At 32.5% G+C, this 144,179-nt stretch overlaps 4 protein-coding genes across 4 annotated transcripts; 1 reads left to right on the top strand and 3 right to left on the bottom strand.

Moving 5' to 3' along the window:
• Positions 1-45,391: 45,391 nt before the first annotated feature.
• Positions 45,392-55,656, bottom strand: ube2v2 (ubiquitin-conjugating enzyme E2 variant 2). Its single transcript, XM_051097533.1, has 4 exons — positions 55,562-55,656; positions 53,430-53,578; positions 51,547-51,672; positions 45,392-47,181 (listed from the first exon to the last, which is right to left on the bottom strand). Exons 1-4 carry the CDS (start codon positions 55,575-55,577, stop codon positions 47,035-47,037), a joined length of 438 nt encoding a protein of 145 aa, XP_050953490.1. The 5' UTR covers positions 55,578-55,656; the 3' UTR covers positions 45,392-47,034.
• Positions 55,657-56,930: 1,274 nt separating this feature from the next.
• On the bottom strand, positions 56,931-67,983 carry mcm4 (minichromosome maintenance complex component 4). The gene is made up of 17 exons (XM_051097530.1): positions 67,885-67,983; positions 66,152-66,209; positions 65,901-66,050; positions 65,636-65,799; positions 64,525-64,626; positions 64,320-64,415; positions 64,131-64,226; positions 63,662-63,800; positions 63,358-63,578; positions 63,048-63,168; positions 61,278-61,537; positions 60,826-61,191; positions 60,600-60,727; positions 59,180-59,387; positions 58,866-59,094; positions 57,296-57,429; positions 56,931-57,167 (listed from the first exon to the last, which is right to left on the bottom strand). The coding sequence occupies exons 2-17, from the start codon at positions 66,195-66,197 to the stop codon at positions 57,075-57,077; spliced, it is 2,553 nt and encodes an 850-aa protein (XP_050953487.1). The 5' UTR covers positions 66,198-66,209; positions 67,885-67,983; the 3' UTR covers positions 56,931-57,074.
• A 2,338-nt stretch (positions 67,984-70,321) lies between these two features.
• Positions 70,322-71,677, top strand: cebpd (CCAAT enhancer binding protein delta). Its single transcript, XM_051097532.1, has one exon. The coding sequence runs from the start codon at positions 70,513-70,515 to the stop codon at positions 71,374-71,376; it is 864 nt and encodes a 287-aa protein (XP_050953489.1). The 5' UTR covers positions 70,322-70,512; the 3' UTR covers positions 71,377-71,677.
• A 1,767-nt stretch (positions 71,678-73,444) lies between these two features.
• Positions 73,445-142,891, bottom strand: spidr (scaffold protein involved in DNA repair). The gene is made up of 20 exons (XM_051097529.1): positions 142,753-142,891; positions 141,431-141,586; positions 141,291-141,354; positions 140,556-140,744; positions 138,888-138,991; positions 128,977-129,200; positions 125,453-125,547; positions 123,274-123,451; positions 111,462-111,672; positions 108,668-108,879; positions 95,829-95,987; positions 90,573-90,660; positions 88,566-88,697; positions 87,209-87,268; positions 83,436-83,637; positions 80,513-80,644; positions 77,063-77,153; positions 76,084-76,198; positions 74,220-74,270; positions 73,445-74,124 (listed from the first exon to the last, which is right to left on the bottom strand). Exons 1-20 carry the CDS (start codon positions 142,759-142,761, stop codon positions 74,008-74,010), a joined length of 2,589 nt encoding a protein of 862 aa, XP_050953486.1. The 5' UTR covers positions 142,762-142,891; the 3' UTR covers positions 73,445-74,007.
• Positions 142,892-144,179: the final 1,288 nt, after the last annotated feature.

Raw genomic sequence — 144,179 nt, 5'->3', positions numbered from 1 at the left:
CAAAATATTTTGAGAATAAAATCGAAATTACGAGAATAAAGTCAAAATATTTCAAGAATAATTTCTGAAGGATCATGTGACATTGAAGACTGGAGTAATGATGCTGAAAATTCAGCTTTGCATCACAGAAATAAATTATATTTCAAAATATATTAAAATAGAAAATGGTTACTTTAAATTCTAATATTTTGTCACATTATTACAGTTTTTACTGTATTTTTAGTCAAATAAATGAAGCCTTGGTGAGCATAAGAGAGTTCTTTTAAAGTTATCCCCAAAGTTTAACACACTAATGTTTGTAAGAGTTTTTAACTGAGACCATTTTGCTAGTTGCATTTAAATAAGAGACACTTCTTCAAATCTATTATAATCATACAGTCCTTTTGAAACATTAAAATCTGTGCAAATGCATTGTGAATATTTGCTACCCAGCAAATACCATGAACTAAACCCTATTTTTAAAACGTTACATTTCTTTGCCCTATTTTGGAGCGAATCCTTATTTACAGCCGATTACGAGATGGTAGATTCCCTCACAAGTGAAAGATGCGGCCCACGGGAGCAGTCGCCAGGAAGACTGATGGGGTTTTCTGAATGGTGTGTCTGTGCACTTCCTGTTTGGCATGATATCAGAAAGTGGGAAGTTACTGAGTCTGCAATCGGCCTTGCCAATACTGGAACAATCCAGCTGTGAGAGCGTACGAGAAAGAGAGAGATACACATCTTAAGATATACAGCGGCCTTAGAAAGCATTTGAACACTTAAAGGAACAGTTCACCCAAAAATGAACATTTGATGAAACTTTACTCACCCTCAGGGCATGTAGATTTGGAGAAATGATTGCTTTGCAGTGAATGGGTGCCATCAGAATAAGGGTCCAAAGAGCTGATTAAAACATCATAATAATCCACAAGTAATCCACACCACTCCAGTCCTGCATATTTCCAAGAAACAAATCCATCATGAGGGTTTTTTAACTTCATGGCTAAAATATGAGCCCGTCATCAATAATATTGCTTTCTCAAGTCAAAAAACTAATCTCGTCTGAATCAGGAAAGAAATATGCACAGATTAAGCACCCTTTACAAGCAAAAACAGTGCAAAAGAGTTCCAAACTAATATGTTTATGAGTATTTTGATGTGAGAGGACAACAAGAGATCGGCTTTTTCACTGGAGGAAGAGTTACTATGGATTATGGACTTGCATTTTGGCCAGAAATGATGGTTTACAGTTCAAAATGCCTTAATGGACAGTCTGTTTCTTTCAAACATGCAGCTTTTCGTGTCAAAAGATATTAAATGATGGACTGGAGTGGTGTGGATTACTTGTGGATTATTGTGATGTTTTTATCAGAAGTTTGGACTTTCATTCTGACGGCACCCATTCACTGCAAAGGATCCATTGGTGAGCACTGATGTAATGCTACATTTCTCAAAATCGGTTCTGATAAAGAACAAACGCATCTACAGTAAATTTTCAGCAATTGTTTCAGCACATTTTTGGGTGAATTATTTCTTCAAGTCACATTTAATACAAAATATCAAACCGATGACTTTAGTGGTATAAATGTATAAAGTCAGTTCTCCAAAAGGTGTTTTAGCAGAGCAGCCACATTAACTACACTGTAAAAAAAAATGCAATTTGTTGAGTCAACTTAAAATCATTTGTTACCCTGCTAACTTAAAATTTTAAGTTCAGTCAGCTCAAATAAGTTTAGTCAACTTGAAATGTTAGGTTGTACTAAGTCAGAACTTAAATATTTGAGCTGACTAAACAAAAAATTTGGTTTGTTAAACTTAAAAGCTGGGCTTGTTACCCAGCTGCCTTAAAATTTGAAGTTGAATCAACTCAAATATATAAGTTGTCACTTAGTACAACTTAACATTTCAAGTTGACTGAACTTAAAATTTTAAAGGCAGCCAAGTACACTGTAAAAAACAATTTGCTGAGTCAACTAAAAATAATTTGTAACCTGGCTGCCTCAAAAAAAGTTTATTCAACTTGAAATGTTAAATTATACTAAGTGACAACTTAGATATTTGATTTGAATCAACTTAAAATTTTAAGGCAGCTGGGTTACTTACCCATCTGTTAAGTTTAGCAAACACAAATATCTAAATTGTTACTTGATACAACTTACAACTTAACATTTCAAGTTGACTAAACTTAAAATTTTAAGGCAGCAGGGTAACAAATTATTTTAAGTTGACTCAACAAATTGTTTTTTACAGTGTATAAACATGTTGCACTAACATTTAAAAAAAAAAAATCTCATTATATCTCAGTATATCTTTGGTTGCATAATTCGATCGGTGAGTTATATTGCTTTGACATTTGTTACATAATTCAAAAACACTTCCAAATACTTTTTTTGCCAATTTATGTTCTTTTCAAATAAATTCCTTCCATATTTAACACTGAACACAAGTACATATGCGACTGCAGTTGTGTACATGTACATTTCTGGCTCTGTGCAAGTCTGTGATTTCTTTAACAAGGCACTAATGTCCCCGCCGCAGTCAGCGAGATGTATTCTCGGCTCCATTCGCAGCAATCGGTCGGTCTGTCTTGCTCTAATTGTTTCCAGATTTGTGTGGGAGGTCAAGCCCCACAGTGCGCGGCCCTGCCAAGTTTATAAACACAGCAACGTTTCCAGATGGCCAGCGGCTCCAGCCTGGCTAGCAGGTTGATTGGGTGCAGAATAATAGCAGGTGGAGAACAGACAATGAATTCCTTGACACTTTAGACCTCTCGCTCTCTCTCGCTCACACACTCACCAGCAGTTTTTAGAAGTCGTTTTAGAAATAACCATTAGAAGCCTCCGGCGCTTCTCAGCATGCCGTTTGGCGCATGGAGATTTTCGGATTTCCTTTAACCTTCCTCTAACGACTCGACTTTTAAAGTTACTTCAGAAATTGCGAATGCATCAATACGTTATTCATGTATTATTTAATGCTACGGATTTCATAGCTGGTGTGCACTACTAAAAATGAGCATTAGTCAAACTCAAACTTAGCAAAGAATCATTTTAGTTTTCAAAATGATTTAAATGATTTATTTGGCTTTTTAGATATGCATATTGGATTTCATGTCCTTAAAGCGTGGATAATAGAATCAAAAATTGTTTATGCAACTGTTCTGGAAACTTTATTTTTAAGTGTTCAAGGAAAATTAATACAGACGAAAATCAAACCTTCATCACCAGATTAAAAAAAAGAACTCATTTAAGCCTGCGGGCAATTAAAGTTGCCAATTTCTCCACCACTTTTTTCCATATGTGCTTTCTGGGTGACTGTAAATGCTTTAAAAACATCTAGCGTACAATTACGCAACTTTAGGTCAAGTCGAGTCATTTTTATTTGCACAGCATTTTTAACAAAACATGCTGTTTCGAAAATGGTGCCTTAATGTCTTTAAGCCCTAATGGAGACTTTAGAAGGAGATTTTGACAATTATGTTGGATAAAGTGTCACGTTTAATTCACGCTGCCATTTCTGGGCGTTTACTGAGAAGTGCACCTGGCAGCTTGAGTGACCGATGGGCAAAACCCCTTATTATCTTAATCTATACACAGGTTTCTATAGGGGTTTCTGTATAGAGATACTATATAGAGTGGCTTTATTTAAACCCTCTGTACATGAAAAATGTTCTTAACAAATTGCACAGTTCATATTAAAATTGCAAAAATAAAATATCTTGGGTAGAACACAATGCATTGATGGGTTAAAGAAGTGCAACTTTTTAAAAAGCAAATCTGATTGCCTTAAAAAAAACCCGAAGAACTAATCAAAATGAATCAGCATTAAAAAAATAAATTCATGATTAAATAAATAGCATGACTTAAGGTAAATTCTGCAATGTTTTCAGTCATGAAAAGCTGTGCAAATAAAATATCTTGGGTAAAACTCATTGCATTAATGGGTTAAAGAAGTGCAATTTTTTTAAAAAGCAAATTTGATTGCGTCACAACATTTAAATAAAGTAAGCATATATGCATATGCTTTGCTTTTTTTAAAAAAAAAACTTTCTCAAATCACTATAAAAGAACTAATCAAAATGAATCAGTATAAAATAAATGAATATTAAAATAAATAGCATGACCTCAGGTAAATTTTGCAACATTTTCAGTCATGAAAAACTGCAAATAAAATATTTTGGGTAAAACTCAATGCATTAATGGGTTAAAGAAGTGCAACTTTTAAAAAGACAATTTGATTGCATTACTTCACAACATTTAAATAAACTTCAATATGCATATGCATTGTCTGCTCAAGAAATAAATTCTCAAATCACTATAAAAGAACTAATCAAAATGAATGAACATACAAAAATAAATTAATAATTAAGTAAACAGCATGATTTCAGGTAAATTCTGCAATAAATAAATGTCATGAGAAACTGCAAATAAAATATCTTGGGTAAAATTCAATGCATTAATGGGTTAAAGAAGTGCAACTTTTTAAAAAGTAAATTTGACTTCACAACATTTAAATAAACTACAATATGCATATCCATGAATATGCTTTGCTGGCTCAAGAAATGTCTAGAATCACTATAAAATAACTAATCAAAATTAATGAATAATTAAATAAATAGTGTGACTTCTGAAATCTGCAATGTCTTCAACCACAAAAAACATTGCAAATAAATTATCTTGGGTAAAACTCAATGCATTAATGGGGCAAAGAAGCAAACTTGATTGCATTTCTTCACAACATTTGCATATACTACAATATGCATTTGCTTTACTTGCTCAAGAAACAACTTTCTCGAATCACTAAAAGAACTAATCAAAATGAATCAGCATTAAAAAATGAATAATTAAATAAATAGCATATCTTCAAGTAAATTCTGCAAAGCTTTCAGTCACGATATTGTAGAACAGCATCAGAATTTATTTTAATGCATGCTGTTTACTTCACTTCAATGAAATTTATTTTATCCAGGATAAATTAAAGAAATATATATATGTAACTCTCTATATGGATGATAATAGATGGATAAGTGATAATATAAATGATAGATAGATAGATAGATAGATAGATAAAGTAAGAAGAGCAGATGTGGCCGTCTTAAAGTGTGATATAACATCTTTTTTAAGTAGTGATTCATTGCTCAGCTCATATATACCATAAGGTATCATATGGCATGAGAATCACATCATAACATTTGTGCTGACACTCGAATCTGTCACCAGTTCATCCAGACTATTCCGTCACGGCCGAGGCTTTTTACGTTAATGTCACGCACGTCTGGACGCCGACGCGGCTGAAGGAATACGCTTCAGACTTTGAAAGGTGAGATTTTTATCAAGGGAAGCAGACTGTCGACGAGCAGTATCCTTCCACACGGCTCCGTTTCCACAAACTCCGATGGAGGAATGGAAATGGAAAGAGAGGTTTGGGGAGCTCCTTTCATCGACTGTGGTGTGCTACACTTGTTTTAGCCAAAGCGCCCCCCTTACTTCCACCTTAAATCTCCTTCTCTCACTCACCCTCTCTCTCTCTCCCGCTCTAGTAGACTCCAGATGTGCCGTGGCTCCAGTGTGGCTGACATATACAGTAAATCGGCATCTGAGGGCTCGTCAATCTGCGGGGCACTGATCGAGCGCGCCCCCGGCTCAGCGAACGCGAGCCCAGCGTCGCGAACCCGTCCCCCCTCCCCACCGCCGTTCCCGCGGCCGCTGCGGGAAGTTTGGACGATGGAGATCCCGAGAGGCTTTGTGGACGGCGCTGACGCGGAGGCGAATCAAAAACCAGGAGCCAGGGAACATTTTCAGAAGTATGTCTGAGGGAAAAGTTTGTACCACAAAGCAGCAGAAATCACTCACAAAATCACCATGGTTTACTGTAGTATTTGCGCACGTCATCGTGGCATTTATGTTAGTGCAAGCATGCATAAAATGTGCTGATTATAGGTCTTTACAAAAGTACTATAGTTACAGAATTTAAAAAAACAATATATGTTAATGCACTATGGTATTAATATGTTAATCCACCTTTGTCCTCCCGTAAAAGTGGGTGTGGCCATTGCTGCTTGATATTGCAAATTGGTGCGTTTTACCATATTATTTTAACACATTATCTTAATTAAGAGCACATTGGTTTATAGTGCAAACAGTTTTACCGTTTGCTGAATGTTGTTATTCTTCTCGTTATCTCCCTATAGCGGATAATGAACCGGAAGTCTCACCCATAGGCTTGCGTCTGCGTTGAAGAAAACGTACCATGGTACTACTTTGTAGCATGGAATAGTAATGCAGGGTTTTTCTGGAAACATACTTTAAATTATTGTAGCCTACCATGGTTTTTAGACAAGTACCATAGCAGTTCCATGTTCCATGAGTCGCTTATTTGGCCTAAACAATTAAACTTCCTGCTGTTCTTCAGAAAAATCCTTCAGGTCGCACAAATTCTGTGGGTTTTCAGCATTTTTGAGTATTTGAACCCTTTCTAACAGTGAATGACTGTATGATTTTGAGATCCGCTTTTTCACACTGAGGATAACTGAGGGACTCATATGCAACTATTACAGAAGGTTCAAACGTTCACGGATACTCCAGAAGGAAACATGATGCATTATTAGCTGGGGGGTGAAAACTTTTGAACATAATGAAGATGTGTACATTTTTCTTATCTTGCCTAAATATCATATTTTTTTCATTTATTACTGACCTTCAGAGGCTACAAAAGATGTTTCCCAGTAGACAAAATAAGTGCATTTTACCCTGATCTTCAAATTCCAAAAGTTTTCACCCCCCGGCTAATAATGAATTTGAAGATCAGGGTAAATTGAACTTATTTTGTCTACTGGGAAACATCTTCTGTAGCTTCTGAAGGTCAGCACTAAATGAAAAAAATATGATATTTAGGCAAAATAAGAAAAATGTACACATCTTCATTCTGTTCAAAAGTTTCCCCCCCCCGGCTAATAATGCATCGTATTTCCTTCTGGAGCATCAATGCGCGTTTGAACCTTCTGTAATAGTTGCATATGAGTCTCTCAGTTGTCCTCAGTGTGAAAAGGTGGATCTCAAAATCATACAGTCACTGTTGGAAAGGGTGCAAATACACAAAAAAGCTGAAAAACCACAGAATTTGTGGGACCTGAAGGATTTTTCTGAAAAACAGCAGGCAGTTTAACTGTTCAGCACAAACAAGGGACTCATGAACAACTGTCATTAAACTAAACATGGAACTACCAACTATTATTTTCTTTTTTCTGTAAGGATGCATTTCTGTAATACTTCAAATCATAATCATATTTATATTCCTGATTTATTTCACACAAAATTTACACCTTTACTCGAGAACAGAAAAATACTTAAAGTGTGACCAGTCAATTCTTAGGGCCTTCAACACCCACTTCCAGATGTAAATCTCTCATCAGCGCATGAAAATTTAGCATCCGCATCGTTCATTTGGTAACCTCGCGCTCGTGCGAGATCCAAATTCTGTTAACTCCTCCAGTCCAGACGAAACGAGACAAACCTCAGGGACAGATCAGGGTGAAAGAGCGAGAGACGGAGAAAAAACAAATGTTCTCTTTCAAACAAGACAATAAACAGAGGGAATGAGAGCGCTCGGATGTTTCAACACATCTATAAACACACTAGAGACTTCGAATTGACCAAGAATTGGGCAATGCGTCAATGGCGGGGAGAGCTGGAAAGGTTGAGAAAGAATTCTGCTGATGTTAGATAAACTTTTCGAGGAGAAGGTTAAGCTAGACCTTACTCATTTGGCCGGTGACGTCCGCGGAGCAGTGGACGCTCAGAACCTGTCGAATTCGAAAGCACGTCAGATGCAATTATGAGAGTTGAGTCAGAGTTGCAGAATTGGGATTCTGTGTGTGCGCGACGGTGCGAGTGTGTGAGAGAGTTTGCGTGCGTCTGGCTCTGCGATAAGAGCACTTACTCGGATTGACTCAAAGCCTGGGAAAATGAGTGGGCTGGAATGTATGAAGAAACAGCATCTGTGCGCTCACGCACACACACACACTTGCCCATGTATACAGACTACTTAGTCTACTGTACATGCAAAGTCTTCCTCTGAATATTCATGCATGGAAATTCATGTTTTTGTACCCGTGAATGTGCTATAAATGAATACAGCAATGGTGCGTGTGGACTGCCGCAGCTCAAACCCCGTCCTCAAAGCGTGGTTGGAGAATTGTGTCGCCAACTTCCTGTGGGATCCCTGTTCTCCATCGTACATATTTGGGGCTGTGTGAGTATGTGAGTAACCGACCCAGGCGTCAGCAAGCTGATTATTTTCACTGACCCGAGTCTGTCTCCTGCGAGCCTCCGACAGCCTGTGTGAGAGTGAGAAAGAAAAGCAGACAGACAGAGAGAGAGACAGATGGTGTGAGCAAAGAAAAGGATGATGATCAAGGAAATGCAAAGTTGAAAGGAAAGAAAGGAAAATAAATAGGAAAAGGGAATGGAAATAAAAAGGAAAAAATGGAAGATATGATGAAGAGCCAGAAAGTGTAGTGGTGAAAGAAAATGGAAATTGAAAGAAAATGGAAATAAAAAGGAGGAGGGTAGAAAATAAATTAAAAGACAAAACAAGAAAAAAAGGAAGATGGAAAAGTATAAAGATCCAAAAAGTGTAGAGGTGAAAGAAAAACAAAAACAAACAAACAAACAAAAAAAGAAATTTAATAAGAAATGGAAAAGCAATGAAAAGAGAATAAGAGGGGAAAAAGAATAGGAAAAGGAAATAGAAATAAAAAGGAAGAAAAAAGTTATAAATGTATAGGAAAAGGAAATTTGATAGAAAATGGAAAAGAAATGAAAAGAAAAAATGAAAAGGAAATATAAAGGAAAAAAAGAAAAATTAAAAATGTATAAGAAAATGAAAAAGGAAGTTTAATAGAAAATGGGAAAAATGAGAAAATTAATAGGAAACGGAAATAGAAATAACAAAGAAAAAATGAAGATGAAAATGGATGAAGATTCAGAAAATGTAGATGCAAAAGAAACAGAAAAGAAAATTAATAGAAAAAGGAAATCTAAATAAAAAGAAAGAAAAGTAAAACATGTATAGGAAAATGAAAAAAGGAAATGGAAAAAAATGAAAAAAAAAAGGAATAGAAAAAGGAAACAGAAATAGAAAAAAAGCAAGATGGAAATGGATAAAGATCCAGAAAGTGTAGATGTGAAAAAAAAAAAAAAAATGAATAGAAAAAGAAAATAGAAAGAAAAAGAAAAGGTAAAATATATATATATAAGAAAATTAAAAAAGGAAATTTAACAGAAATGGAAATGGAAAAGAAATGAAAAGAAAAAATGAGAAAAGAAAAAAAAATAATAGGAAAAGGAAATAGAAAGAAAAAGAAAAAAAAGTTAAAAATGTATAGGAAAGGTAAATTTAATAAAAAAATGGAAAAGAAATGAAAAGAAAAAATGAATAGGAAAGAAAATGGAAGTAAAAAGGAAAAAAAATATGTAAAAGGATGAAGATGAAGAAAAAAGAAAACAAATAGGAAAAGGAAATAGATATAAAAAGGAAGAAAAGTAGAGTTAAAAATGTGTAAGAAAATGAAAAAGGAAATGGAAAAATGAAAAGAAAAAAAGGAAGATGGAAATGGATAAAGATCCAGAAAGTATAGAGGTGAAAGAAAATGAATAGAAAAAAGAAAACAGAAATAAAAGGAAAGAAAAGTTAAAAATGTATAGGAAAATAAATAGGAAAAGGAAGTTCAATAGAAAATGGAAAAGAAATGAAAATCCAGAAAGTGTAGAGGTGAAAGAAAAAAAGCCCAAAATGAATAGGAAAAGGAAATAGAAAAGTTTAAAACGTATAAGAAAATGAAAAAAGGAAAATTAATAGGAAATGAAAATGGAAATAAAAGGAAAAAGGAAGATATAAAGGGATGAAAGTCAATAAAGTATGGAGCTGAAAAATAAAATAAAACCGGAAAATGCAGAAAAAAATAAAACAGAGAAAGTGTTGATGTGAAAGAAGAGTAAATAAAAAGAAAGGTACGGAAAGGAAAAGGGAAGGAAGAAAGGAGGAAACAGGAAAGAAAAAATGAAAAATAATGTTTAGAAAGTGTCTTAAAATGAAATAAAAGGTACAGAAAAAGAAAAGGAATGGGGCATGACAGAAAAAGGAAATGAAAGGAACTGGAATGGAACGGGAAAGGAAAGCAAAAGAAAACAATAAGAAGTGTAAGTGAAATAGAAAGAAAAGGTGCCAGAAAAAAAAACAAAGAAAAGAAAGTATAGCCACAACACATTCATTTTCCTTGTCCTTTTCCTGGAAAGTAAGGAAAAGAAAGAAACTTTTAATAACATAAGTGCAAAAGCGAGCGTAAGAGTAGAAAAGTTTTCTGGGGGGGTGTGGGGTGGGGTGTCTGAAAGCGCGAGCGGCCGATGTGGCTCCAGTACGGCGGGCGACTCGGGCAGGTTGATGAATGTCTCGGGCTCAAGCATCGTTGCCACCCAGAGCTCGTGAGGGCCGGCCACAATGACTTACAGTCTCCTGGACCAAACCACCAGCCTTCCCTCTGCTCCCAAACCATCCCATACACACACAGCCCTCCTCCCCTCTCCCTCCAATCCACAAACACCGTGTGTCTATCCTGAGACTCTCAGGAGCATATCTCAACACCCCGGCCCTCGTAACTCACACAAACACACTGATTCTTCCTGTTCTTCCCCTCTATATATAACACACACACATTCAGCCACACCACAAATCTCACACACTGCTTGGAGAGGAATGTTCCTCAGCAGTGTGTGTGTGGTTGCACCATGTGATTGAGTGTTTGGTAAATACTGGAAAAGTGTGTCTGAAGCAGCAGTAATGCCTGAAGCTGCTACATTTGATGATTTTCATGAATAAATCATATGTTCTGCTATATGCCAGTGGTGAATGAAGCAGGTGTACTACAGGAAGAATGTGGAAGAAGCTGATCGCCAACCTCTGAATGATTTCTTGATGCTGGCAACCCGATCAAAGCATCGGGAACTGAGAGAGATAAAGAGCAGATACCAGCAATAAAACAAACTCCACTGCCAGATCTACTTCCTACAGATGGCTGATGCTGCACCTGCACTATTAAAAATAAAGGTTACAAAAGGGTGTTTTCACAGTGATGGTGCGGGAGAACCATCTTTGGTTCCACAAAGAACCTTGCAGTTGAAAAACAACTTGCCGATCTACTATATAAGGTTCTTCTTCTATTAGAGCTTTCAAACAGCAACTTCCCAACTTGGGTTCAGACTAGTCTGACTCAGGGTGGCTCTTGTACAGTAAGACTTGTAGAGTGTTTAAGCTAAATAAACATGTTAAATCCTGCTAGCAACATGCTAAAAACATGTTAATCATGCAAAAAACATGATAACAATGTGCTAATCATGCTTGAAATACGCTAAAATGTAATTCATGTTAAAAACATGCTACCAACATGGTAATCATGTTAGAAGTGCTACCAACATGCTAATCAAGTTAGCAATACGTTAACAACATGTTAAACATGTCAAAATCATGCTAGCAATATGCTAATCATGCTAGGAACATGCTAACAACATGTTAATCATGCTAGAAACATGTTAACAATGTGCTAATCATGCTTGAAATACACTAAGATGTAATTCATGTTAAAAACATGCTACCAACATGCTAATCAAGTTATCAATACGTTAACAACATGTTAAACATGTCAAAATCATGCTAGCAATATGCTAATCATGCTAGAAACATGCTAACAACATGTTAATCATGCAAGAAACATGATAACAATGTGCTAATCATGCTTGAAATATGCCAACAAGATGATATTCATGCTAAAAACATGCTACCAACATGGTAATCATGTTACAAATATGCTAGCAACATGCTAACAACATACTAAAAATGGTAAAATCATGCAACCAACTTGGTAATCATGTTAGCAATACATTAACAACATGTTAAAATCATGCTAACAATATGATAATGCTAGGAACATGCTAACAACATGCAAATCATGCTAGAACATGCTAACAACATGTTACCAACATATTAATTGTTAAAACATGTTACTGACATGTTAATCATGCTAGCAACATGATAACAAAATGCAAAACATGTTAAAATCACTTTAACAACATGTAGAAACATGCTACTAACATGCTAGAAACATGCTAATCATGCTAACAACATGCTAAACATGTCAAAACCATGCTAGGAACATGCCAATCATGCTAGGAGCATGCTAACAACATACTAATCATGTTAACGCGTTAAATATGTTAAAATCATACTATCAACATGCTAACATGTTAATCATGTTTAATCACGCTAACAACATGCTTAGAAACATGCCAAATGTTAAAATCATGCTAGGAGCATGCTAATCATTACAGAAACATGTTAACAACATGTTAATCATGTTAAATCATGCTAATTATGCTAGCAACATGCTAACCAAATGTTAAACATGTTAAAGTCATTCTAGCAACATGCTAATCATGTTAGAAATGTGCTGCCAACAAGCTACTCGTGTTAGAAACATGCTAATCATGTTAGAAACATGCTTATATGTTGCCAACATGCTCACTGTGTTAAAAATATGTTAACATGTTAATCATGCTAAAACAAGCTAATCATGCTAGCAACATGCTAACAAAATGCTAAACATGTTGAAATCACTCTAACATGTTAATCATACTAAAATCATGCTAGCAACATACTAACAACATGATACCAACATGCTAATCATGCTAACACATGGTAACAAGATGCTATTCATTCTAAAGACATGATATTAACATGCTAATCATACTAAAACTTGCTAACACATGCTAATCATGTTAAAAACATGCTAAACATGTTAAAATCACATTACCAGCATATTAATCATGCAGAAACATGCTAGCAACTTGCTAATCAGGCTAGAAACATGCTAACAACATGTTAACAATATGCTAGTCATGCTGAAAACATGTTAGCAACACTTTAAATCATGTTAACAATGTGTTAAATCATGTTAGCAACATACGATCAACATTTATTTAAACTTTCAAACTTAAAGCTTTTAAAACTGCTTTAAACATTCAGGCTAAGCTTTCACAATCCAATTTCAAAGCTTGTTCACAAACTTTACTTTTCTACTTAGCATCTTACTTTTCTTCCATGAGGAACCTTTTTTCAAGAGTGGAAAAAAGTTCTTCTGATTATTAAGATGTTCTTTGGGGAACCAGAAATGATTCTTCTAAGACATTCACTGTGAAAACCCCTTTTGGATTTTTTTTAAGATTGTGGATGTAACAAATCATTATGTGTCTAAGCAGTCAGAGATGATCTGGCTTGGATCTGGTTGTGGTCCAGACTGGACCATGTGATGCATATTTTACAGTTAGATGACTAATGCCGATCAAATCCAACAGTCTCATTGACCTTTTCCAGGATTCAAGAATGCACATTTTTGGAAATCGCTGGATTTGGTTGCAGTTTGCAAGGTTTTTGGCATCAGATCTATTAAACTTACTCATCTGAGTTTGAAGCAATTAGTAGAAAGTTACATTCAACCATTCTTAGTAGGATGGATGAAACTTCTCACCTTACGATTGACTAGTGCAACTATCATCTCCTTACCTTTAGAAATGTTTACTTCTGGATTTCCTTGAAATCAGACTTTCAAAAAACAATATTGAAGATATCTCTCCAGGTTCTGATTATTATTGTGATCGTAATGAACACTGCAATGTAAATCTAATCTCTTTACCCATCTAGTAGATGTATCACCTCACAATGTCGCATTGTTACCACCGTCCTGACCAACAGTCCCTAACAATAAACTATTCAGCATGAATAATAGCAATTACCTCCAGCTAAGGATCCAGTTATGCTCCATTAAGATGCTTATAAAACCAGACTGTAATGGCTTGAGGAAAGCAGCACTGTCATAAACCCGACTCCCTGTTGCTTGTACAAATTGTACACCTCTCCCGGTTATTATCCCTTGGCCATGACAATCCCAAGAATTTTTACTTCCATACGTGATCCTTAGCACTGTTTAACGCTGGCAATAAAATAAGTCATGCATATAGCCGCTGATGAACAGGAACGTGTTGCATTATTTGTGGTGCCATTACAAATTCACTGTGGTGATACAGTGATGGAGACAGTTGAGTGATATTTTGCTACTAGATGATTACCAAATTCATATATCATTATATTTCAATCATCTCAAAACAACTGGTAATGCTGTCATGATAGGCTAGTCAAGGCAAGTCCATTTGGTGCTTATTTTGGCCCAAACCCATCTACTAATACAGTAAGGGTTTGATTGACTGACATTTGGAGAGATTAATCACAATTTTTGTTTTGTTAAGATGTACTATTTGGATGGGTTTATCTGACAACCACAGGAAAAATTTGTAACTTAACATTTTGTTATCTGGGTAACATGTAAGTATCTTCTGTAGCTTCTGAAGGGCAGTACTAAATGAAAAAATATATGACATTTGGGTAACATAAGAAGAATGTATACATTCTTATTCTGTTCAAAAGTTTTCACCCCTGGTTCTTAATGCATTGTGTTTCCTTCTGAAGCATCAGTAAGTGTTTGAACCTTCTGTAATAGTTGCATATGAGTCTCTCAGTTGTCCTCAGTGTGAAGAGATGGATCTCAAAATCATACAGTCATTGTTGGAAAGGGTTAAAATACACAGAAATGCTTAAAAAACAAAGAATTTGTGGGACCTGAAGGATTTTTCTGAAGAACAGCAGGCAGTTTAACTGTTCAGGACAAACAAGGGACTCATGAACAACTATCACTAAAAAATAAATAAATAAAAACACAGCTGTGTTTCATTCAGGTAACAACACAGTATTAAAAATCAAGTGCATGTAAACTTTTGAGCAGGGTCATTTTTATAATTTCAACTATTATTGTCTCTTTTGGACTATATGTAAATGTCTTTTATGTGAAATATCAGGTCAGAACTAAATAAAAAAATAACATGCATTATGTATGATCCCTCTTATTTTGGTAAAATAATTAAAGCTTTGCAGATTCTGCAAGGTGTATGTAAACTTTTGACCTCAACTGTTGATAAAGGCTTTAAGTAAAGTGTTACCAAAATGATAAACAAATATAACTAAATATAATATATAAAAATGAAATAATAAAATTAAATATAAATAAAATAAAACATAATATAATATAAAAATTAAATAAATTATTATAAAATAAATATAATAAAAAAATACTAATTAATTAATTAATATAGGTTTATTAATAAATAATAAAAGATTATGTGTTGTGATCAATCCAAAAGTAAAACCTACTGATGGTTGGGATTACAATTTCAGTAAATGCAATTCCACCATAGTGAATATTTAGTTTACACTGCATATTTGATGTCACCAACCTGAACAACTTTGGCAAAACTTTCCTTAAAATGCTAATTTTATCAGCCCAGGATCTTATATACTAATAATTTCCACCTCTTAGTCCTAAAATCAGTGTAGCACCATTTCAGCCAGCTTTGCCATTTTTGTGCATGATATCATCAAAAAGCCATCAAAAACACTATGTGTATAGAGCATTAATATATGATAGTTTTTTTTAAATTCTGATTAGCTCACAAATAAGTATTTTATATCTGTCACACACGACTATTCGCACAGACCCATTTCCAGAGTGACTGTGGGGGGTAAATGTCTTTACGCAGGGCATGATAGTGACTCAGAATCATCTGACGGCACAAAGCAGTCGTTCAAAGGCGGCTTTGATGGTAAAGCTGCACTCTCTCTTGTTCTCTCCCCCCTCAAAGCACATCTCCTCTGCCCTTTCTGTGACTTCTGCTCACCCCTTCACCCCCAGCACACACGCATTCCACACTGCATGCTGTGAAAAGCAGGCCTGTTGTGTGGCACAGCCCTGGCGGCAGACTCTGTCACGTTTACAAGCCGCTCCGCCGGCCCCCACTGTGAGCCCGTCTCCAAGCCCCTGCTCCCAAATGACCTATAAAACACTTGCCTCTCACACCAACCTGACCTTAACAGCTCGCCATGAGCTCTCTAATTGTGCCACTGAGAGCTAAATGTGCTCTTTTGTGATGGCCGGCCATTAGATCATGACGACTAATTGGCTGCCTGTATCTCTTTCCACTGCACTGGATGTGAAATGGTAAAAATGGAATTTACTGCGGCAATGTTTTGCACGGTGTCTGGGGTGTATGTGGATGTCGGTGTAATTGGGTTTTTGCTTAATGGATTGCGGATATGTAACCGTGACGTATGTAGTGATCTACTGAGTGCTTGTGTGGGCTGAGTATACCATACAAAACAAAAAGTAAGAGATTACGTTGATTAAAATACACCTATCGAATAGCCATACTACTATACACACACATTCATATAAACTACCAGTCAAAAGTTTTTAATGTTTTTTTTAAAGAAGTGCTCACCAAGCCTGCATTTATTTGATTCATAGTACAGCAAAAACTTGAAATATGTTTACTATTTAAAATAACTGCTTTCTATTTGAATATATGTTAAAACTTAATTCATTCCTGTGATTTCAAAGCTGAATTTTTAGCATCATTACTCCAGTCACATGATTCTTCACAAATCATTCTAATATTCTGATTTGCTGCTCAAAAAAACATTATTATTATAATATTGAAAACAGCTAGTAGAATTTTTTCAGGTTTTTTTGATGAATAGAAAGTTTATCTGAAAGTTTATCTAAAATAGAAATCTTTTGTAATGTCATAAAAGTCTTCGTCATCACTTCTGATCAATTTAAAGCATCCTTGCTAAATAAAAGTATTAATTTCTATAATTTATAATGATGCTGAAAATTCAACTTTGCATCACAGGAATAAATTACATTTTAAAATATATTCAAATAGAAAGCAGTTATTTTAAAAAGTAAAAATATTTCACAATATTACTGCTTTTGCTGTATTTTGTATCAAATAAATGCAGGCTTGATGAGCAGAAGAGACTTCTTTAAAAAACATTTAAAATCTTAGTGTATATAGTAACTGATTTCATGTGATCTGGATTATGTAATCAGATCTCACAAATTAAGTACTTGTACCTAGATTATATTACATTTTAAAACTTTTTTGATTCATTACATGACTACATATTCACACATTGACAATAAATTATTCATAATTAATTTAATTAAAATCACTAACCCCAGTTTGGGAAACCTTGATGTCTGTCTGATGTTTCATATCCTTCATGTTGTAAATAAACGTCAAAAGTAATCTAAAAGTAATCAAAAAGTAGTCCAATGATATTACAAAAATGCTTTGTGGATGCATGAATTTTAAGTGTAAATATAACCAAAATGATTTGTAGTTTTGTTGTACATAAATATAGAAATGTTTTTAAAAAGTTGTGCTTGCACCAGCTGTAAACTAGCATTCTCAGGGGTTAGAGGTCAAATGCTAAGCGCTCACAGAGATTCCAATAGGTGATCTTCTTAACCCATGATTTACAACAGGCCAAGACACTTTACACATTAACTAAATAAATAACAATTGTGAAATACGATCATCTGCCCCTAACAGGAACAACATATCCATATCATAAATTACAATACAAAAACAGTTTTTAAAAATAAAATATGCACTATAAAGTGCAAAAATGATGCTGGCTGATATGACAAGTAGCTGTATAATCGCATGTTGTACGTTATTATAATGTGTACTTTAGTTGTTGTGAAACTGAAAAACTAAAGTTGGAATCGCAGTCCTTCTAAGAAACATTCATTTCAACAGCACTGAGAGTGAAAACACTCAAATAGCAATAGAGTTCAAGTATGAAAGAGGTTACAGCAGACAGGCCTCTGGATTACAATCTCTGGCTGTGGTTTTGCTTCTTAAGATAAGAGCTGCAAGAATATCATTCCCAGAACTGAGTGAGAGAAGTTTTTTTAAGCAATCGGAATGACTTTTGGACGTTGGATAACAAGAATGCCAAAAAAAAAAAAAAAAAAAAAAAAAAAAAAAAAATCACTGAAGGAATGACCAGAACAATATACCAGACTTGGGCTGGACTCTTAACTTGGACCAGTAACTACCCACATAACAACCACCCAAAACAACCTAGCAATTAGGAATGTGCCTAAATCCGAATACCGTGTTCGGAAAGGAAATGACATGTACTACAGAACCACTACAGTATGGAAGCCTGTTTCCGCCACTGAATAAAAAATAAAAATACGTAATTGCAACTTTTCTCACAATTCTGACTTTTTTTTCTCAGAATTACATGATACAAACTCGCAAATTTTTATTTTTTTTCTCAGAATTGTGAGATAAACTCACAACTGCGAGTTATAAAGTCAGAATTCTGACATGTAAACTCGCTCTCAGAAATAAATTTGCAATTGTGTTATAAAGTCAGAATTGCGAGATGTAAAGTCACAATTCTGACTTTTTTCTCAGAATTGCGTTTAACTCAATTGCGAGAAGTGCAATTCTGACATTTTTTCTTGCAGTTGTGAGTTTCTATCTCACAATTCTGACTTTTTTTTAGAATTGTGAGATATAAACTCGCAGTTGCTTGTTATAAAGTCACAATTGCGAGATATAAAATCTCACAATAACTTGCAATTTGGACTTCATTTTTCAGAATCTCGCAGTTGTTTTATAACACGCAGTTGCAACTTTGTATCACAATTCTGAGAAAAAAAGTCATAACTGTGTTTATATCTTGCAATTCTGACTTTACTTGTCAGAATTGCTCACAGTTTGATTTCTTGTATCACAATTCTGAGAAAAAAAGTCATAACTGTGTTTATATCTTGCAATTCTGACTTTATATCTCACAATTCTGAGAGAAAAAGTCACAATTGTGAGATATAAATTCGCAATTCTGAGAAAAAAGTCACAATTGTCTTTATATCTTGCAATTCTGACTGTATCTCAGAACTGCGACTTTATTTCTTGGAATTGTGAGTTTATATCTCACAGTTATGAGAAAAAATGTCAGAATTGCGAGGTTGTATCACAATTCTGAGAAAAAAAGTCACAATTGCGAGATATAAACTTACAATTCTGATAAATACAATTGTGTTTATATCTTGCAATTATTGAGAATTGCGAGTTTATATCTTGCAATCACTGTTTCTGTCTCACAATTCTGTCTCAGACTTTATAACACAATTGCGAATTTATATCTCACAATTATGAGAAAAATGTCAGAATTGCAATCTTGCAGTCAGTTTGTATCTTTTTTCAAAAATTAGCAAGATGTAAACTTGCAACTGCAAAAAAAAAAAGTCAAAATTGTGAGATAAAAAGTTGCAATTACCTTTTTTAATTTTTTATTAATGGCAGAAACAGGTTTCCATACTAAGGGGAATATATCCAAAATGGGAGGGAAAAACATATTTCAGTGCTTTCTCTCGCAGTTATATTGTTGGTACATTATACTGTATATGAATTGCATGCATCAGGGAGGCGTTATTAATATGCGTGGCATTGAAATCACTTTTAAATGCACACTTGCTTTTTACTTTCACTTTCAAGATTTGCAATCATACATACTCTGTTTATGCTGCGGAGCACCAGTATTTACCACACATTTTACAAGATTAGATGTTTGTCAGTGGTGCTCAGGATCAGCAAATCATTCGCCATAATAATCTATGAGAGTCACATTAATAAACTAAACACAAAAGATATAATACTAATGATTATCTGATTCGTTGAATGCACACATAGTAAAAGTCATTATAATGTGACTCAGCCACAGACAGAGCAAAGGGGCACAACGTGACATAAAAATGAAGTGTATAAGAACAAGTAATGACCATGCAGGCTGAGCTGAAATCGACCGATTCCTTTTATAGGCATCCAGCTCGCAGCGGCTCAGTGTCAGGTCCTCATTCATAATTACAGGCTATTTAGATTTTTAGGTGCAACTTCAGCAAGAATTTGGGCCAAAGCTTTGTTTTGATCTGACTTTGAAAAACCGAGAGAGACAGAGACAAATTTTCTTTCTCTTCTATATTTATAAGGTTTCTGCTTTAACTCCAGAAGTTCCCACTAAGTAAAAAAACTGAAATGTATCTTGTTCACATACTGTAGAAAGTCAAACGCATATAAATTGTGCCTTCAGAGACACATCAATTTATCATTTCTGCTCAGAATGAGTTATAAAATGTGCTGTGTCAGTTTATAGTTGGCAAATTCATCTAAAAGACTTATTTGGGGCAAGTTTCAGATGACAATGTCATTATCATAAGGAAAGTTTATTAAAATGCAGCTAAAAGTTATATATTTTGTTGTTGATGTCAAGCATCTAATCAAACTCCACAGGAATCTGGTGCTAAAATAGACAGGTCGTGTGACACAAAATATATAAGTAAAACTACACATAATAGAAAATATAACTCAGAATACATGCAAGTTTACTTGAAGGAAGAATAAACAAATGTGTTAAGTATGGGAAATTCTGAGATTTTGTAAAATAATTAAAATGTTAAATAAAATAAAAATAAGTTATATATATATATATATATATATATATATATATATATATATATGTATGTATAATTATATATTATATACATAATATTATATATATATATATATATATTTTTTTTATAAAAAAATAAATAAAAATACATATATTTTATACATATGTACAATAAATCTTTTTGCCACTGTCCCACTTTGTTAACATATTACTCACAGAAGCTGATATATGACATAAATATCATTGAAAATAATTAAAATAAAAATAAGTTTATTTAAAATTGCTGTATACAAATAATATATGTAATATTACATTAAAATCACATTTATTTAAATGAAAAATTGGTTAAATATTTAAAATTATATATAACTTTATAATGAACTTATTCTTTTATTTAATATTTTAATTATTTTACATAATCATGAAATACAGGTTTCTGTAATATTACATATATTATAAATATTAGATTAAAAAAGAATTAATATTAGTTGAAATAAAAAAAACAAATTAGTATATATCACATATATGTACAATAAATCATTTTGCCACTGTCCCACTTTGTTTACATATTACTCACAGAAGCTGATATATGACATAAATCATTTAAAATTATTAAACTATTAATAAAAATAAAAATGTTTAATATATTTAACTTCTTGTATTAAAAATAATGTATATGGAAAATTATATGGAAAATTTGTTAAATATTTTGAATTATATGTAAATTAATTAACTTATTAATTAATTTACTGACTAAATAACTTATAACATTTTTTTATTGTATTTAATATTTTAATTATTTTACATAATCATAAAATATAGGTTTCTCTAAGTAATATTATGTTAATAATTGTAATTATTATTTTAATATTTTAATTTTTAATGGTTAAAAAATACACACACACACACAATGTGTAATCAGAATCCTGAAACAAAACCTGTTGAAAAGCACTGTAAATCCTACATTACAGTAAATCCCATTAAGTCATAACAGGAGAGAAGTTGCTATCTCAGATTCCTGGATCTTGTTTAAAAGCTGTCGCAGATGGAAATCATTGGCTTTCTGAAAGTGTGTCACTAGTCTTATAATACATCCCAAGGTTCTCGTACACACCTGTAGTATTCCTTCACATCTGTCAGTACTAGCATGATTTTTCTGGTCAGCGTTTTTAAGACAGATATCACATTCAATTATAACCAGGTTAACACTCAAACATTAGGTGGTGTAGGAGGTCTCACTCACTTCTAACTGGTTATCGCAACTGATGACTATAATAGAGAGACTTTCAAACATTACTGGATGCCCACTTGTCCTAGTAAGCAGCGTTGAGGCTGGATGAGAACTATTGTATGAGGATTAATGGAAACCAGATGTTGCGCTTGTGTCCTCAGAATGAATGGCTCTATTGGGAAAGCAGGCAGAGTCTCATGGGACATTCCATACAGCGGCTCAGCCGATTGGTTCACATTGAAACAACAAGGCCAAGGTAAACGCTGATTTGAAGGAAGGTAGTGTGTGTGTGCGTGTGTGTGTGTGTATTTTGGGGGGAGAATTTAGTCTTGGACGGCAGAGCCTAAAATAAATCGTTAGGGCTAAAGGAGGAGCTTAGCTCATCCTCTAAGGAAAACAGAAACTTTCGCAAATGACTGACATGCATGATGACTGTGGCGCCAGGCAAGTGCAGACTGCTGCCCACTTTCTGAGGCTTCATGGGAAACGGGGAGTATCGGGGGAGCCAAACTGTTTTTGCACTGATGTCACAGAGAGCTGCAGCATAATTTGCCTTTTTCAGCACATTGTTCTAAAACTCACTTTCTACATCAATGTAGTGCCTGAATTCACTGTTACCGCACTGCGGTGAAAGACCTGCTTTTACTGGCCAGAGCTGCTGTGAGAGAACACAACATCTGAGGATAGAAATGCCACACATCCTGCTCAGCTAAATCAATGCAAAAATATAAGTACTGGATTAAAACTTTGAAAACTTCCAAGAAACTGATGTAAAATACATTTAAGGACTAAAATTGCTAAAACGAAAACTGAAATAAATTCAAACTAGATAGAAATATTAAAACAACGAAAAAAAAAAAGTTCACTGCAAAATTACTAAAAAAAAAAAAAAAAAGTAAATTCAAAATATTAATAAATATTATAATAGTATAAAAATAGTACCAAAATAACAGGTGAAATGATCCAAAAAAATTCCATTATGATGTCATAATATCATTCACTAAACGTTGAAATTTGTGCACAAGCATATGCTTCTTTTTATTCTGTCATGACATAAATGTAGTTTTGGCTTTCTGGGTGGAATAAGTTATGACATCAAATATGTAATTCAAATTCAAACAATATTTAAAACTAGATGAAAGTTTGCTGGCTTGAGAAAGTCTGGTTTGAAGGTTTAAAATTAGTTTAAGAAAGACAGATACAGTTGAAGTCAAAAGTTTACATGCACCTTGCAGAATCTGCAAAATGTTAATTATTTTACAAATTAAGAGGAATTATATAAAATGCATGCTATTTTTTTTTTGTACGGACCTGAATAAGATATGTCACATAAATGACATTTACATATAGTCCACATGAGAAAATAATAGTTGAATTTAGAGCTGAATTTGAAGATCAGGGTAAATTTAACTTATTTTGTCTTCTGTAGCTTCTGAAGGGCAGTACTAAATTAATGAATAAATAATAATACTATATATATAATATAAGAAGAATGTACACATCTTCAATCTGTTCAAAAGTTTTCACCCCCCATCATTTTTCCTTCTGGAGCATCAGTGAACATTTGAACCTTCTGTAATAGTTCCATATGAGTCCCTCATTTGTCCTCAGTGTAAAAACATGGATCTGAAAATCATACAGTCATTGTTGGAAAGGGTTCAAATACACAAAAATGCAGAAAAACCACAGAATCTGTGTGACCTGAAGGATTTTTCTGAGGAACAGCAGGCAGTTTAACTGTTCAGGACAAACAAGAGACTCATGAACAACTATCACTAAACAAAAAAACACAGCTGTGGATCATTCAGGTAACAACACAATAATAAGAATCAAGCATATGTAAACTTTTGAACAGAGTCATTTTTTATAAATCCAACAATTATTTTCTCTTGTGGACTATATGTAAACGTCTCTTAGGTTAAATATCTGATTTCAGGTCAGTACTTAATAAAAACATGCATTTTGTTTTGTATGATCCCTCTTATTTTAGCAGATTCTGCAAGGTGTATGTAAACTTTTGACCTCAAATGTAGATTTTAACATGAATTTCACTATTCGATTTGATTTTGATTATTTTGAATACATAACAGGTACATGCCAAAAGGAAAAAAATAATAATAAAAATCTCAGCTAATGCTGTAAAATATACATGAGAGTCAGTTGGTAGCCTACAACATTACTATAATATTGAACGTTAAACAGATTTCTAAATATTTAAATTTACACTCAATTAAGTTTTTATTCTACAATTTGTTTTTTATATATTTAACCATTTAAATACACATTGAAGAACAGTAAAAATTATAAAGAAAAAGTTTTATGATGAATATATATATAGAAAAGTGCTCCTCTCTAGTCATTTTTCTAGCTGACCAACGAGTTTGGTCACCAAATGTTTTTTTTTTTTTTTTCTGAGGTAAATGTGACGTTACGTCACTTATTGTTTACAAGCTGTTATACTGACGTCTTTCAGCGGTTGAAACACTGACTGAGCGATTACATGAGACAGGATACAGATTTCAGTAAGTTGTATTCTTTAACATACCTTTCGATGTTTTTTCATGTTTACTTCGTGTTAAAAAGCTCAGTTCACGTACCGCTTCCGCATCTCTCTGAGGCGCTAAAGCGATCCGTTAGTCACTCCAGCCAGCCATGAGAGATAGATAGATAGATAGATAGATAGATAGATAGATAGATAGATAGACTTTCTAAACAGCATTAAAGTATGGTTCAATACATTTAAATATGCTTTCACCAAAATGTTGTGAAACAAATTCTTTGTTGTGAAACAGACTCACTGATGAAGGTTATATATGTGTTGCATTACAAAACTAAGAACTTTAAGAAAGTGAAATTCCTTTGAAAACTTTCCAGTAAGTACTAGCTATATGAAAAGAAACTATTCAAAATACCAGACTAACATATAGGTCAATACCATTAATCTATCAGACTACAGAAAGACTGTAATGTCACAGGCTAACTGGGTTTGGAGCCACTTGACTCTCTTTACAAATGAGGTGTGGGGCCGTCCAGACACAGGAAACTGACCCAGACCCAAAATCTGCCCTCAGACATGACTGATGCACTCGCTCCTCCTAATCTGACCTCTTGCGAGTTTCTTCCAGTCTTAAAATACGAACAAAAATATTGTGTCCACAAGGAGAGATTCCAGCCTGGCCATAATTTATATAGCGCATAAAAAATGTGACATTATTAGAGCAGGTTGTGTGTGATGTTGCCCAGAGTTTCAATATATAGAGTGGCCACAAACTCTTTTTTTAAAGACGTCTCTTCTGCTCACCAAGCCTGCATTTATTTGATCCAAAATACGGCAAAAACAGTAAAATTTAGAAATATTTTTACTATTTAAAATAACTGTTTTCTATTATAATATATTTAACTATGTAATTTATTCCTGTGATTTCAAAGCTGAATTTTTAGCATCATTACTCCCGTCACATGATCCTTCAGAAATCATTCTAATATTCTGATTTGCTGCTCAAAAAACATTTATTATTATGTTGAAAACAGCCCAGTAGACTTTTTCAGGTTTCTTTGATGAATGGAAAGTTCAGAAGAACAGCATTTATCTGAAATAGAAATCTTTTGTAACATTATAAACATCTTTATCATCACTTTTGATCAGTTTAAAGCATCTTTGCTAAATAAAAGTTAATGGTACAGTGTATAATGTTGACAAATCTTTGGATCTTTAAATATTTATAATAATAGTAATACAAAATAATCTTGAACAGCAAAATAGCATATTAGAATAATTTCTGAAGGACCATGTGACACTGAAGACTGGAGTAATGATGCTGAAAATTCAGCTTTGATCACAGGAATAAATTACATTTTAACATATATTCAAATAGAAAGCGGTTATTTTAAATAGTAAAAATATTTCACAATATTACTGCTTTGCTTTTTTACTTTGCAGGCTTGGTGAGCAGAAGAGACCTCTTTAAAAAACATTAAAAATCTTACTGTTCAAAAACTTTTGACTGGTAGTGTACTTTTCAAGCAAAACGTGATACAAAAGACATTTTAAGTTATAAAACAACATATACAGTTTAAAATAAAAGTATTACATCACTTGCTCACCAATGGATTCTTCGCAGTGAATGGGTGCCGTCAGAATGAGAATCCAAACATCTGATAAAAACATCACAATAATCCACAAATAATCCACACCACTCCAGTCCATCAAGTGACATCTTGTGAAATTTTCTAATATTAAAACATAAGAGTCCTCTTTCCATAATATTGCTTTCTCCAGTGAAAAAGCAGTCTGAATCAGGAGAGAAATATGCACAGATCAAGCACAGTTTACAAGCAAAAACAGTTCGAAACAGCTCTAAACAAATATGTTTGTGGATTTTGATGTGAGAGGACAATAGAAGATGGACTTGTTTAATGAAAGAAGCATTATTATGGATTATGGATTCATATTTTGGCTAAAAGTGATGGTTTAAAGTTAAAACACCATAATGATGGATTTGTTTCTTATAAACATAGATTTTTGCTTCACAAAATGTTAATTGATGGACTGAAATGGTGTGGATACTTGTGGATTATTGTGATGTTTTTATCAGGTCTTTGGACTCTCGTTCCGACGGCACCCATTTACTGCAGAGGATCCATTGGTGAGCAAGTGATGCTAAATTTCTCCAAATCTGATACTCATACTGACCTCGAACTGACCTCAGACATTCACTAAATCACCAAAACACCATCTGATTAAAAGACTGAGCAAAAATGATGAAGAAAAGTGTAGATAAAAGCTCTTTGCAGATGGCATTCATACATTTTTAAGCATTTTAACTGTCAAAATACTTGTACAAGAGAAACAAAAAAGGAACATCCAGCATTCAGAGAGGAATTATTCATTTTATTTTCGGCTAATCTGGTTGCGTAATCATCCTACATTCTGACAGTCGGCTTTCTGACTCGGCATTGGCGCTCATCTGTTATTCAGAAGAGTCACAATTACACCCCATTGATTAGAAAGATCCGAGCGCCTCTTCCTAACGCCACGTCCTGTGCCTGTCCGAGCCCGGCGAGCACAAAAGCCGCGGTCTAAATCGAGCCGCGGCTCCCGGAGCAACAATAGCTGGAAAGAAGGAGTGTGACGGAGCTTTTCCTCTGACAGAGGTGCAGACGGCCCTGTTTTGTAAGCACTTCCATCCTGTGAAAGTCCCTCGGAACAGAGAAGGCCCTCCACCTGCCATGAAAGTCAAAGGCGCTCGGGGCCGACCACCTTTCCAGGAAGGGACACTGATATCATTCTGCAAAAGATCTGATCCGGGATCAGCGGCGGAGGGGAGCGGACGCACACAACGCCCTCGCTTTAGGTACAGTCTCGGAGCCCGGGGCCCCTCCTCCTGTTCGACTGGCGCCAGTACTCAATGGGCCCTGCACTTTGATTATTTGTGTTAACAGTTAATTTAGCACCACAGACACATGTGCCAAAGCTGCCTTCACTTCCTCATGCATCACTAACAAATGTGACTTTTATGAGTTCTTTTGCACAAAACCAGACACCCCCACTACTTCCCCCCCACATACACACACACACCTCCCGCTCGCTGGCGTCGCTCATAACCCTCTGCCGACCGACAACTGCCTTTAACGCACATACACAAACACACAGACTCGGTGCTAATCGCTTCCACATCTTGCGTGAGGAGTTATTTCTGGCTCCTCTGTTCCCAGTGTTTGCATTATCAGGGATACATTTCATGTCAGAGCGGAGCTGGGTTAGGAGAGCAAGAAACCTTCTGATGCCTTTCATCTGTGTTTGCTTCCATGTGAGGATAAAGAAACAGTACAAACGTTTGCTCGACATGCTCGGATTTAGCATCAGCGCAGCGTTTTGTTATCTGCTGGCTGTTGACTGTGGAATAACAGGTTTTGTGTAGCATAATTTTACACTTTCAGAAATGCAATGACTAAGATATTATGTAGTTTTGACTCAAAAGTTAAAAAAAGCACATTCTCAAACAGGGTTGTTATTGTCACTTGTTACTAAAATACTGTATAATATAAATATATGATGAAAAAAATGAAATGTTGCCAATTAATTAAATACATTTAGGTTGCACTAAAATGACTCACAGTGAATAAATAAATAAGAAAAAAATAACAAAAAAGGACATACAAATAAATTAAACCTAATAAAAATGACAACACAAAGCATGACATATGGCATAACAAAATTACAAAACATTAAACTAAAATGCAATTACTAAGATATTAATGTAGTTTTGACTCAAAAGTCAAAAAAGCCAGTCTCAAGCAGGGTTGTTATTGTCAACTAACACTAAAACTATATAAAAACATTTCTGTTACTGAAATAATGTTAAAAGTAAAATATAAATATACGATGAAAAACAAAAAAATAGAAATGTTGGCAATTAAATAAAATACATTTAGGTTACACTAAAATGAATCAAATATACAAAATTAAATCTAAATAATCATATATAAAAAAAAAAAAAAAAAAAAAAAAAAACAAATAAAAATGACAACACAAACCATAACATATAGCATTGCAAAAATACTACAAATTAAACTAATATGCAATTACTAAAATCTTGTAAAAAACCCTAAAACTATTAAAAACATTTTTGTTACTGAAATAGTGGTAAAAATAAAATATAAACATAAGATGAAAAAAAAAAAAAAATGTATATATAGAAATGTTGGCAATTAACTGAAATACATTTAGGTCACACTAAAATTACTCACTACAAATAAATAAATAAATGTTAACACTAAAATAATAACCGGAGTGGAAAAAAAAAGATCTAAAAAAGACATTTAATTAAAAACAGATATATAAATAAATTAAATCTAAATAGAAAAACATAAATAAATAAAACATAACATAAATCATAACACATATAACATTATATTCATTAAACTAAAATGAAAATGTGCCATTACTATTATTATTATTTTCAACTAACACTAAAGCTATTAAAATATTTTTGTTTTTGAAATTATGTTAAAAATAAAATATAAATATAAGATAAAAAATAAAAAAATTTGAAATGTTGGCAATTAACTAAAATACATTTAGGTTGCACTAATATAAATAAATAAATAAATAAATAAATAAATAAATAGATAAATAGATAAATAGATGTTAGCACTAAAATTATAATGGAAATACTAACAGTGTAAAACTGGAAACTTAATGGAAAAAAATGAATTAAAATTAGAATTAAATAATTTAAAAAATATTAATAATAAAAATGACAACACACCACATAACATAACAAAATTACTTTTTTTTTTTTTTTTTTTTTACTAAACTAAATAAATTCAAATGAAACTGAAAAAATATAAATAAAAGTTCATTCAGAATATTAATAGAAACTATAATAGTATATAAACAACACTAAAATAACATTGGCCTCAAGTCTGATATTCAAGTGATATTCTGGTCCCTAGATTCATTACTTTAGAAAGGTAAGACAAACAACAAATTGATGCTTAAGTACCTAAATATAATAATAATAATCATAATAATTATTATTAAATTTTAGAATACAATAAATTTAATAAAAACATATATAACTTAGAATGAAATTAATAAAATGCAAAATGATTAAATATAATTAATAACTGATAGTAAATATTACATGATAAAATACATAAACTAATATTCATACTGCTGATATTGTGTCTTCACTATTAAATCTAAAAACAGTGGTCCTGTCGAATAAACAGTGTCACTGGTTCGATTATCAGGCAATGCATGAACTGATATAAAAATATTGGACTTAATTATTTTCCTAGCAATTTTTTATGCAAATGTATATGGCCCTGAATGCAATTTAAGACGGTTTGGATAAAAGCATCTACTAAATGCATACAATGTAATAATAATAATACTAAAATCTATATAAAAGCACAGAGAGTGAACATCTCTCATTCATAAAAGCTGATTGTAATCATGCATGTGAAATGGTGATGGGTGCTGTATGGGTCACCCATCATAAATCCAGTTGAAATCACTGCCCATACAATGTGTTTGTCAAATACTCGCCTTATATACCCCCCTCAATAAAACAAGTCAGCAAATCGAGATGTAAAGCGAGCACGATCTGCACGGACGCGTCTGGATGACGCTGTAGTTGGACACTGACAGTGCTGAGAAAGTCCTAACCGGCCGCACACATGAGCTCATGCCAGAGCTATGCTGCATCTCAAGGCCACAGGAGCCTCTGAAACATCCTGACTCCGCTCACGCTCCGTCTCTCGTCTGAGCCGCGACGAGCTCTGTCCCCTCCAGCGGTGAGGAGCGTCATCCAAAACCTCAGAGGAAACACCACTGCGGCCTCTTTTCTACTTTTCAAAACAGAAAACTGACAAGCTTTCATTAGCCTTTCGAGAGTAAACAGACAGATGAACGATGAATGAAACCTAATATGCCTAATGATACATTCAGCCAATATGCACCAGTAAAAACCACATTTGATGACTCTCCATCATTTCAAAGCTCCTTTAGAAAGATTCACCTGTTGTGGATGTTTATGGAGCAAAGGTAGCAAACTGAATGCAATTCGAATTTGAATTTAAATGAGATTGTGCCCCTTTTTACAAGGTGTAATGTAAGTCTCAAGTGTCCCCAGAATGTGTCTGTGAAGTTTTAGCTCAAAATACCCCACAGATCATTTATTATATCATTTTGTGCCATTAAATGCCTATTTTGAGCGGAAGCCGAAACACGCTGTTTTCGTGCATGTCTCTTTAAATGCAAATAAGCTGCTGCTCCCTGCCCCTTTTTCCAGAATAGAACTGTGCCATTACTGAATCAAATGATTCGTGAACCCGCAGAGAAGTTCTGATCTGAATCAAATGATTCACGATCCACGCTCCGAAGTTCCGATCTAAAGCAAAAGATTCGCAAAACTGCTCCAAGGTTCCGATCTAAATCAAACTAGTCATGATCCGTCCTCTGAAGTGCTGGTCTAAATAATGATTCGGGAACCATCATTTCAGAACAGGACTCGGAGGCCGGATTGCGAATCATTTGATGTAGATCGGGACTCCAATTTGCATATCATGAATAATTTGATTTTAATCACTCAATTTGTGAAATGATTCACGAACCTGTGCCAACAAACGAATCAGATGATTCTCGAAATGCAAAGTTCAGATCTAAATCAAATGATTCACGATACGTGATTTGAAGTCCCGATCTGAATCAAATGATTCGTGATCCCGCTCCAAAGTACCAGTCTGAATAATGATTTGCTAACCATCATTTCAGATCAAGACTCGGAGTAGGGACTGCGAATCATTTGAGTTAGATCGGGACTTCAAATCGTGAATAATTTGATTTGAATAATTCAATTCGCGAAATGATTCATGAACCTGTTCCAATCTAAATCAAATGATTCTCGAAACGCGAAGTTCTGATCTAAATCAAACGATTCACGATACGTGATTTAAAGTCCCAGTCTACATCAAATGATTCTCGAACCCGCTCTGAAGTCCCGATCTGAATCACACGATTTTTGATACGCGATTTATTCATTTTATTCATAAAGTCCCAATCTGAATAATGATTCGCCAACCGTCATTTCAGATCAGGACTCGAACCAGGGATTGCAAATCTTTCGATTTAGAACGGGACTTCAAATTGTGAATCATTTGATTTGAATCATTTGTGAAATGATTCATGAACCTATACGATCTAACTCAAATGATTCTCGAAACACAAAGTTCCTATCTAAATCAAATGATTTGCAAACCTGCTCCGATATCTCAATCTAAATCAAATGGTTTGCGAAACAGTGAATCATTTTGCCATGTATTGGTTTAACTCATTCTGAGTTTCGAAAAGCTGCATTTCACCCATCACTACATGCTTTTAAAAATCATTACAAGCAATGGTGAAATTCGAAAATGAATGGCTCGTTTAATTTGATCTGGCTTTTGCTAGTGAATTGCTTGAAATAAAAGATCAAAGTCACATGTTTGAATCAATTGAAACGGTTCCAATGTAAATGACTCAGTTGATTTGGTTCATCTGTTCCTCTTTTCGTGTCTTTAGAAAAAACAATTTTACCATTTACTCACCAAATTGTCAGTACTGCTTCTGGTTTAGCTCGCTAGTTTTATGACATTAACTGAAATGAGCGGAAAAAGTATGATGTTTTTTGAATTGTTACTTGCTGTTTGTGAAATGTATTAAAGTAAAAGTTGTTTCAAAGGCAATTTTTTTTCAGTATCCACAATTTTCTTCAACATGGAAGTAAGCCTATATGGGCAATACCTCTGGCTTGTTAGGCGCTAAAGGAAAATAACAAGAATAACAACGTGCAGTATACGGTAAACTGTTTACACTAACCCAGTGTGTTCATAATTAAGATAATACATAAAAAAAAATGTGAAGACACACCAATTTGCAATATCTAGCAGCAAAACGAGCTGTTTTGTACAGCTAAAAATAGCTCTTACGGCAAAAAATAAGGTGGATACCACTGCTCGTTATGATACTTTAATACAATACGTAACCCTGTGTTGCTACAAATGTTGCTCTGACTCACTTCAGAACACAACATTGAGCCTTTTTGGGCGTTACAAGCAAACAACACAATGAGACTGAAGTTAAGTAGTTTTTAGCCTCTTAAAGGAAGTGTAATGCATTCGGTGAAGCTCTAATGCTCAAGTCATGCAAAGGGATATTGTCTGTATCAGGGCTTCACAGGTTGGCAGGTTCATGTCCCTTATTCTCACTGCCTCCTCTTTCCTTCCCAGTATTGTCCTACATCCTGTGGACTACTGCTGCAGCCTGTGCCACAACAGCACCAACAGGGACCAACTGTCTTTACAGCCAGTCTGTCACCACAACATTTGTCCGTTAGCCCGACCTCTGCAGGTTTACGGCTGTCCCACTGGAGCCTGTGAAGAATGGCCTGTTACTGAGGCAAAGAAAATCTCATTCTGGACTGGAACACAACAATCCGCCATCATCCGTAATACATAACTTTAACTTGAAACTACAACTAGCTTCCCAGTGTTTTTAAGAATGTCTTCTTTTGAGTTCTACTACAGGTTTGTACGACGGCATTTTAGTGCCACATAAAAAAATAATAATAATAAAATCGAAAATTATGAGATTAAAGTGTTTCGAGAATAAAACTGAAATATTTCACCAATAAAGTCAAAATGATGACAAAGTCAGAATTCGAGAATAAAATCAAAATATTTTGAGAATAAAGTCAAAATTATGATAATTCGTAGCAATTACGAAATTAAAGTTATAATATTTTGAGAGTAAATTCTAGCCTATTGAGCATGCAAATGGCCAGAATATCTCGTAATTTCAACTTTATTCTCGTTATTTCGATTTTATTCTCGAAACATTGACTTCATTCTCGAAATTTCGACTTTATTCTCTAAACATTTTGACTTTATTCTTGAAACATTTTGACTTTGTTTTCGAAATTTCAACGTTATTCTTCAAACATTTTAACTTTATTTTCGACATTCGACATTATTCTCAACACATTTCGATTTTATTCTCGAAATTTCAACTTTATTTCGAGAATAAAGTCTAACTGTTTTAAGAATAAAGTCAAAATTTTGAGAATAAAGTCGAAATGTTTTGAGAATACGAGAATAAACATTTCGAGTATATTCTAGCCTATTGCAACTTTATTCTCGAAATTTTGACTTTTCTCAAAACATTTCCACTTTATTCTTGCAATTTCTACATTATTCTTGAAACGTTTCAACTTTATTCTCGAAACATTTCAACTTCATTCTCGTAATTTCGACTTTATTCTTGAAATATTTCAACTTTGTTCTTGATGTTCATTTTTAACATTTCAAATTCTCATAATTTCGATTATCTAAATATTTCCACTTTATTCTTGTAATTTCAACATTATTCTTGAAACGTTTCAGCTTTATTCTCAGAACATTTCAACTTTATTTTCGAAACATTTTCACTTTATTCTTGTCATTTCAACATTATTCTTAAAATATTTCGACTTTATTCTTGAAACATTTCATCAAAACTTTATTCTTAACATTTCAAATCTATTCTCGTAATTTTGACTATTCTCGAAACATTTCCACTTTATTCTCTAAATATTTCAACTTTATTCTAGAAATTTCAACTTTATTCTTGGAACATTTAGACTTTATTTTTAACATTTAAACTTTATTTTCAAAACATTTCAACTTCATTCTCGAAACATTTCAACTTTATTCTCATAATTTAGACTATTCTTGAAATATTTCCACTTTATTCTCGAAGCATTTCCACTTTATTCTTGAAATATTTCCACTTTTTTTCTCATAATTTCAACATTATTCTAGAAATATTTCAACTTTATTCTCGAAATTGCAACTTTATTCTTGCAACATTTAGACTTTATTTTTAACATTTCAGCTTTATTCTCAAAATATTTCAATTTTACTCTCAAACATATTACTACTTTAATCTCGTAATTTTAACATGGCACTAAAACGCCGTCGCAGGTTTGGAACAACATGATGCTGATTAAATGATGACAGAGAAAGCACATTCGGGCCATCCTGATGACTTTTATGACTTGCGACAGCACATTTCTGCAGTCCAGCTTTTGACAAAAGCAGAGCACAACGTCATTTGATGGCTCAGTCTCGCTTTGAGCGTTATCAAAAGCGTTTCAAATTGACTTGACGTGCCGGTCCATTTGTCTGTCACGCCTCACAAAAGACAAACTGCTGATATCGACACCAAAAATGTTTCATATACTAATAGCGAACATTAACAAGCGATTTACTGACTCTGTTCGCTTTAAAAGGCCCTGTGTGTAAAATAAGGTCAAACAAACTTTAAGTAGCCCAGTCTGCTTCGACACACAGAGCTCCAGAAAATATATGGCACCAGATTTGAGGTTTCAAAAGAGACGTTAACAGCAATTCTACTGGCGACAAGTGCTATTACTGATGGCACCAGCGCAGGAGACGGATTACAGCCTGCAGGGCCAGTGAGAGTGACGCTTTGCGGCCGTACATCTGGGATTGCGTTTAAGTCTCCTTAAACACAGTGCGCAAGAAGCCAAAACTCTTTTAATTTAAGAGCAATTAAGTGGATCAGAGCCCCGTTCCCACCCCGTCCCACTTTCCTTGCTTCCCCCTTTTCTCTCCCTCGCTCCGTTTTCACCCTTGTTTTATTAGCTATTTCCTCCCTTCCAGCAACGGCGCGAACGCTCACTTTTCCCTAAAAAAGAGCACGCTTTCTAACGCTTACGTTACATAAACACACACCGACAAACACACAGGAAGACCACCGGGACGAGGAGGGACCGAGGCCGGCCTCCCCAGCAGCACTGAAGCGCTCTGAGCCGGCTGTGTTGCTCCATTTATGGGCGGTAATTAAAAACATCCAGCGGTAATTTAATAGCGCTCACAAGCCAGAGACACAAAGTCTGCTGGCTTTGCCCTCTGAATAAATAACTTGGAATGGGATCCGTATACAGCTTATTTGTTCTTCTCCTTTCTCCTCAGCATGAATATATGTTTTCTTTGCCTTGTTGCATTTACTGACAAAGACAAGGGTTGAAAGACTTTTGGGCAACACTTCATAATAACTTTATAATAACTAATCATTAAGACATCACACAATGTTAAAAGACTAATTAATTCACATGCAAATATTAAGGTCCAGCAGTTTGAATTTACAAATGCATATAAAAAATAGTCTTTTCTGCTTATCAAGGTTGCATTCGTTTGACTAAAAATACAGAAAAAAGAGTAATATTGTGAAATATTATTGCAATTTAAAATAGTGCATTTCTATTCCTGATGCAAAGCTAAATTCAGTAAGATTTGTAATGTTTTTTGAAGAAGTCTTTTCTGCATTTATTTGATTAAAAATACAGAAAAGACTTGTTCAAAAACATAAAAAAAAATTAAAAACATTAAACTTTTGAACAGCAGTATATATATATGTATATATATGTATATATATGCTAAAAAAATAAAGACAATTTAAAAATAAAAAGAATTTATTCCTGAGATGCAAAGCTAAATTCAGTAAGATTTTTAATGTTTTTTGAAGAAGGCTTTTCTGCTCATCAAGGCTGCATTTATTTGATTAAAATTACTGAAAAAACAGCAATATTGTGAAATATTATTTCAATTTAAAACAGTGGTCTTCTATTTTAATATACTTTAAAATAGAATTTATTTTTGTGATTCAGAGCTGAATTTTCAGCATCATTACTCCACTCTTGAGTGTCACATGATCCTTCAGAAATCATTCTAATGTACTGATTTATAATCAATGTTAGAAACAGTTGTGCTGCTTAATATATATATATATATATATATTTTTTTTTTTTTTTTTTTTTTTTTTTTTTTTTGGAACCTGTGATACTTTTATCAAGATTCTTTGATGAATAAAACATTAAAAAGAACAGAATTTTTTAAATTCAAACTTTTTTTTTTACAAATTTTTAGAATTTTTAAAACATTTAAAAAATATAATTTTTTTGTAACAATATACACTACCGTTCAAAGTTTGGGGTCAGTAAATTCTTTCTGCCTTTGAAAGAAAATAATACTTTTATTCAGCAAGGAAAGTAATAGTAAACATTAATTAACATTAACATTAATAAACATTAATTTTTTAAAAAATGCTGTTGTTTTTAACTTTTTATTCTTCAGAGAATTCCAAAAATTCCAACATTCATTATAAATCAGCATATTACAATGATTTCTGAAGGATCGTGTGACACTAAATACTGGAGTAATGATGCTGAAAATTCAGCTTTGCATCACAGAAATAAATTTAATTTAAAGTATATTAAAATAGAAAACCACTATTTTAAATTGCAATAACATTTCATAATATTACAGTTTTTTCAGTATTTTTAACTAAATAAATGCAGCCTTGATGAGCAGAAAAGACGTTCAAAAACATTCAAAAATGTACTGATTGCAAACTTTTGAACAGCAGTGTGTATATATAATGCTAAAAAATAAATACAGTATTTTACACATACCAAAATGTTTGTTTTCTGGCTTAACTGAAGTTACTATAAGCATTGTTATGTCCCAAACTACACCAACGCATTATTTAATATTCGCTAATCCATCAGTTTTTCAATGCTACCAACTTCCGACCACAGTGCTTTATTGTTCTTATATAAGCATCACGCCTGCAGCATCATATTGATTACATTGTGATGTCACAGTCTTGATGTCATGGTTTACTTTGCAGCTCGGCAGAGCATTGAATAAACACACATCAGACTGTCTCCAGCAGATATTTACAATTGCATCTCATCAGTCAGGAGTGAGAACAGGCGACAGGGGGAGATGAGAAAAACCACACATGATTTCAATCTGCCAGAGGTTCTCACACTCACAAAAGAGCAGTCATGCATATTAGTAAGTCTGAGCGAACCTCTGATACTGTATAAACCCTCTTGCTGTCGGTTTGGCACTGAACAACGCTTTACAACAACTTTCATTAAGCTATTAGAACATGCTTAAAAGATTTGAATTATTTTGGGGAGAAGATTTTAAATTTAAATGTAACATTTGATGAAATGCATGATATTACCATGTTTTGAGACATGCACCATGGTAATCTTTTAAGTACAGTGTACAGCAATTCTGTCACACTGGCATGCACCAATGATGATAAATTATTCAGACACATGACTTGTTGGTCACACTTGCCATGCAAGCTTAATGACAGAGCAATTGAGTTAACATCTGACAGACATAAGGTTCTTTCTTTAATAAGGGACTTTTTTCTCTCTCAGTAGCGGTTAATTCAGGATGAAAGGTCCCCTTGGACAGAGACAAACCGCTTACAAGTGTCGAGGATAATGCTCCAATTATACACAGCCCGAGACACAAAGACAGCATAACATGGCCAAGAGCGACTGCTCTGGTTCCCGCTCTGTCGTCGGCTTTCCCTTTGGCAAGGTCAATAAAGCGTGTCTTTTTTGGAAGCATAAAAATAATGCATTGGGTTGCAGAGGGACGCAGATGCGAAGTCATGGCAGTGCGCTCTAGTGATCACAGAAGATACTGCATGCACAGAGCTTAGTAGCGGGTGAATGCACATTATAGCTGTGCATATAGCGCCTCCATGTGGCATGCTTAAAGTCAACGCTTGGGTTTGATCATTATAATTCCTGCAGGGTTTTGCATTGAGCCAAGGGTATGATATGACAGTTTTTGTCATCCTTGGTCTGTGCAGGAAAGGATCAAAGCACACAAATGTGTTTCGCTGATCTTGAAAGACAGATCAATAAAACTCGAGGTTAAAATGCACGAGCAGCTTTCCAGCAGCATACTTCAAAACACATCTAAAAAGGGAATCTAACCGTAGAGAAAGAACACTCAGACATTGCATTACACTCTCTAGATGTCATTCTGTCCTGAGGTCACGCTGACACATCTATAACAGCTTCTATTAGACATTCCTCGTAAACGGCAGCGCCACGCAGCACAGATGATGATATTTTGAAGAATGTTGGTAACCAAACAGTATTTTTTCCCATACTATGGAAGTCAGTGGGTACCGTCAACTATTTGGTTTCCAACATTCTGTGAAATGTCTTGTTTTGTGCTCAACAAAGTCTCTTCTGCTCACCAAGCCTGCGTTTATTTGATTCGAAGTACAGCAAAAACTGTAATGTTTTTACTACTTAAAATAACCGTTTTCTATTTTAATGTTTTAAAATATAATTAAGTTGGCTTGGAAAAGCCAACTTACTGAAATGCTGTTCAAACGTACAGTTATTATTATTCTTCTGAGACTAAAATTTCTGACTGTATTTCCTCCTAGAGCTTTAACTCTACAAACTCCAAACTCAGGCCAGATCTTCAGACTGGTCTGATTCGAATTGCTGTGTCTTTTCTAACTGATCCGACTTACAGTTTTCCTAAAAATGACGATTAAAACTGGAAAAAAATCCCATAGACTTCAAATGAGCAACACTATTCAAACTCCAACTATCAAAACTCCCAGAATCCTTTGAGACTCAAACAAACTTCCCTTCTATGTACTATTTCTAATCCACTTAAACTCATTCAAACTCATTTATCTATTTTGCTAATCATTCTAAAAACATGCTAGTAACTTGCTAATCATGCTAGAATCTTGCTAACAACATGCTAGTAACATGCTCATCATGTAAGAAAAATGCTAACAACATGCTAGTAACTTGCTAATTATGCTAACAACATGTTAGTAACATGCTAATCATGTTAAAAACATGTTAGTAATTTTCTAATCATGTAACAATCATGCTAGCAACCTGCTAATAACTTGCTAATCATGTTAGAAACATGTTAGCAACATGCTAATCATGTTAGAAACATGCTAATCATGTTAGAAACATGCTAGTAACTTGCTAATCATGTTAGAATCTTGCTAACAGCATGCTAGTAACATGCTCATCATGTAATAACGCTAGCAACATGCTACTAACTTGCTAATTATGCTAACGACATGCTAATCATGTTAAAAACATGTTAACAACATGTTAATTATGCTAGTAACATGCTAATCATGTTAGAATCATGGTAGCAACTTGCTAATCATGCTAACAACATACTAGTAACATGTTAAATATGCTAGAAACATGCAAGTTACTTGTTAATCATGTAACAACATGCTAGTAACATGCTAATCATGCAAACAACCTGCTAGCAACTTGCTGATCATGTTAGAAACATGCTAACATGGTAGCAACTTGCTAATCATGCTAACAACATGCTAGTAACATGTTAATCACGCTAGAAACATGCTAGTAACTTGCTAATCATGCTAGAATCTTGCTAACAACATGATAGTAAAATGCTCATCATGTAAGAATAATGCTAGCAACATGCTAGTAACTTGCTAATTATGTTAACAACATGCTAGTAACATGCTAATCATGTTAAAAACATGCTAGTAATTTGATAATCATACTACAATCATGCTAGCAACCTGCTAATAACTTGTTAATCATGTTAGAAACATGTTAGCAACTTGCTAATCATGTTAGTAACATGTTAATCATGTTAGAATCATGCTAGCAACGTGCTAGTAACTTGCTAATTATGCTAACAACATACTAGTAACATGGCAAATATGCTAGAAACATGCAAGTTACTTGTTAATCATGTAACATGCTAGTAACATGCTAATCACGCTAGAAACATGTTAGTAACTTGTTAATTATGTTAACAACATGCTAATAACATGCTACTCATGCAAGAAACATGCTAGCAACATGTTAACAACTTCATAATCATGCTAGAAACATATTAGCAACTTGCTAATCATGCTAGTAACATACTAGCAAACTGCTAATCATGCTAAAAACATGCTAGCAACATACTAACAACTTACTAATTATGTTTGAAACATGTTAACAACCTGCTAATCATGCTAGAAACATGCTAGCAGCATGCTAATAACTTGCTAATTATGCTAAAACATGCTAACAACATGCAAATCATGCTAACAACATGCTAGTAACGTGCTAATCATGCTAACAACATGCTAGTAACATGCTAAATATGATAGAAACATGTTAGCAACTTGCTAATCATGTTAACAACATGCTAGTAACATGCTAATCACGCTAGAAACATGTTAGTAACTTGTTAATTATCCTAACAACATGCTAATAACATGCTACTCATGCAAGAAACATGCTAGCAACATGTTAACAACTTCGTAATCATGCTAGAAACATGCTAGCAACTTGCTAATAATGCTAGAAACACACTAGCAAACTGCTAATCATGCTAAAAACATACTAGCAACATACTAACAACTTGCTAATTATGTCAGAAACATGCTAACAACCTGCTAATCATGCTAGAAACATGCTAGCAGCATGCTAATAACTTGCTAATTATGCTAAAGCATGCTAACAACTTGTTAATCATGCTAGCAACATGCTAGTAATGTTAATCATGCTAGAAGCATACTAGCAACATGCTAACTACTTGTTAATCATGTTAAAAACGTGCTAACAACATGCTAGTAACTTGCTAATGTTAATATTGCTAATTTTAGAATCATACTAACATGTTAATTATCTATCTGTCTGACAGACTGCATTCAAACTTTACCCTTTTAAAACTACTTTAAACTTCAAACTATTTCAGACTGAAAACTATCCAAACTTAAAACTTTTTAAAACTTCTTAAACTTTTATTTACATTTAAATAAAGGAATAAATTACGTTTTAAAATATATTCAAATAGAAAACAGTTATTTTAAATAGTAAAAATATTTCAGCATTTTACTGTACTTTGGATCAAATAAATGCAGCCTTGGTGAGCAGAAGATACTTCTTTAAAAAAAAAACTTTAAAAATCTTACTGTTCAAATACTTTTGACTGGTAGTGAACATTAACAACTTCATTTAAAAAAAAAAATATATATATATATATATATATATATATATATATTTTTTTTTTTTTAAACTTTTAAATTTCTTGTTATGCTGTATTACCAAAAAAATTAATCTAATCTTTGAGCTCATGCACCTTAGTTTTTGAGTGAATATTGTCAAAATTATCTACAAACAATGCTTTTTTTTCTCACCAAAAAGATTTCCAGCACAGCACAAGGGTTAAAAGTCTCGGAGAGAAAACAAATGTCCTTGCAATCATATCAAAGCGAGTGACATCTGTGCTCAAAGGCCACAGGAGTTTTTCTCAGAACTAACTTCCCTTTTTTGAGGCATTTTGCTTTTGCAATTAGTTGCAAGGTCATTAGTGGTTTTATTCTAGAAGTCACTTCTGGCAGCCATTAAGTGTCTAAATTTATTAAATATGTTCATTTTGAACTGTTTATCAACTTCTTTTAATTAAATGTTTTTACTGAACCAGTTGGAATTTATCTAACGCAGTGGCATTCAACCATTTTTAATGTGGTTTAGTGTCCAAATACTTACAGCTTAGGCTTGTGATTTTAGTTAAGACAAAGAAATATAACCTACTATGTGGCTGAGCTTCTCAATACATTAGAATCTACATGAAATGCATTTCAAATTTGACAATTTTCCAGCTAAATCTTTCATACAGAGTATCTTGGCTCTAACAAGACCCCTTGGTGGAAACTGAATCAATGTTTAATGGACAGGGAATATAAAATGGATGAGAGGCAATGTTTCCACTGAAGGACAGGTCTCTTCTGTCATGTCCAGTGATGGATCAAAAGCTAAAACCCAAAAGAACAAGACTTATCCAGACTACAGGACAAAAATAAATAAATCCTATAAGCCATTCAGTTCCCAGTCTTTCATATTTAAGACAATGACTCCAGTATTGCCCCAGCCAAGACATTCAACCTATTTTACTTACGTAACGTGATGCATTTCCCAGTGAAACACTGAGCAATGCTCAACAAGAAAAACATGAAGGACCTGAGGACGTCAAGACTTGAATTAATCCATATTGTTTGGATCATAAAGTGCCTCTATATCAAAGATGGTTAAAAAATTAGGGCTTGCTAACAAAAACGGCTATTGAATTTATCACAAATATACTGGAAAAGTGCATTAAAAGGTTAATTCACCCTCAAATGAACATTCTGTCTTCATTTACTCACCCTAATGACATTAAAAACTTTATATACTTTTCAAAATACGAGATATTTTTAATGAAACCTCCATTAAAAGTCCAAATCATACAAAATTCCAATAAAAACTAAAATTGTAAAACGAATTCAACATGATAAACAGATTTAATTAAGGGTTAACCAAAGCCTTAAGGGTTTGGAAAAACATGAGTGCTAGTAAATAAATAAACTTTTATTTTTGTGTGAACTAGGGAAAAAAAAGGTTAATTTTGACTTCAAACAAGACATTTTCATTGTGGTTATATGTATGTATATATATATATATGTATAAATACAGTCATGTGAAAAAGTTAGGACACCCTATTGAATTCCATGGTTTTACATATCAGGACATCATTAAAAAAACTGGTCCTTGGCTGGTCTTAAAATTTTGAAAATAAAACCTCAGATGAACAACAACACATGACAAATTACACCCTGTCATTATTTACTGAACCAAAATAAAGCCAAAATGGAAAAGCCATGTGTGACAAAGTTAGGATGCCCTTACTGTTAACACTGGAATTAAGAGGGTAAATAACAGTCAAGCACTGCTAATCAAACACCTTTGATTAACTGAACATCAGCAAGTCTGAGCGCCTCTATAAAAGCATAAGCTTTGGCAGTTTGCTGGTCTGGAGCCTTCAGGTGTGTGTTAACACAATGCCAAGGAGGTAAGACATCAGCAAACATCTTAGAGAAGCAATTGTTGCTGCCATCAATCTGAGAAGAGTAATCCGGCCATTTCCAAACATTTTGAAGTTTATTCACAAGTGGAAGACATTTAAAACAGACACCTCTCGTTCCAGAAGTGGACGTCCCAGAAAATTCACCCCAAGATCAGAGCGTGTAAAGTTCAGAGAAAGTGACAGACAATCCAAGAACTACACCTCAGACTCTACAGGCCTCAGTTAACATGTTAAATGATAAAGTTCATGACAATACCATTAGAAAAATATGGGACAAAATGGCATGTTTGGAAGGCTTGGCAGAAGAAAGCCTCTTCTATCTAAAAAAAAAAAACATTGCTGCACAGTTTAGGTCTGCAAAGTTGCATCTGAACAAAACACAAGTCTTCTAGAATAATGCCCTTTGAACAGACGAGACCAAAGTGGAGATGTTTGGCCATAATGCACAGCGCCAAGTTTGGTGAAAACCTAAAAAGCATATCAGCACAAACACCTCATACCAAAAGACAAGCATACTGGAGAAGGGCTGATCATTTTGGGCTTGTTTTGTAGCCACAGGACCTGGGCACCTCAGTCATTGAGTTGGCCATGAACACCTCTGTATGTCAAAGTATTCTGGAGTCAAATGCGAGGGCATCTGTCCGACATCTAAATTTGGGCCAAAACTGGGTCATGCAGCAGGACAATGATCCCAAGCACACCAGCAAATCTACAACAGAATGGCTGAAAAGAAAAGAATCAAGGTGTTGCAATAGCCCAGTCCACGTCCACAGCTCATTCTGACTCAAATGCTGTGGTGAGAGCTGTGCATAAGCAAATGCCCACAAACCTCAATAAACTGGAGCAACGTTGAAAAGAAGAGTGGTCCAAATTCCTCCAGAACAATGTGAGAGACTGATAAAGTCACACAGAAAATGAATGCTGCAAGTTATTGCTACTAAAAGTGGATTTGTAGGCAATTGACTCATAGGGTGTCCTAACTTTGTCACACATGGCCTTTTCCTCTTGGCTGTATTTTTGTTAAATAAATAATGTGTGATATGCCATGTGATGATGTTGATCTGAGGATTTATTTTTCAAATTTTAAGACCTGCCAAGGACCAGATAATTTTTTATTATGTCCTGATACAGAAAACCATGAAATTCAATAGGGTGTCCGAACTTTTTCACATGACTGTATATATATATATATATATATATATAAATGATTAGAGATAAAAAGATTTTTTTTTGTTTTTAGAAAAAATTATCTTCTGCTCACCAAGCCTGCATTTTTTTTGATCCAGCAAAAACTGTAAGATTTTATTACTATTATTATCAATATTTAAAACAGTTAACATTTTTTCAGGATTCTTTGATTAATAGAAAGCTTAAAAAAAAAAATCAGCATTTAATCAGTATTTTTTTATTTTGGGAAAGAAATTATAGAAATTAATACTTTTATTTAGCTTTAAATTTAAAATTTAAATTGATCGAAAGTGATGATAAAAACATGTATAATGTTACAAAAGATTCTATTTCAGATGCTGGTCTTCTGAGATTTCTGTTTATCAAAGAAACCTTAAATAAAATTTCTACTCCACTATTTTCAACATAATAAATGTTTTTTAAGCAGCAAAACAGAATATTAGACCTATTTCTGAAGGATCATGTGACTGGAGTAATGATGATATAAAAATTCAGCTTTGAAATCACAGGAATAAATTACATTTTAAAATATATTCAATAGAAAACAGTTATTTTAAATAGTAAAAATATTTCAATTTTTTACTGTTTTTGCTGTACTTTGAATCAAATAAATGCAGGCTTGGTGAACAGAAGAGACTTAAAAATACATTAAAACATTAAAAAAAACTTTTGATTGGTAGTGTAGGTTCCAAATGTAGTTAGATGTTCACACAAATATACTAAGAGATGTATGCAAAAAATGAACCTTTAGGAACACAACAACTCATCACTACACTCTTAAAAATAAAGGTGCTTCGTGATGTCATAGAAGAACCTTTTTTTGTCTAAATGGTTCCATGGAGAACCTTTAACATTTCTGTTTCACAAAAGGTTCTTTGTGGTGAAAGATGTTCTTCAGATTATGAAAAGGTAAGAAAGAGATGGTTCTTTAAAGAACCTTTGACTGAATGGTTCTTTGTGGAACCAAAAATGGTTCTTCTATGGCATCGCTGTGAAGAACCTCTCAAAGCTTTATTTTTAAGAGTGTAGTGCATTACCATTAAAAATACATCTGTGTACTTTATGTACCCCCAATATGTGTATATTAGTAGCTTAAGAGTACATACTAGTGGGGTAGACAAAATACTTCTGAGGGCACTACATCCATGACAGGCTAAATGCAGTGTAGCTAACATTCATTTTTTTGTAATAATTCCATAAATACGCCAAGCAATAACCAGAGAAAGAACAGAGTGTGTTCCACAATGTTTGTTTTATTATTCTGAACATAGCCCCGGTGTCACAAATTCAACTTAATTTGATTATATGTCTTTAAAAAAGAAAGAAAAAAATGAACAGGGAGGAGAAAAAAAAACATTTCTTAGATGCATTACAGGGTGATTCATCTGTGGCTCTGAAAATGTCGAGACCGTAAGAAAACTGCCACTACATATATTAATTTGCACAATAACTGCCTATTAGTTTTCGCTAATGAAGACTTTAATAAAAAGGTCATAGCCAACCGAAGCATAAATGAAGAACAGCACAACAAACCCCCACCATTCACTGGAATTACAATTTAATTCAATGATTAACTTCGTTAGAGTACCTAAGGATTATAACAGTGGCTCTAATGTTATAATTACTGAAGTACTAGTTGGTGGCGTAATGAAAAGCTACATAACAGCATGCCGTCGCAGTTACAGGTGGAGTTGTAAAGCACTGTGGTTAAGCAAGGGCAAGTATACAGCAAATCCTTACCATTGACACAATCGCCGATTCCTACTGAATTGCAAACTCTCAAACGATTTTCACAGTACATCACCTTACGAAGTGTGTAAAATGCGTCAGATAAACTTATGAAATGAGCGACTTAAATGTTACGGATCACAACACACACTTATGTTTAGTTACACTGCAGTGATATGAGATCAACGTGAGCGTTTACTGGTAGGACTGATGTAGAAAATTAATCAGATCGCTGTAAAAATAAGGCTGCGTCATTCAAACGATGCGAGTCGGACGCTCTCCGAATCCCGTCCTTGAATGGCAAGGGTTTGCTGTTTTTTTTTTTATTCGTACAGTAACATCTCAGCGTATTTCTGCGGCGTGTGATGGACTCGTATACAAAGAGAGTCTGACAGCAGGTTGGAGAGTCATATTTTAATGCACCCGACAGATCCTTGCGCAAGGTTTGATTTCAGAACAGAACAGAGCATCCGCTTACAACGCGCTGAAACACACTGCGATTGTGTCAAACACAGACATTAAAAATAAAAACGAAACAGAAAGTTCAGAACCGCTCCCACCCCTTTCGCGATATTACTAGTAGACTACAGGCACACTTTTAGGACCCTTAACGTTATTGTCAGTGAGGGGTTCAGACACACACACAAAAAAAAGTTCAGTTAACTTACAATTTACTCAGCTGCTTTTATGTTTCTTTTTTTTCCTCATTTTCTTTTTTTATAAGCATGCCGTTGTATATGCATCCTAATTTTTTTTTTAGTTTTGGTGTCCATTACTTTAACTTAAAATGAACAGATCTGTATAAACCTCACCTAGCATGCCTTCTTTCTGCCTCTACGCTGCCTGGACTCAGTTCATCATCATAAAGCTCGTGGTCGATGAAAATGTTACTGGAAGAGAGAGATTTGTGCACTCGTAACTTTAAAACAGAATTGAACATGGTGCCACACAATATAGGCGTTTTCCTTTCTTTGTTTCTCAAGCTAAACTATTAGAAATGTCCAATCGTGCTCCCGCGGCGGAGACTGTTTTGAGTGTGGAGTGAGCAATATTTGTTTTGTTTTTTCTTGGTTTTTTTTTCTGATGATTTACAAGACATTTCTAAGAGAGTAAGGTTTAAGACAGAGGGTCATAACAATCATTTACAATTAATTGCTGTATGTCTGTCCTTCCGGTGGTTGAGGAAGCTTCATATTCTCTTTGGACATCATAAGACGCCTTAGCTCTTGAAGAACGACTTTAATGCTATATGAGTTTTGCCATTTTGCTAGAATTGGTATGCTACGTGCATCCACCTGAAACAAAAAGAAGAGAGAGAAAGAAAGGGAGGGGACATGTGGAAATGAGTTACAACGTCATTAAACACTGCATTTGCATTGCACTAATGTCACAAAATTAAAGAATATACAGGGTTTATTACTCTATTAGCAGCATTTGTGGAATAATTTTAATTCATCCCTGTTATTAATATGAGAAAGAAAAAATGGTGGTTATAGTTACCCACAGTAGAAATACATAAATGGTAAACATTAAAGGGACAGTTCAAACGAAAATTACAAATCTGTCATTAATTATTCACCCTCATATCATTCCAACTTGTAAGACCTTCATTCATCTGAGCACAAATTAAGATATTTTCAGTGAAATCCAAGAGCTTTCTGACCCTGCATAGACAAGAACGTAACTACTACGTTCAAGGCTCAGAAAGGTAGTACAGACATCGATAAAATAGTTTGTGTGACATTAGTGGTTTAACTGTAATGTTATGAAGCTACTTTTTGTGCGCGAAGAAAACAAAAATATAGCCACAAGCAGCGATTACCGGGGTTCAAGCACTTTAGGTATTTAAGCACATGAGGAAAAAGACATAACATTTTTTTGCAAGCCTGTAACCAAGTAAAACAATATTTAAAAAGCATTTTTGTCAAATCCAGCTGATTTACTATAGAAATATGTTCTTATAACTTTTATGACCAGGTCCAATCTCCCTGAAACTTTGCATGCTTTTTTTAAAAATCACCTGTCAAATGTTTAGCAGGTTTTGAGTTTTCATTTTGGCTTTAGGGTATATTTGGACAGACCCCTTTTCTAAAGAACCCCGTTATAGCTTCCCAAAGGATAAATTTCAACATGTTTTTGATTTTTAATTTAATTATTGACCTAGAGTCCAGAGAATTGCACTCCGGTGGTTTTTTCCAGAGGGAGCGAAAAACCTATGACTAGTTCGCAAAAGTAGTACCCTCAAAAAATGCGATACCGCCCCCCAGTGGCCAATTTCCTTTCAAATTTCAGGTCAAACAGGCCCACCGAGTTTCGTTCTAATCTTCCTCCTTTAACCTTGTCTAATAGGTGCTCAAACTTCGTCAACCAATGGCAGACATACTTTTTTGTGATATGCAAGTGTCCTTACAGACTAGGGGTCACCAAACTTATTCCTGGAGGGCCGGTGTCCTGCAGAGTTTACCTCCAACTTTCCTCAACACACCTGCCTGGAAGTTTCAAGTATACCTAGTAAGACCTTGATTAGCTGGTTCAGGTGTGTTTGATTAGGGTTGGAGCTAAACTCTGCTGGGACACCGGCCCTCCAGGACCGGGTCTGGTGACCCGTGTTATAGACACTTGTGGCACTTTGGACCAGGACCATGCACAGCAATTTTCATGTTGATAGGGCAAATAGTTGCCTAGTTATAAGCATTTTTATGTTTTTCTCTCTTATAGCGCCACCAAGGGGCCAATCTCCTCAATTTTTTCCTGTTACCTCAGATTGTGCTCTTACATAAGTGTGCAGAGTTTGGCACAGATATCTCATTCCGTTCAGGAGTTATAGACATTTTACTAAAAAATGGCCCTGCCCCCTTCAAACATTTTGGTGTCCCTTTGCCACGATGTGTCGAAAGTTCGACTTTTTTTTTGATAATTATTGATATTCACTCTCCAAGAGAATCGTTCTGCACTGGTTTGGTTCAGATCGGGGGGACAAACCTAGGTTGAGTTTGCAAAACTCCAAAATACCCAAAGATTTTGCAAATCTGACGTGTGTTTTGTCCGGCACGAGCCAAGAATTCCAGCGACGTAACACCACACTTGAGCCTGCGACTGATGGTTTAGGAGTTATGAGCGATTTTGTACTTTCGATCGCTGTAGCGCCCCCGTCAGGCCGATTGGGGTGAGCCTTGGTCACGTTGCAGGTGGTGTGAGCACTACCATCCCTCCAAATATGAAGTCTTTATGACTCACGGTTTGGTCTGCACGATCAGTTTTACATGAAGATGGCTCATCCGTGACCTTTCTAACAATTACAATATCAACTTCATTCAAAGGAATGCATACTCGTGCGTGGTACTATCGTGCATGCATGTCAAAGGCTGACAGGAAAGAGAAAGGAAATGAGGAAATGGTAGAATAAAGTTGTTATTTTTGTTTTCTTTGCAGACAAAGTATTCTTGCAGCTTCATAAAGTTATGGTTGAACCACTGATGTCACATGGACTGTTTTAATGATGTCTTTACTACCTTTTTGAGCCTTGAACATGTCAGTTGGATTGCTGCATTGCTTAGAAACATGTAAGTAAATTATACAACAGATATCATGAAGACACCATATCTACATAATCTGTCATTTTGAGTAGAAAATGAACTACAGATGTAACAAAATTACAAGTTACTAAATTAACAACAAAAACAATGATAAAACTGTGTATTCATGCCCCAGTGCATGATGGGGAGTATCAGAAAAGCTGAGTAGGCTTAATTTTATGATGTTTATATTAACTTCTACAAGCTTGAATTAAGTTCCAATATAGAATTTACTATTGTTTTTTGTTTTTTTTTAATAATTGCCTAAACTAACTTTTCTATGTAAAAGTTACATTTGTTTTTCTATATTATTTACTACTACACAGAACCATTTTCATCAGTGTACACAGGGTCAGAAAGCTTTTTGGATTTTATCAAAAATATCTTAATTTGTGTTCCAGAGATGATCAAAGGTCTTATTAGAGTTAGGAACGACATGAGAATGAGTAATTAAGTATAGAATTTTCATTTTTGGGTGTTCCCAGTCAAACATGCCCAACCTTTTAAAAACTGCTAGGTAAATCTCTCATTATACTATATTATCACCAAATCTTCGATTCAGTCTTTTTTTGTTAAACTGAGCTCAAATCAATGAGGCCTACAAACAATCAGGTCCAAAAAGAAATATAAAACCTGTGCTAACTGAAAGAAAACAATTTGATAATAAAATTTAATGCAACATTTGGTAATAATATGGCATGGCGAAAAATTAATAAGCAAAGCTGTTCATTTTTGACGAGAAACACAAGAAGTGTAACAAAAAAAAAAAAAAAAAAAAAAAAATCCCCAAAACAGTTGTTATTCTCTGTGTGAGCAAAGTCAGTAATTTTAGTCCAAAGCAATAACATAAACTCGCATTTTTGGGGGAGAAAAATCCTCAAGACAACATTTAAAAGTATAGCCACAAGATAACTTGATTATAATACTTCTTGGTAGGAAACTCATTATTATATTAAACTACTAACACAATCAAAAGTTCATTTAGGTAGAAAAACAGTTTCACATTTCTGTTTTTAGACTAGCCTGATTAACAATCAGTGGCTGCAAGTGTGATTTTTGCATAAAAACTGAGGGATGAGTCAAAACAATTTTCTGTGCTAATCAAATTATGCCATAAATGCCGTCAACACAGCTAAACTCGAACCTGGCACTCGTCCATGAGATTTTCTTGTCAACAAAAAAAATACCACTAGCTAAAAAGCACAAAAACATAAAAAGCTTAAACTAGAAAACTCAATTAAAGTGGTTGCAAATAATATTTCTGTAACAGTATTACACTTGGCAAAAACGTGTCACAAAAAAGTCTCAGTATGACTGAAATAGAAAAACGTATCAAATAAACCTTAATTTTTAGATATGCCAGACGACTGGGCTTTATAATCATTACTGTAGATTTCAGGGTAAGATGTGCCACGTAATCTAGTGATAGAAAACAAGAAACTGAATCTTCAGTCAACCTTCAGTCTAAGTGTGGGGTAAGATGTGTCACTGCACCATATTTTTGAGAAGTCATATTACAAATACTTCCTTCTCATTTTACTTGAAAGCAGACATCCTTAGGTATAATGAGTTGTGTTTTACCTTTACTTGACTAAAGGTCAATTTAATATTACATTTAAGGCACAGCTTATCATACTTCCCTCTAATTGTTTCAACAAATTAGCTTGTAAAATGCCTAGGATTTAGTTAATCTTAAACCAGTATACTTCTACTAGGCAAACAGCAAAAAGATTTCGATTCTCGACCAACCACTAAGAAAACGGACACAAACGAGGATTCCACAATATAACAACCCTCTGTGGTGTAATAAAGTGTTTAATTTACTACGGCTGCTATTGTATTCTGTATCCAGCTGAATATCATTAGAAGTGTTTGAGATTCATTATCGGTTCTGCTTAGGCACAGTGAAAAATGTCCCTCCTCTGCAGTACTGATGTGACTCGAGTGCCTCTGTTCTGCACCGTTATGAAAAACTGCAACGTCATACATTTCTAACAGTTTGCGGCAAAATTATCTCAAGCATAACAGACAATACTCTTGTTAAAATAATCAAAATAAAATAGTCAGAAAGATGATTCAACTTACCATCCCATTGGAATTATTTATTCCATTCATGCTAATTTTTGTTACAAATCTAACAGTCGGTGGTACTTCGGGATATTTAGGTCCACACTCCACTTTCAGGCTGTATATCCTGTTTTCGTAATTAGTCTAAAAAATGAGGAAAGAGTCAAAGGTTAAAGCCGTGGAACATGAAAGTGAGAGGATAACGAACACATCAATTCATCAAAAAGAACAAACCCACACAACTTGAAAAGAAAAAAACAACAACAACACATTCACATGCTGATGCAATCAGTTTTCATCCTTAGTATTCGACACGATAACAGCACACGATGATGGACTACAGATGAAAACACGATCACATTTAAATCAAAGTGTCTGCAGGTTTACTGATGGTAAATTTAGAACTTTTAAAGACCTCTTTAAAAAAAACTGAAGTGAACTTGAAAACTTGAAGGGAACATAATGCATCAATATATTCTCAAAATGCAATGTTTAGGCACAAAATGAGAAAGTTTAAAAACACAAACTCCAACAGATCTCCATTACTATTATTAATTTTACAAACTAATAGCTGCCTAAGGCTTGGATACCTCTGTTCCCAACCACTAAAACGTGAAAATAACCAGTAAAAGAACATTTTCCCAAGAAGCAATGACTTAAGAAGCAAGTGAGTTTAAATAAAACTTCATTTAAAATATTAATTTAAAGAGAAAACAAGTCAGATTTTTTTTTGACATATTTGTTCATGTTTTAAGATCAAACTCAATTTTAATTTTTTTTTAGAAAACAAGACTTCATATCTTTATTTTGCATCTCAAGTAAATGTATCGTGACTTAAGAATATTTAGATGTCAATTACATTTGTATTTTTGCAATGCATGCAATATTAAATGCTACAAATGTATGAATTTAAGACTTTCTGCTCGAATTTAAGACCTTTTTAAGGCCTTAATTTATGGAACGGGTGAATTAAGACATTTTTAAGACTTGCAGAAACCCTGTAACTTTTATCCTTAAATGATGACATATTAAAAGAGAAAGGAACTCACCAATATTATCTATACAAAACTATCTTGTAATTTCAGGCTATAGCTGGATATTTTGAATACAAAAGAAAACTGAACCACTTCTGTTTAGCAAACTACCAGGTTAAAAGCTCCCTGAGAAATCATAAACAAACTAAAAGATACAATTATCTTACTTCGCCTGGAGAACAGCACTATTATTATGGAGATTTTCACTAGGACAAAATGTGAAGGTCATATCTCACCCTGTATTCAAAATAAAAATTATTTTTATTAACTGCATAAAAAAAAATAAAAATACATTTTGGGTCCATTAAGGTCATTTGCACATTAGTTCCATACCAATTCAGCATATTTGTATGCCTAAAATGTACTGCAGTTTGGGAAAAAAAACAAAAAAAAAAACATTTATAATCAAAGAGCTTAATTGTCATGAAAATGTCATTGCAAATGGGCTTAATGCAAAATTTCTATAATTTTGGGGGTGAAGTATGACCTAGTTTTCATGGCAGGTTTCCGTTTACCTATTAAGCAAATGAAACGATCACAATATATCCTAAAGACCTGAGTGATTCATATTTCCAGACCGATACAGTATCGGTTGCCAATCTGAACAAATAAATCACTGCAGTAGGTTTCTGCTGCAGCACTGCTGTCATAGCATGCATCTTTATCTTTAATCTACAACACCAGCAGTCATGTACCACACTGGATGGCATGAAAAAGCCATGTTGTTTACTGCTGCCCAAGTCTTCCAGTCACGCTATTAAAATCTGAAATTCAACAAAAACTTCAAGAATGTAATACTTTCTTTAGATGAGTCATCAGTGCTGTCGTTAAACTGCTACATTAATCTTGATTAAACAGCAAACATACTCGTGCAGGTCCGATGATCATGCCCGTCCACCGTGTGAGAGTCATATCCTCGTCATCCTCCAGACCCCAGCTCACCGTCCCATCACCGACACCCTTCTGTCCTTCCTCAAGCTCTTCCAACAAACGAAAATTACGAGGAACTTTAACTCCTGCAGGAATCCAAAGATAAATCAAGAACAAATAAAACCTCTGTTTGCAGCAGGTTAGTTCACATTTGACGTTTAAATTAGTTTTACATGAAGTATAATTATTTTACATGTAGGTCATATTAATTGAGTGACTTAATAGAATATTTAAACTTTTAAAAATTAATTTGTCAATGCACAAGACTACACAAGTGAACTGCAACTGGAATAAACGTTAAAAAATGATCTGAAAAACTTAAAAATATACACTATTACTTTCCTTATGTATTTATGATTTATGTTAAAAGTGTTCATTTAATTTTACAAAGGGTTCCCAGACCATTAGATCAATGAATTTCCATGATTAATTATTAAATACTCAAGAGCTGAGCATTCTTAGAAAAATGTATAAACATTGTGAAAGATTTTAGTTTTTGTTTATTTCCTTCCCTGGAAATGATAATATATAATCTCATTTTTATTTTCCAGTTTTTTCATGACTACCTGAACTGAAATGAACAGATTTTCTAATTCTAATAGTTAACATCTAATTAGTTTGCATGTTCATAAACATTTCAGAGAGTTGCACATTTCATTTAATATGAAACCAACATCTGTTTCCCTTTTTTGTGTATGTGCAAAACCTATTATTTGAGGTACATGCTTAATTTTAACATTATTTCATATGAAACCAAAACAAGGTTCTTTTTTGTGACTCAACCAAGACATAAATTATAATGTAGGCACGTATAAGATTTAAGCACAGAAAATCTGTGCAGCTTCAAATGTGAAGTGTTACTAATCTGTGCATTTCAACCGAGTATCACCTTGTGTTTTCATAGACGCTCTAGTATTGAAAAAGTGGAGGGACAAGATTCGCAAGTTCAGGTGATCGTCTAAAGGAAAGACTGATCACTCATTTGTGAATGATTCAGGAAATGACACCCATGTTGCTCTATCAGTGTTTCTCACTTCCTCAAAATCTTAAGACGAACATGACACAAGCCCGTACAGCTCAATACATTTCTGTTAAAAGCTCGGCTAATGCATATGACTGTGTAAACATTTAAGATAATATGCAAAAATATAACCTTAAATTTAATTTACATAGATCTGATTCTAGAAATGCAAACGCACAAACTAGCCTGTGCAAATGTAAAAATCTTATCTAAAGATTCTGAGTTTTAACATGTTAAAAATACAATCAAATGATCTGTTCTTTGAACTCCATATGAACATGAACATATGAACTCCAAATTGTATTTGATTCTAATCATACATGATCTTGCACTGCTGTACAGTCAAGTTTATAATAAATCTCAAAATTTTCTAAGCTTCAACGGGTTTAAAAGTCTCCTTGAGTGTATGTGCATAAATCAACCCCTCATAAACACTAAACATCATGTATTCTATTAAGAAATGTCTTTACACTTAAATGAGTGTTGTTTTGCACCTACATATCCGTATTATACAAATCACAACGCACTTTTCCAAACACGTATCGTCTTAAAATTTTTCAGATGACTCTGAGAGGTTGTATTAACCTGCTCAGGTGCCATCATGACAGACAAACACCCGTTAAAGGCCCGTTTGTCAAGACACTGGACGGAACCAGCAGCAACACGCGCGTCAATGCTCCGCCTCGCCTCACATTTGCACCGATACACCCGCCCAACTGCAATATACAGCATTTAATCTATGCCTTGGTACTAAATAAGAGCATAATTATATCTTAAGTATGTCTATAATATTAATTAGCTCCTAATAAAAATTAAAAATAACATTATTTTTAAACTAAATGTCTATCTGAGGGCCGTTAGCTCGATGCTAACACACACACATATTTCAAACTGCACACAGATCTGTTAAGTGACGTAAATTAAGGCGTTTGAGCACGGGAAACCTCTCGGATAATCTATATAGGGTCGTGAAGCACAGGCTTAGCGCTTTTGTTGTGAAAATACGGCCGCGGAGGACCGCGAGGATTGAGGAGATTGTGAGACAAACCTGAGGAGGCCGCCATCTTCTCCTGCCCGAATCCAAAAGCGTACGAAAGCGTGACGTCGACGCGTCATGTGACTAATGCGCGTCGTGACGCGCAGTGCTGTAGGAAGAGAGGGAGGGGCGTGGCCCCACTGCAAAATTATTAATGTATAATTTATTACATTTGAGCTTAACAACTTAAGTCATGTTTTAAGGTGACGCAGTTAAAATAGTCTTAATCGGTAATTTTATATCTTTGTCATCAAATTTATCTTTTCAGGATAGTAGGGCTGGGAAACGATTAATCGCGATTAATCGCATACAAAAAAAGTTTGAGTTTGTCTAATAATGTGTGTGTACTGTGTGTAATTATTACGTATATATAAATACACATAAATTAATGTATATATTTAAGAGAAATATGTTATTTATGTACAAAATATTTTTATTTATATATAATATGAATTATATATAAATTATAATAAATACATATACTTGTAAATAATACTTAAATATATACATGAATGTGTTTGTATTTATATACACGTAATAATTACACACAGTACACACATATATTAGGCAAACTCAAACTTTTATTTCGCATGCAATTAATCGCGATTAATCGTTTCACAGCCCTAAGTGACTTTTTAGTGAGAAAACAGCATATATCATATATTGTGGTATTTTTATATATTTATTTTTTTACATCTCTTCTGCTCACAAAGCCTGCATTTATTTGATTCAAAGTACAGCAAAAACAGTAAAATTTTAAGAAATATTTTTAGTATTTAAAATAACTGTTTTCTATTTGAATATATTTTAAAATGTAATTTATTCCTGATTTTAAAGCTGAATATTTAGCATGATTACTCCAGTCACATTATCTTTCAGAAATCATTTTAATATTCTGATTTAATCTATTTATTATTATGCTGAAAGCAGCTGAGTAGAATTTTTTCAGGTTTCTAAAATAATAATAATAATAATAATAATAATAATAATAATACAATTAAATAAATAAAACAAGCTTTTTTTTGCTGTATTTTGGATCAAATAAACAGACCTGTTTAAAAAAAAAAATAATTACATAATTATGTAAAACTTTTATAAGATTGTTAGAGTTAACTAAGCTGACACCCTCAATAGTTTATTTCCATTCTATTAATTTTGTTTCCATTGTGTAACTACTCCATTATTAACACATCGAAAGGTCCAGTTCCCATGTTCCTTGAGTGTTTTTATATCTATTTGTCCCACTTTTAAGTACTGTTGTTCGTGCATTTTGTTTAAGTGATTGTTTGAGGTTTTTACCAGCACCATGTGATTGATTCGGATGAGCGAATAGACGCTTCCCATATTTGATTATGTAAATAACACCTACAAACCACCAAGGTCGTTTCTTCAACAACAACAACTTATTTATTGCAACCAGAAATTGTTCATACACAACACTATTAACAACAATTGCTCAACAGAAAGAGAGATTAGGATAAGGCAAGTAACAAAAGAGGAAGCAGCATTCAGGCACAGTGGGTGTTCACAGAAGCCGAACAGTCTTTCCTGTGACGGTCAGATAATCTTCATCAGCAAGTGCTCTGAGCGCCTCATCAAACATGTCCTTTGTGATGGCCTGAAATGAGAGGAAAACATTTTAAGTTCAGATTTTCCTTGGGCTTGCACTTTGCATCATTTCTTACCAATTTATAGAGTATCTATGCTGTATTAGTATGATTAAAATAAAACTAATAAAAGACATACCGCTTCTGACTGGCCACGAAGATCATCAAACAGCTGCTGGTACTTCATAGCTGGTGTTTTGCCCTTTGACTGGATGAGTTTCTTCAGGGCCTGAGCCACTTCTTCCTTACGCTTGCGTGCTGTAGCACTCATTCCTGTCCAGAAACAACCGATCAAAACATTTAGAATTTGCATACAACATCCACAGGTACTAGTTAAGGCATAAAGGGATAAGTTGAGGAAGAGCACCGACTATGAAAATTTTAATAAATAAATGTGCTTTATATAATTTATATAATTACACTTCCAATTTATTAACTATTTTAGCAATTTAAAATATTTTAATGTTTTAAAAAATAAATATATTTGAGAAATAGCGCTAGATAATAAAAATAAATTTTATATACTTTAATTGCATTAAATTATTACCATTTCTTTTTAAATGTAAAATATTTTAATATTTGTAAAATATTTGAGAAACAGCACTACATCATAATAAAAATAAATATTTTACATACTTTATTTGTACTGAATTATTACCATTTTATTAATTTAAAATATTTAAAATTTTATTTTAATTATTCTTTCATTTTAGTCATAGTAGTGGTCTGCACAAGCATGCATTCATTCATTCATTTTAACAGGTACTAATTAATGGATAACTGGTGAAATGAAAATCAGGAACAGCACCGATTATGAAAATGTAAAAAAAAAAAAAAAAAAAAAAAAAAAAAAAAAAACAGGGTAACAATAATAAATAATAGTACTTTATATAATTGCATTACCAGTTTATTAACTATTTTATACATTTAAATATTTAATAATATAAAAAATGAATATTTGAGAAATAGCACTGATTATGAAAGCACTGTAGTTAATAAATAACTAAATACATAATTATATTACATTTAATAACTGTATATAAATGATTATAATTACATTATCAATTTATTTTATATATTAAAAATATAATTTGAATATTTGAAGATCAGCCTCAGTTGATTATGAAGTAATTTTAAAAATGGAAAAAAAAATGTAGCTAATAAGTCACTAAATATAATAACTATCACATAATTTAATTGTATATAATGTAATAATTATATAGTAATTATAAATGTAACAATTATATAGTTACAATATCAATTTATTTTACATATTAAAAATATAATTTATGTTAATATTTGAGGAACAGTCCTCAATTACTAAAAATCCTTTGATTATGAAGTGATTTCAAATTGAAAATGGTAACATTACATTTTTCATATCTTTATAAATACATTATTATTCACTATTATAATTAATAATTTATTATAATTAATAATTTGGTATTATTCTTAGTAATTTAACATTTTAATATTAATACTTTTCTTTCTAGTTATAAATATGACCCTGTGACTTGACCTGACCTGTTGTAGCCATTTTAATCCATGTTTTGTTTCAAATTATTAAATGAAATAAGGAAAAGACAAGAATGCATTGTGGACTGAACTGTGTGATAAAATGCAAACCCACTACCATGCTTCTACATCCTGAAGAAAAGGCCAAAACATGACCAGTACTAATGGTTTATTACTACATCTCTAAGTTGTACCTGTGGTGAGGATGGAGATATCCACGAATCCTGTCCTGGGATCAGTTGCGGACTGTTTCAGGGCCTCTCTGTGCAGTCTCTTGGCTTCCTCCACATCGATGGACTCGACTTTGCTTGAGAAACGTACTTTAGCGTGAGCTTCAGCCAGTCTGATCAGAGACTCCAGCTGACGGGGATACGCCGACACCATCCCTCTACCGCTGCCGATCTTACGCATGTCTACGTAAGCCTGCAAGGGAAGCAGCAATTGTAAATATTAAGTATTACATTTACCACACTACTACAGGTACATTGATATATATTGTTTTTTATACCTCAATAAGGGCCTGACTAGCTTCCTCACTGAGTCTGGGATGCACAGATGTGCGAGCAAATGCGATGTAGTCTTTCAGCATGGCCATGTCCAGATACTCCTCTTCAATCTGCTCTTCGCTCTGATAATACAGAGACACGAGGTGATGCGCCAGACGTCTGTCATACGCCTCATCCTGAGGGTCCAGCATCAGGAAGATCAAATCAAACCTAAAACAAGAGATTTTTTTTTAGTTTAGTGTTAATAATAATAATAAAAAAAAATGCTCAGGTGATGTCATAAAAGTAAAAGAAAAAAAAACACTTGGATTTTAAGCTTCAAAAATTTGAGCTCACTACAGCCATCATTTACCCAATTTACCGTCTATAATAAATGTCTTTAGTGTTACTATGATACTGCAATTACAGTACTTTATAGTTTTTTTTAAATAGTCAATTTTCTCTACTTCTGAGAGAACTTTATTGCTCACCCTTCCAAAACATACATGCATATAAAAAAAAATATATATAATAATAATAATAATAATAATAATAATAATAATACATATGTAAATTTTAGGACCATTCAATAGTTTGGGGTCAGTAAAATTTATTAAAGAAATTAAAAAATTATTTCAGTAATGATGATTTGATTGCGGTTTCAGTTTTTTTTTTTTTTTTTTATAATTTTAAAGTTTTTATTTTTTCTATTTTCATTTTGATTTTAAGGTTTTAGAATTTGTGGCATATTTGTAACTTCTGTTTTTTTATTATTATTATTATTATTATTATTTAGAAAGTTATTTTACTATATCCTGGTAAACTAAATAAAAATAAGAAATGCAGGTTAATATTTATTTTAGGTAACATTAAAAAATATATATATTTATATATTTATTTATTTATTTATTTTTTTTTTTTTGTTAAGTCAACTATTAAAACTAAACATTATTTCCCATGCAAAATTCAGTTTCTTTCAGAAATAACATCACTTTAGGGATGTTAAATATGTTAATACATACATAAAATATATGAAAAAAAATATATTTATTTATTCATTCATTCAGTACCATTAAAAAAAAAGTTTGGGGTCAGTAAGATTTTTATTTTTATATTTTTCTATGTGCATTTTAATTTTAAGGTTTTAGCAATTTTGTGGCATTTTTTTTTTTTCTTAAATGTTGATATTTCCATGTATTATTTATTTTAATTCATTTAAAATAAATAAAATTCATTATTAATTCATTTTTTGTTATTTATTCCATGTTCAACTAAAAAAAAGAATAAAGGCAAGTTAATATTTCAACATTAAAAAAAAAAAAAAAAAAAAAAAAAACACTCTCTCACTTTATATTATTTCCCACTCAAAATTCTGTTTCTTTCAGAAATACATCACTTTATGGATGTTAAATACTTTAAAACAGTGTCATGTTTTATTTGTACCTGGACAGAAGTGTGTGCGGCAACTGAATGTTTTCTATAGTCGTCTTTTTGGGGTTCCACTGAGACTCCACGGGATTGGCTGCGGCGAGGATGGAGGTCCGAGCATTAAGCTGGCAAATGATCCCAGCCTGTGACACACAAAAATGCATTAATTATCTTTCCTGACAAAATCATTCCCTCAAAAAAAAAAAAATCATGAAAGTGACTGTTCACGTATCCTCCTCACCTTGGCAATAGAGAGCGTTTGCTGCTCCATGACCTCATGCAGCACAGACCTTGTGTTGTCGCTCATCTTATCAAACTCGTCGATGCAGCAGATGCCATTGTCGCTGAGCACGAGAGCTCCCGTCTGCAGAACCAGCTGCCGGGTTTCCGGATCCTTCATCACGTAGGCTGTGAGACCCACAGCGCTGGATCCTTTCCCGGACGTGTACTGACCGCGAGGAACGAGGTTATACACGTACTGGAGCAGCTGGGATTTACTGGTACCCGGATCACCGCAAAGCAGGATGTTGATCTCAGCACGGAAGTTTCCGCGGCCCGTCTGAGTGAAGTCCTTACGGGTCCCACCAAACAACTGCAGCAGGATGCCCTGGAAAAAAAAATGCTTACTATAAAACTCACATCCACTCAAAATAAAACAAATCAAAGGCAGTCTTAAGCTGTATTAAAACTCACTTTCTTGATGTCCTCGTGTTCATAGATGCTGGGTGCCAGGGCGGAAGACAGGCGTTCATAGACGTCCGGTTTGGCCGCTAGTTCTTTGAGCATGGCGACTCGTTCTTTGGTGAAGAGCTTCTGCTCGCTGTCCTCGTCCACTCCATGAAGACGCTTCTCATCCGTCTTCCGGAAGTGGATGGCGTCGATGTGGGTCTTGTACACAGACTTCACCTGGCTCTGTCGTGGGTTCAGACGCATGGGGGCGGCTCTGTAAATGCCTGGTGAGAATAACAGACATGCTGGTTAGGCTTTTCACACAATACCTTTTATCTTATAATACAATTATCTGAACTTCAATTAACATCAAAGCTTTCAAAACGTTTAATTAAAAATTCTCTTTTCAAATCCAAGAACGTCTTGCTAAAATAATTAGATTAAAAAATACAAATAAGAGGTTATAAAGAGGTATTTATCTTTACATGTGACCATGGACCTCGTGACCAGTCTATATTTGTTGCAATAGCCAAAAATACATTGTATGGGTCAAAATTATCAATTTTTCTTTTATGCCAAAAATCATTAGAATATTACATAAGGATCATGTTCCATGAAGATATTTTGCAAATTTCCTACCGTAAATATTAAACAACTTTAAAGGTGATTTTTGCAATATTTTAATATTTTTGCATCCTCAGATTCCACATTTTCTAATAGAGGTTTCTCAGCCAAATATTGTCCTATCATAAACCATACATCAATGGAAAGCTTATTTATTCAACTTTAACATGGTTTATGAATTAAAATGTCAAACAAATGGACCCTTATGACTGGTTTTGTGGTCCAGGGTCACAAATATCAAAAAGAACACTACCAACAATAATTGCTATTACTTCTATTATTAATATTAATGCATTATAGCATATATAAGCTTATATGTTTACATAAAATATATAACTAGTATTAATAATGTTATAATATTCTAAGTATAAACAAAAACAAGCTATAGAATAGTTTATAACACTATACACAAAAAAAAATTCTTTTAATACTTCATGTTATAATATTCTATGAACAATAATGGTAAATTATAAAATATTAAATTACATCCAAAAATATATATATAAAAAAAAAAAATAATCCATAACATTATATCATACTGTAATAATAAATGCAATATATTATGCAGAAATGTAAATGTTAATAATAGATATATAATAGTTACCCAATACTGTATAAATAATGTTCATATAATCTATGAATTACAGATTGCGTAAAAATTGTGTATATATATTTTATAAATAATATTTATTAAAAAACATGTTACGAAATCTGAACATTCTTACTGTATAAATAATGTTCATATAATGTATGAATTACAGATTGCATAAAATCTGTGCTTTTAATGAATAAAAAAAAAAAATAAATAAAATAAAATAAAATAAAAAACAAAAAAAAAAACTTGATAATCTCAAATTTCTGACTTCTGACAACTGCAAGTTTAAATCTTTTGACTTTTTCTCAGAATTGCATGAAACAAACTTGCAAATCTGACTTTTTTTCCACTCATAATTGTGATAAACTCGCAATTCTGAGAAAAAAAACAACATCATCAAAATACTCCAATATTGAATGTGTCTGAAAGTCAAGCTGTTAAACTATTTCTGCTTCATACCTTTGAGGAAGCTACAATACAGGCATTGTTCATAAAGTAAAGAAAGAGGAAAGATCAAACAGGATCAGCTATTATATAAAACCACATAACAAAACCTCAATGACAACAGGTCGTACCAGTGATGTTTACTCTGTCTCCAGGTTGTACTTTGTCAACCAGGTCATTGTGTGCGTAGACGACTGTGGTGTGTGGCGTCTGACCCGCAGGCATGTCCTCTGGAGATTCCTGCAGTTTAATCTGTCAGGACACAAGATATCGAAAAGAATCTTAATTTCTGTTAGGGTCAAAAGCACTAGTAAACAAATGAAATTAAAAATAAAAATCTTTCTTAACCAAAATGATATCATGCAAATTAAAAAATAAATAAATAAAAATAAAATAAATAAATAATGATGTATATGTATATAAAAAAGATAAATAACCCACCATTTGTTTGTCAGAGAAGATGGAGCGATTATGCACCAGCGCCATGCTGTGGGTGGTGTTGCAGTTGCGGCAGACGGCGGGTTCAGCGATGCGGCCACGGTCCACCTCCACACGCGTGTTAAATGCACACACCTGACAGCGGAAAAATGCCTCCTGCATCTCAGGGATCAGCTGTGAGGTGCGGATCACCATTCCACTGATAGTGATGAGCTGGTCAATATCTGAAAAGAGACAAGAGGCGATGATGCGATCGCCGACATTTAGCAATAAACAGTTTGTGATCATTAAGCACTAGGTTTCTTACCTTCAGGGTTAAGTGCACGCATGTTTCTGGTTTTCAGGGCGCTGTACGGACGCACTTGAATCTGATGCTCCAAAACGGAGTCTGGGAAACGATCGAAGAAGAGCTCATTGACAGCCATATCGAAAGTGGGGATGACTTCCTGTGAGGATAAGATTTAAAAGGAGAAGCTCACCAAGGCTGCATTTGTGCGTTTAAAAATATAAAATTCAAATTTAAAATTGTTAAATATTATTGCAATTTAAAATAGCCATTTTTTATTTTAATACATTTTAAAATGTAATTTATTCCTGTGATGCAATGCTGAATTTTCAGCATCATTACATCATTAGTCTCCAGTGTTACATGATCCTTCAGAAATCATTCTAATTTGCAGCTCAACTTTTTTAAAATTCTTTAATGAATAGAAAATTCCAAAGAACAGCATTTATTTGATTTTAAACATTTTTATTACTAGGCTTATTAGTCTCACCTGCGGATAACAGATCAGCTGACGGTAGAGGTCGGTGTCAAAAGTCTGAATATGACTGCAGTTGACATTCAGTACTGGTTCTCCAACAACGCTGATCTAAAACACACAAGAACTGGATATTAAGTATTCTGTACCACCAATACGAGCAACCACTGTTTATGCCTTTCTAATCAGCACTGCACTTCTCACCTCATCCAGCTTCTGCATATAAAGAGGCTCATTCAGATCCAGACCAGCATTCTCCTCCTCTCTGGAGTTGGGGTCTGTGAATTGCTGAAGGAAACGCTGCAAAAAAAGAACAAAGAGCCTTAAACAAAGATCATTTTGTCAATGGAAAAACAGCTTTTTGCCAGTCAGCTGTGGATGGATGTAGTTACACAGACTGCAATCACACCTGAAATTTCTCCTTGCAGGTTCCCACATTGACATCCGTCCCCCAGATCACCAGTCTCTGTCCCGCACCCTGCTCGCTGCCGGGCACTGCGTCTCCAGATGGCTGAAAATGACAAGAGACATACTTAAGATTAAAAATAATTACATAAATATATTAGGGACGTTTTTCTGTATTTATATTAAATTGTATTCATTTTAAATATTTTGAATTAGCTTTTTTTATTTTTAATTTTCATTTTAACACGTTTAATTTGTAGTCATTTTGTTATGCATTTTGACTTTTTGCATTTGTCTTTCTATTAGTTTTTGTTGCAACACTTAATAAGGTGTCATTTGTTAACTTTAGTTAACGCATTAACATAATGAACAATACATTTACTCCACTTTATTATATAATTTTATATTATATACACTATTCTATAAACAACTTGTGACTTTAATAATGCATTAGTAAATGCTGCAATTATTATTAACTAAAACTAATAAATGCTGTAGAAGTACTGTTCATTTTTAGTTCATGTTAAGTGATATAGTTAACTAATTTTAGTTAAATTAAGTGTTACCGTTTTTTTAAAATAGTAAAATTTCATTTGTTTATTTCAGCTTTAGTTAGGTTATTTATTGTTAGTCATTTTAATTTCAACAACACATGTCAGTTAGTTTCTATTGCAACATTCCTAATTTAATTACATTTTTCTGTGTACTTTGTTTTATTTCAGATTTATTTAATTAGTTATGTCAAGTAAGTATAATTATGGATTTAATATGGGTTTCTGTATTTTGTGAGTTTAAGTGTTACACAGTACAATAGTACTGCAATAATTAAATATTACCTAAATGATAAATAAAATACAAATAATATTTTAAATCATATTTATAATTATTATATTATAGTGATATTATAGTCATATTGGGAAAAAGGTTTTCCTTCTTTTTTGTCCTTAGCTGATCACATGCCTGATGCTTATGAACAAACCACAATAAAGTCAACTATTTGCATTTATACATATTTATGTTAACTTTTATTTAAAACACAACCATTAAGTCAAAAATGATAAGATTAACCTCTAAAACTATTTACTTTTTAAACGAAACGTTGAATAGCAACTTACCGGTTCTGAGTGCATGTCGACCTGCGGAGCTTTCCGGACAGATCCCAGGTCGGCCCGCTGACGTGCCGGTGTCCCACGTATGCCGCTGCGGGGCGTTCCTTCCACCCTGGAGCTGGGAGTGCCATACATCAACGGGGAACTTGCGTCGATCTCACTCTGCAGGACTGGATAAAACAAATCATGATTTTCCCAATTCAAATGACCTCTAAAGATCTGCATAAACAACTCGATTCAATTTAAATAAGATGCTGAAAGCGAGTCGTACCAGAGCGAGGGGCCATGGGGCTGGAGAACAGCGACACGTCCTGAGTGCCTGTGTCCATAGCTGGAGACGTGGGCATGGGCTGAAGCTCCGTGGACGTGTCATGAGCTCTCGACCGCTGTGATGGAGGAGAAAGCGGGTCCTCGCTCGCAGCTGCAAACACAGACAAAACCGTTCACATGCAGAAATCAGGAACTGATTAGAAAACACTACATGCACAGCAAATGTGTGCACTCAAAGTCAATATAACTCACGGGTCGGAGGGTCTCTCTTACGGCTCTGAGATGATGGTGAAGACATCTTGACTCAAAACTGAAAGGTTAAGTCTGAGAATTAGTGAAATGGAACGTAGTAAGACAAGTCATTATTTTGAGTGCATTTTTCCGCACCCAAATAGCAAATTGTTTTTATTTTCTTGTTTTAACTTTATTAAAAATGTTTTAGGCAAAAAAAAAAAAAAAAATAATAATAATAATAATAATAATAATAAAAAAAATAAATAAATCTTAAATACTAAATATTTATGTGATTCTTCATTCATTTTCTAGTTTTTTTTTTTTTTACTTTTTATTTGTTTGTTCATTCATTCGCTAAATTATTTATTCTTTTAAATAAATTATATACATACAACTATATATCTATACAAAAGTTTTTGTATATAAATAATAATAATAAATATATAATTATCAACTTACTATCTCGCTATATATTTATAAAAATTGAGTATTTAAGAGATATATATATATATATATATATATATATATATATATATACACACATACATACATGTATGTATTTGTGTGTATATATGTATGTATATGTGTGTGTGTATATATATATATATATATATATATATATATATATATACACACACATACACACACACATATACATACATATATACACACAAATACATACATGTACATATAAAAAATACTAAATATTTATGTAATTTAATACATTTTCTTGTTTTACTTTGTGCATTCATTCACTTTATTATTTTATATATATATACACATACATACACACATACACACACACACACAGATATATATAAAATATAAATATAAGTGTATAAAATAATATTTGTTATTATTATAAAGTATTACACAGTAATATTATAATGTATAATATATAATAATTATTAATTTACTTATTTATATATCTTGTATATACTCCATCTATAAGTGATCTATAACAGGTCTACATTTATAATTTAATATTATTAAATTACAATATATATTAAATATAAAATGATTTCATCTTTATTGTTTACTAACATTAAATGTAATGCAAATCCAAATAGTGGCATGTTTATTTTATTTGAAACTTATGATGTAATTTATCATGTTAATGACTCGTTGTTATGAACTAGCATAATTATATTTAATATAAGGTACAAAAAATATAACTCTTACAATATAAAAGTTACATTTACAATATGACAGCAGGCCTAATATTTCTTTTCCAGAATGAAAAAAAATTATACCACGTTCTTCATCACAACACTGCAAATCTCTTAAGAAATAAGGCAATGCGTCACAAAACAAACAAATATCTAGCTAAACATAGAGAGGAAAAAAATTCGTTTAGCAAAGTAAGTTTAAAACTTGCACGAGACACCCAAGGAATACAACTGTCCACAAACCTAAACTTATTCATATTTAAACCACTTGTAAAACGACATACCACATTTATTCTGTAAGTACATTTGGGGAAAATGAGTTTTATTATAAATGTATGAAGGATGTATAGCAACTTTTGCTACATTTAACGTTACACAGGAACAGTCCAAGCGACTAGCACCACGCTGCATCACCCACAACAATGACATAACTAAACCATCTAACTAGAATCTAGAATAACTATTATTTTCAACTACAACGCACTATGATAACGTCTAACTGACCAATACCTATTTTTAGGTTATCGCGATTATGTTTATTTTCAAACAAAAAGAGCTGATACAGAAATACAACACACTTACCGTTCGCACTGTTTCCCTTCTGATGTGAACGGTGGCGCGAAACTGCCTGTGACGTAAATTTCGCGGGGAAATTTTGACCAACCAACAACACGCTCCTCACTATCAGTCGAGAGGGGGTGATGTGCTACACGTGTGTGGATAAATCATTCAAAACTCGTTATTTCTTAGATTACGCGACAAAATTGCACTTAAATATACTTAGAATTAGAATAAACACGTTTTCGGACTTTCTTAGTGACAGATTGACAGTTACAAGGCGGGTGAAATAAACGAATCCCATCAACTGTTTGGTATCGTCCGAAGTTTTCGCGGGAAAGAACATCAATACAGCATAAACAGAGGTAATTCTTCAGACATCCACTAGATGTCCATGTGGACAAGATGAAGTGCCACAACACATCTGTATGTACAAAAACAACTGTACCGCCTTCAGCTATTTATGAATGAGTTTTTGGCCCCATTAATGAAAATTCTTTATTAATACAAGCAAAAGCTAGGAAAATAAAACTAATTTTAATTTTAAATTCAATTTTTTTTAAAGATTTAATTATTATATTAAATGTACGATTAATAACAAATAACCTTATTGCTTTAATTCGAATCTTGTTATAATATATATTATTTTTGTACTGAATGTATACGTTCAATGTGCTTCTCAAATACATGGATGTGAATAGATAAATTAATAAATGGCGGTATATTTCCAATTATACAATATAGTCGACACCCAGATGAAACAACAACAACAACAACAACAACAACAATAAAAATAATAATGTTTTATTCGTATTTATTTAAATACATTTTCTCTCGATGACCTTTCACGCATTCAAACATGCCCTCATGTCCAACAACTTAATAATAATAATACGAGCAAATAAATGAGCAAACGACAACAACAACAACAATAAATACGAACGAAACATTTTTTATTTGTTCGAATTTATTTATTTATGGCATTAATTTAAGCATTAATCTTGAGGACATATTATTATTATTATTATTATTATTATTATTATTATTATTATTATTATTAATAATAATAATAATAATAACTACAACAACCATACTTATTGATTTATTAAAAAATACACACGAAGGAAAACCTATAATAATAATAATAATAATAATAATAATAAATACGTACGAAACAAACATTTTATTTTATTTTATTTTATTTTATTTATTTATTCGAATTTATTTATTTAGGTATTGTTATATGGCGCATTTAAGCATTCAACTTGAGGACATAATAATAATAATAATAATAATAATAATAATAAATACGTACGAAACAAACATTTTTTATTTTATTTATTAGAATTTATTTATTTAGCTATTGTTATATGGCGCATTTAAACATTCAACTTGAGGACATAATAATAATAATAATAATAATAAATACGTACGAAACAAACATATTTTATTTATTCGAATTTATTTATTTAGGTATTGTTATATGGCGCATTTAAACATTCAACTTGAGGACATAATAATAATAATAATAATAATAATAATAATAATAATAATAAATACGAACTAAAGTTTTTTTTTATTTATTCGAATTTATTTATTTATTTAGGAATGTTGGTAATAGAGCATTGATATAAGCATGCAACATAATAATAATAATAATAATAATAATAATAAACAAAAGTCCATAACATACTTATATACGAACTAAAACTTAGGTCATAATAATAATAATAATAATAATAATAATAATAATAATAATAATAAATATGAATATATTTATTTCATTATTTATTTAGGAATGTTGGTAATTGCACATTGATTTAAGCATGCAACATAATAATAATAATAATAATAAATACGAACTAAAGTTTTTTTTTAATTAATCGAATTTATTTATTTATTTAGGAATGTTGGTTATAGCGCATTGATATAAGCATGCAACATAATAATAATAATAATAAACAAAAGTCCATAACATACTTATAAACACGAACTAAAACTTAGGTCATAATAATAATAATAGTAATAATAATCTATAACTAGGCTACAACAGCAATATTTCTTATAAACAAGAACGAAAATCTATAATAAAATTAGTAATAATAATAAATGCGACCTAAACATTCATTTTTAATTCAATTTCTTGTCTATTCTCGTTTTTTTTTTTGTTTGTATATGTATATTATTTATACATGTATGTGTTGGTAGTGGCGCATTAAATTAATTTCCCCTGACTGCTGTGTTCTTTCACACTCGCATACGCATTCAAACATGTCCTCATGTCCTACAACATGAAGTTCCGACAGACTGTTCTTAAAAGTTGCTGGTAGGCGTTCATGCACACCCGAGTCTCCTCAAATAGGAGCACAGGCGGAACATGTGACTGACACTGGACATTCACTGGCTTCTGGAAGGGGGCGGCGATGCCGTGACGCAAGCCGAGCGCTCGTACTTATGCACGAGGACGGCAGAGTTTCGATAGAGAGCTACGAGGACTTTAACACCTGTTCGCGAGACAGACAGACGTTTGGAGATACGCGCGGGGTGCGCGAAACAGGGTGTGAGTGCGCGTGAAAAATTACGCTTTTGTGGACTGTCAAAGGGGACTAGGTAGAAGGGATCCGCTGCTTGAGTTTGAGTTTGGCTGCGTCCATGTCTGACATATACAACCTGGACTCGCAGTGCGTAACGCCACCATGCAACATGAGCTGGGCCATGGAGCCTGCCAACTTCTATGACAATAAAGTCATGCCAGGGGATGCCAAATCCGGGGGAGAGCGTGGCATGTCCGAGGAGAACAGCGGCGGCGGCGGCGGCAGCATGATGGAGCTCAGCAACGCGCCTGCCATCTACGATGATGAGAGCGCCATCGACTTCAGCGCCTACATCGAGTCCATGTCCACGGTTCCGCTGGAGATCTGCAACGACGAGCTCTTTGCAGACTTGTTCAACAACGTGAAGCAAGAGAAGCCAGACTTTTACCTGCCGAGCGCGTTTGCGCAAAAGAGCGCGGAGAGGCTGCAGCAGCAGCAGCAGCACCACCAGGATGGGGGCTTTGGCAAGGGCGCGTTTTGCGCACCGATCAAGAAGGAGGCGGACTGGAGCGACAGCGAGCTGTCCTCTTCCTTACCATCTCAGATCGAGACGTGCGCGCAGACCTCCGTGAGCCTCATGCACACGGGCCAGCCGACACCTCCCACCACACCTGAGCCAGAGCCCGTCACCCAGAGGAGGCTGGGAAAGGAAAAGGGCAAAAAGTCAGTCGACAGGCACAGCCCGGAGTATCGGCAGCGGCGCGAGCGGAACAACATCGCCGTGCGTAAAAGCAGGGACAAGGCGAAGCAGCGCAACCTGGAGATGCAGCAAAAGATGATCGAGCTGGGCGCCGAAAACGACCGCCTGCACAAAACGATCGATCAGCTGACGAGAGAACTGAGCAGCCTCAGAAACTTCTTCAAACAGATGCCCGAACCTTCGTTCGGGACGGCGGCGCGATTGGCTGTTGACAGTCGGTGACGCACGTCGAAAGACAGAGCCCCAAAAACCTTGCCAAAAACATACCTCAGCGAACTTGAATTACTATGTTCTTCTGTAGCAGACGTGCATTAAGTTACACATCGGATGACGGACTTTGGACTCTTTGTGATTATTTTTGTGAATGTTTTTGTATTCTAAATTATTACAGAACAACTTCATATATGTTTTTATGGTACTTGTTTTATAATTCCCAGAAAACTTCGTATTAATGCCAGAGCATGTTTGAAAATTGTACAGTGTGTACAAATGTACAATAAAACGACGTGAAATTTCAAAAAGATCCATGTGAACGCGCATGTGTGCAAGGGGGCGGGTCTCAGTGGGCGTGGTCTGTTCAAAGGTGTAGCTGTCAATCAGCAAGTCTGACTTAAATAATAGCTCTTTCGAGTCATATGAGTTGAACAGCGATTTTGGATTTAGGAGTAAATGAGGTTTGTGGTTAAAACTAGAGAGATATTTCCATACCTCTAAGGTAAAAAGTAAAAAAAAGTTGGTAAAGTCTACAACTAGGTGTTTAGTTTAAGTGCTTGAAGAATGGGAGCAACTTTTCAGCAACTAAAAAGAGTTATTCACAAGTGAATGAAGTAGCATTTTTTATGCATTGACTGCACAAATGATCTATAAATAATATTATATGACAGTCACTGTCAAGTGAATAAGTGTAAGATTTTATCTTAGTTTACAGCACAGGCCTTGGATTCATAGATGTACAATTTAGGATCAGTTCAATGGCATAATTCATAACAATCATTAAACATAATATAAATGTGACCCTGGACCACAAAACCAGTCATAACGGTCAGTTTCTTGAAAGTGAGATTTATGCATCATCTAAAATACTGAATAAATACACTTTCCACTGATGTATGTGGTTTGTTAGGATAAGCCAATATTTGGCTGAGATACAACTATTTGAATATCTGAAATCTGAGGTTGCAAAAAAAAAAATCAAAATAATGACAAAATCACCTTTAAAGTTGTCCAACTGAAGTTCTTAGCAATGCATATTACTAATCAAAAAAATAAATCTGATATATTTACGATAGGAAATTTACAAAATATCTTCATGGAACGTGATCTTAATATCCTAATGATTTTTAGCATAAAAGAAAAGTCTATCATTTTCACCCATACAATGTTGTTTTGGCTATTGCTACAAATAAACCCCAGCGACTTAAGACTGGTTTTGTGGTCCAGCGTCACATAAAAACAATTTTTGGATAAGGTTTGTGGCCTACACTAGAAAGGCACATTTACAAATTTTCAGATGAATGTGCCAGACAAATTTCGAAGCTGCTGTTTTATTTCAGTTAAAAGTTGGTAAATAAAGCCTACAACTTTCACTTGAAGAACGGGAGCAACTGTTCAGCAACAAAAACAATGTTAATCACAAGTGCAAGTAGCATTTTTTATATAGGAGCTGCACAAATGATCTATAAATAACCTTATATAATACAGTCACTCATTGCCAAGTGAAAGTGTGCAGCATTTTATCCTAGTTTACAGTTAGACAGGCTCTAGATTCATAAGTGTGACCACATAGATTGCAAAATTTTGATTTTGCAAATTCAATTGAATTGCATAATCAATAACAATCATTAAACCTAATTTACATAGCAATAAATAAGCTTTCCATTGATGTATGGTTTGCTAGGATAAGGCAATATTTGGCCAAGGTACAACTATTTGATTATCTGAAATCTGAGGTTGCAAAAAAAATACAAAATAAATCAAAATACTGAGAAAATCACCTTTAAAGATGTCCAAATGAAATTCTTAGCAATGCATATTACTAATCAAAAAAATAAATCTGATATATTTACGATAGGAAATTTACAAAATATCTTCATGGAACGTGATCTTAATATCCTAATGATTTTTAGCATAAAAGAAAAGTCTATCATTTTCACCCATACAATGTTGTTTTGGCTATTGCTACAAATAGACCCGTGCTACTTAAGACTGGTTTTGTGGTCCAGGGTCACATAAAAGCAATTTTTGGATAAGGTTTGTGGCCTACACTAGAAAGGCACATTTACAAATTTTCAGATGAATGTGCCAGACCTCGAAGGTAAATTTCGAAGCTGCTGTTTTATTTCAGTTAAAAGTTGGTAAATAAAGCCTACAACTTCCACTTGAAGAACGGGAGCAACTGTTCAGCAACAAAAACAATGTAAATCTTTCATCTTCCATATCATAATAGTGGATGCTCTTTAAAGAAAATGACTTAATCATGTATTTGGTGGCATAAAACATTTATTCATTGTCAAAATAGGTATTCAGCTGTCATAGAGAGCAATAAACCAATTTTCTATTTTCACAAATAATTTAACTTGAACACCACCATAATGTGGCTAGAAACAACTTTTGTCTTAGCAGACATTTGAATGACAACACAAAAACGACTTTTATCAGCTGATATTGGACATGAGCATCTTTTCTACTATTATTTACATAGTGGTTGTGGTTTTCTTAACAGTGTGGACATCAACAATCATTCAAAATGTAATATTGTTCAGGTGGCTTCTTTAAGCTTCTTTTCTTAGCTTAGAAATAAGGCAAGACTAGTGTTGACTAATTATTCTCTATAAACAGTAGTAAGTGTGCTAGTCAGTGCAGATCTAACTCCTCCAAACCCATCCAAACAGTGTGACTTCTGTTGACGACGTGGATAAACGCACTCAGAGGACCGATCTCCGACCCAAGAACATTTTCCACACTGTAACCCTGTCAAACAAACAGATCAGACCAATAACAAACAATTAAGAACAGAAATGTTTATAAATGACTGACACCTAAACATTGCTAGTGCAGAATCTTACCTCAGTACACCTTGTTGAGTTTAAAAGAGATTTAATGGTCTTTTGCTGCAACTGAAACACATAAACGTATTAATATCATAATTTGATTCATATGATGTGGCAGGGACATGAAAAAACTCTATGAAAAAATTACAATTTTCTGTTAACTCACAGTTAACCCTGGAAATCATTTAGACTCTGAAAGCCTGAGGAAATCAACCCTGTCTGACCTCATCTAATCAAGCATCTTGAGAAATTCTCGCTTGACAGCGTTAGACAAAATAATGTTACAGGCTTCTTTTACACGGTGATAGCTGCATCAACTAAATGCAGTATGAAAACGACTTAGTATTAAGTAGCTAATTTATATTTTTTACGCGAATGAGTGCTTTTTTGTGCTTAAGAAACATGCCAAAATATAAACACACAAACTTTCCCTTATATGCATCAGTTACTCAGTGGTCCAAAACTGTCACAAACTTCATAAGTTTATTCAGGTTCTGTGGGTGAAACTCTTTTCTGATAACATATGAGAGGTATCTTGTTACATCTGTTCCATAATGTGACCCTCCACTTTCACTGAAATTTCCAGGAAATAAAACAGACTGAAGATAAACACTAGGTGAAAAACATTTTCGTTTCTGCACGAGTGATAAAATCATGCTAGCTTCACTTTCTTAAGTGTTTATGATAATCATGTTAACGTCATATAAGATGTAGATACAGATGTCGTTGAGTTTGTCTTCAGGAAAGCAAAATCAGAAGAATCTCACGAAACCTGTACTGAAAAGCACTACGTCATATCAGCCCAAAATATATACTGAGATTAATAAAACTTGATATTATGATTGTATGACATTAAAAATGATGTATTGCTGTACTGTCTTTAATTAAAGCTATTTAAAAATAAAAAATAAAAAACTAGACCTGATTTTTCTGTAATAGCAATGAAATCTAACCATTTAAATTAATGCAAATTATTTAAAATGTAAAGTATTTATATACTTGTCTGCTGTATTGTGTTTATTAATTTTTTTTAATAAAAACTGGACATTATTTTTCTGTAACGGTGATGAAAATTTGATTTATTTAAATTAATGCAAATTTCTTAATTGTAAAATATGTATATATCATACAAATGTCTAATGTACTGATTTATGCTTTTTGTAAAAAATAAAAAAAATAAAAATGGACATGAATTTTCTATACGAGTACTCAAAAGCTGATATTATTTAAAATAATGCAAATGATTTAAATTGTAAATTATCTATATATCATTAAAATGTATGCTTGTACTGTTTAATCATTTTTTTGTAATAGCAATGAAAATCTAACATTATTTAAATTAATGCAAATTCTTTAAACTGTAAAATATTAATATATTATAAAAATGTCTACTGTATTGCATTTATTGTATAATTTTATTTTTAATAAAAACTGGACATGATTTTTCTGTAACAGTAATGAAAATTTGAGATAATTTAAATGAATGAAAATTACTTAAATTGTAAAGTATTTATATATCATAAATATGTCTGATATACTGATTTAATTTATGCCATTAAAAAAAATAAAAATAAACCAGGACATGAATTTTCTGTAACAGTAATCAAAAGCTGATATTTAAATTATTGCAAAGTATTTAAATAGTAAAATATCTGTATATCATAAAAATATCTGCTGTACTGCTTTTAATTTATTTTACTTTTTTTAAAATAAAAACTGGACAGGATTTTGTTGTAACAATAATGAATAACTAACATCATTTTAATTAAAGCAAATTATCTCCTTCATGTTTTTTTTTTTAAATATATATGACTACAACATGTTTTTGTCCACCATTTAAATGAATGTCTTCCACATACAGCATCTGAAAGCATCTCACCTTGATTTTGACAGTACAGTGGCTCAGTGGGGAGCAGCTCAGAAACACCTCTAGCTGCATCATTGTGCTGGGTTCATCCATTACGGCTCCACATGCTAAACAGAGGAATCCTTTCCTAGAAACCAGCACACCAACAAACATGCAACTTTTATTGCTGTTTTTTTAAATGTTTGTTGAGTCTTTTTCAGTTTAAGGGCTTTAAGGCACTATGATTCACCGCATCAGCTTTACTCTTTCAGTGGAATGTGAAAACAATTTGGCCATGCGGTGGGTTGTGATTAAACACAATGTAATGGAGGCGTCTTACGCATTAACTCTGAACACATATGGGTCAACAACCCTGCGGACATGCATTTAGTATTGCAAGACAGCACCATTTTTCTGTATAGTCTATTTGCCAGATGCTTTGTAAAAGCAGATATTATAATAATGGCTTGAATGGATTTGTTTCTTATAAACATGCATTACAAGATGTGGACTGTTGTGATGTTTTTATCAACTGTTTGGACTCTCATTCTGACAGCACCCATTCATTTCATAGGATCCATTGGTGAGCAAATGATGTAATGCTACGTTTTTTCCAAATCTGTTTCAGTGAACACAAACTCATCTACATCTTGAATTGCCTAAGGGTAAGGAAACGTTCAGCGAATCTTCAGAACATTTCCTTCAAGTGTGTTTTTGTGGTTTTGGACACAAAATAAAAATGCCACAAACACATCCCCTATGATGCACTTCAGAAAAACTCAATTTTCTGACTTGCTTCTTAATAAAGAAAGCATTTGGGACTCAATAACCACTTCATTTTACAAGATGACGCGAGTAGGATTTCGCAGCTGTGACGCTGCTTTAATAATGTCTTTAGGCATTAGTTCTCTAGAACTGATGTTAATCTGTCAGCCCAGATGTGGTAGGTCAACTGTTTCTGGTATTTAAAGTTCACCAGTTTGGAATTTTGGCCTAGTCAAGAAAAACTTACTGTTGTTCTCGAGTCTCCAAACGGCAGCTCTCGCAGCGGCAGCAGGTGGGCCAGGAGAACGCTGTGCTTTCATCCACTGCTACAACCACACCTGCACGTTAAAATAAGCAAATTCAAGTCATTTAATTGACACAACTGACTCAAATCACTTTGCTTGGTCATCACAGGATAAACCATGCATTGTATTAGTAACTAACAGGGCTGGGTTTTGACACAAATTTCACGATTCGATTCTGATTCTCAAGCTTGACTCGATTTCCGATTCAGTATCAATTATTTTGTATATATCTGGTACAGCATATGCCAAATGTGTTTTCATCAATCGGCCATATTAGCAGCACTGAACGTAAACAATGCCAGTGAACTGAACAAAACTCATATTTTGCAGATTATTGCTACTGAAAATTGTCAATTATTGTCATGCTTTGGGCTGTACTAATCGGTTGGACAGGGAAAAAACATTTGGAGTGCTATAGACTGCCAAAAGTTAACAAATCAAAGAGAAGAGTGCAAAAAACTGATAGAAACAAACAACTAGCAAGAAACAGGATTTACAGGAAAAGAATCTTGACAACATTCATGTTTGTTCTTATTATTTCTGGTCAGGTAGGTGAAATATTAGGCTAATGTCTTAATTAATACTGCTCGCACGTATCTTTACCACCTATTCATTTTAGTTTGTCAAAACACTGCACCCTTTCCTGCTTTCTATGTCCTTCTCTATATGATTTAGCAGCTTCCACACATTTTTCCCGTGGTTTAGACAGCATAAATGAGCAGAACAACATATTCAGTAGTACTAACCATGCAATCCATACTGTTGTTTCAGAAATCAATATTTTTTTTTACCCAGTTCTAGTAACACAATAACACTCTTAAAAAAAAGGTTCCAAAAATAGTTTGCAATGATGTCATAGAACATTTTTGGTTCACCTTTCAGTGAACAGTTTTTAAAAGTAACATTTTTTGGAATCTTCTGTGGAATCAAGTGTTCTGCAAATGTTAAAGGTTCTTCATGGAACCCTAGAATTATTTTTCAGAATGCAGTCTTTTATGTAAACAAGTCCATCACTGCTATTTGTACTCCTGTCTAAATTAGCTTACCACTGATATTTTACCCTTCTGATTTGACCTACTACTGTGAAATGAATTATGAAACACACAAATAAATGATCAACACCTAATCTATGACTTTGTTTGTTCAGACCTCTGCTGAGAACTTTAGGCAAACTTTTAGGAAATCTAGGCTCTGCACGATTCTCTGACAAATGACATCGTAAAAGCACTAACACGCAGCACACAAACACACATCTGTGTTACATAATACACAGCAGGCGTGATACAGAGTGATAAGACCGCTGCGTGAACCTCTGCTCTCTGGAGGATCCTTCGGCACGCAGCCAGAAGCTGAAGTTGCTGACCACTGCAGAAGATTATTTGTGCTTGTTACACTTTTGAGTCAGATGATCTGTCTTATCTTTAGGGTGAAACAGCCATGGAGATTCAAAGTCTAACTTGGAGTGTCAAATATCACATTTCTATTCCCTAATTGAACATGGAACAATGTAAACAGTGTCTGCATGAAACCTTAGTGTGGAATCAAAACAGAACATGATTCAAGTGCATCTATATTTATCACTTCATGTCCTGGATCATCTATGGGGATTACAGCTTGAGTAACTTTCATTCAGTAGTTTTGAATGTTTCCTAAAAACAGACAATCTGCAATGCATTATAAAGCATTCATGGCTTAATCTCATGAAAACACGTGCAGCCCAAAATCAAAATAATAATAATAAAAAAAAAAAAAAAAAAAAAAAATATATATATATATATATATATATATATATATATATATATATATGTATAAGGAAGGAAGCATCATTTTCTTTATATATATATATATATACACACATACACACATACATATATATATATATATATATATATATATATATAAAAGAAAATGATGCTTCCTTTTAGGACCATTAAGCACAAACGAGGACTTGTTTTTTTGTAAATTATTTAAATAATTATTGAAATAAATACTACCACGATGTATACATACACTACAATTACACTACAATATAATGAAAAATATGTACTTATTTTTTAAAATAATTACAGAAAAATATAATAATTAATCCAAATATTTTAATTTGAATCTAATTATTTTCTAATTACAGTAATGAAAATAATCATGAAGATAATGTCAAAATGCAAAGATATCAGACTTTTTTTTGTAAATTATTTAAGTAATTATTTAAGTAAATACTACCATGATGTATATATACATTAAAATATAATACATTTTTACTTATTACTAGTAATTATTAAAATAATTACTAATATAATTTATTATAATTCATCGAATTATTTTCCAATCACAGTAATGCAAATTGTATTAAAATAATGTCAAAAAGCAAAGATATAAATATTTAGCAATTAAATGTAATAAATTATTATTATTTACATTTATTTATTATTTATTAAATTATATTTATTTATTATTTTTAACACCCCCACACATATATATATATATATATATATATATGTGTGTGTTTATATATATATATATATATATATATATATATACACACATATTTATATATTTTTTAATAAGATCAGTTTAGAAATATTACTAATTATTATTATTATTATTAATTTTGTAAAAATTAAACATTTATTTTCTTTATATTATATATATATATTAAAATAACGTATAATGATGTTTTTAAACAAATTTCCCATCTGCCACTGACTAAATAGACAGTATGTTTATTTCCTCTATATTTTTGGGGAGACAGCAATGTTAACTACTACTACAGTTCTGCTATTTTTTTTGTTTTCCATATAGCCGGTCGCAGACTGCAACTGCACAGCCATTCTATAAATATGACAGCAGATAAACCAACCCCTATATGACACATGTGGTTAATTGATTTACATGTCATGTGGTGTTTCTCGGTCAAAAACACAAGCTGCAAACAAGACGTTCTGCACAATGCTGTTTTCTATTTTCTGAATGATACATTTTTAGATGTGGTATTACTGATGACATTTAAAAAAGCAATGAAATAGCTCTCTAACTATTAATGCTAAGAATTAATTCAAAGAATGAAACAATACAGAGACATGAAACCACTTTGCATGAGTTAAAATAATATAATAAGAGAATGAACAGAACACTTTGTAACAAATGTGACTTTTATATCTCAAAACCAGGCAGAAAGACAACTTCAACATGTGGGAGAAAGATCTTTAAGGAGGGAAAGCAAATAACAAACCACAAGAAGGTCCCTAACAAAGCATCAAGAACAAAGCCTGAGCCAACAAACAACTGGTTTCGTTTAAACGGCCAAACATGCTGTACCCCCCTGAGATCTGGTTCTGTCAGGCTGGATAGTACCAACTCAAAAATGGGGGAGGCTCTGGGGGGAATAAACCAACCTGTGACAATGCAGAGGGAGTATGGGAGGGTTTCTGGACTCAGGTGGTCCAGTATGACGGGCCGTGGTACGGAGAAGGATGGGTCCTCTGCTTCCACTTGGATCACTGTCTGTTCCCAGCAGAATATCTGAGCTGGTTTAGGAAAAGGAGCAGTAGCTTAATGTCACGGAATGTTCTACAGTCACGGCTCTGACAAATAACAACACAAAGATTAATGTAGGAAACCTCTAAATCTCAAAATAGTTCAGACATGAAGAAGCAACCACAAAGACTTTCAGCTTGAATGGCTTCCACTCAGTAGTGCTGAATTTTCCTTAAAAAACAGAATTTTTAATGCATTAAAAAGCATTTGTGGCTGCATCTCATGAAAACACATCCAGGTCACATTTCACCCCACAAATGAAAAAAAGGAAAGGATGAAGAAAAGGGAAAGCTATTTTTTAGAACCATTTTTGTGACATTTTTTACAGTTAAGCACTAATTCCACAAATTCAGTTATTTATATTTATTGCGTCATTTATTTAAATAATTTAATTTACGTACATAGATACTACCATGATGTATAATTACATTATTATGTAAAATATGTAATTATTTAGAATAATTATTTAAAATATGTAATGTAATAAATATGTAATTATATATAAATAATTATTTATTTACCTAACATATTAGGTAGGTTAAAATAAATAAAATAATGTCAGCATGCAAAAAATGTTAATATAATTTATTACTTTTCTCGTTTGATTTCAGGGTTAAACATGTTCTGGACTTGTTCTTTACATTTTTTTATATTAATCCGCATCATGGACTATAATACCTTATAATCAGTGTTAATTTGGTATTATTGAGATATATAAAATTTAATTAGAGCCATTTAAAATATTATATTATTTCTTAAATGTATTCAATTATTATTAATTATTATTATTATTAACATTTATTATTTATTCAATTAAATGTATTTATTATTTTTATTATTACAATTATTTTATTAATTAATACGTTAATTTTATATTATATATATTACAGATTATTTTAAATAATGGTTTTAAACAAATTTCCAAAGACCAAATAGAAAACAGAAAATTAGAAAATTAAAAATTAAAATAATTTATTATTTTTCTCTTTAGATTGCAGGGTAAAACATGACCTGGACTATAGTTTTTATGGTAACACTTTACAATAAGGTATCATTTGTTAACATTAGTTAATGTATTAACTACCATGAACAAACAATAAACAATACATTTATTACAGTATTTATTCATCGTTGTTAATGTTAGTTAATAAAAATACAGTTGTTCATTGTTCATGTTAGTTCACAGTAAATTAACTAATGTTAACAAACACAACTTGTGATTTTAATAATGCATTAGTAAAGGCTGAAATTAACATTAAGATTAATAAATGCTGCAAGTATTGTTAATTCTTAGTTCATGTTAAAGTAGTTAACTAAAGTTAAATAATGAAACTTCATTGTAAAGTGTTAGTTTTTTTTTAATATTTTGAAAAGTAATTAATTTTACATTTTCTGTTCCTATTTTAATTTTAGTTAAATCTAACTAAACCAAGTAGATGTTTTTTTTTTTTTGTCTTTTTTTTTTGTCTTTTTTTGTGCTTTTTGTTATATAGTTTGTATTTATTTTATTTCAGTACATCAAATTAAACAAAATTAAAATTAGAAATGTTGCCTTGCCAACTGGATGAATTTCAATTTCAATTTCAATTTTTAATTTCAAGTAACATTTTTATGGTTTTAAGTTTTAGTTAACTATAATACCCTAATTGCAGATTACAAAATGTGCTATACATACATATATAATGTATATGATTATATAATATTAAGAAATGTGCACTGTACAATAAAAAATACTCCAAATAAAGTTTCATTATAATTTTATATCAGTGAATTATAATTAATTATGATATATAATTCTATTTATATTAATTATTTTATCATATTTCATTATATTTATTAAAATTATAATTAAATATTAATTATTATATTATAACTCTGTATTAAATTGATGTATTTAAGGGGAGACACTCCCAGCAAAAACAGTTTTTTCATGCACCTGTCAAATTTTTGGGCTTTTTGTTTTTTCATAAAGTGTTTTTTCAGACTAGCGGAAAGAAAACATCCAAAAGACACTGTTAAGTGTTTCTTTTATAGCACTTTATCTATTTGTTTCAATAGATTTCAATTACAATACATATTATTAAAGGCTGTTATCTCAAAATGAGTTTTTCTCCTACACTGAGCCACAAATCTCTTTAGTAGCACTTACACATACCAATCTTTACATTTTTATTCCTGTCTATTTCCTGAAGGTTTTTACAGAGGAATTTATTCATATATAATTTGCTTGATTTTATACATTTTATTCCCCCCAAATATTGTAAAACATATTGTTTTCTGTCTGTTCTAAGTATTTCCTGAATTATAGAGTGACAAAATGAGATACCCAAATTCCCTTTGTATAAACATTTGACTCTATGTAAAAAATTTTTAAAACTGACTTCATCCAGTGTTTAGATTTTTGTACCAGAAATGTATGCAAATTAGTGCATATTTCATTAAACAGCCTCATTTGCATATTTAACCCTAACATTTTAGAAATCTTGTAATACAAAAAATGTTTGCATATATCAACGTAATCAATCAACTGGGTAAGTAAGAAGATAACTTTTCTTTTTTTTACCCTGTTCACCTGCAGTGTCTCGCCTTAAGATAAATTACGGCATCGGTTTTGTTACTAGGATGTAGGCTTTACAATTATGTTATCAGATGCATTGTTAAAAGACTGAACCAGTAATTAGCAAGTCATTTGAAATGCAGTGTCAGTATAAAAAAAAGCTGTGTATGACACAATACATTCAGACAGCTGACATGTTCATATATGTCTAACAGGTAAAATACCATTCTCTTTCACAGCGTCTCTGAACATCAGGACGGGTTGTGCCTGCGGGGCGTCCAGGGCTTGTGTTACTGAGCTCTGGATCAGGCAGGACGGGCTCAGACACACGGCTACGGTTCTCCTGTTCCCCTCTGCACTCGACTCCATTTGTAAACTGGGATCTGTCACAAACAGCAGCATCTCCCTCTCGCCTGCATTCGAGCTCTGCAAGACCGAGATGCATGTGAAAATCAGTCAGTTTTAGTAAATAAATTATTATGAACAGACTTGATGTTTTAAGATTAGCACTGGAATATACCATTAAATGAATGCACATTTTCTCTTTTCACAAATGTGAACATAAATATTGTGCGAATGTGTAAAAGCTTAATTAGAATAGAATAGAATAGAATAGAATAGAATAGAATGGCAAAATGGAAAAGGAAAAATATATATATTTTTTACTATAATAAAAAAATGTATTATATTATATTATATTATATTATATTTAGGGCTGGCAAACGATTAATCGCAATTAATCGCATACAAAATAAAAGTTTGAGTTTGCCTTATATATGTGTGTGTACTATATATATATATAAGCAAATTCATGTATATATTTAAGAAATATTTACAAGTATATGTATTTAATTTTATATTATACTAAATATATTATATTATTTATATTATATATATAATTAAAAATATTTTGAACATAAAAAAACATTTCTCTTAAATATATATATTAATTTGTATGTATTTTTATATACATAATTACACAGCACACACATATTTTAGGCAAACTCAGACTTTTATTTTGCATGCGATTAATCGTTTATTTTAATGAGCCCTAATTATATTATATTACATTATATTATATTATATTATATTATATTATATTACATTTTATTATATTATATTATATTAGGGCTGGCAAACGATTAATCGCGATTAATCGCATACAAAATAAAAGTTTGAGTTTGCCTTATATATGTGTGTGTACTATATATATATATAAGCAAATTCATGTATATATTTAAGAAATATTTACAAGTATATGTATTTAATTTTATATTATACTAAATATATTATATTATTTATATTATATATATAATTAAAAATATTTTGAACATAAAAAAAACATTTCTCTTAAATATATATATTAATTTGTATGTATTTATATATACATAATTACACAGCACACACATATTTTAGGCAAACTCAGACTTTTATTTTGCATGCGATTAATCGTTTATTTTAATGAGCCCTAATTATATTATATTACATTATATTATATTATATTATATTATATTACATTTTATTATATTATATTATATTAGGGCTGGCAAACGATTAATCGCGATTAATCGCATACAAAATAAAAGTCTGAGTTTGCCTTATATATGTGTGTGTACTATATATATATATAAGCAAATTCATGTATATATTCAAGAAATATTTACAAGTATATGTATTTAATTTTATATTATACTAAATATATTATATTATTTATATTATATATATAATTAAAAATATTTTGAACATAAAAAAACATTTCTCTTAAATATATATATTAATTTGTATGTATTTATATATACATAATAATTACACAGCACACACACATATTTTAGGCAAACTCAGACTTTTATTTTGCATGCGATTAATCGTTTATTTTAATGAGCCCTAATTATATTATATTACATTATATTATATTATATTATATTATATTACATTTTATTATATTATATTATATTATATTTAGGGCTGGCAAACGATTAATCGCAATTAATCGCATACAAAATAAAAGTCTGAGTTTGCCTTATATATGTGTGTGTACTATATATATATAAGCAAATTCATGTATATATTTAAGAAATATTTACAAGTATATGTATTTAATTTTATATTATACTAAATATATTATATTATTTATATTATATATATAATTAAAAATATTTTGAACATAAAAAAACATTTCTCTTAAATATATATATTAATTTGTATGTATTTATATATACATAATTACACAGCACACACACATATTTTAGGCAAACTCAGACTTTTATTTTGCATGCGATTAATCGTTTATTTTAATGAGCCCTAATTATATTATATTACATTATATTATATTATATTATATTATATTACATTTTATTATATTATATTATATTAGGGCTGGCAAACGATTAATCGCGATTAATCGCATACAAAATAGTTTGAGTTTGCATAATATATATGTGTACTGTGTGTAATTATTATGTAAATATAAATACAAATTAGTGTATATACTTAAGAAATATTTGCAAGTATATGTATTTATTATAATTTGTATAGAAATTATATTTTATATAAAAATATTTTGTACATAACATATTTCTCTTAAATATATACATTAATTTGTGTGTATGTATATATACATAATTACACACAGTACACACATATATTAGGCAAACTCAAACTTTTATATTATAATATATTATATTATATTATATGTGTGTAATTATTATGTATATATAAATACAAACACATTCATGTATATATTTAAGAAATATTTACAAGTATATGTATTTATTATAATTTGTATAGAATTTATTATATATAAATAAAATATTTTGTACATAAATAACATATTTCTCTTAAATATATACATTAATTTGTGTGTATTTATATATACATAATTACACACAGTACACACATATATTAGTGTGTAATTATTATGTATATATAAATACAAACACATTCATGTATATATTTAAGAAATATTTACAAGTATATGTATTTATTATAATTTGTATAGAATTTATTATATATAAATAAAATATTTTGTACATAAATAACATATTTTTAATATATACATTAATTTGGAAACTCAAACTTTTATATTATATTATATTACATTACATTACATTATATTATATTTCTTTTAATCAATGAATTGGACACTTGGCTTTACTACATTATTTTAACAATCAAGTATAAGGAAATTTGGGAAAAATATGGGTGTTTACCAAACAGTGGCCTGAATACACAAGGCCAAATAAAACTTCTATTGTTTAGCCGCATTTATAAAGACATAAATCTGTCATTATTGCAGGAAAAATGCTTTAGGGCCAATTTCCCAGACAAGCTGTTCTTTCATACACCTACGCAGACGTGCAATGTCAATAGTAAAACAAACAGCGCAAATCAAAACAAAACAAAATACGTTAATCTACTATCCACACCAGCGTGTGTACGTGACCCCTAACCTCCTACAAATAAATCCCAGGTTATCAAAGTCCAAAGTCTGAGGGTTTGCTAGATCAGTCAAACAGATTGTCAATGGATGATGTCACTTACGGAAAGCTAGCGTCAAACAGAGCGTAAAGCTTTCCAAAAGCTTTTCCAAAGGTGTACAGTTTGGAAGCAGCCCTGAGGGATGAAGACTTGGCAAATGTGCTGGGAAAACAGCTACGGTGGGTTCTTAAGAAGACAATCTAAAGGCAAAGCTAAGGGCTATTTCTTATTCTCACACTCTTTAAACCAAGCGTGCCAAGGTGACCCACAAAGATATAGCTATGATGAAAAATGATCTGATTTACGCATTTGGTGTTAAAAATAGGTTGAGATGTCACGCCGATAGCCCAGTGGGCAGTTTGCCGACATATAACGCCAGAGCTGAATTCTGGTTTGAGAACCTTTCCCGATCCTACCCTCTCTCCCCCACTTCGCTTCCTACATGGTCCTACAGTAATAAAGGCAAAATGCCAAAAATGAAATGTTAAAAAAAACACAGGTTAAGAAAACACAACCATACCAGCAACTGTTTATGAACTACAGTGGCCCGAAAGCTGCAACGACACCTTGAAGTTTCATCCTTAAAAAAAACAAAAAAAGAATCATCTGTGAATAATTTTACATTAAAATAAAATTCTTTCATGGTTTGCACACCAGTGATGGTATTGTTAACTTAAGATATTAAACGCCATTTTCATCCATTTAAAAAAGCTGGAAATATTGTCTTGGAAAATACCTGAAACTAATAGGCTGAAAGTACTAAACCTGAAATAAAAATAAATATTAAATATATAAAGAATAAATATAAAAAATATAATATAAAAAAATATAAATTAGCATTACTGAATAATGACCTTTAAAATTGATAAAAATAATAATAATAAAATGAAATAATAACTATATTAATTAAATATATATATTTTTGTAAAATTGTATATATGTATATATAGTCCTGAAAATAATTTGAAAAAATATTTATACCTAAAAACCATCAAAGAATATTATATATAATTCCTTAATATTTAAAATATATACAATGTCTAAAAACACAGTCCTAAACACAATTAGAAATAATATTTATACATGAAAATCATAGGAATATATATATATTTATATAGTATTTCTCTTTACCTCTCTCTATATATATTTTATATATTTTTCTATATTTTATTTAAAAAAAAAGTTTAATCCTGAACATTTGAATATATATATAGTCCAAAATTCATACAATAAGTGCACTTATGTTAATCTGTTAATTTTTACATTTTATTTTAAAATATTTTAATCTTCAACATAATTAGAAAAATATTTATGCATAAAAATCTTCAAAAAACCCTCTCTCTCTCTCTATATATATACACATCCTTTATATTTAAAATATACAAAATTTCTAAAATTATATAAGCACACTCGATAAGAGTATTTTTGTTTTTACATTTTATTTTAAAATATTTAGTCCTGAACATAATTTGAAAAAAATATTTATACATAAAAATCTTAAAAAAAAAACTCTCTCTATATATTCCTTGATATTTAAAGTATACAATATCTATATCTAATTATATGTGCATTTTTAATTTGAACATATTTTTTTATTTTTTACATTTTATTTCAAAATATTTGAGTCCTAAACGTAATTTGAAAAAATATATAAAATGTCTAAAATTGTTTAAATGATATAATAAGTGCACTCAAAAAGAGTCATTTTAAGTTTTTTTTTTAATTATTTAATATTAACTTTATTAAAAAATAAACAAAGAAATCTCACAATTCCTTGATATTTCCAGGTTTTTCTTTAATTTTATCTAGATTTTTTTAAGCATGTCTAGTAAAAAGGTTTCTTTCAATCTGTCTGGTTATCGTTTTGAGTGTTGTACCTGAAGGATCTCTGTTAGCGTCTGAAGTACAGGTGGTCGGTACAACGGAGATTCAGTCTGTCCTGATAACGGAACCATGTGACCCGGCTGGACGCTCAGCCTATAGCAGAAACTAGGCGGTGGGACTCGATCCTGAAAACCACAGAATGTCCCGACTACTTAACATCAAGCAAATCATTTAACAGTTCAGAAATAAATGAATACCATTTACCTGTCACCCAAAGTAAAGTTCCCTTCCCAGTCAACTTAAAAAACACTCATTCAGAAGCCACCTTAAATGAGAAGTCCACTTCAAGAACAACAATTTACAAATAATTTACTCACCCTCTTGTCATCCAAGATGTTCATGTCTTCAGTCGTAAAGAAATTCTATTTTTCGAGGAAAACATTTCAGGATTTTTCTTTATATAATGGACTTCAATTGTGCCTCCAATTTTGAGCTTCCAAAATGTAGTTTAAATGCAGCTTCAAAGGGCTCTAAATGATCCCAGCCAAGGAAGAAGGGTCTTACCTAGCAAAACGATCAGTCATTGTTTTTGAAAAATAAAAATTTGCATCCTTTTTAAGCACAAAAGCTCATAGCACAGGCTCTCGGATGCGCGTTCACGGGTTGTTCTTGAACGATTCGTTCATTTTGAACGAATCTTTAATGTGACTCGGGGAGTGATTCGTTCAGTCGTGCATTCGCAACATCCTATTAGGTTCTGTACTGGAATTAGTTCACCTGTTTCGAGTTGTTCGTTCATCTTATGGGGCTGTCACGTGATGCTGATTTTGCTAAAATTAACAAAATGACTCTCAAAAAGATTTGTTTATTTTGCTGAACGAGACTCTAAGATCCGAGTTGGTAAAATGATCCAAACTTCCCATCACTACTACAAATCACTTCTAAGTTCACTGTCTGTGTACTCTGGCTCAGAAAGGTAGAGTATGGTGGAAAACTTCATCTTATTTTCTCCTGCAACTTCAGAATCGTCTGACACGTTGTACCTTTTTGTTTGTAAACAGCGTTTGACTTGCACTTTCTTAGTCTTTGCGCGTTCGCTTTGTAAACACTGGGTCTGTGGTTCGGCCTGACCTTTTGACGTGATTCAATAGTACGTAGCGTCGTGAACGTGCATCCCAGAACCTGTGCTACACGAGCTTTTGTGCTTAAAAAGTATACAAATTTTTATTTTTCGAAAAAAATGACTGATCGTTCCGCTAGATAAGACCCTTCTTCCTCGGCTGGGATTGTTTAGAGCCTTTTGAAGCTGCATTTAAACTACTTTTTGGAAGTTCAAAATTGCACAATTGAAGTCCATTATATGAAGAAAAATCCTGAAATGTTTTCCTCAAAAACCATAATTTCTTTACGACTGAAGACAGAAAGACATGAACATCTTGGATGAAAAGTGTCTCTAAAAGTGGACTTCTCCTTTACGGTCATTAACATACGACTGCATACAATTGCATACATTTACATTATTTGACCAGCTCTGATGATTCAAAATGCAACTGTTTTTGCTGCAAACAAACTTCACTAATAGTGAATTTTAAGAGAAGCTTCCTTCAAGATACAAAAAGTAATAAAATGCTATGAATAGTAGAAAATGGTTCTGGCTTTTCTAAACTCAAGGTAGAAAAGTAGTAGTTTTAGGACTAATAAAAGATAAAGGCCATTACTTCGGGTGGAAAATCTAAGATTGGATTTGATTTGCGTTATCATTCATGTTTGGTATGGGAAGAGTCACACGGAAAAGTTTAATATTCGGCGTCAGAGGTTTGTTTAAACTCCCAGTACGAGAAACTGCAGCGATGTTTGTCTTCGCAACCACCGCTAATGAGTAATTTTGTATTTTTAAGCTCTGAAGGTTTATTTATACGTGCTTTGGTTAAGAATGCAGCGCCGTGGTTGTTTTGACGTTGGGCTGCCGCTATCCAGGAGGAATCTTCCAGAAGCAAGAGGTATGTGAGATAAATGTGAAGTAAACAGACTGTGATTTACGATGTGATCTGAAGACCTACGCTGGGAGACTGCGGAAGATCGTCATGAGATTTCGGATCAACCGGAGGAGGCCACAAACTGTCAATCAAACTGAAGAGCGGAGAACATCTGCAGAGAAGAAGAAGACAGGAAAAGAAAATAAGGTTTCAATCTCTGAATGTTCAAATTCAGGGGTCCTTCCAGAAACGCAGGAGCCGAAGGTGGAGTGTTTACAATGTCAGTCTCATTAGCTTCGGTAAGACTGACATGCTGCCAGGTTGAGCTTCTGTTGGAGCTGAACAGTGTCTGCTGACAAGTACGAGATCAGTTTCACTAGCAGGCCGAGGCTTGTTCACACACACACACACACACTCACACACACTCACAGAGAGGTAAATAATCTGTCATTAAAACATTCAAAAATTAAATTAGCGCCATTGAAAATGCTGACAATTTCATTTTTGGCAGGCTGAGAGTTTTTTTTAACGCTCCAATTCTGAGTTTTGCTGCTAACAAAACACCTCTGACGGACTGACATACAGACAAAAGGACAGAGATCAGCTCAGCCTGTGTTTGACTTAACAGACTGACAGATAAACACTCCCACTATATGACAATTATGGCGGATATGGCGTAAGTAGGTTCCAGGGTTATTATCATGAGCTAAAACTGAAACTGTAAAACTTTTTGTTAACTGAAATAAAGCTAAAATAAAATAAAATAAAAATGTTGGACGAAAAACTAAAGCAACTTTGGTAATGCAACTAACTGAAATGCTGAACCAAACAGGAAATAAAAACTAAAATTAAAATAAAAATAAATGCAATGTATACAGTTCTAATAATAATTTAAAAAAATTACACAAATGTGAAATATAAAAAAGAAAAGAAGAAAAATGGCAAAAACTGAAAAAAAACCCTGGAAATAAACATGAAATAATAAAAACTAACAAATAATCCAAATTACAAAAGTACATAACCAAATTACTAAAGATTAGCTAAAAATAAAAAGCAAACTGAAAATATAAAAAGAAAAGCTAATTCAAAATATGAATAAACTAAACAGTAATATTTGTAAAAAAAAAAAAAGGCAAAAACTAAAAACAAACAAAAAAAAAAACTGTAAATAAAAATGAAATAATAAAATCTAACAAATAATACAAATTACAAAAGCACAATACCAAATTACTAAAGATTAGCTAAAATTAAAACGCAAATTCAAAATATTAATAAAAACTAAATAGTAGTTTTTGTAAAAGAAAAAAGGAATAAAAATGGCAAAATCACAAAACAAACTTAAAATATTAAAATGAAGCTACAATTAAAAAAACAAATCTGATATTGCAAAAAGAAACACTAACAATATTGTAAAAAAGACTATTTTAAATAGTAATATTTAAAAAAGAAATAAAAATTACAGAAGCACATAAAAGTTACTAATGTTAAACCAACATTAAAAAGAAAATATAAATAAAAGCTAATTCAAAATATTAATAAATACTAAATCGTAATATTTAAAAAATAATAATAATACAAAACAAAACAAACTGAAAACAAAAACTGAAATAAAAATTAATTGAATCTACATATTTATAATAATAATAATAATAATTAATTATAATAAAAAAATAATACAAATTATACTCAAAAAAACGAACTAAATATTTGTTTAAAAAAACAATAATTTAAATAGCAATATTTTAAAAATGAATAAAAAGTACAAAAGCACATAAAAATTACTAATGTTAAATTAAAATAAAAAAGAAAGCTGAAAATATAAAAATAAAAGCTAATTCAAAATACTGATAAAAACTTTAATGTATATATATATATATATATATATATATATATATATATATATATATATATATATATACACAAAAAGAGTTTATTTGCAAAAACATAACATTTTTTTCTTTTCAAAAGTCGTGTTTTTTTGTTATGTTTTTATTGTGTTAGTTAGCTGTATTTTTAAGTTATTTTTACTTAATCTAATCTTAAATAACCTAACTGCAGTTTGATTGAGACTAACTGGAATGCATAATGAATGTTAATGTTAAAAACTGAGTTTTTGCAAATGAATTCTTTATATATTGGTGTATGCTTCTCAAGTTGCTATTTGGCTGTTTGAAAAACATCACAAGCTCTTGATTTTTCATTTTTCATAAATTCTTCCATTTCTGGCCTCTTAAAAGCTCCCATACACAGATGGATTTCTAAAGCATGAGAATAAAATGTTCTTTGTGGAGCTTTAAAAGCGTTCTTGAACCCTGTGTGTGCCTCAGTGCAGCATGATCTGATCACTCACAACCAGTTCCACAGCTGTCTTAATCACAGTCTAGCTCTCCTTTCCCCCCTCACCTCTTCCTGTGACCCGCTCAACCGCCCCATCCAGTCCAGCGGGACGAGCCCTCGCTCAAAACACTCAACAGAGGAGCTTAGTGCAAACTGAGAGAAAGAGACTGACATTAAGCCAGAAATTTTATGTCATGCAGTGCAGACAATCATATTGTTCATTTCTGGAGAAAGTTGTCCATTCTTGAGAAATAAGAAAATTACTCACCCTCAAGCCATCGAGATGTGTATGACTTTATATTTTCAGACGAATACAACCGGAGTTACATTAAAAATGTCCTGCCTCTTCCAAGCTTTATAATGGCAGTGAATGGTTGTTGAGATTTTGAAGTCAAATAAGGTGCATCCATCTATTATAAAAAGTGCTCCACATGGCTCTGGTGGGTTAATAAAGGTCTTCTGAAGCAAATCAAGCACTTTCTATAATGGCTGGATGCAATTTATTTTTCTTTAAAATCTCAACACCCATTCACTGCCATTATAGAGCTTCATCTGAAAAAAATGTGAGTGTGAGTAAATCATATGGTAATATTCATTTTTGGGTGAACTATCCTTTTAAGTGCCCTAACCCTAATCTCACAGACCCTGTTCACCATATAGATGGCTGTTGATCCCAAATAAGCAGCGCATGTTGAAAAGCATCTTGGGTATTCGTGTACACGGCTCATGTTCATATCCTTAGAAACATGTCACTAGAATTTCCCATCACGTGCCATCTTGAACTTAAACAACACATATGTTATAGCAGTGACCACGCAGACAACCTTGAGTGAGCAGACGCATGTGGCGAGAGGCCAATAATACTCAACACAGACGTAAATCTAACAGGCCGGTGTGCTGCAGACACACTGACACTGTGAGCTGCTAATCTGAGATGGAGGGGGTGGAAACAGGAGCTCATATTAACTTTAAGTTCAATGGAGTGCAGTAAGGTTCACTAATTATTCACAAATAGCGCAGGAAACAGGGTGTAGTTTGAGACAAAATATTGAGAGGATATGCTGTTTGAATGAATTTAGCCAGACTCAGGAGGATAAAGCAATAATTTGTATGTTATATTAGCTGTTCTAAATTTATTTATTTATATATATATATATATATATATGTATAGCTAAATAGCTATAAATAGCTATATAGATATAGATATATATAGATATATAAATTGAAATTATTATTAATAATAAATAGGAATAGGTATAAATAGGTATATAAATACTGATTTATGTATATATATAGGTATATATATATTTGGATACTGCATATGCATATTTGGATTTAGAATTGATATAGCTATTTATTATATATATATATATATATATATATATATATATATATATATATATATATATATATATATATATATATATATATATAGTAAATAATAAATACATATCTTTAAATATAAAAACAGCATATCTTCTCAATATTTTGTATCAAACTGCACCCTGTTTCCTGCACTATTTATGAATAATTAGTGAACCTTACTGATTTATGTATGTATATATACATATATATATACACACACACACACACACACACACTCACACATATTACTATTATTAGATAATTTATTATTTAATCAGCATTTATATAAATAAATTAATAACAACAATTTCTACAAAAAAAATAAGATAAAATAATATATATATATATATATATATATATATACACACACTACCGTTCAAAAGTTTGGGGTCAGTAAGACTTGTAATAGTCTTTAAAGTAGTCTCTTATGCTCATCAAGGCTGCATTTATTTGATTAAAAATATAGAAAAAAAAACAGTAATATTGCAAAATGTTTTTACAATATAAAATAATGTTTTTTATTTTAACATACTTTAAAATAGAATTTATTCCTGTGATGAAAAGCTGAATTTTTATCAGCTGTAACTCCAGTCTTAAGTGTCACATGATCCTTCAGAAATCATTATAATATGCGGATTTATTATTAGAATGATCAGTGTTGGATAATATCAACAGTTGTGCTGCCAAATATTTTTTGGAACCTGTAATTTTTTTTTCAGGATTCTTTCATGAATAACAAGTTTAAAAAGTACAGTGTTTATTCGAAATATAAATATTTTATAACAATGTAAATTATTTATGATTAACCTTTAATAAACTTTTAATTATTAACTTAATACATCCTTGGTGAATAAAAGTATTAATTTCTTAAAAAAAAAAAGAAACAATAAAAATGTACTGACCCCAAACTTTTGAACGGTAGTGTATATGTAGAAATTGTTGTAATACAATACAATACAATACCATACAATACCATATAATATCATACAATACAATATAATATAATATAATATAAATCCAGCAGGCATTTGAGTTATTTAAGTTGTTTTATAATATATATATATATATATATATATATATATATATATATATATATATATTGATATATATTGATATATATATATATATATATATATATACACACACATATATATATATTGATATATATATATAGATATATGTTACTGATGCTCTTTTGTTGGTTTAATTGTTTCTATTGTTCTCATGTGTAAGTAGCTTTGGATAAAGAGTCTGCTAAATGATTAAATATGATTATAATATAATATAATATAATATAATAAAATAAAATATTATATAAATCCAGCAGGCATTTGAGATGTTTTGTAATATATATATTGATATATATTATTGATGATCTTTTGTTGGTTTGATTGTTTCTCTTGTTCTTATGTGTAAGTCACTTTGGATAAAAGAGTCTGCTAAATGATTAAATAATATAATATAATATAATATAATATAATATAATATAATATTAAATAATATAAAAGGACGTTTACTAACTGCTAGGCTATGGCCAAAAAAAAGGCTTTAGGGAAGAGGGAATCAATTTGATTGTTTTTCTTAACAGACATCAAATAATAGTCATTTTAGTTTCATGTTACTATACCACAGACTCACTTGTCTCGTGTGAGACGCTGGACGACTCTCAGGGCCTGGAGGAGACACACACGGCCCTCCAGCTGCTCCGAGTTCTCCTGGATCTCTAATTCTGTGGACACACACTGCAGAAGAACCTCACCGAACATCCCGTAACTGTCCTGAACGAGAGCACACAACCTGAGAAAGAGAAAGAGAGGAAAACAATCATTTACCAATTTTGTAATGGCTGAGATTTTATTTCATTTTAAAATCTCATTTACTCCATTTGCACAATTTGCATTATTTTGCTTAGTTTGCACAATTTCCATTGCTTTTGCAAGACAAAATTTTAGCATTTTTGACATGGAAATAATAAAACACACTAAACTGGTATTAAAACGTCAAGAATGGGTGGTTGAGAAAGTCTGAAGTTGTGACTACCTTTCTAAAAATCCAGCAGGCATTTGAGCTCCTAATGACAAACTGTATTCATAAATAAACTTCCCAAAATTAAGACCTGCACATGAGAGCTCCTGATGAAGAGGGAAGCTTCATCCCAACAACAAACATTCACATAGATACAGATACCGTCTACAGATTAAATGTTGACTTTGGCACCAGACAGGGACTAACTAATAACTTGATCTATGGACTGACTCGCAGCGGTCACATGGCGGTGTTTCTATACTCAAAATGATATTTTTGCAGGTATTAATAGTCTCTACAGATAGTCAGCTCACAGAAACTGGTGACTTTTTTTGGAGCCAGCAAACCACAGGACTAAACAAACAGGCTGGTATTTAAATATATTTTCACATGCGAGACAGTGATTTGATTGCACAGTAGAGATAACTATAGTGGAATACAAAAATAAACACAGTTGATTCATACATTCTTCACACTGATTTGAAGACATTTTGTTTGGTTAAAAAAAGTGCTTGCAAGGCAGATCTGCACTGATATTCCTGAAATAATCTGTTTTGATTCTTTTTCTTCTCCACATTTTCTGCAACTAATTCAGCTCAAACCACTTAATGTGGAGACTATTACTAAACACTGTTTAGAAGAGAGATTCACAAAGTTTTTGCTAGCCGAAACCATATGACCCATATGTTTACTTAAATTACTCCCCAAGATTTGACATTAATATTTCAATAATTTAACATCTTTCACTCGTTCATGGTTCTAATGTTGCTTACTGGTCACATGATGTGGGAAAGCAAATAAAATTGTGTATTTTTTAGCAAGTGTTTTATTTTTATTGATTATTCTAAATTAATTAATTTATTTTATATTTAAAATAATAAAAAAAAAAAAACTATAGAACTTTTTATGGGTTTTTAAAATGTTAAAAATATCATGCATGAAAATCTCTCATACCAGAATAATCTGACCAATGTCATTACAACATCTGCTACTGAATTGCATTTATTTTCAAACTAAATTGTGATTTTCTGCCTATTTTCTCATCTGTTTCTGTCCATTTATCTCATCTTCAGTCCATTTATCTCATCTTCTTATCTCATTCATCAGTTTCAATTTTTCCATCCATTTCTCTCTTTTTATCTCATCTTTTGTCATATTACATTGTTAAATGTGGCAAAGAGTTATGTGATGATTCACTCGCAGAGCCAACAGAAAACAAGACTCACTCAAGCTTCTTATTGTTTGCATTCACCTGTGTTGAATAGTGTGTGTGGATATGAAGTTCAAATTTGTGCTTGGATATGAATCAGTTTCAATTTATCCATCAGTTACTGTCTATTTATATAATCTTTTCTGTATTACATTGCTAAAGGTGGCAAAAAAGTCATGTTAATTCACACACTCGAGCCAACAGAAAACAAGATTCACTCAAGTTTCTTTTTGTTCACATTCACCTGTGTTGAAATGTCTGTGTGAATATGAATCAGTTTCAGTTTTCCTATCAATTTCTGTCTATATATCTCATCTTTTGCTTTATTACATTGCTAAATGTGGCAAAGAAGTTGAGTCATGTGTTTATTTACACGAAGCAGAGAGAAAAGAAATGCACTTTTTGTTCACATTTAGCTGTGCTCAAATTTCTGTACGGATATGAATCAGTTTCAATTTGTCCATCAATTTGTCTCTATTTATCTAATCTTTCGCTTTATTACATTGCTAAATGTGGCAAAGAAGTTGAGTTATGTGTTGATTCACTCGAAGACCAAAAGAAACAAGATTCACTCAGCTTCTTTTTGTTCACATTCGGTTCTGTTTAAAATTCTGCACAGATATGTTTCAATGTTTCAATTTTCCTATCAATTTCTGTCTATTTATCCCATATTACATTAGTAAATGTGGCAAAGATCAAATTATGTAATGATTCACACAGAGCCGACAGAAAATGATTCACTCAAGCTTTTTTTTTTTTTTGTTTCGCACTCAGTTGGGTTCAAATTTGAGCCCGGATATGAATCAGTTTCAATTTATCCATCAATTTCTCTCTATTCTTCTCATCTTTTGCTGTATTACATTGCTAAATGTGCCAAAGAAGTTGAATTATGTGTTGATTCACACACAGAGCCAACAGAAAAAAAGATTCACTCAAGCTTTGTTTGGTTCGCATTTGGTTGTTCAAATTTCTTCTCGGATATGAATCAGTTTCAATTTACCTATCAATTTATGTCCATTTATTTCATATTTTGCTTTATTACATAGCTAAATGGGCCAAAGAAGATGAATTATATATTGATTCACACACAGCTGAGAGAAAATGATTCACTCAAGCTTTTTTTGTTTCGCATTCAGTTGGGTTCAAATTTGAGCCCGGATATGAATCAGTTTCAATTTATCCATCAATTTCTGTCTATTCATCTCATCTTTTGCTGTATTACATTGCTAAATGTGCCAAAGAAGATAAATTATGTAATGATTCACACAGAGCTGACAGAAAATGATTCACTCAAGCTTTTTTTGTTTCACATTCAGTTAGGTTCAAATTTGTGCTTGGATATGAATCAATTTCAATTTTATCATCAATTTCTGTCTATTTATCTCATCTTTTGCTGTATTACATTGGAAAAGGCAGCACAGAAGTTGAGTTGTGTGTTGATTCACGTGCAGAGCCAACAGAAAACATGATTCCCTGAAGCTTGTTTTTGTTTGTGTCCAGCTGGGTTCGGATTTCTTGGATATGAATCAGTTTAAATTAGTCCACCAATTTCAGCCTATTTATCCCATCTCTGGCTGTATCACATTGGAAAAGGCAGCACTGAAGTTGAGTTGCATGTTGACTCACATGCAGAGCTGACAGAAAACAAAAATCTCTAAAACTTTTATTTCTTTGCATTCAATTGTGTTCAGAGAAGCTGCTTGGATATGATTCAGTTTCAATACTCTCAAATTTGCACACCGGCTATACAAGACGACTCAACTCAAACCAGATCAGGATAAAACAAAGTGTCATTTAAAAAAAGTCTCAAATCTAACCGCAAATGAATGTCCAAAGACAAATCTGCTATCAAAGAAGATAAAGAAAGCATGTAAGCTAACGACGACAGCGTGATACGCGATGACCTTTGATAAACCGTGACTGGCGTATCTGGAATCATCCTGACCTGTTGTTACCCTGTTGTAGCGCTGCTAAAGAACACAGGGGTTAAGTGAGTGCGGTTGTGAACACTGAGGCTTGTTTAGACCCGTGTGTCTATGAAACCGGAGAACAGGAGGGGTGACTGGGCAGTAGCATTTGGTGGTATGGCCAGGTTGACATAAACAACCCCCTTCTTTATTCCCCTCCGGTTCGTTTCAGGCGCTTCCTCCAGCGGAGCGGGACTGAGGGGCCGATGCCCCCACCGGGTCCCTGTCATTGGTCAGCCGCAGTCACTAGCCGCTTTCAGGAATCTGTTATTGTGAGCGTTCGCAGGAATTCGCAGCAACTTGGAGGCGCTTCCAGGAACTGCGATCCATTGAGCTTGTCCAAACACTCACACACACATTTCACACAAGCCTACTCGATGTAGGTACCCCACTCCCCCTCCGTTTCCTTCACACATGCACCAAAACTTCTCTGGCAGCCGATTGGCCGTGGCACAGTGGGCGGGATTCCTTCCGGCACGGCTTTGGCCAATGGGAGCGGAGCTTTTGATAAACAGGGCTGTAATCCGACACGTAAAGCACATTGTGTTCTACTTCTTCTAGAAAACATCCAACCCCTCCTGTCTGAGCACACAGAACTTCTTCAGCCTGTTTATACTGCTCTGAGTTTTTACTGGAACAACATATCTTCTTGGACCCAAACTTAAATGCTAATTATTGTCTGGAAACTGGCCACAAAAACTCAAGGAGGAGAAAGAAACATAAAAAAAGCCAGGACGTAACAGAAAACTAGTTGTAATGAGACCGTGAAGCACACACTTGAAAAAAAAAATATTCTCAACATCTAAGCAGCATGTTGGAGGGTATAAACATGGATTTCAAGCATATGCTTGTAATCTGATTTTAAGCATGTGTGTAGAGAACTTATAAACAGAGTCAAGCTTGAAAATAAGAAACAGTGTTGATATTAACTAAAACTTAACTTACTAAAATACTGAAATAAAGCTAAATATATATATATCAGATGAAAAATAAAAAAAAAACACTTTTTTTATTGCTGTGTCACCAGGCAAATAAATAAATAAATATGAATATATTAAAGCCCACAGTTCAGCTTCTCAAATTAGTTTGGGAAAGACTGAACACTAAGGTCAAAAATGTAAGTAAAAATAAGTATAAACAAAAATATAAAACATCTTCTTGGTAGAGCAAATGAACAAACATAGTATTTTCAGGGTGTTGCTATGGGGTTGTAAGTGGGTTTTTAGTGGTTACTTACTAGTCCAAAGCAAAAGAGCATCAAAAAAAGCATATGCAAGTATAGATCACTAGAAATAGTGATAGTTGCCTTAGCAACAACTAAATCATTTAGATAAAAACAGTGAGGGTGCAGAAGTTGAACTGAACACAGTCAGCTGACCCACTCTTACTCAGACTGGGCCAACAAAACACGCAGAAGATCATTTATAGTTCTAAAAAACAAAAACACACAAGTTAATGTTATTTCACTTCATTTGAAAACTTTGGCCATGACAAATCAAATCATAAGGGAGCAATAATGGGATGGCAGAATCAATGACGCTGCATTTGAAGATGTGTGTTAAAGTGCATTTTTATCTGAAAGACGCTACCAGCTGAGCTATAGTAAGATAGTCAACACTTCTGTATATAAACGAGTGATAAACTTAATGCACTGTTTACATAAATTACTCATCTGTTTATATAACAGCTATTCATTCTCGAGGAACAATTTAAGCTTAACCGCTGGACACAACCCAAACAAAGATTAAACCAATTTGCAATTCAAATTGCAATTCAGATTAACACTTTCTTTTGGTGACACTATAATTGGACTACAAACAGAAAAAATTAGCCTCTATTCATATTATAAAATGATGATGATGATGATGATAATCATAATAATCATAATAACAAAAATAATAATAATGACAACAAAATAATATGTAATAATAATACTAATAACACTGAAACACTAATAATAATTATTCTTATGAAAATTTAAAAAATGCAAAAGGAAAAAATACTATCACATTTTTTTAAAACATATGTATATTTAATTAATGAATAATAATAACAATAATAATGACAACTAAATAATATGTAATAATAATAATAATACTAACAAAAATAATAACTGTTATTATTATGATTAAAATAAAAAAAAAATAAAAAGGAAAAAATACTATCACATTTACAAAATATATGTTTTTTTTATTGATAAATAATAATAGTAACTAAATAATATGTAATAATACTAATATTAATTATATATAATAGAATTGTTAAATATTTTATAATTGTTATATATATTGTTAAAATAATTTAAAACAACTTAAGCAAATTAACAAGCAGATTTTTTTTAAAAAAGTGCAAAAGGTAACAATACTTTTTAAATATTTTTAAATTACTACTACTACTACTACTGCTAATAATAATAATGACAACTAAATAATATATAATAACATTAATAATTATACTAATTGTTAGTATTATTACAATTATTCTAAAATAACTTAAAAAAAACAAGTATTTTCTTCAAAAAAGTGCAAAAGGAAACAATACTATCACATAAAAAAATACAATAAATAAATACATATATGTAATTATTATTATTAATAATAATGAATTATTGTTGTTGTTGTTGTTACTATTACTACTCCTACTAATAATAACAATAATAATGACAACTAAATAATACATACTACTACTACTAATAATAATTATTATTATTTTTACAAATATTCTAAAACAACTTAAGCAAATAAACAAGCAGTATTTTCTTCAGAAAGTGGAAAAGGAAAAAATACTGTGAGATTTTCTGAGAGCTACCTGTCCATGTAAAACAGCTATTATTATTATTAATAGTATTATTATAAATAATAATTATAACAAATGCAAGGAAAACATCTATTATTATTATTTATTAATAATAACAACAACAATCATAATAAAAGTTTTTTTTTCTCTTTGCCATTTTTTATTGATTATTTATTTTAGTGTCAAAAACATAAATCAACAATTAAAATTGGTTCTGAATATGAGATATTTAATACCTGCACATAAAACGTCTTGGTCTTGGATTTATGAGTCTTAAAAATACAATACTGGTCAGAGATCATGAGACTGCTTTACAAGGAAAAAAAAGCATGGAGTGAGTGTCACAGGAAGCAGATGAGGCTGCGAATGGCAGCTGGTCATGTGCTGGGGTCTGCTAAAAATGTTGCGCATTGTGTATGCATGTATGTATTGGCACCATCTTTGATTCAGTCAGGGTTTCCCCTGTCAACACACACCAAAGTCCATACCAAAGTGTCTGGTCTTCCTGAGCTCCAGTGTTTACGGCATGCTGCAGCGTCTGACGGGGATCCGGTTACCGACAGTCAAATGACTCTTTTTCCATCACCCTTCATCAACACAGCACCACGTGCATTTTTTGACAACAAAACAACGTGTCTCAGAGCGGTGGAGAGATCAGGGGGACGCGTGAGGGAGGAGAACGTGGATGCTTAACCTGTGGAAATGATTTTAATCTTGCTGAATTCATGCAGCATGTGTGTAATTAAAACCTGCAAACGCTGACAATGCAGTAAAAACAGAAACATATTTGGTTTCCGATTGTCTTACAAGATCTTACGCTCACCACTGAACCGTTTAATAAGAAACCTCTGACTGTAAAGGCACCAACACAGAAAAGGCTCAGATGGAACATCTGACGGATTGGAATGCAAGCGATTCACATTGAGGGCACAGAAAGTGCCATGTCACTAGGAGTGTGCGATATTTATCACCTGCATAACTGTTGTTTTAACCCTGTGCAAACTGACAGGAACTCAATTTGCAAAAAACACAAACACGTCTTGAGAGTCATAAGTCAAAAGCATTCAGTGGGTGATGAAGTCTATCAAAATGCAGTTACACTCTTAAAAATGAAGGTTCCAAAAGGGTGTTTTTGCAGCCTAGAAGAACCATTTTTGGTTCCCCAAAGAACCTTTCAGTGAACAGTTCCTGAAAGAACCGTTTTAAAGAACATTTTAAAAATCGACTATAAAGAACCTTTTCTGCATTTAAAAGGTTCCATAGAACCACTGATGCCAATAAAGAACCTTTATTTTTAAAGGAGAAGTCCACTTCCAAAACAAAGATTCACATATAATGTACTCACCCCCTTGTCATCCAAGATGTTCATGTCTTTCTGTCTTCAGTTATAAAGAAATTATGTTTTTTGAGGAAAACGTTTCTGCATTTTTCTCCATATAATGGACTGATATGGTGCCCCGATTTCGGTTTAAATGCGGCTTTAAACGATGCCAAATGTGGTTGTAAATGATCCCGGCCAAGGAAGAAGGGTCTTATCTAGCGTAACGATCAGTTATTTGAATAAAAATAATACAATTTATATACTTTTTGATGCCAAATGCTCGTCTTGTCTTACTCTGCCTGGACTGTTTTTGTTCTGGTTTAAGACAGTTAGGGTATGTCGAAAAACTCCCATCTCATGTTCTCCCTCAACTTCAAAATCGCCCTATATCACTGTTTTACCTTTTTTGTTAAGGGTGTTTGATCTTCTTTGCATGTTCACTTAATACATTTGGAGTTTTTTGACATACCCTAACTGTCTTGAGCTAGAATACACAGAGTTCAAGGAGAGAAAGGCAAGACGAGCATTTGAGATTAAAAAGTATTTAAATTGTATTGTTTTAATGAAAATAAGCAATCGTTTTGCTAGATAAGACCTTTCTTCCTCGGCTGGGATCGTTTACAACCTCATTTGGGATCGTTTGAAGTTCAAACTCGGGGCACCATATCAGTCCATTATATGGAGAAAAATCCTGAAATGTTTTCCTCAAAAAACAATTTCTTTTACGACAGAAGAAAGAAAGACATGAACATCTTGGATGACAAGGGGGTGAGTACATTATAAGTAAATCTTTGTTTTAGAAGTGGACTTCTCCTTTAAGAGTGTAGAATGCTCTTAGAATTCAGGTTATGAGGACAAAAATGTCCCTGTTTGTGTTTTTAGTAAGATATCATAAAGTTTAGTAATAGTACAACAAGCAAGGAGTTTTCCCGAATATCAGCGTGTGGGCGTGATCGTGAATGTGAAATTGATTTTATACAAGAGTACAAGTTACATTTTAGACACAATATTGTCTTTTTTTCTATTTTGCCAACAAAAATAGTTCTAGACAAAGCCGGAGTAGAACATTTGTGCATCTCAGAGCAACACTGTAGTGTTTCGTTCCTGTGAACAAATCGGTTTTTCAATAAATCATTTGAGTCAGTGATTCAATGATTCATACAGATATACAGATATACAGTCACTTGCTTAGTTTCTAAACAAATCAGTTGTTTTATACAAATCATTTGAATGAATGATTCAATGAATCATTCTACTAGTGGTTTTAGAGTCATATTTATTTATCCAAGACATGCTTAAACCAACCAAGTACCACTTGTGTCACTTTGAAAGCATGCAGGAATATAATTAATTTGATTTATGAAAGCACAGCTGAACCTGCTTGATATTCTCATTAGGCAACTGATGCCTATATGACTGTTGTAAAAACAACAACAAAAAAAAAAAAAAAAAGTTGTTTTTAACAAACTCTCACTAACCCTTACACTTTCCTTCTATGTCATTGTGACACAGCATTTATATTTATATCAATGGGTGCAGTTTAAAAAGAATTCAAAGTATGAAGCAACTAATTTTCACCTGGCGATGATAGAACAGGCAAAAAAATCTTACATAATTGAAAACTGAAACATTGAAGAGAAAGGAATAATCACAGAAACTTTGGATTTTCTTTCTTTAAACTACTTCTTTCAACTCTAACAAGCATAGACTGCATCTTTGCTTTCCTCAACTGCAGAAAAGTGAAGCCAAAATGTCCTCCCTGATGCATTTAGAGCCCGAGTCTGCGCAGTGGTGATTCATTTGAAGCCAAAATCTGCGCAGTAGTGAATCTTTTGGAGTCTGAGTTGGCGCAGCAGTGGTTCATTTGGAGCCTGAGTTTGAACAGCAGTGATTCATTTGGAGCCCAAGTCTGAGCAGTGGTGATTCATTAGGAGCCCAAATTTTGAACAGCAGTGATTCATTTGGAGCCCAAGTCTGAGCAGTAGTAATTAATTTGGAGCCTGAGTCTGCGCAGTAGTGAATCTTTTGGAGGCTTAGTTGGTGCAGCAGTGGTTCATTTGGAGCCTGAGTTTGGACAGCCGTGATTCATTTGGAGCCCAAGTTTGTACAGTAGTGGTTATTTGGCACACAAGTCTGTGCAGTAGTGATTCATTTGGAGCCCAAGTCTGAGCAGCAGTGATTCATTCAGTAGTGATGCATTTAGAGCCCGTGTCGGTGCAGTAGTGTTTCACGTGGAACCCAAATCTGCAAAGTAGGGATTTGCTTGGATCCCAAGCCTGAGCAGCAGTGGTTCATTTGGAGCCGAGCCTGAGCCGTAGTGATTCATTTGGAGCCCGAATCTGAGCGGTAGTGGTTCGTTTGAAGCCTGGGCAGTAGTGATTCATTTGGAGCCCGAATCTGAGCGGTAGTGGTTCGTTTGAAGCCTGGGCAGTAGTGATTCATTTGAAGACTGAGTCTACACGGTAGTGAATCATTTGGAGTCTGAGTCAGCACAGAAGTGGTTCATTTGAAGACTGAGTTTACACGGTAGTGAATCTTTTGGAGTCTGAGTCGGCACAGAAGTGGCTCATTTGGAGCCTGAGTCTGGACAGCAGTGATTAATATGGAGCCCAAGTCTGAGCAATAGTGATTCATTTGGAGCCTGAGTCTGCGCAGTAGTCGCTCATTTGGAGCCCGAGTCTGTGCAGTAGTGATTTATTTGGAGCCCGAGTTTACACAGTAGTGATTCTACTGGAGCACAAGTCTGCTCAGTGAATCTTTTTAAGTCTGAGTCTGCTCAGCAGTGATTCATTTCCAGCCCGAATCTTCGCAGTAATGGTTCATTTTGAGCCCGAGTCTGTGCAGTAGCGTTTCATTTCGAGCACAAGTCTGCTCAGTGATTCATTTGGAGCCTGAGTCTATGCAGTAGTGATTCATTTGGATCCCAAGTATGTGCAGTAGTGATTTATTTGGAGCAAGATCAACATGCTAAAACAGCTCAAAACACCTTTGCAACACATTAAAAAACTGGCAGAACAACTGCATAGCAACATACTAAAACTACTCAGAACACCCCAACAATTACACAGCGATGTGCTACAAAAAAAAAAAAAAAAAAAAAAGGACAAAACACTACAGCGACTGCATAGCAACACCCTGGAAACAACTCTTTATAAACATAGATAAACACTCATGTTTTTCCAGATTTAGGGCCATATGTCAAACTTTTTTTTTCTTGCAAGGCACATTCTCACTCTCACTTTCTGTCCTTTATTTCCTTTTTTCTGAGAAGCGTGTGGCTATGGATCACTGACATCGCTGGGCTCAATTAGAGTTTGTAGAGTTGTACCATATGGCTGAGAGAACTGCGCGAGGCAGAGAAAGACGGAGAGATAGAGAGAGAAAGAGAGAGGACTCTGTGTACTGGGAGGGGTTGTTTGGTTAGTCATTGACAGAATATGGAGCAAAGTTGCTCTCTCTCACCATTTATCACTCCATGAGGAGACTGACCTCTTGGAGCTTTAACAGTGTAGTTCAGAACAGACAATGGCCTAATTATACCGCACTGGAACACAGAGCAAACAAACGACACATCTCGTAAAACACGTACAAAGATGACAGTGCATTGAAGCACATTCTACATCTACTGATGTTCACTACTCTGTTTGATTTGGACGTGACAAACCTATTAATGTGTTTAATTATGTCCTCAAGCACATTTCCAATGAATTCACATACAGTACATTTTATTAGAAGAAAATTAGAGCAAAGGTTTTGAGATCTAACTGTTAACTGGTTGGTTAAACTGGTTGGGCTGGTTACTGGATAAGGAAAGTCACTGATAAATTGCACGTTGTATTTATTTACATAGAGCTCAAGCGTCTGTGCTTGTAACGGTTACAGAGTGAAAATGCCAAAAAAAAAACCCTGCAAAAATTACAGTATTTATAGTATTAAAGTATTAAAATTAAAGTATTAAAATGGCAAAAATGAGAGTATTTATAGCATTAAGGTATTACAATGAAAGCATGTAAAGCTGCTTTGAAGTTCTGTAAAGCTGATTTGAAACGGTGTGAACTGTGAAAAAAGAGCTATAGGCCTAATAAACTTGAATTTAAAAAAGGAACAGAAAAATAAAATATTTATGTTAAATATGCTTTTGCTTTTTGACTAAAAACAATATTCTATGTGCAGGTACTCACTACTGTTCAAAGGTCTGGGGGCAGAAAATATTTTTTACGAAAAGAAAATGATAAAAAGTGAGACATTTATAATATTAAAAAGAGATTTCTACTTTGAATTGCACTATAATATATGCAATACATTGCAGTATTACTTAAGGATGTAACGATTCACTCAACTCAAGATGTGATATGACTCACAAAAGACAAATCATAAATGAAAAGGTGTCCTTTTATTATTGTTAGGACAAAATGCTGCAGATTTCTTTGCTAAACTGAAATAGGTCAAATAACAAAACTGAAAATTTAAAACAAACCCCAAATCAAATAAATAAATAACACAAATCAAAGAAATCTCTTCATATAAACAAAGGCTTTGCCTAAGCTCTTTCCATTTGAGGCAACCATTGCATTTTAACCACAATCCAAACAAAAATGCTGCATAGATGCAGAATGAGCAGTTTTTAATCTAAATTAGATTATAAAGTTTCCAAATCTAATGCAAAAGCAGAATGCTCTGATTTTAGTTTAGTGAAACGAAACAAAAAGAGCAAACGGGCTGAATGAAAACGCAAAGTTACTCTTTGCCAGCAGGTGGCGCTTATGGAACAGCAGCAATGCAATGTTTCTTTGGTTACTGTACTGTAAACAACTTTAATATGCATTATACAGAGTCAAAATCTTTTAGACAGTCAGTTCACCTCAGAGATACATCCATTTAAACTCCCACCCCAACTGTATCGCAATTCGTTTAACATCTAAACCGTTTTGAATAGTCACATATTTGTATCAGTTTTCAACCGGTTTAAGTTGCATTGTTACATCCATATCATTACTGCTTTTGCTGTTTTTTTTTTAATCAAATAAACGCAGCCATGCTGAGCAGAAGAGACCCACAAATACCAAACTTTTGAACAGTGGTGTATACAGGTACATATGTTTTTTTATATAAACATATACATTTATTAAACCAGAGAAATAAAACAGAGGTCCTGTACCTGCCGATGTGTTGCGGGGGTGCTGATTCTGATAGATGTCTGTCCAGTGCTTTGTGCTGGAGAGAAGCTCTGTGAAGGGATTGGGTGATAGGTATGCAGTAGACCCTCTGAACAACCACCTCAACAGGACCGCTCTGAGAGCCCGATGACCCACAATTCTCCACTGCATCCAGCAGACACTTTCGCTCTCCTTGTCTGTTCAACTCACTGACCTGAAGATGGAAAAATGGAAATGTTAGCATTTTTTTTTTCCGAAACACACCAGTGTTTTTATAAATTTTACGTAATGACCACAGAACGGCAGCACAAATTCATTAAAGCAGCAGTCAGCGTCACCAATGTCACATCAAATCAGCCACTCTTACTGAAAATGAATAATTAATGGTCTCTTTTTCACTGCAGATCCCCAAGTACACTTCTACACTACTTAAAATCAAATGTAACAGTAAAGACACTTGTAATGTTGCAAAAGATTTCAAATAGTTGCTTTTCTTTTAAACATTCTACTCAAAGAATCCTAACAGAAAAATCAATCAAGGTTTTCATAAAAGTATAAAGCAGCACAACTGTTTTCTACATTGATAATAATCAGAAATGTTTTTGAGCAGCAAATCAGCATACTGGAATGATTTCTGAAGGATCTTTTGACACTTAAGTATGGAAGCCCATTTTTGCCACTGAATACTAAATAATAAAAGGTAATTGCGACAGTTCAATTCTGACTTTTTTTCTCAGAATTTCATGATATAAAATCAGAACTGAGGATGTAAATTGCAACTTTTTTCCTCAGAATTGTGAGTTTAAATTTTACAATTGCAACAAATTTCCCTTAGAATTGTGATTTTATATCTCGCAACTGCAACTTTTTTCTCAGAATTGCGAGTTTTTATCTCACAACTGCAAAATTTTTGCCTCAAAATTACTTGGTTAACATCTTGCGATTGTGACTTTTTTTCTCAGAACTGATTTATATCTGACAATTGCAACATTTTGTTCTCAGAATTGCGAGTTTATATCTATAAAGAGTTTATATCTTGCAATTGCAACTTCTTTTTTCAGATTTGAGTTTATATCTCGCAATTGTGACTTTTTTTTCTCAGAATTGAGTTTATATCTTACAGTTGCAACTTTTTGTTCTCAGAATTATGAGTTAATATCTTGCAAGTGCGTTTTTTTCCCCTCAGAATTATGAGTTTATATCTTGCAATTGCAACTTTTTTTTTCAGATTTGAGTTTATATCTCGCAACTGCAAAATTTTTGCCCTCAAAATTTAACATCTTGAGTTAATATCTTGGGAGTATGACTTTTTTTTCCTCAGAATTGAGTTTATAACTCACAAATGCAAATTTTGTTCTCAGAATTATGAGTTTATATCTTGCAATTGCCGCTTTTTTTTCAGATTTGAGTTTATATCACGGAATTGTGACTTTTTTTCTCAGAACTGAGTTTATATTTTGCAACTGCGACTTTTTTTTTCTCAGAATTGAGTTTATATCTCACAATTGCAACTTTTTGTTCTCATAATTGCGAGTTTATATCTCGCAATTGTGATTGTTTTCCCCTCAGAATTATGAGTTTATATCTTGCAATTGCAGCTTTTTTTCAGATTTGAGTTTATATCACGGAATTTGTACTTCTTCCTCAGAACTGAGATTATATCTTGCAATTGTGACTTTTTTTCTCAGAATTGCGAGTTTATATCTTGCAATTGCCACTTTTTTCTAAGGTTTGCACGTTTATATCTGACAATTATGACTTTTTTTTCTAAGAATTGCAAGATATAAATTCTAAAGAATTGTGAGATGTAAACCTTTTTTTATTTTTTATTCAGTGGTAGAAAATGGGCTTCCACACTAAAGCCTGAAATAATGATGCTGAAAATTCAGCTTTGATCACAGGAATAACTATGTTAATAATTAAAAAGATAAAATAAAACATTAATACATTACATTGTAAAATATATTTAAATAGAAAATTGTTATTTTAAATTATAATAATATTTCACATTATTGCTGTTTTAATGTTTTTATCATAGAAATGCAGAATCGGTGAGCTTAAGAAACTATCCAAGAGTGTATCTGTTAATGACAATATGACAAGACACACTGAACAGGATACTCCACCTAAAAATAAAAAAAAATCTATTAAATAAAATGGAAGAATATTGGGAAACAGCAACACTGTAGCCTAATGACTTCTATTCTAAAAAGAAAAAAAATCTTAAAATACCTTCTTATGTGTTTCATTTTTGAAATGACATAGGTGTGAGTAAATGATGACAAAAAACTGATTTTAGGTGGAGTCTCCCTTTAAGTGTTTTGTTGCTCTGCTCAAATTTTTGATAAGACCTCAACATGATCTCAGAGTAGCAGATGATACTTACTCAGTATTTTGAAAACTGTGGCTAACACTTTATGTGTTTACAACCAACACGAACTCTGCATGGACAAAACTGCACTGGTTATTTTGAGTATAACAGTACAATAACAAGAACAAAAAGTGCAAAGCCTCATTCATCAAATGTCTTAAAAAAAATCGTTACGCCAGAGTCTTGTCGAACAGAAAAATTTGGCTTCGCTTTCACAGTACAGCAAATATTTATGTATAAAAAACATCCCTCATAAATCATCCGCACTCATGAGTGTCACACAGGAAGCGGCAGCTGTCTCCATTCCAGCAGCACTTTCACACATTTTTATGTGTGGCCGAATTCAAAATCTAACATAGACGCTCGCTCTTCTGGGAATTTTCGTTTCCTTCCCGAGATCACATGAGAGGGAACAGCTGACGAACCTGTTTACAGGGAATGGACGTCTCGGTTGACACTTGGCTCGTCTCTGACCGCCACAGGCTCCTGGTTAACGGCGGAGGTCTGAGTTTCTCCACAGCGACCGCAGCTCTCGGACCGCCTGCGTTATTCGGCTTAGTCTCCTCGCACACTTTCTGACTGAAGTGGGTGTTGAGAATTATGGGATAACGGTCACCCTCCACGACCAGATTCTGCCTAGAGAGACAAAAATACAGGTCTGAGGGTTGCAATGTGTTGTTTTTGGAAATACAGTTACAGTATGAAAACATCAAATCTTTTGGAAAAGCCACATGATGGTTTTATGACCGCTTGACACTTCATAAAACTCAGCTGCATTGATTTTAGTGTCTACGCTGATAGATTGACAGCGGTCTCGCCGAGCACAACCACCTCCACACTTCTCACACACATAAAAGAGTCTCAAAATATCCTCAGGTACACACGAACGCTCAAGCTCGGCCCTCTCTGGGTGGAAAACAACTGTTAGTGAGTGACTGATCAACAAAGATGCTCTTTTCCATTTCACAGGCAGTCTAAAAACATGTTTGTATCAAAGCACTGAACTTGACACTATTACTTTGTACTTGGCATCTAACAGTTTGACTGTGAAACAAGCTGTGCTCTTGTGATAATGGTCTGCCTTGGTGCGTCTTGGTAACAGAGAAGAGAACAAACACACAAAAGCAGTGTTAGATGTTGTTTGCCAAAAGAAAAACGTGAATTTGTTATGATTCAACACAGAGTGGCATCTAAACACGGGTCCTTCTGAAGGACTATTCATCTTTTTTCTTTTCAAATGGTTGAAAACGAGCTGCAAAGTGGACCAGATGTTACGCTGATGGCTAAATGAGACTAGTTTTTGCCTAGGTGGGAGGGAGCTAGAGATGCACAAGTTGAATTGTGATTTTGCTGATAAAAAGTGTGATTGCAAGGTTAAAAAAACAACAACAACAACAACAACAAAAAAACAGGTTTGCTGTGCTTGTTTGTAGGGCTGCACAATTTGCCCAAAACTTTGTAATTATATACCAAATAACTATAAAATAATAATAATAATAATAATAATAATAATAATAATAAATAAAATTCTAGTAAATAAACCAAAATAAGAGATATTAATATTGTAATATTGACTGTAAAAAAAATTGTTTTAATAGTTAATAGATTTATTTTATTATACATTACAGCCATAAAATGAAAATAACAATACATTAAAAATAAAAATAATGTATTATTATTATTTTTACTAATAAATAACTAATAAAAATGACAAAATAAACCAAAATAAGAAATCTATTACTGCTATTGCAATATTTTTTAGATTTGTAATTGATTTTACTGCAAAATAAAAAAATAGTGTTTAGGAAAAATAATTATAAAATAAAATAATTTATTAATATAGTAATAATAATAGTAGTAAATAAAATAATAATAATAATAATAATAATAATAATTATTATTATTATTATTATTATTATTATTATTATATTTTACATAGAAACATAAAAACAACTGTTTATTATTAAATAAAATACTTTTTTTATTATTATTTCATGACAACCATAACATTCACTGTAAAATAAAAAGAGTATTTAATAAAAAAGACTAAATAAATAAAATAAAAATGAATAACAATAATAAAAACATTTATTATCATTACTACTAATAAAAACTAATAAAAATACAACTAAATAATTGAATAAACAGACAAATACATAACCTAATATAATAAATGACTGCTATTGTATTATTTTACTGCTAAATTAATTTGCAATTGATTTTACTGTCAAATAAAAAACACTAAGAAAAATGATCATTTATTAATAAAATAATAATAATTTTATTTTACATCACATAAAATGAAAATAATAATAATAATTAATAGTTAAAAAGAAAAATAAGAAAAACAATATTTAACAATTACAATAATTATTAAAACAATAATTATTACTACTAAAACTACAAAAAGAAAAGAAAAGAAAAGAAAAGAAAAGAAAAGAAAAGAAAAGAAAAGAAAAGAAAAGAAAAGAAAAAAATTACCATTATTATTATTATTTATTTATTTATTTTTAATTATACTATTTCACTATTATATTACAACCATAAAATTACAATAACATTTATGGCTTTTTAGGAACAGTCAACCACTAAACTTTTATGTTGACAAAAAAACAACACTGAGCCCTTAATGTTTCTTTTTTTGTTGCAAAGCACTTCTTATTACAAGTATAGGTAGATAGTTGGCATATGTTGAGTTTCTAAATGCACATTAAAGAGACTCAAACTCAAAGCAGATGCAGAGATGGAGTTCACGCTTTTCCGTAAACTGTATAAACAAAAAATATACCTTATGCATACATGTAATAATAAAACTGCACTAAGCCATTTTGCAATTTTCAGTTTCATCCTGATTATTTATGCAGCCCTATAAAGGTCTATGATCAGTTTCATTATTGTAACAGCAAAGATCTACACTATTAGGCAGGACTTACTGGAACATGTACAGGAAAGTGTTTACAACTAGTTATTGATATGAAGCACATGGGGACAAAAGCTTGCAAACGACACGTACTTCTGTGAAAACATCTGCACGTTGGTAAGTACATACATTAAAGTGCTGTCATGAATGCATGGGAATGTACCCTTCGCAGTTACTCAGAACTAGGTTACAAAAGCGCTGATCAATCCTTGTGCTGACTGTAGGGTAATTTGTCACAGATCTGTTCCAAACAAACATGTCTTTAATAAACGGAGGCCTCCACTCCACTACAAGCCGGGACCTGCAGAGCTCATGTCATGAGACGTAGCACATACGTCAGCATTCAAATCATCCTGCCCTGAGAGAGAATTGAACAGGTGCCAGCAGAGACGAGTAATCACACTGAACCTACTGAACTTCAGCCAACAGTGCGCGGCTCCAGGGCAGCCAGCAAAGGCAAGTTTACACAGGAGAGGTGGAGGTCCTCTCCGCCCTAGTGCAAACAAGCGCTTTTTTCAACATGCTGTCAAACTAAGAAGAATAGGAAAGAAAATTCCAGTCTTTGACAATCCAACAGTGACAGGTCAAAAAAATAAAATTAAATTAATTAATTAAAAAAAAAAAAAATGCTTTCAACCTCAGAAGAATAGGAAAGAAAAAATTCTAGTCTTTGACAGTCCAACAGTGACAGGTCAAAAATAAAATAATATTAAATAAAATAATGCTGTAAACCAAAGAAGAATAGGAAAGAAAATTCCAGTCTTTGACAATCCAACAGTGACAAATCAAAAATAAAATATATAAAATATCCAAATATATAAAAACAAAATAAAATAATGCTGTCAGCGTAAGAAGAATTTCAGGCTGTGAAAATCCAACAGTGATAGATCAAAAATAAAATAAAACAAAACAAAACAAAACAAAACAAAACAAAAAATAAATAAATAAAATAAAATAAAATAAAATAATTAAAATAAAAAAAATAAATAAAACAATGATGTCAGCGTCAGAAGAATAGGAAAGAAAATTTCAGTCTTTGACAATCCAACAGTGACAGGTCAAAAATAAAATAAAATAAAATACAATAAAATAAGATTTTCTTGCTGGCTGTTAAGTCTAGAAATTAGAAAGTATTTTTCCATGTATAATTCAAATTTAATTGTACTGTATAATTAATCCACATTTGTGCATTTTTTGGTATTTATTGACATTTTTTTAGTCATACTTCTCAAACTTCCAATAGATTTGTTTTGACTGATAAATTATTGCTAAATATTTTAACATCATTTAATTATAATTATACACTATATATATATATATATATATATATATATATATATATTGATGACTTTATTATTCTAAGATGTAGATAAATTATTAATAAATATTTCTTATTGTAGTTCAGTAAATAATTTTTTTTGTAAAATTAAATTGAATGGTTATAATTTAATATTATTGCTATAATAATATTATAGTTATTATAACTATAAAATAAATGTTATATATATATATCATACTTCTTATACTTACACTAGTTTTGATGACTTACTCTAAGATGTAAATAAATTATTACTAAAAATTGTTTATAAAAATACTAATTGTTTATCAAATTAAAATGTATAATTATAATTGTATATACTTTAGTAATTATAAAATCATATATTTAATTATAAATATTCATTGAATAATTAAACATTTTAAGATTATAAACCATTGTTTAATTACTATCATTTAATAAAAAGAGATACTAATCACACTACTACTAATAAGAAAATAAGAAATAAATAAGTATTCCTTTAGATTCCTGCAAACAAAAAAAAAAACCTTCAGAAATTATATGCAAATAAAAATACAAAGCTAAGTCTTGGTGATCAGGTGCACAGAAAATCAAGTCTTTATCTCAGTGCACACATAATCATTACGATCATGATATACGTGTGAATGCATTTCCGGTGGATCTGTACAGGAAGTCCGAGAACAAACAAGAGCGTGTGTGTTGACGTCAGATCGGACAAAAACAGGTGAGGGTGCGGCACAGGTGTAATCACTACCTAGTGATGACAGGTATTTCCTTCATAGCTGAACCGTGAAGAAGCTTGGGAACAGTGTGTGTGTGTTTATGTGCAAGGAAGTTGGTCATCAGAAACACTTCAATAAAGCAGTACAATGAACATAATTCAAAGCAGTTTATATGACTGTCAATCTTTGACTCAGACTTAAACGTACACCAAGTCAGTGGTTCTCAAACAATAAACTGAGACTATATATGCAAAAGAACATTTTTAAGATAACAATGTGTTTATCAGATTGAAAAGGAAAATATTTCCCATATTATTTGTTGTCATTGTTAACAGCTACGCATCTGATCAAACTGTAACATTTAGTGCAAATACATCTATCACTTGGTAGAAACAAACCAAAGATTAAAAAGGATACTTAGAAACACAAACTGTTAATTTCTCTGTTCAGCCTATGCAGTTCTTTATGTATATTAAAACAAACCTAAAAAATAAATAGAAAACAAATATTAAAATTATTATAATATATAATTTAATAATAATAATAATAATAATAATAATAATATATTAAAAATGTTTAAAAAAATAATAATAATATAATAATATAATAATAATAATAATAATATTATATATATATATATATATATATATATAAAAATACACTTTCGTACACAAACAATTTTGGCAATTTGTTTTGTCTCCAAAGTAATTTTACAATGGGATGCTAGTAACTTGCTAATCATGCTAACAACATGCTAGTAACATGCTAATAATGCTAAAAACATGCTAGTACCTTGCTAATCATGCTAGAACTATGCTAACAAAATGCTAGTAACTTGCTAATTGTAGTAGGATCATGCTAACGACATGCTAGTAACTTGCCAATCATGCTAGAAATATACTAGTAACATACTAATCATGCTGAAATCATGCTAGCGACATGTTAATCATGCTAGAATCATGGTAACAACATGATAGTAACTTGCTAATCATGTTAACATGACAATCATGCTAGAAACATACTAGTAACATACTATTCATGCTGAAATCATGCTAGCAACATTCTAATCATGCTAGAATCATACTAACAACATGCTAATAATTTGCTAATCATGCTAGAAACATGTTAATAACATGCTAATCATACTAGAATCATGCTAACAAAATGCTAGTAATTGCTAATCATGTTAACATGCCAATACTGCTAGAAACATGCTAGTAACATACTAATAATGCTGAAATCATGCTTGCAACATGCTAGTCATGCTAGAATCATGCTAACAAAATGCTAGTAACTTACTAATCATGCTAACAACATGTTAGTAACATGCTAATAATGCTAAAAACATGCTAGTAACTTGCTAATCATGCTAGAATCATGCTAACAAAATGCTAGTAATTGTTAATCATGTTATAAACTTGCTAATCATGCTAGAATCATAGTAACAACATGCTAGTAACACACTAATCATGGCAGAATCATGCCAACATGCTAGTAACTTGCTAATCATGTTAACATGCCAATCCTGCTAGAAACATGCTAGTAACATACTAATCATGCTGAAATAATGCTAGCAACATGCTAATCATGCTAGAATCATACCAACAACATGCTAGTAATTTGCTAATCATGCTAGAAACAGGTTAACAACATGCTAATCATGCTAGAATCAGGGTAACAACATGATAGTAACTTGCTAATTATGCTAACATGCTAGTAACATGTTAAACATGCTAGCAACACACTAATCATGATAAAATCATGCTAGCAACATGCTAGTAATTTGCTAATCATGCTAGAAACATGTAAACAACATGTTAATCATGCCAGAAACATGCTAGTAACTTGATAATAATGCTAGAGTCATGCTAACAAAATGCTAGTAACATGTTTATCATGCTAGAATCATACTAACAACATACTAGTAACTTGCTAATCATGCTGGCATGCTAGTAACATGTTAAACATGCTAACAACATGCTAATAACATGTTAGCAACATGCTAGTAATTCGCTAATCCTGCTAGAAACATGTTAACAACATGCTAATCATGATAGTAACATGCTCATTTTGCTAGCAACACATTATTAACATGCTAACTATGCTAACAACATGCTAGCAACATGCTAATCATGGTAATCATGCTAGCTAATTTATCTACCTGACAAATTAGTCTTCAAAACATTCAAGCTTTAAGCTTTAAAAGTACTTTAAATGTCAATCTATTTCTGAAAACTTTTAAAACTTTCCATTCAGGCTTTCTCAAGCCAACTTCAAAGTTTGTCTTGACAAACTTTTTTTTTATTTATTTTTTTTATCTAGTTTGACTTGAACTTCATGTCGTTTTTAACTAGAAAACAAGGGTTTGGCATGAAAAACCCTGTCTGCCTACATTTAAAGAAGTTTCTAAACTGTAAAGGTTTTACTGGCTGTTTGAAATGAACCTAGGAACTTGTACTAGTATTTAAATATCTGAATAATTTAATTCCGATTTAACTTCCTGTGGGCTGTGGCTGAATCAATTAAACTCCACCTGATGAACTGAAAGGAAGTCAATTGTTAACTCTGGAATTTTGCCCAACCCTGTGTCACACCGCATGACTACTTCAGAGAGCTGCAAAAACCAAACAAGTGACTGGAAATCGTCAAAACCTTTTCAGAACGCTTTATGTGTTTGACACTAACAAATTCCACGTCTACATTAATCAACTTCCCGCAAGTTTTTAAATACATCTGACGATACGTAAAACGCTATCATCTGCTGCAAACCAAGGGGGCCGAACTGGAGTCGATCCTGTGGACTTTCCAGGGTAAAATGAACTCTTGGACTTTCCAGGGTCAACTATGCCTGGCCTTAAAGCAAACACTCCGCAGGGGGAGAGAAAGAAAGAGAGAAAATGAGACAAGAGGAGAAACTGTGCCAGCAACACACTGTGCCGCATGTGTTTTCTATTCGGCCCTCTGGCCTCTGTCACAGTTATTGTGATCCGCTGCCTAACTTTTCTCAAAAAAAGAAAAAAAAACCCAGAGAAGGAAAAAAGGCGAGGGAAGAAAAAGGATCCAGCGATGTTTTTTCCCGGCTTGCTGGAAATGAGCTCAGAGCTGCCAGGAAGAGGTATGCAGGCCATTCCCTGGAGCTGAGGAATGACGTGGGAGCTACGCTACATGGGGGCGATACGGGGGGGAGCGAGAGGGGAGGGGCCTTGGCTTCCGGCGAGTCCTGGCCTCTCCGGTTTGGACCGATTCACGGATCTGTGGTCCTCCCACACAGATGGAGACTGGCTCGTCTGTCCCTCTCACCTTCAGCCCCGCAGGCCTCTCGTTCTTATCAGCTCAGTGCAAAACACACGGCTGCACACGGCAAGACTGTTCCTGCCAACCTGCGGCTTACTGCTCGAATGGTGATTCATCACAAATTACCGCAGAAGGTATAAGGAGATGTGCGTCAATGCCGTGCAAAACGAGCAATCTAGTCTCGAGTTGATCAAATTATGATGAAATTGAGTGGGGAAAAATGCCAGCGGGCAAAACAAGTCAGAAAATTCATTAGGAAAAAATGTGGAAACTTTAAATATTTTACTAACTATATGATATATGTCACCCTGGATCATAAAACCAGTCTTAAGTAGAACGGGTATATTTGTAGCAATAGCCAAAAATACATTGTATGCGTCAAAATTATTTTTCTTTTATGCCAAAAATCATTAGGATATTAAGTAAAGATCATGTTCCATGAAGATATTTTGTAAATTTCCTACTGTAAATATGTCAAAATGTAATTTTGATTAATAATATACATAGCTAAGAACTTCATTTGGACAACTTTAAAGGCGATTTTCTCAATATTTAGACTTTTTTTTGCACCCTCAGATTCCAGATTTTCAAATAGCTCTAGCTCAGTCAAATACTGTCCTATCCTAACAAATCATACATCAATTTTATAAAATTGATCCTTATTACTGGTTTTGTGGTCCAGGGTCACATACATAAAAAAATAAATAAAAAGTTTGTAAACCTGGTTGTTCGTACACACACACAGAAAAAAACAACAGTCAGGACATTTATAGACAAAAAAAATGCATATAAGCTTTTGTTGAGCATCATATTTAATGCACCAGGTTTTCATGGCTCATATAGTATAATACATGGGAAAAAGGAACTCGTACTCCAGGGAAAAAAAGCCCAATTTTATTTAGAGCCGCAAAATGAGCAAAAACATGCAATTTGGCGCAGTTGCTTATATTTATATGCCCATAAAGTAAAATGAAATTCTGATAGGTTATAATTTTAAACAATGAGATCTTTATAACCGTATACCAGACTACTTACATAAAATGCATATAAATATTAGTTGTCATTCTATATCTCTAAATAATACGTCTTGGTAAGATGATATTTAAATGCTTAGTTTTATGACCAAACCTCTGTGGTTTTTATTGTGGGGGGGGCAAAACATATAATGCAATGCAATACAATGATGATTGACAAATATAAACAGTGCTTTAAAGCCTGATTCATCATTTTTTAAACTTGTATTTTATAGTTAACCTAAGCTGCTTCAGTCTAGTAAGTGGTTACCTTGAAATACTAATATCAACATAAAAGTTATTCTTTAATCAAATTACTATTTACTTCACCTTCACAAAAAGGCTGGGCATTAGAATTATATTAAAAGGTCTTTTACTTGCTAAAATATGTAAATGATCAGTCATACGACTGAAGATATATTATAGATTCTGTACAAGTTTTTACACTTTTAAAGGGATATTACTCCCCAAAATGATAATACAGTCATTAATTACTCATCCTCATGCGGTTCCCAAGCCCTAAGACCTTTGTTCATCTTCCGAACACAAATTAAGATATTTTGGATGAAATCCAAGAGCTTTCTGATCCTGCATAGACAGCAATGCAACTGACACGTTTAAGGCCCAGACAGATAGTAAGGACATCACTAAAATAGTCCATGTGACATCAGTGGTACAAGCTTAATGTTATGAAGCTATGAGAATACTTCTTGTGTGCAAAGACAAAAAACGTGTGGTGCTGCTGACGCAGGAGTCAGTGTTCTGATGAAGAACGTCCATCTGTCTTAGTTCATCATCTGTATATTCTGCAAGTCGTACTGTCTGTCGAAATTTTCAGACATGTTTACAAAGTCTGTTTTATGTACAGTGTGCTTTTTCCTCAGCTTGTATACATGTGTCATGGTACTCTTGTGAACACTCGAAGACTGATTGTTAAATAAAATTGTAGTTTTTGCTTTCTTTGTGCACAAAAAGTATTCTCATAGCTTCATAAAATTAAGGATGAACCATTTCTATTTAACAATGTCCTTACTACCTTTGTGGGCTACAGAAGGCTACAGAAATTTGCATATTAAATACAATACAGTAGGCTTTACAGGGTTAATATAACCATATTTATTGAAATCTGAGTAACTAATAAAAATAATCTGATATAACTAGAACTTGCAAGTTGTTGCGAGTGGTTGCTAGGGTATTCTGGGTGATTAAAAAGTGATTTTTCCCCCCATTTTATGATTTGCTGGATGAAAATTCAGTCTAATCACAAGTAAATGTAAACTATACTCCTTTCCTTAGCAATCCACACATCTTGAGGCATCACAAAAGTCCATAATACAAGTAAAGTTTATTAGTTAGGGTTACAGCTTTGTTTAAACTAATAAATAAATGTTTTTAAACTAATGTCAAAATCAAGGGTATTATGTCTGTAATCAATAAATAATCAATTTTTGGTCATACAGATAAGAGTTTTACATCTTTCGAAATTGTTTTTTTGTGTGCACTCACAATAACAACGAAACATTGCGCTTTTGTAAAATAATGAAAGTACACAGGATGTGCTTTCTGTCGTCTCGGTCTCTGTGAACTTAAACGTTAAAGTTCGAAACTCACGACATGAAAAATATATCTATAGAGAGTGAAATGTCTTTTTTTAAATGAACCAGTTCAAATACGGAGATGACAAGCGTCGCCAACTTCATCTCTTAAGCCAAAAACAAAGAAAGCGCTAGTTTATCAATAAATTGTTAAAACATTGATGCATTCTCCTTGCTGTTTTTCCCTGACACATTCATAATTATTATATCTGCACAGTTGCAAGCGTTTTTGTGTGTGCTTGAGCACTTGTAGGCAATTAAAGATTCATTATTATGATTTATATGGTTTAGTAATAAACATGTGACCAGGGCTGGACGATAAATCGATAACGATAATTATGCGATATTAATTTCCTAAACGATAACAAGAGTTCCATAAATGTTCGATATAATGTTTATGCAGCAAAGGCGAAACAAAAAAACGCTAGTCAAAACGCGCCACTCAGACCGTTTATCTGTTTGGATCAAAGTTCAAACTGAATTCAGTGAAGAACACAAATGACTTGGTTTATAGCCAGATAAAACAGCGCTGCCAAACAGGAGAAACACTGTGCGCAACGAGACAGTGAGAAAGCTTTTAAATCTACAAATCGCCATCATTTAAGTAGCACTAACTGCACAGTGGTATTGTGTTAGAAATGTGGGTATATTTGTGTCGAATTTTATTATATTATTAATGTAGACATGGAAGGACGAGTAATGGAATATAATTACAGTATTTTTTATAACTCAAACAATCAGAAAAATTAAATTTCACCACATAAAAATGAGGTTGCTACAGTTTTTACAGATATCACTGATTTTGATAATGAACATAAATCTACATCTGCATCCGAACTCAAGCTACTATCAAATGTGTATTGCTAAAAGACAACAAAAATGTTTTAGTATTATTATTAATATTATCAGGTAACACAAACCTGTTTCTTGATTTGAAACAATATTTTACAGTTTTTACAATTTTTTTTTTTTACAATTTTTTTTCCTATTAAGATATTTATGTTGTTAATGAAAAATGACTGAAAAAAGTGTCAGGAATTCAAAAAAATATGAAGCGTTTGTCATGTTCTGACCATAAAGAATATTTTAAAGCCACATTTAACTGTGTGGTTTTTAAAACTTTCACATTGTAGCAAAAATCTGCCTTTAAACTTAAAAGACATAACATTTTGACATTTATCGTGATAATAATCGATACGGACAGATATGAAAAAAAATGATTGTGATCATTTTTTGGCCATATCGCCCAGCCCTATGTATGAGTAATAGTCGATTAATGCTTAAAATGAATGACTACTAGTCATCAGTCACTAGGGGCAGCCCTAATCATCAGGAATAATAAACAAACTCTATTTCTGATATTTTACGTTGAAGTGGTAAGGAACAGGACTCTCACCATGGTGGGTAAATGTGGACGATGTCTCCGGGTGCAGGCTGTAGCTGGGCAGCCGTGTCTTTGCTGAAAAGAGCCACACACGTTTCTCCTTCCGGCAGCCTGTCACACACAGCGGCCTGCATTCCACATTCCTCCCGAACTCCCAGAATCCTCAGCATCAGGACCCCTGGCTTGTCAGCTTGGAATAAAAAAAAAATACAGTTTAAAGGAATGCAATCAAAATTTGAAACTTGGTTAAAACAAAGGTCTTACAGGTTTGGAACGACATAAGAGTGAGTAATTAATGAAGTTATTTTAGACAACATTAGTTTTCTTCCATCAAAATCTCTGCTTATATTAGGAACAAATGTTTTGAATGTAGCTTAATTTAAAATAGGACTGATTGAACAACTTTTAATATAGTAGCATGGACAGTTAGCCTGGAAGTAAGCTTTAAATTTGACAAAATGTGCAGGTCCGAAAGACAGTTTCATTCTCAAAGTCATTAAGTTCTGCAAAACAGCACACATACAATACAGGCCCAGTAAATGAATAACAGCAGCAGGATATTTTGGGTTATGCAGTGAAAACTAAACCCTGGCGCGGCTTCAAGTTTTTCATTTCAGTCAGTTCTGAGGAAATGAAATAAAATCCAGCACTCTGACGGGATATATTCCCATGCTGACTGTTCAAGGAATAGTTGGCCCCCTCCATTGGACACATGAACACAATTGACTCAGCTGAAATCATGGCAAGCACAGCCAAGATTTCAGAGAAGAGCAATGTGTAATGGAAATTTTGGAGAAATATTTCAAGCAGGGAGAGAAACAGCCTACACTTACTCCATGCAATCGCATGCAAAACAAAAACACAAGGAACACTGGCTTTTTTTAGTTTTTTGAAAGGAAACCGTACTAAATAACTATGCATGACTGTGAAAAGGAAAGGAACAAGCTGTTGCATGAGACACAAGAACAAATATGTTGCATGTAAAAAAAAAACAGATAAAAATAAATCTTGCAATGAGTGGGAGACGCGTTCTTTAGGCTGTGGAATTTTCTAAGGAATTATGCCAGTTGCAAAGCTGTCTATAAACCATGTCCAGTCATCCTAAATCATTTTTCCACATGCAATCGTGAATGAAAAACAAAAAATAAAAATGCTTGAGAACTAAATTCAGAGTTCATCTTAGTCAGCTAACATTACATGTACAAGAATGCAATGAATCAGTAGATGTGGAAAGACAGACATTCAGAACTAGAATATTAAAGCAATATAAATTTGAGATTTAAAAATGTTTACATTAATAACAACTGCAGTCAACATTTTTTTAAATTATGATAATATTTAAAAACTTCCCAAAACTTTTATTATTGTAATTTATTTATTTGTTTTATAAAAAATATGTTTTAGTTTATTTAGCGTGTTATTTCAGTACTTCAAAAATTAGACATGTTGGCTTGGCAACTATAGTAGCTGAAATAAAGTTTTTCAGATATATTTTTAATATATTTAATGTGCATTTTATTTCAAGTAATGAACATTTAGTTTTACTTAATTCTAATAATGACAACCCTGTTTTGCACTGTCAATGCATCACACACATTTAATTTCCTCATATCATTTTACATTTTCTCTTGAATTTCCACCGTCAACTGAAACATTAACTTCTTTAAACCTCCACACAAACATACCTACACACGCTGAAGACCCTTAGTAGGGCACTGTTTAAAAAGAAATCCGTTATACCATGGAAAATGAAAACGTAAGGTGTGTGACATTGTCTGCAGTGTGTTTGTGTCTGTGGTTTCCTGTCGCTTTGGCTGCGAGACAATTACATCCTATTGTCACCTGAATCACCTGAAACAAGCGTGCTTTCACAGCCTCCTACTCCTCCAACTGTACACGGTGAGATCTCATCGCTGGAATATTCAGCACATTTCATCAAGCATGACAAGCAGTTATGGAAATATGAAAACTGCGGGTTGGTGGTTAAATTATTTCCTGGCGTATTCTTTGGGTCAGATCTGACATTGGCAGTATTCGAATGAAACAATGTCAGTTTTTTAATTGTGAAAGTGCTACTGATAATATTTTCATTAGTGGTTAGAAAGAGAGAACTAACCACTAATGATCTGACATTCAGCCCTTAATTGAGTCTTCACATAAACAGACATGATTTAGATTGGATGTGTCGTACCAACTGATGTGGTTGAGTTGCACTGATGTCTCCAGAAGCTGATGGCCGATCTTTGTCTGCTGTGGAGTCGGTTCAGCCTTTCAGCGAGACCTCCCCTATAGAGAAAGAGAAATCACACAGAATCACACAGAATCACACAGAATCACACAGAATCACACAGAATCAGTCCAACAGAATCAACTGAATTCAAATGAATCGCAAAGAATCATTCTAAAGCTAATCACTTAGAATCAAATACAAAAATTTAAAATCACACACATTTAATATCAAACACAAAATCAGTCATTCAGAATCACATTCATGATCACAATCAGAATCATACCTATTGAATCAATCACACAGAATCAATTATTTAGAATCAAAAACATAATCTGTGTACTGATTTAGGGTGATTTAACCATCCTGATTCCTGAATCAGTCAGACAGAATCACATCTACAGACTTGTTTATATAAAATAAAGTCAACAATTTATATATGCCTTTAAATCCCAAGAAATCAATCACATTAAAAATCAATGATAAAGCATAAAAGAGAATGATTTATATAGAATTAAATAGTGAATCTGACTGAATCAGCTAGAATCGATCACTGAATGAGAATGTGAAAATTAACTAGAATCAGTCTCATCAAATCAGAGAATCAATTTGAATCAACTGCACTAAATCAAAAACAGTCAGTTGCATTGAACTAATCACAGAGAATCAGTTAAAATGAGTCCCATGGAATCGGTCCCACAGAATAATTCATACAGAATCAATACTTTGACAATCAAAATCACACAGGATTACAATCAGAATCAAACCTACTGAATCAATCATACGGAATCAGACATTCAAAATCAAACACATAATCTGTACGACTGATTCAGGGTGATTTAAACCATCCTGATTCCTGAATCAGTCACAAAGAATCAAACCTATAGATTTAGTTACATGAAATCAAGCCTAGAGAATAATTTATACTCTATATGCACTAACTCCCAAGGAATCAATTACATAAAATCAATGATAACGAATAAATGAAAAAATGAGATTTTTAATAGAGTTCAATAATGAATCTGACTGAATCAACTAGAACTGATCACACAGAATGAGACAAAGAGAATTAACTAGAATTAGTCTCATTAAATCAGAGAACCAATTTGAATCAGCTGCACAGAATCAAAAACAGAGAATCAGTTGAATGGAATAGATCATAAAGAATCAGTTTGAATCAGTCATATGGAATCAGTCCCACAGAATCATTTATAAAATCAATAATTTGATACTCAAAAATCACACATGATCACAATCAGAATCAAACCTACTGAATCAAACAGACAGAATAAGTCACTCAAAATCAAACACATACTCTGTGTGACTGATTCAGGGTGATTTATACCATCTTGATTCCTGAATCAGCCACACAGAATCAAGCCTATAGATTCAGCTACATGAAATCAAGCCCACAGAATAGTTTATATGCAACAAATCAATCACATAAATCAATGATAAAGAATAAAAAAAGAATATTTCTATAGAATTTAATAGTGAATCTGACTGAATCAGCTAGAATCAATCACACAGAATGACAGAGAAAGCTAACTAGAATCAGTCTCATTAAACCAGAGAATCAATTTGAATCAATTGCAAAGAATCAAAAACAGATTCAGTTGCATGGAATCAATCATAGAAAATCAGTCATATGGAATCAGTCCCACAGAATCATTCATATAAAAAAATCAATATTTTGACATACAAAATCACACACAAAATCACAATCAGAATCAAACCTATTAAATCAAACAGACAGAATAAGTCACTCAAAATCAAACACATACTCTGTGTGACTGATTCAGGGTGATTTATACCATCTTGATTGCTGAATCAGTCACACAGAATCAAACCTATAGATTCAGATACACAAAATCAAGCCCACAGAATAGTTTATATGCAATAAATCTATAAAATTAAATAAATGATAAATGAGAATAATTTCTATAGAATTAAATAATGAATCTGACTGAATCAACTCGAATCAGTCACATTGAATGAGACAGAGAGAATCAACTAGTTGAATCAGATCCATCAGGAGAATCAATTTGAATCAACTTGACAGAATCAAAAAGAGAGTCAGTTCCACAGAATAAATCAGAGAATCAGTTTGAATCAGTCAAATGGAATCAATCCCACAGAATCATTTATATAAAATGAAAATGGAATCATTTAGAAAGAATAAATCAAAATATAATCAACTGCATGACTGCAAATCAGTCGTAAAATCCACCATGCAGAATCATTTCTACAGGATCACTTACAATGAACCTATCCTAAAGTATGATTCCCATGTGTTAGATCATAAAAAAATCCAAAGAATACAATCAGTACAATAGACTCAGTCTCACAGAATCAGTCATAGAGAATCAATTAGATTCAATCCCATGAAATCAGTGCTAAACAATAAATTAGAATCCGTCCAATAGAATGAATCACAGAGAATGAATCAGTTTAAATCAATCATACAGAATGAATCTGTTTGAATCAACTAGAATTTAGTAATAGAGAATCAATCAGAACCAATGTCACTGAATCGAGAGTGAACTGATTCAACTCCATAGAACAAGAAATTTATAGTCACTGCACACTGAAAATTATACTGATCTATAATTACCAAAACATCTTTTCTTCAATAAAACTTTAAAGGCTTAAATTTGTTACTGGCTTGTTAGTTAAACTACATTCTTCTCATTACCACAGCAGCTCCATTTGGCATGCTCCATATTTGCTTTATTTATGTTTCTGACACACATATTTGGTTTTTTTTTTTTTACGAGTGTGTGGTAGTTTTTATGTGTGCTGTAATATTTATGTGTGTAGTCCTATAAAAGCACAATAAAAGCCGCATCAACAGGCAAGCAGGCAAGGGGTGACCTATCCTGCGATTGCCTGCAAATAGGCCTGGGGGTCAGCAGAAGGAGCGGTGGACAAACAAGAGCCAAAAAGAGACACAGCTCCCCCGTGAGGGAACAAACTCGACACGTCCTGCCTCTCCCATTCACAAAATCTGACAAACGACTCATTTATGGTAAAAACACAATGGGCTGGGCTCAGTCTTTAATGGTGACTAGAAAGCATCTGCTGAGTAATATCTGACAAAAGAGACTTATGCATGGTTCTTGCGCGCAAAGGAGGAAATACTTGGGTAAATTAAATAAGGTGACAAAATTGAGAGCCAATCAGATACCATGCTGACCAGGTTTTTACGGTAAGGGTGTGGATGTACTATTAAACTACTTCACCTAGACTTTGAACCCTTTTGTGTTCTGTGTGTTTACACTGATATGAAACTTTGAGTGAACCTGACGTCAAACTGTGAAAAAAACCCAAAAAAACCCCATTAAGAATAAATAACAGTGTGAAGGATTACTGCCAGTTAAGGCGATAAATCCCAATCATAAAGCCAGTCAGTGAACTCATAAATTGAGTTCATCTTGCACGGGGTTGTACTGAAATGAAGATTAAGATCCAAACGCCATAGATCATACCTTTCAAACCTCCTCCTCTTTTTACTCGAGTCCTCTGGGGTCTTGATGCTCTTGGGGGTTTGTTTCTGAGGTGTCTGAAGAATCGCCTGAGCGGATCGGACCCACTCGCTGACCGACTGCCTGCTGGTCTCGGCGGCGTCCAGAAGGGAAGAGTCTGCTCTGCTTTCTTCTGGGTCTTCATCGTTATCGTCGTAAGAGGAGTAGTCTGAAATCACGGCTGGTGACTAAAAAGGAGAGGAGAGTTTTACATTTAGTCATCTGATATGCTTTTATCCACAGCAGTGTTGTTATTGTTAATTAACAATATTTCAAATGATTTTATTTTACAAAACAATTTCTATTACAAAAAATAAATAAAAAATAAACACTATAGTACAGCAAAAAAAAAAAAAAAAGGTACTACAATGGCAAAAAGTAAATCCAAAATAAAAATTAATTAAAAGCAAAACAATTCCATATTATAAAAAATAAGCACAAATGACAAGTAAAAAAAAGGCAAAAATTTAAACTAAAATTTAAATGAAAACTGGAAATATAAAAATAAATATCCAAATATTAAAAATGAAAATAAAAAGAAAGTTCAAAATATTAATAAACACTATAATATCATATACAATGAAAGAACATTTTAAGACATTTATTTATTTATATTTATTTATTTATTCAATATATAAAATATGAATATCACATGGAAAACTAAGCTTAAAATAAAAAAATACATTAAAAAAGTAAATTAAATAATAGAAATGTTAAACAACCAATAATAAAATAGGTTTAAGTACTAAAATGACTAAAACTAAATCTGAAATTGAAAAAATTAAAAGCAAAATAATTTATATTATAAAAAATAAATTAAAATGACAAAAGAACTGAAAAAAGCAAAAATGTAAACTAAAATTAAAGTGAAAACTGGAAATATAAAATAAAAGCTAGTTCAAAATATCAATAAACACTATAATATCGTAAAAAAACAGTATATACATATGACTTATTAAAGAACATCATATGCAATGAAAGAACACTAACAAATTTATTTATTTATTTATTTATTTATTTATGCAATATATAAACTATAAATATTAAACAGAAAAACTAAACTTAATGAAAAAATATATTAAAAAAAAAAGATTAAAAGCTAAACAAAAAAAAAGAAACTAAAATTAAAACTAAAACTAAAAAAATAAATAAAATGTAGTTTAATTTAAAAGATATTTTCTATTTTATTTTGGGGCTTTTGCAACTTTTTACTGACAAGGAAGGAATACAATACACGAGAAATAAGGATATGATACGTCAGATTCGAACCTGAATCATCCACATGAGCATCAAGGCTCAAGGTCAAATACAATCTGAAAATCTGCAGCCTCTATTTCAAGGTCTGCCTCATAAAAATCTTCCTTAATGGCTTAAAGTTTGGCTATAAAATGTGCAAAGTCAAATATCAGAGTCACAGTAATAAACCCACAAAGGATGACAAATCTCAATACTGTATGACGTCAAAAACCTTGACATAATATTAAGATCGAAAGCTTCCGGCTCAAAGAAAAACACCTTGAGCGTTTGACCTTCCCTGCCCGTCTGCCTGGAGGCCAATAAATATAACAATTAATCTTATAGCTACTCACTTCTCAAGCTAAACGCACGCAAAACGCTTGAAAAACTCTCCACACAAATTATGGGACCTGAATGACGCCTCCTGACAGGGTGCCGCCATGCTGTCAAAGTGGAATTACACACTAAACAGGTGTTACAAAAATAAGGGAGCCTGTGTATTCAACGTATTCACATGTCAACAGAGCCAGAACCTTTAAAAAAGTCTTTACAGATGGCTGAGGGCCACCAAAGCAAAGCCAAAAACCTCAAGATCTATGATCCAGTACCTTGTACAACACGATCATCATTCAAACTCACGTTTCACATGGATGCTGGAGAAGAAAATAAGTGAGAAGGGCAAAGGTGGGAAGCTAAAAAACAAGAACTCAATGACCTGCCATTAATTCTATCCTCCTGCACATATCGTAATTCCCAGGGGGCCTCGAAAGCGCTATCTGAGCATCTGCCTATCCAGCACTGCATTAATTTCAACCTCTGCCCTACGGAAAAGGCTTGAAATCAGTCTTCTAAAGTACTGCCACTGAACTCTCAAACCACACGCAACTCCCACCCGTGCTTCCCACATATGACACTTGCCTTTTAGTTACTAAATAGAAATTCACTGGCTTTCCGAGTTGCATATTGTTCAATTTTTTAGTGGTGTTTGCTAAGGCAACAATCACTGTTATTATTATTGCTCATGCTTAAGGTTAAGGGTTCCTTCAAATAAATAATAAATGGGAGATAAAATAGACGTAAAAAAATAAAATGTCACAGACCTACATTCAGAGAAGAACAAGAAGTCTAGAAAAGTACTGAAACTGGTATTTAAAAATCACTTTGTGGGGTTAAAACTAACACTATATATCTATCGCTGTAAAAAAAAATATATATATTTAATTATTTTAACTTTAAGAAAATAAGTTCAGTTGTACAAGTTGTTTCAATTAAAATTACATTAAACTAGCTTTTATATAACTCTTAAAAAATTCATATACATTTTACATACTTTACATAACTTAAAATGCAAATAATAAATAATAAAATACTAAATAAATACAAGCTGTTTAAACTTAAATGACAATAAAACTTTTAATAAATCAAGTTAAATTTTATATAACTTTTTCAAATTTTATATTAATTTTATATATTTATTTTACTTTACATAAATCAAAAAGTGAATAATTATTAAATAAATTCATTAAAAAAAATAAATACAAGTTGTTTTAATTTAAACTATATTAAACCAACTTAAAAATTAAGTTGGATGTCATAAAAAATGTCATTTAAAAATGTATAAAATGTATATAAAGTTTATATATTTTATATAACTAAAGTAAATAAATAAATAAATAAATACAAGTTGTTTCAAATTAAATTACATTAAACCAACTTATTTTTTTAAGTTGGATTTCATATAACTTCAAAAAATGTATATACATTTTGTATACCTTAAAAAGTAAATAATTTATAAATAATAAAATAAATTTGTTAAAGTTGTTTTAACTTAAATTACATTCAACCAACTTAAAAATTATAAATTTTACATACCTTATATAACTTAAAAAGTAAATAAATAAATAAATACAAGTTGTTTCATCTTAAATTACATTAAACTTCAAAAAATTGTTGAATTTTATGCAACTTAAAATGTATAAATTTTATATACTTTATTACACTTTATATAACTTAAAAAGTAAAATAATAATAATAATAATAATAAATAAATACAAGTTGTTTCAACTTAAATTACAATAAACCAACTTTTAAAAAATTAAGTTGGATTTTATATAATTTAACGTATTTAAATTTTATATACTTTATTATACGTTATGTAACTTAACAAGTAAATAATAAACAAATACCAGCTGTTTCAACTTAAATTACATTAATCAAGTAAAACATTAATTATATAAGTTTAATTTTACATAACTTTAAAAAATTATAGAAATTGTATATACTTAATTGTACTATTAATTGTACTATAAATTAAAAAGTAAAAATCAGTAATAAAATAATAAATACAAGTTGTTTCAACTTATTTTACAATAAACCAACTTTATATACTTTACATAACTTAAAAAGTAAATAATAATAAAATACACAATAAATAGAAAAAGTTGTTTTGACCTAAATTACATTAAACCAATGTAATTTTTAAATGAATTTTATAACTCCTTAAATATTTATATAAATGTTATATACTCATAAAAAAACTTGATGTTATAAGTTGTTTTAACTAAAAATACACTAAACCAACTTTTTAAGAAAAAAAATCAAGTTGATACAATCAACTTTATATAACTTTTTTAATATAAACTTATAAAGTGCACTATATAGGGTCAGCTATGAATAAATGTAAAATGTAAATATAAATAACTAATCATTAAATGAAAAATATGCCTATATATATATATAGAAAGACATTTTTATCATGCCACATTTGGATATATTTGTAAACCATAATGAAGTAATTATAACTAAAAAAAAATTATAACTAATGAAAAAAATTATAACTAAAAATAATATTCAATAAAAAGTCAATAAATATGTCAATGTCCAACTATTATGTTATGTATGTTAACTATATATTGTAATATATGCGGTTTTTAAATATTTAATTTATAAACAATTTTCTAGGCCTGTAAATTACAACTTTTTCAAGTCCACTTAAATGTTGTACATATGCATTTTTCTCATGCTTTTTCAGACGGAACACTGGAATATCTGTACAACGCATGCGAATCCTACAGTCTGTTGTGTGAAAATAAAAAAATAAAAAAACTATTCCAAATGGATTATGGGAAAATCTTCAATGCAATCTGAGATGTGACAAGGGACATCCAGCTCTGACAATGCACACACCTTTAAACAAACAATCGAAATACAAAGACAGAAGATACATTCCACAGATGAACCTGAAGATACGACCCGGACCCGATGAAATGTGATACATGACTCATTTACCTGATGACAGACCATAAAAGACGGGCGTAAGCGAACGGGAGGGGGGTTATGTTTTTGTGTATGTGAGCGTTTGTGGTTGCAGTGTCACAAACTGGTTTTCTTGTGGAAAAAAAATCGGCTGCCTTCTTATCATGTGGAGACACGAACGGCATTCCATCCCGCCGAACAGCCTACACACTCTTTTATTTGAATCAACTTGACCCTGCAGGGCAGCCAGCCAGCAAACAGTGCACTACGCGCGCTCTCTGTCTTTCTCTCTCTCCGCAGTACACTATGTTCCTGGCCCCGGCTCAAAAATGTGTTCACCCTACACTGGCTCAAAATGAATGGAGGAGTACACAGACTTTTTGCTCTATCAAATTTATCTCACTCCCACTTTTTTTTTTTGGTCTAATCCAGACACGTCATATAGGGGCAGTTCCCAAACCAGCGGGAACAGGACGGATCTGCTGCGTTAACGGAGAGGGATGCCAGGCCGCAGAAAAGTGTGTCATTGCCAAGGACGCCCTAGTTTAGTTTGCAATAGCAGGAAAATGTAAGGAAATTACATAAAGGTAAAAGCGCAGGTGTAATTAATTGAGAAATAAAGCTAAATGTGATTAACGTCTAGACGCATGTCTGTTATTTTTCCCTCTTCCTGTAAATGGACACGAAGCATTTTTCCTCCGAAAGCCGGGCAAGTAAACAATCCACTTTTTTTTTTTTAAACAAATGGTTTCAATCTTGAATCCAGGAAGGAGGGCTGATTTAAAAGACACTTTTAAAAGGAGGCATGGCAATAAGGGCTAAACATAGATGTCTGCTGATAGCCAACAGACGATTTAGATAGAGATGTTGTAGAATCCTTCACGACACCTTGGGAAAATCCTGAAACGAAGTTTCAAAGATGCTCTTGATTGGGTGTTGTTGACTTGTTTTTTTTTATTCCATAAACCGGTCTGTTCTGGTTCTGATCAGTGGGGGGAAAACAATACTAAATGCACATAATTCTTGCCATATCTTCTGTTGTTGTTGACGTCAAAGACGTTCAATCAAAGTCTGTGGCATTTTGGCACAAATTCATCAGCCACTTGGTTAAGCTAGACAAATTATATAGATATCAACATGGATAGCGACGTGTCACATTCTCAAAAGCCATGAACAAAAACACACAAGGCGAAAGAAAATATAAAAAAAAGATAAAATTATTCAAAAATAAATCAAATACTAGTTCATTCACAAAAGTAAACATGCACCAAGCACAATGTGTTCTGTATGGTGAATTATTAGATGTAGAGATTCATATTAAATTCATAATTATTTATAATAATTTAGCTATTTATTCATTGTAATACAAAAAAAACTATTATTATATTACTTTACAATAAGGTTTATTAGTTAACATGAACTACGAATTAACAATATTTCTACAGCATTTATCTTAATGTTAATTTTAACATTTACTAATGCATTACTAAAAACACGAGTTGTGTTAATGCAAGTTGTGTTTGTTAACATTAGTTAATGCACTGTGAATTAACATGAACTAACAATGAACAACTGTATTTTCATTAACTAACATTAACAAAGATTAACAAATAGTATAATGTGTTGTTCATTTGTTTGTTTATGTTAGTTAATACATTAAATAACTAACTAAATAATGGAACCTTATTGTAAAGTGTTACCAAAATAATATTCAATAAATCATGTTGATAAATAAGATGTGTTTGTTAACATTAGTTAATGCACTGTGAACTAACATAAACAATGAACAATTGTATTTTTACATTAACAATATAACAGTATAGCATTAACAAAAAATCAATATATAATGTAATTATTGTTTATTGTTCGTTCATGTTAGTTAATACATTAACTAATTTTAACAAATGACATTGTAAACTGTTACTAATAACTTGAAATAGTATTTATGTTTTGAATAAATATTTAATATATTTATTTTATGAATATTAATATAATTAATATTATGAATATTCTGTTCTGTACATCAATTGAGATTGGTTGCAATTTAAGGTGAAGCAAAACCGGTAACACTACAATAAGGTTCATTAGTTAACATTAATTAACTACATTAGTTAACATAAACTAAGAATGAACGTCTACAGCATTTATTTTAGTTCATGTTTATTTCACATTTACTAATGCATCATTTAAATCACAAGTTGTCTTTGTTAACATTAGTTAATGCACTGTGAACTAAAATGACCAAACAATAAAAGACTGTATTTTTATTACAAAGATTAATAAATACATGTACTGTTCATTGTATTGCTCATAGATTAATTTATTTTAACAAATGACATTGTAAAGTATTACTAATAAATTTAAAATATTATTATTTTTATTTTTTAATAAATATTTAATATTATATTATAACTTTTTACTTTTTTACTTTACTATTTCTTTTGTTCTGTACATCAGTTGAGTTTGGTTGCAATTTAAAGTAAAACAAAACTGGTAACACTACAATAAGGTTCATTAGTTAACATTAGTTAACTACATTAGTTAACAAACTAACTATTTAATACTATATATTGATTTTATGAATATGATTATTTATTCAACCTAAGGGTTTTATTTTGAGGGAATATGTAAAATATTTCTATCTATAAGTGTTCACATTCAAATACATACAAATATTTAAAAATAATAATAATAATAATAATAATAATAATATATACATACATAAGAAATTTACACAGTACACTCACATTTTATTTAAGTAAGTATTTACTATTATATACTGATTTTATGAATATTATTATTTATTCAACATAAGGATTTTATTTTGAGGGAATTTCTGTTTCTGTTCTGTACATCATTTGAGTTTGGTTGCAATTTAAAGTAAGCATAAACTTTTATTTTGAATTGATTAATCACAACTAATCATTTTGCAGCCCTATTTATTAATCTTAGTTAATGTTAATTTCAACATTTACTAATGCATTATTTCAAACAAGTTGTGTTTGTTAACATTAGTTAATGCACTGTGAAATAACATGAACAACGAACAACTCATTTTTATTAACTAACATGAACAAAGATTATTAAATAGTGTAATTAATGTATTGTTCATTGTTTGTTCATGTTAGTTAATACAACTAATGTTAACAAATGACATCTTATTGTAAAGTGCTACCAATAATTATTTTTATTTTTTTAATAAAGATTTAATATTATACAGATTTTATGAATATTATTAATTGTCCAACCTCAAGGTTTCATTTGAGGGAATTTCTGTTTACTTCTGTTCTGTACAGAAATCAGTTGTGTTTGCATTTGGTTGCAATTTGAGGTGAAGCAAAAGTAGATGAGAACCACTGATCTAGTTTTTTAAGGTTCCTTGACCTAATTCAGGCTAAATGATTCAAAAACCATTTCTGAAGAGTCTTTACCTTTTTTTTTTTTTTTTTTTTTTATGACCCAAACATTTCCGATGACAAATAAATCTGTATCTACAGCTCTGAAGTGTTCTCAAATTATTCACTGGATCTGCGCCACATGACATGATCTGACTGAACTATGAGGAAAAGCTGAATGCTTCAGAAATGTGTGATGTGATGCCTTTTAACTATTCCAACTATTAATGAGTCAAATCAAAGCTGTGTTTATGCAGCGCTGCATAATACCTCTTTAACATGACAAATTTGCCTAGCACTGCCCTTCCAGGAAGCCGAAGCCACTATCTAGTCTGGACATAATTACAGCCTATGACAATAACTGTGAACTGTACCATTATGACAATAAGATGCATCAGGATGAATTATGATATGCACGGTCAAAGATCACTAGCATGAGACAGACCATGATGTCATTTCTGAATACACAGATGTCATAAAATGTTATAAAACATCAGGATATATTTGAAGATCATTCCGAAAATGTAAATTCTGTCATTGATTAATCACACCCATGTCATTCCAAACCTGTGTGACTTTCATTCTGCGGACATTCTAAAGAATTCTACAACTGCTTTTGTCCATAAAAAATGAAAGTGAATGAGATCCAGTGATGTTTTGCACATTCTAACAAAAGCTGTTGCACCATTCCTATTATTCTTCAAAAAAAGACACATTTCTAAATAGCCACGTGACAGTGAGTAAATGAAGACAGGATTTTCATTTTCTTTTTTAGTGTCTAGCTCATGACCACATTGGTGAAAGCAAGACTGAGATCTAAGTTCCTCTCCAGTTCTTGGATCAGCTGAGGACTGAACCTGGAATCACTATGTTCGCAGTCCAAATCATAACCACTTTACTAACATTACAGGTGCTAAGTTAGGCATACAGTTATTAAACTACATAACCAACCTCATCTAATTTACATTCTCAAACCATAGTGGACTATAAAGCATATTTGTGACCCTGGACCACATATTTGTAGCAATAGCCAAAAATACCTTGTATGGGAAAAATTATCGCTTTTTCTTTTAGGCCAAAAATGTATAGGATATTAAGTAAAAAATGTTTCATGAAGATATTTTGTAAATTTGCTCCCGTAAATATATCAAAACTTAATCTTTGATTAGTAATGTGCATTGCTAAGAATTTCATTTGGACAACTTTAAAGGCGATTTTCTCAATATTTGATTTTTTTGCACGATCAGATTCTAGATTTTCAGACAGCTGTATCTCAGCCAAATATTGTCCTATCCTAACAAATCATACATCAATTGAAAGCTCAATAAATCTGAGCCTTATGACTGTGGTCCAGGGTCACATTTATCTATTTCTTTGTTTTGCCTTATTTCATTTAACATGCCTAAGACATCTCAGAAAAGATTACGTCTCCTCTTTGACTTTCAGATGCTTATGCATTACATAATGCATAATGTACAATTCTAAGATGCATAGTGGCATCTTCTAATGGTGAAAACCATAATTTTGCATTGGCACAACCAGCATTATTCACCTTTCATACCTTTATGTAATTTAAAACGGAAGTCATTACTTAATTTCACGTGTCGTGTGGAAAATAATATGACACGGCTGCTAAACCACATTTGCTTTTATATTCAGATGACTTGAGTGGCACATGTACTCTACAAAATGTCAAATATTAATAAACAAATACCCAGAACGGTTACAAATACATATTCAAGCCAAAGGTCAGTCCTAAAAGGAGCAGGAACATTGAGAACCCTGATGAGCACTTAAGACGTCTTGTCTGAGGAACCATAGCGCCCCCTACTGAGTAACCATGTGTTCAGTACCACACTCACCTCATCCAAAGTTTTCTCTTTTAATAATATTTTTCTAAAATATCTGTTTTCTTCTTTTAAAGTTAATATGAAAGCACTTTAATATATGTAAAATGATTCTGCCAGTATAAAGATAAAATATACTTACCGCAATGGGATTTTGAAGGTCAGTGTGTTCGATGTGTTCTTTTGAAGCTGAATTGTCCTCCTCTACCTCACTGTCTGAATCAATAGAGGGCAGGTCATCTGTCTCTGAGGGCAAAAACAGCAGGTTATCAGGATTAAATAACAAGCCAGTGCATATTAAACTGCAGTTATGAACTTCTAGCATCGCAGCCAGAACAGATGGTTTTGATTGGACGAGAATATTTTTTACATCATTCCACATTCCTGATCGCACTTGTCCAATAATTACACTACACTTGTTGAGTAACATGTACTTTAATACACTTTTAACTCAAAAACAATTAGGAGTATTGCTGTAAGGGAATCAAAAAAAAGGTATTCTTTACCACAATGGTGCTAAATTCGGTTTTATTCAAAATTATTCTGCCATATAAAGCACCTACAGAATTTATTTTTTGTTATTTCATCTCATGTTTTACAATTCAGGACTTCTCCTCCCAAAAATTGTTTTTCAATTTTATTGTTTTTTATTGTTTTAATTTATGAAGAAAAAAAAGATTTTATTTACATTATTTACATTTAGAATTTTACAGTTGTTTTTTTCACACATTTTTCACACACAAATGTAATGCAAATATCATTTATTCTACCGGAAGACAGCCATAAATTATATAACAATCTTTGCTAGAAAATGATGGAAATTTACCTATATTAGCCATTTAGATTATTTAACATGATTCAAATGTTGACAAGCAGAATTCCCAACCAAATTACTAAAAAATGTGTGTAAATTATCAAAAAAATGTAAGAGTGACAGGCTCAAAAAACTGTAATATTTTCTCTGGGCCAGTGGACAATCCTTATTGTTAAGCCCTGAAATAATGGTTTAAATTAAAGGAGAAGTCCACTTCCAGAACAAAAATTTACAGATAATTTACTCATCCATTTGTCATCCAAGACGTTCATGTCTTTCTTTCTTCAGTCGTAAAGAAATTATGTTTTTTGCGGAAACATTTCAGGATTTTTCTCCATATAATGGACTTCTGTGGTGCACCTGAGTTTGAACTTCCAAAATGTAGTTTAAATGCAGTTTCAAAGGGCTCTAAATGATCCCAGCCGAGGAATAGGGGTCTTTTCCAGTGAAACAATTCCCATCTTATTTTCTCCTCCAACTTCAAAATCGTCCTACATCGCTGCAGAAGTAAAACAGTAAAACAACGATGTAGGACAATTATGAAGGTGGAGGAAAAAATGAGATGGGAGTTTTTCGACATACCCTAACTGTCATGAACCAGAATACACAGAGTTCACGCAGGCAAGAACTAGAGCTAGACAAGACGAGCATTTGTGGTTAAAGAGTATATAAATAGCATTTTTTTTGTTTGTTTAGAAAATAACCATTCGTTTTGCTAGATAAGACTCTTCTTCCTTGGCTGGGATCATTTAGAGCCCTTTGAAGCTGCATTTAAACTTTTTGAAGTTCAAACTCAGGAGCACCATACATATCCATTATATGGAGAGAAATCCTGAAATGTTCTCCTCAAAAAACATAATTTCTTTAGGACTGAAGAAAGAAGGACATAAACATCTTAGATGACAAGGGGGTGAGTACATTATCTGTCAATTTTTGTTCGTGAAGTGATTTGAACGATTCATCCACATGACTACCAAAAAATGTCTTTGTTCTTACCTACACCAGTGCTGAACATCCGCAGACTTCTGTAATAGTCCACAGGACGTTGTTTGTGTGCTCTGGGCGGCTGTGGTGCCTGTGTGACATTCAGTCGAGGAGGAGGATGACTTTCGCTGTCTGATTCTTCCTCTTCACTGGAGCTCCAAGCAATGTGAACCGGTTCATCTGTACCAGCATCTTTATTCCCTGAAATTAATACATTTATTCAGCAAAGATGCATCAAATTAATCAAGAATGACATTAAAGACATTTATAATGTTTTAAAGGTTCTATTTCAAATAAATGCTATTAGTTTGAACTTTCTAATTATTACAGAATCTGTTTTTTCAACAGTGATAATGAGAAAAATGCTTCCTGAGCAGCAAAAAAGCATATTAGAATGATTTCTGAAGGATCATGTGACACATAAGACTGGATTAATGATGCTGAAAATTCAGCTTTTTAGCACAGGAATAAATTGCATTCTTAAATATATTAAAACAGAAAACAGTTATTTTAAACTGTAATTATATTTAACAATATTACTGTTTTTACTGCATTTTTGATGCAATAAATGCAGCCTTGGTGATCATAACTTCTTTAAATAGCATTAAAAAACAGAGTATCTAAAACTCAATATCTAGAATACAATATTTAATATCTGATAACATTGCTGCACTTCTCACTTAATCATAAATCTCTTAACGACTATGAATTGTGCAATTTCATAGATTGAACAATCGGTTCTATTACCTATAATAGATGATAGAGCCACTTTACGTGCATTTCTGCTCTTCTTCTCTGATGTTTGCAGCTTCTGAAACACAAAAGCATGACATTCAGTGAATGTGTGTAACAGACTGACAGCATTACACACATCTAGTGTAACACACCTGGATGACGGGAGTTTCCAGGAAACTGTCCCCACATTTCTCCCAGGACTTTGTGGCAGGTGTGGATGTTCTGGAAGATGCTTTTCCCGCCTTCCTGAAAGTGTCTTTCACATCGTCTGGAAATAACACACACCTCATGTGCAAGTTTCTCTTGCGCTGAAACCACACACACAAATTGAAATTAAAAGTCAAAAGTTTTTAAACAGTAATATTTTTAATGTTTTTAGTCACTTTTTTAAGTCACTTTTCCTCCCCAAATCCAAAGTCCAGCAAAAACAGTAAAATTTAAAAAAATATTTCTACTACTTAAAATAACAGCTTTCTACTTGAATATATTTTAAAATGTAATTTATTCCTGTGATTTCAAAGCTAAATTGCGCCAGTCACATGATCCTTCAGAAATCATTCTGATATTCTGATTTGCTGCTCAAAAAACATTTATTATTATGTAGAAAACATCTGAATAGATTTTTTTCAGGTTTCTTTGATGACTAGAAAGATCAGAAGAACAGCATTTATCTGAAATAGAAATCTTTTGTAACATTATAAACAACTTCATCATCACTTCTGATCCCCTTTTGTATTAGTGTATAATACAAATTTAAAATATATATTTTTTTATTTCAGACAAATGCTGATCTTTTGATCTTTCTGTTTATCAATAAATCCTGAAAAAATGTACTCAACTACTTTAAATATTGATAATAATAAAAAAAATTCTTGAGCAGCAAATCAGCATATTAGAATGACAGAAAACTGGAGTAAAGATGCTAAAAATTCAGCTTTGAATCACAGGAATAAAATGCATTTTAAAATATATTCAAATAGACAACAGCTATTTTAAATGGTAAAAATATTTCACAATTTTACTGCTTTTGCTGTGTTTTGGATCAAATAAATGCAGGCTTGGTGAGCAGAAGAGACTTTTAAAAAAACATAAAAAATCTTGCTGTCTAAAAACTTTTGACTGATAGTCATTTTAAATGATTATTAAATTTAATTATTTTAATTTTAATTCTGAGTTTAATTAAAATTTCATGGTCATTACACTTTCACAGACGAATAAAATATGTAAAATATAAGTGGGTGTGTCCACATCATACATTGATCTCTTTCATTGTTCTCCTAGCTAAATTGTGTGATTTATATTTCTAATCACATAAAGTTCGCATTTCTGCTGCATGCTGTAATAATGTGTAGTGGATAAATAGACTTCGACTAAACTGACAGGGAATAAAAGCATACAAGTACTTCTCACAAAGACCTGAAACATACTTAAACTTTGACAAACTCTGTTAATAAAGTGTGTATCGATCGCTTACCTTGCCCATGATGTTTAACAAACGTTTAACGGCTTTATTTTTCTTCAAATAAGACTTATTTGCTTATTGAATGCCAACTGTTTACATTGTACTGCGAGTTACTAAACTGCAGCACAGGCAGTTTCTTCTTCGGTTCGTCTCTCCCGCTCTTTTAGTTCGTAACCTTGCGCGCTACTGACACCTGGCGGCCAGTGATGTTTAATGCTCTATTGGTAAGACAGCTTCTCAAATTTTAAGTCGGCTTGAGAAAGACAACTTACTGATATGCTATTTTCTTCTGAGACTAAATCTGTCGACACTAACTCGTCCCAGAGATTTAACTCTACAAACTCCAAACTCAGCCCAGATCTTCAGACTGATCTGAAGTTAGTTGCTATATCTTTTCTAACTGATCGGACTTACGGTTTTCCTAAAAATGACGATTAAAATTGGGAAAAATCCCATAGACTTACATTGACGGAATGTTCAAATGAGCAACACTTTTTAAATTCCAACTGTCAAAATCCCCAGAATCCTTTGACACTCAATCAAGCTTCCTTCTATGTACTGTATTTATAATCCATTTAAACTCATTCAAACTCATCTATCTATGCCTAGCAACCAGAATCATGCTAGTAACTTGCTAATCATGCCAGAAACATGCTAGCAACATGCTAAAAACTTGCTAATCATGTTAGAAACATGCTAGCAACTTGATAATCATGCTAGTAACATGCTAGTAACTTGCTAATAACATGCTAACAACTTGCTAATGGCATGCTAATAACATGTTAACAACTTGCTAATCATGCTAGCAACATGCTAGTAACTTACTAATCATGCTAGTAACATGCTACTAACTTGCTAATCATGCGAATAACATGCTAACGACATGTTAATCATGCAAGAAACATGCTAGCATCATGCTAACAACTTGCCAATCATGTTAAAAACATGCTAGCAACATGCTAACAACTCGCTAATCATGTTAGAAACAGATTAGCAACATGCTAGTAACTTGCTAATCATGTTAAAAAATGCTAACAACATGCTAGTAACTTGCTAAGTTAGAATCATACTAACAACATGTTAATTATCTATCTATCTATCTATCTGACAGACTGAAAACCATCCAAACTTAAAACTTTTTAAAACTTCTTAAACTTCATACACTTCTTAAACTTTTTAAACTTTTCAAACTTTTCAAATTTTTTCAACTTTTCAAACTTTTCAAACTTTTTCAACTTTTCAAACTTTTTAAAACTTTCTGGTCCGGCTTTCTCAAGCCAACTTAAAAGTTTGTCTTTAACTTTTTATCTAGTTATTATTATTACTATTATTATTAATATTATTATTCTGAGTCTAAAATTTCTGACTGCTACTCCTCCTCAAAACTCATTCAAACCCATTTATCCATCTATCTATCTATGCCTAGCAACCAGAATCAT

The sequence above is a fragment of the Labeo rohita genome, chromosome 24 (genome assembly GCF_022985175.1).
Source record: "Labeo rohita strain BAU-BD-2019 chromosome 24, IGBB_LRoh.1.0, whole genome shotgun sequence".
Lineage (NCBI taxonomy): Eukaryota > Metazoa > Chordata > Actinopteri > Cypriniformes > Cyprinidae > Labeo > Labeo rohita.
Note: the sequence above shows the minus strand (reverse complement) of the source record. Positions and strands in the feature narration are given on the sequence as shown.

Excerpts from the sequence above, each read along its gene's own strand:
- cebpd (XM_051097532.1), top strand. The coding sequence starts at position 70,513 with ATGTCTGACATATACAACCTGGACTCGCAGTGCGTAACGCCACCATGC.
- mcm4 (XM_051097530.1), bottom strand. The coding sequence starts at position 66,197 with ATGTCTTCACCATCATCTCAGAGCCGTAAGAGAGACCCTCCGACCC. Across the intron at positions 64,627-65,635 it reads TCGACATGCACTCAGAACCG|CCATCTGGAGACGCAGTGCC; the intron begins GTAAGTTGCTAT and ends TGTCATTTTCAG. Across the intron at positions 57,430-58,865 it reads TATCTCCATCCTCACCACAG|GAATGAGTGCTACAGCACGC; the intron begins GTACAACTTAGA and ends GTTTCTGGACAG.
- ube2v2 (XM_051097533.1), bottom strand. Across the intron at positions 51,673-53,429 it reads TGATCATCGGACCTGCACGA|ACTAATTACGAAAACAGGAT; the intron begins GTATGTTTGCTG and ends CTCATTTTTTAG. Across the intron at positions 47,182-51,546 it reads TAAATAATTCCAATGGGATG|GTGGATGCACGTAGCATACC; the intron begins GTAAGTTGAATC and ends TTTTTGTTTCAG.
- spidr (XM_051097529.1), bottom strand. Across the intron at positions 90,661-95,828 it reads CAGCGTCTCACACGAGACAA|ATGTTCTCCGCTCTTCAGTT; the intron begins GTGAGTCTGTGG and ends TCTTCTCTGCAG. Across the intron at positions 76,199-77,062 it reads TTGGAGACTCGAGAACAACA|GAAAGGATTCCTCTGTTTAG; the intron begins GTAAGTTTTTCT and ends GCTGGTTTCTAG.